Raw genomic sequence first — 144,179 nt, 5'->3', positions numbered from 1 at the left:
AAAAACAAGCAGAGAGAAAAGACTGGGGTGTTGGGAAAGCTCATTGTGCCTTTTTAAGAGGAATTGGGCTGCGGGGAACACCGTGTGAGCCGCAACTTAAAGGGGTGAGATGGGTGTGGAGAGCAGGAGTAAAGGGGAGGTTCAGGAGGTGACTCTTGGAGTTCCTCTGGGGTGGTCCTGTCGTCAGCAGGTGGGGCCTCCTGGTAATATGGCTTCAACCTAGAAATGTGAATCCAGGGGGTGAGACGGTTGTCTGGTAAGGAGAGTTTGGCGGCGGTGGGGGTACAGAGAATGACAGGATAGGGGCCTTCCCATTTGGGGGTAAGAGGCTTTTTCTCCTCTGGGGTATTATAATAGACTAGACTTCCAGGTGTTAAGGGAAGAGTGTTTGGAGAGGAGTCTGGGTCCGGAAGAAGCCAGTCCTGATATTTCCAGAGTTCCGAGCGGAGATGAAACAAGAGAGGCAAAGACAAATCTCGGGTGAGAGGTCCTTGTGAAACCACCAACCCAGGGGGTATGAGAGGTCTTCCATACATTATCTCAAAGGGAGACAGTAAAGATGGTTTCTTAGGGAGAGCTCTGATCTGAAGCAAAGCCAAGGGAAGAATTTTGACCCAATCTAAGTTTAATTCCATTGTCAATTTGGTAAGGACTTCCTTCAGAGTCCGATTTACCCTTTCCACTTTCCCTGAAGCCTGGGGGCGAGATGGACAGTGGAAATGCCACTTGAAGGAGAGGGCTTGAGAGACCTTTTGTGTGATCTTAGAAATAAACTCAGGACCATTGTCAGATTGTAAGGAAGTGGGCATACCAAACCTAGGGATGATGTCTGTCAGTAGGATTGAAGCTACAGTGGAAGCCTTTTTATTGGAAGTAGGAAATGCCTCAACCCAACCAGAGAAAGTGTCCACAAAGACAAGGAGGTATTTAGTGTGCCGTACTGTGGGCATGTTGGTGAAGTCTACCTGCCAGTCAGCAGCAGGAGTGTGTCCCCTAGCTTGGTGGGAGGGGAAGGGTTTAGGCCTTAAAGGAGTATGAGGGTTGGTCCTCTGACAGATCTGATAATTAGAGGCTATATTCTGTAGCATGGCTTTGTCAGAGGGGGTGAGGGAAAAGAAGCTCTGTAATAAGAGGGTCAAAGACTGAGAGTTGGAATGGAATAGAGTATGAAGGAACTCGAAAAGATCCTTGTTCTTACTGGAAGAAGTAGGGGCTTCAGATGAGCTGTCTAAAGTGGCCATTATATGTCCCCTAGGGGGGCCATAATTGGAAGTGGTAGCAGCCATTCGTGCCGCCTGGTCAGCCTTGGCGTTGCCCTCAGTGATAAGAGAGCCGTCCTTCTGATGAGCCCTGCGATGGACAACTCCCAATTGGGTGGGTAAGTGGGAGGCCTCTATCAGATTGGTTATGAGAGCCGAATTAGTGATTGCATTACCTTTGGTGGTAAGTAGGCCTCGCTCCTTCCATATTGCAGCATGGGATAATAGAATATGGAAGACATACTTTGAGTCAGTATAGAGGGTGAGGGATTTGCCTTGAGCTAGAAGGCAGGCACGAGTGGCTGCTATGAGTTCAGCCTGCTGGTTGGTAGTTCCTGAAGGCAGAGCTTTGGCCTCTATAATCTCAGTGGCTGAAACTACAGCGTATCCAGAGTAATGAGTGCCGTTCTGCCTAAAGGAACTGCCGTCAGTGAACCAGATAAGGTCAGGCTTAGTGAGTGGTCCCTCAGAAATGGAAGGATGACAGGGGAGGAAATCATCTAAGGTTTCCAAGCAATTATGAGTTGGTGTGTCAGACGTGGGAGTCGTTGGGAGCAGTGAAGCAGGGTTCAGTGCAGAGCAGGGGAGAAACGTAATATTAGGGTTTTCCAGAAAGGAAGTAAGAAGTGACAGAACTCTGGATGGAGGAAGGGTTTGAAGGCTCTTATAAGCTAAAAGATCCTTCAAGTGATGTGGGGAGTGGATAGTTAAAGGGGCCCCAAAAGTCAGCTTAGAGGCTTCTTTGTGTAAAATTTGTCCAGCAGCCAGAGCTCTTAAGCAAGGGGCCCATCCACGGATGGTAGGGTCTAGTTGCTTGGACAAATATGCCACAGGTGCAAATGTAGGCCCATAGTTTTGACCTAAGACCCCAAGTGCTTGTCCCCTTTTTTCATGGACATATAGATGAAATGGTCTTGAAAGATCAGGAAGGTGAAGGGCGGGTGCCTTTAAGAGGAGTTGCTGAAGCCTGCGGAAGTGGTAGTTGGGGGAGGAGGCAAGGGATTCATTAGGGGGTCCCTTTGCTAGGTCATACAGAGGTTTGGCTAGAAGAGAATAATTTGGGATCCAGGCCCTAAAATAACCTGCTAGTCCTAGGAATGATAGTATTTCAGCTTTCGTATGGGGCACTGGAAGATTAGAGAGGAGTTGCCTCCTATCCAGTGTTATTTCCTTTTTCCCGGGTGTAAGGCGAAAACCAAGATAGGTGACAGAAGACTGGGAAACCTGGGCCTTGTGGGGAGACACCATATATCCCTTGTCTGCTAGGAAATTAAGAAGCTGGGCGGTGTGGGATTGAGAGTGTTCCCAAGAGGGACTACATAGAAGAAGATCATCGACATATTGAAGGAGAGTAGAGTCAGGACAGGTGGAGTGAAAGGATGTGAGGTCCTGGGCAAGAACTTGGCCAAAGAGATGGGGGCTATCCCTAAATCCCTGTGGGAGGACAGTCCAGGTAAGCTGACGAGAATGGCGGGTGTGAGGGTCAGTCCACGTAAAAGCAAAGATATCCTGAGATTCTGAGGACAAGGGAATAGAAAAGAATGCATCTTTCAAATCTAGAACCGAGAAGTGGGTAGTAGTGGCAGGGATCTGAGAGAGGAGCGTGTAAGGGTTGGGCACTAGCGGGTGAATGGGGACCACAGAGGAGTTAATGAGGCGAAGGTCTTGAACCAGCCTGTAGGACCCGTTAGGTTTTTTAACTGCCAGAATGGGGGTGTTGAAAGGAGAGTGTGTAGGCCTAAGATATCCCTTTCGTAATAAATCTTGGATGATGGGTTCTAACCCTAGGAGGGCTGTGGTTGTGAGTGGATATTGTGGTTGACTAATATATCTTGAAGGGTCCCTTAAGACAATGTGAATAGGGCTGCATTTAGCCATAGAGGGTGTAGTTGTGTCCCAAACCTCAGGGTTAACTGGTTTAGATAGTTGTGGAAGAGTGTGTGAAGGAGGTGTATCTGCCCCTAGGAACATCATAAGGAAATGAGAGGCGGGGGAGGTGTGGGGTGATATGTGAATGGTGACTTTCAATAGTGAGAGTATGTCCCTTCCCAGAAGGGGAGTGGGGCAATGGCTTATAACGAGAAAGGAGTGTGTGAAGGACAAAAGGGATCCCTGCATATGACATGATAAGGGGGGGGTTTTTCGAGGGAAAATCTGTTTACCTCCTACCCCGACAATAGGAGTTTTTGAGGGTGTGGTAGGACCCCAATACTCCCTCAGGACCGAAAAAGCGGCACCAGTATCTAAGAGGAAGGTAATAAAGCGTCCATCCACCAGGAAGGTGACCCTAGGCTCTTGCTTCTTGATGGTAATAGTCGGGAGGGAAGGCCCAGGGCTCTGTCAATCCTCCTCTGCCAAGCCCAGGAGAGGCTGGGGTTGCCGGGTGGCTGACCAACCTCCCCTCCGGGTTGATGGGCAGTCCATCCCCCAGTGTCCCCTTTGGTGGCATTTTGGGCAGGGGTTGGAGGGTGTCCTTGGCGAAGGACAATCTTTGGCCCAATGTCCCTCCTTACCACATTTGAAGCAAGCTCCAGGGGGTGTCTTATTAGGACAGCGTGGTGATGACCTTCTCTGAATGACCTGGGCCAGCATTTGGAGCTTGGCATTTTCAGCCCTCTGCCTACGGCGTTCGCTTTCATCCTCTCTACCATGAAAAACCTTGAAAGCGACAGCGAGGATTTCGGTCTGAGGAGTAGCAGGGCCCTGTTCAAGCTTTTTAAGCTTGGCTTTAATATCAGGGTAGCTTTGGGCCAGAAAATATGTCATTAAGACATGACGGCCATCAGGGGTTTCTGGGTCAAGGTTTGTGTACTGTTGAAGGGCCTTGGTTAGTCTATCCAAGAATTCTGAGGGTGTTTCTTCCTTTTTCTGAATGACCTCCTGCACCTTCTGAAAGTTAACAGCCTTGCGGGTGGCCTTTTTCAGGCCCGCCAAGAGGCAGGACGCAAAAAGGTCACGAGACTGTAAGCCTTCAGGGGTGTTATAATCCCATAGGGGATCCTGCTCTGGGACAGCATGAGGGCCCGTGGGGTGGTTGGGATTGGTCCTATGAATTTCATCAGCATGGGCTTGGGCTAGCTCCCAGACCCGTCGCCTTTCCTCAGGGAGAAGTGTATTGGCCAAGAGCATGTAGATGTCATGATGAGTGAGGCTATATGCTTGCAGGACCCATTGAAACTCCCGAATGTAAGTGGTGGGGTCAGTGGTGAATGAGCCTAGCTTCCTCTCTAGCTGAGTAATGTCTGACATGGAGAAGGGCACGTGGACTCTGATGACACCCTCGGGACCAGCTACCTCACGAAGGGGTGCGATTGTCTTGGGGATGGGAAGGAGTCCCTTAGACCTGGTAACAGGAGGACTGAAAGAAGCAGGCGGCGAACAGGAAGGAGAGGGAGGGGAAGGGGGTGTCTCTGTGGAGGAGGAGGTGGAGCAGGCAGAAGAGGGCGGAGGGGAGGGGGATGAAACGGAAGGCTGAGAATCCGTGGAACCATGCGGAGGAAGAGGAGGGTATAGTGGGAGAGGAGGAGCAGATGGGGCTGGGGGATAAGGTGGGGGTTCATCTGCTGGGTCAAATGAGGAAGAATCTGCGAAGTCAGGAGTAGAAGTAGGGGAAGAGAGGGGTTTGGAAGCAAGGAGGACTTCAGAGGGGGAGCAGGAGGAGCAGAGAGCAGGGTGTTGTGCGAGAAGGCTAAAACCTTCAACGCAGGGAATCTCCCTCCACTTTTTCAGACGCTGGCAGTAGTTAAAAAGATCTCGAAGGAGGTTTGGATCTAAGGAGCCTTCTGGAGGCCAATGATTGCCATTATCCAGTGGATATGTAGGCCAATCTTGGGTGCAGAATTTGATTAAAAGTTTGGGCTTAATGTCTGGTGTGAGGGAAAGTGTGGCCAGATTTTTTATTAAGCATTTGAGAGGTGAGGCTTCAGGTATAGACGAAGAGGTGCCCATAGTCACAGGGAGAGATGGAAGAGAGTAGAAGAGAACAGGCTTAAGCGAGAGAGACAAAAGGGAAAACCCGGGCTGGAATGGCTTCCAGGAAGCCCAGAGCGAACGAGGGTCAAGTGGGCGTCCCCAAAATGACCAGCCGTCGCCAGGAACTACAGAGGGCACTACCCGGTCGTCACCAGTGAAGTGCAATCTGTGAGACCCAATGGGGTCGGAGCCTTGGGCAACCTGACGTCAGGAAAGTTTTCGACCATAGCGGAAGAAGTCAGAAATGAAAACAGAACTCCGGTTCCGGTGGAACGCAGTTCCAGGCCGGGAGTTCAGTTTTCCTGCCCGAACAGAAAGGCAGCTTCAGGCAGACACAGTAGCCCAGCAGGAAATAAAAGCAGCAGCAGTAGCAGCAGCAGCGGAGGAGGAAAAACCACAGAACCTCTCGTGTAAACCCAAAAGCCTCATGCCCCAAAGGGAAACGGATCACCAGAGGGTCCACTGCGGCCGGTAAAGGCCTTAGTGGGAGGAATTCCCTCCCCCCAACGAGCGGCACGAGCGTCTGGAGAGTGCCGGACGATCAACGGTCACAGCTCCAGCTTTAGCCTGAAGGGAGTTGGCGAGCCAAGGTCAAGGGGGCTTACCTACGGTCGAATCAGTGGTGAGGGCAGGGGAGCTGGCATCTGAAAACAGCGGACCTGGGCGAGGAATCTTCGGCGGGGCAGGGGACGGGGCTCTCGTTGGAAAAGAGCTCGCCCGTCTCCTCACACGGGGCACCAGATGAAAGGATCCCCACGCAAAGACACTTCGCCGGGAGAATTCCAATTTTATTGCAAAAAGCTGTGTGTTTATATAGAACTAAAGGGGAGATGGTAGGGCTTAGATAAATGGCAGGACACCCGTTTATTGGCAAGTTCTTCCAGATATCAGTTCCCGCGCCCAGGAATTAGTTCTCATTGGGGCTAAGGTTCCCGCCAGCGAGGTTTAAAATTAGCGCCGGCGGGAGAATTCACAAGGGCGGGAACTTTTCGCGCCACTGCAGAGAAGAAGAAGGTAGGAAGAAGAAGTCCTTAGACGCAATGTTGGGGTTTCTCTCTGGGGTACGGCTGCTGTTTACACTTTTCCCAACAAACACCACCCCCCAATCACATTTTTAAGACACGCAGCCCGATGCCCCGTGTCTCCCCAATAAATTAGAAGCACTCCGTGTCCCGTTCTGGTCCCCATCCACAGCCATGGCCTGTCACACACTCTAAGACACAATCCTGCCCCTCTCCTAACAAGGTCTTGACCCCGGCTGAGACTCCTGTCCGGTCCCCTCCCCATAAGGCCGTCTCGCCCTATCACTCCCAGAAAACCACCGGGTCCCGACTCCCGGCCCAGCTTGAGTCCCCCCGCACGCCCCGCACCCCCTCCCTGATGCTGCTGGGGAGCCCCCAGGAACAGTCTAAGCCACTGCTGTCCCGCTCCCGGGCCTCTCTCCCCTCCCCCCAGCACTGACCGTCCCTCCAACTCTAGGGCTGCCCTGGACCCTGCGCTGCCTCTTCCCCTCCTAAGTCACTCCCCAGTTCGCTCCTGGGCCCATGTGTGTACCCTGGGCAGCTCCGCGGAGCCCAACACTGAGGCCCGCCCCTGTCCCGGCCCCAGCACGTCCAGTCCATCCATCCTAGGGCACTCCCCTTGCACCACCCCACCTTAAGACCTAGTCTCCCCCTAGACAGGCCCTGGTGGGCTCCTGGGAGCGTCCCCTCCGGGCCTCAGCTATGCGTCGCCCGCCCACACTGAGGCTTGCCCCTTGCCCCACCCCCAGCACGTCCCCCTCTAGGACACGCCCCTGCACCGCCCCCTGCAGCCCACTGCGCACGTCAGAACACGCCCTTGCACCGCCCTCCACCCTGTGTCCCTCTAGGAAGGAGCAGTCCAGCTCCAGGGCCCGTCCCCCTCGCAGCCCCAGCTCGTGGTGCCCAACACTCAGGCTGGTCCTGTCCTACCCCCAGGATGCCCACCACCCCACTCTAGGACAGCCCCGTCCTGCTCCTGGCTCCTACGTCCCCGATCCCGCCCCAGCGCAGCTGTGCACGGCCTTATGACCCCCCACACACAGCCCACTAAAAACTGCAGGATGCGGACCCTTGACTTTTCTCCATCCCCGCCCCCTGCCACAGCTGGATACCCCTCCCAGCGCTAGGACTCACAGTCCCGCTCCTGGTCCTCCAGTCCGCCCTCTGCGCCCTAGCATGTCCCCGTCTCTCCGGCAGTGAGACTGGCCTCCGGTCCCCCACCCCCATGGCGCACAAGATCTCCGGCAGCCCCCGCCCCTTCCCTCCGGCTACCCTCCCCCCTCCACACACGCACTAACTCCGCCTGCCCGCCCTCCCCGGTCGCCCCACCCCCAGCGTGTCCTGGACAACCGAGTCCCTCTGGGTCCTGGGGCGGGTGGAGCCCAGGACCCGCCAGTGACGCTCCTGGTAGCCGCTGGGGCGGTGGGGCGCCTGGCCCCCTGTTCAGACGCTCAGGGACTCCCTTCTCTGTCGGCTGCCCTGGTCTCTGGGGTTGCTGTGAATCCCCATCTGTGTCCCTGCAGGTCAGGTCCTTCCAGTGCCCTGCCTGCCACTTAGCGCAGCCTTGGCTTCGCGCACTGTGGGCCAAGGCGCCTGCCAAGCATCAGCTGCTTCCTGACCTACCAAGGACCCCAAACCGCAGGCCCCAGGCTCTGAACCCCAACTCTCACCAAGTTCGCCCTCACTTTACTGAGAGTTGAGCTCAAATGACCTTAACACAGAGGACCCATTTAGTGACAAAACAAACTCAGAGACCATGACTTGCACAACAAGAAAGGGTGTTTCCAGGGTCACCCCTGTGTGTGGGTAGCGACAAAAAGTCACCACAAATGCACTCAGTAATTGTTCCTTAATTTAGTGGTCAGAAATCTCCCAGGATTCAGTTCCCGAATGTCCAAAAATAAGTGGGAAAAAACAGAAAGTGAAAAACTTGTAAGTTAGGCATTTGTCACAGCACATTGTTACAACTGTTTTATTTGGTTATGATTTGCCCTGTTAATCCTTTGCTGTGCCTAGATTATAAATCATACGTTATGACAGGCACCTATGTATACTGCACAAGTGTAGTCTATTAGGGTTAGGTACTAGTTGAACCGTCTACCTCCTCTGAGAGTTTTGGAATGTGTCCCGTGGTTAAAGTGGAGGGAACCTTCTTATTTTGAGGGCTCAGGTTCTGATTGCTTGCTGAGAATCTCCAGTTTGGGTGCAGGGAGGAAAGGGGCCTCTCAGCATCATCCTGATCATGTGGCCATTAGCAGTAGGGACTCCACCCTGGTTCGCCATGGGATGTTGGATCCTGTGCACAACCAGAGGCTTCCCACAGCTGGATAATTCTCTCGGGGCTCAGTTGGCATCATAGGAGTGCAGTTCAAGCCCTCCCCAGAACCCTGACATCTACATGTGCATGGTGTATACTTTGCATCCCAAATCCTGTACATTTATTTTCTGCCTTTTGTTTTCCTCTGCAGGGACTCCACGCTGCTTCTCCTCCTTGTATGTTGGCTTCTGCAGACCTGTGAGCCGAAATCACCGAATGCCTCCAAGCCAAACATCCTGCTGATCTTGGCAGATGATCTGAGCATCGGGGATGTTGATTGCTATGGGAACCATACACTGAGGTAGAGTGTGGTTTGGGTGGTGGGGTGGTGCTGTGTGTGTGTGAAGTTTAGTGGAATAATTTACTTAAAATCGACCAGTGCAAATGAAATTTCTTTTTTCTTTTTTTTTAAGATGGAGCAATCCTTTATTTTATACACTTTGAAGTTTTCAGTAAACAATCTTTCAATGGAAAAGAGAACATGAAACATCAGCCATTTGCCATCAGCAGCTGCTCTGCTCAGGGCCTAGGATCCACCTTGCCCAAGTGGTGAGGTGAAGGGGTATATTTCCCTTCCTTTATTAGCTTATCCCGCTGCTTCTTGATGGTATTCACATATTTCATCGTTTTCAGCCGAGGCAAACATTCTACGGAATCTTCATATTCTATCTTGCACTCTTTCTGGTCGCAGATATTACCAATTCCATGTGCACACTATATCCATTCTTTTCCAAAAGCATGGCATCGAGAAGGAATCTGGTAGGGCTGAACAGCCCTTTGGATTGTTAGATGACGGTCTTAGTCCTGCGGAACTCAGCACCAAACATGATTCTTTTCCAAGAGTAAAAATAGGGTCTTAGCCCTCTCAAACAACTTGAGGCCTGGCTGAGTTTGTGAGGGTTTTCCTGGGGCTGCTGTAATAAATAACCCAAAACAAAGAGACTTAAAAGTAATCCAGGAACCACCTCCCCACCCCAGCCCTGGAGGGCAGAGGCTGGACCAGGGTCCCAGCCTGAACTCCCTGCACAGGCTCCATGGAGGCTCCTCCTGCCTCTCCAGCTCCTGGGCTCCAGGTGGCCCTGGGATGGTGGCCCCTCACTGCAGTCTCTGCCTCCATCTCCGTGTGGCTCCTTCTCTGGGTTTGGGTACCCTTCTCTGTCTCTTGTGAGGACACTGCCATTACATGAGGGCCCCCTGACCCAGGAGGAGCCCATCTCAGACCCTTCACTAACGACCTCTGCAGAGACCCTGTTTCCATACAAGGTCCCACTCACAGGTTCTGGGGTCAAGGTGTGGACAGGACCTGCCTCTTACAATGGTGTCCAGCTCCCTCCACGGGCTCCAGGGAGCTCCTCCTGCCTCTCTCAGCTCCTGGGGTTCCAGGTGGCCCTTGGCAGAACAATATGGTGACCCCTCAAAAGCTTAAGACTGAATCACAATATGACCCAAAGGATTTGAAAGCAGTGAGTCCAAAAGATACTCACATATTCTGTGTTCACAGAAACCCTGATCCGCAGTATGACTGAGGACTAGGGCAAAAATCATGTCTTAGTGGGGTGTGGGGGAGCCAGGGCCAAAATGGGGGCCAAAGAGAAGTTCTGAATTGGGGTCTTTGGAGGCCAGAGGATCTTAGAGAGTGTGGGGTATTTTCTTATTTTGGCTGTATAGAGGATTACACACAGGCTTGTAAAATTGTCCTCCATTCTGAGCCCTTTATTCTCAGGGTTAGCAAATCACTAGAATTTTACCCCAAATCCATCAGCATGCATCTTATGTATGCATCCATGAATGAGCTATCCCTCCAACCACCCATCTACCCATGTTTTCATCCAGGCATCATCCATTCCTCTATCTGCCCATCCACCCATGGTAGATGGATAGCTTGATGGGTGAGTGGATGGGTGAGTGGATGGATGGGTGGGTGGATAGATGGGTGGGTAAATGGGTGGGTGGATGGGTGAGTGGATGGATGGATGGGTGGGTGGATGGGTGAGTGGATGGATGGATGGGTGGGTGGATAGATGGTTGCCTGGATGGATGGATGGATAGAGGGGGGATGGATGGGTGGGTGGATGGATAGATGGGAGGATGAGTGGATGGATGGATGGATAGACAGTTGCCTGGATGAATGGATGGATGGGTGAATGGATGAAGGCATGGATGGATGGATGGATGTTGGGTATGTGTCTCGGTGGATGAAAGGATGGATGGATGAATGGGTGGATGGAGAGATGGATGGATATATGGATGCATGGATGGATGCATGGATAGGTGGGTGGTTGGGTGGATGGGCAGGCAGATGGGTGGGTGGATGGGCAAATGGGTGGATGGGTGAATGGATGAATAGATTAATGGATGGATGGATGGTTGAATGGTGGATGAATGGGTGGGTGGGTGCCGCAGTCTAGCTGGGCACAAAATCACGAGCCACTCAAGCAGGAACAAACTTTAGTTTTTGAAACTGCCGCCAATGCCTGGTATGCACCTGGGAAGATCACACGCGGCATTCTCCCCCAAGTTCTCCAGGAACCCCAGAGCAAGTTCCTCCCCCGGAATTCCCTCCTACTGCACTTCCCCAACCAATGGGAACTCTCCAGGAGTCCCTCAGCAGGCTGAGGTGAACAGCAGGAGTCCAATATCCATATGAATGTAAATCTTAACATAATCATATCATCTCAATGGCTAGCTAGCGTCACCTTTCAACCCAAAATGCCATGCATCATATTACTTGGCTGTGGCTCTTAGCAGATGGGTGAGTGGATGGATGGATGGGCAGTTGGATGGTTGGCTGGCTGGCTGGATGAATGGGAGGACTGACAGATTCTCATGCTAAGGCTGGGTTCTTTAGCCTTGGTCCTACTGGTGCACAGGCCCAGATCACTCTCTGTGATGGGCCCATCCTGTTCATTGTAGGATGTTGAACAATATTTCTGGTCTTCACCTGTTGCTCACCAATAGCACCACATCCCAAAGTGGGACATCCCCAGTGTCTCTGTACTTTGCCAGTTGTCCTCAGGGGACTAGAACTGTCCTTATGGGGGGCCATTAGGTGGTCAGCTTTGGGTGCATGAAGAACAAGGTCTGAGCTTCTATAGCTTAGCTCCCACCAGATGCAGCCTCCTCCAAGGTAGAAGGGAAGAGACTAGCACCTGTCATCTGCCAGTCCGTGGGGAAATTCCTTGAGCTCTAGGGGCTGGGTCACTGCCTTTGGGATTCGTATCTATAGTGAGATTCTCAATCAATTTTTGCACATCTGACTGCAAAAGCTCTTAGGTGAAGTGTTTCATTTTCTTGTTGAATTTTGCACCTGAGAAAGCTGGTAGGAAACTCAGGGTGCACCCTTCGGGAATGCTGGTGGGATATTCAGAGCACACAAGCCCCCTGGGTTGCATACGCCCCCCCCCCCCAAAAAAAAATAAGAAAAAGCCAAAAACTTTGCCTTTGTGTGTGACATCAGTCATCTCTTCCTTCAAACGTAATTTTGTTGGGGTCCATCTTCCTAAGAAGCCCTGTGATGTAACCACAGAGTTATTGTGACAAGAGGTCCCCATAACCCACTCTAAGTGGAGAATGTCACCAAGCAGGTGTGCATTTCACCCACAACCCACCCAAGGTCCTGGCTGAGCCCAGGCTGCCTCCGGCGGGCTCAGAACCCACCTCATTCCTTAGCTGGACAAAAGCTTCTCACGCAGCCTGTGTTTATAATCACTGTTCAACATCTGTCAATCATCACCCCCCCCCAAAGTGAAATCAGCAAGGTGTCTGTGTGCCAGCCCCCCAGGCCAAAGTCAAAATTCAAAATCTGGGGGCCCTTTTTTGCTTTGACAACAGCTGAGGTGGGGGAGGGCTGTAGGAGGAACCGCCCAGGGTGAGCCTCATCTGTCCTTTGCAAACTCAGAGAGTTGGGCACACTAAGACAGGTGCCATGCCTCCCCAGGAAGTTCCATGCTGGCCTCTTCTGGAGCCCAGTGTGTTCCCGTCCCTTTCCCAAGTGACATTCATCTGATTTGCTCAGGACCCCCAATATCGACCGGCTGGCAGGGGAGGGCGTGAGACTCACCCAGCACCTGGCAGCCGCCATGCTCTGCACCCCAATAAGAGAAGCCTTTCTCACTGGGAGATATGCCCTGTAATCAGATGGGTGACTTGGGGACGGTGGTCAGAAGCTCCGGCCTGCAGCCTGGACCCCATCACCAATCTAGCTGGGTAGCCATCCCCGAGAGACTGGTAAAGGGAAGGCTAATGTGCCCTCCTGTCATCTTCCTGCAGTGTGTGCTCAGAACAGGGTATCCTATGCCCTCACCCCTCAGGACCCTCAGACCTCATGGGTGTTAAAACCCACGAACAAAGCCGGGCATGGTAGCACACGCCTCTCATTCCAGCAGTCGGGAGGCTGAGGCAGGTGGATCTCGAGTTCAAATCGAGCCTCAGCCAAAAGGAGGCCCTAAGCAACTCAGTGAGACCCCGAAATGCAAAATAGGGCTGCAGATGGGGCTCAGAGGTTAGGTACCCTTGGTTTAATCAAATGTGAGTCACAGATATCCATGACTCACCTATCATGATATGTCATAATTATTCTGATTTAAAATTTTGGAAAAAGAGAGGAAAGAGAGATAATGAATGACACATAAATCGGGTGTGTTTTCTTGTGTGTCAAAAAAGCCATCACAGCATTTGATTTTTACCCGTGTTCCAGTCTGCTAACATTATAACACCTACCTTTAATGTTATATTAATAAAACAGAGTCTGCACCTCACATGGAAGCAGCCTTAACCATCATGAATTTGTTTCAATAATGGGAGGGTCTTTTTTCTTATGTAAAAATACATCAAATTGAGATCAATGGTCCACTTTCATTTTTATCCATTGAAGCAGCTGAAAGCACCTTTCCAGAAGCCCATGTCACAGGGTTTTCACTTGCTTTGCTTTTCTCAAATTCCCTCCAAACCATGCAGTCTCCATCCCAGCAGCACTTACAATATCAAGAAATATGCTCTCCGAGAAAAAGAAATCTTTCTTTCCCAAGTCCCTTTTCTCATTTGGTCAACTCACTTTTGGCTGAATGAAATTTGTGTTTACCTCAGACTACAAATAAAAACAAATTATAAATCACAGCCAGTCACAGATGACACAAACACAGTTCTCCCTGGGGGCATGTTCCAGGGAGCAGAATACATCCAGGGTGCCCTGCAGAGTCTTCCCTAGGGTGGGCCCAGGACAGGTCAATGGAGGTCATTGACCTGTCCTTAAATCACACTATCACAGTGAAACAGTAATAACAGAAAAGTTTACCAATTGTTTTCATGCATGATTTCTCTGCAGTATCTGTTCTTTCACGTGTGTGAAGCAGACAGGATGTGGCAAGAGGTTTTCCACATTGTTGTTATTCATAGCGCTTTTCTCTGGTATGTATTCTTCCATGTCTGTGAAGGTAACTGGATGTAGCAAAGGCTTTGCCACACTGCTTACATTCATAGGGCTTCTCTCCAGTATGTGTTTTTCCATGTCTGTGAAGGTAACTGGATGTAGCAAAGGCTTTGCCACACTGCTTACATTCATAGGGCTTCTCTCCAGTGTGCATTCTTCCATGAATCTGAAGGTAACTGGACGTAGCAAAGGCTTTGCCACATTGCTTACAATCATAGGGCTTCGCTCCAGTATGAGTTTTTTCATGTGAGTAAAGGTGAGAGGACTGAGTGAAGGCTTTCCCACACTGCTTACATTCATACGGCTTCTCTCCAGTATGAGTTCGTTCATGTATCTGAAGGTAAGAGGCAGTAGTGAAGACTTTTCCACATTGTTGACATTCAGAGCATTTCTCTCTATTATGTGTTCTTCCATGAATCTGAAGGTGACTAGATGTAGAAAAGGCTTTTCCACACTGCTCACATTTATACGGCTTCTCCCCAGTATGAGTTTTTTCATGTAACTGAAGGTAACTGAATGTAGCAAAGGCTTTGCCACACTGCTTACATGCATAGGGCTTCTCTCCAATATGTGTTCTTCCATGTCTGTGAAGGTATCTGGACATAGCAAAGGCTTTGCCACACTGCTTACATGCATAGGGCTTCTCTCCAGTATGAGTTCGTTCATGTATCTGAAGGCCAGAGGCAGTAGTAAGGGCTTTTCCACATTGTTGACATTCATAGGGCTTTTCTCTTGTATGCATTCTTCCATGTATATGAAGCTGATGAGATCTAGCAAAGGCTTTGCCACACTGCTTACATTCATAGGGCTTCTCTCCAGTATGTGTTCTTCCATGTCTGTGAAGGTAACTGGATGTAGCAAAGGCTTTGCCACACTGCTTACATGCATAGGGCTTCTCTCCAGTATGAGTTTTTTCATGTAGGTAAAGGTGAGAGGACTGAGTGAAGGCTTTCCCACACCGCTTACATTCATAGGGCTTCTCTCCAGTATGCGTTCTTCCATGAATCTGAAGATAACTGGATCTAGCAAAGGCTTTGCCACACTGCTTACATTCATAGAGGTTCTCTCCAGTATGTGTTCTGTGATGTATTCTAAGTGAACTGGGATAAGCACAGTCTTTCCCACATACCTTACATTTGAAAGGAGCATTCCCCATGTGTGTGATCCTGTGCCTTTGAAGACTTGTGTGTGAAATAAAGGTTTGACCACCTTGTTTACATTGATAGAGTTTCTCTCCAGAATGAATTCTTTCATGTCTTCTGAATAAAGAGGAGAAATGAAAGGCTTTCCCACATACCTCACATTGAAAATGTTTACCTCCTCTGTGTGTTCTCATGTGTCTTTGAACATCTGGGAGAGAAGAAGAGGCTTCACCACATTGTTGATATTCATAGGGTTGCCACCCAGTATGAGTATCTTCATGCCTTTGAATGTCACTGGAACAAATGGAGACTTTCCCACATACTGTATGTTCATAGGGTCCCTCTCCAGTTTGTATTAACATTTGTGTGTGAACACTTTTGAGCAAAACCAGGGATTGCCTGTGCTGTTTAAATTCACATGGCTTGTCTTCACATTCCTCATGCTTGTGGCATTTGTGTCCAGAGTGAGATGTGATGTGCCTATGAAGGAATGAAGGGCATATGAACTCCTTGGCATACATATAACAACCACATGGACTTACTCTGTTAAAATTTTTCTTTGTCCAGTTAAGAACTGTAATCTCATTGAAAGTTTCCCACACTATCTTCTTGGCCTTTTAAGTTTACTATATGGCTTCTTTGAAGAATGACAGCACACTATCAATGCTGGATTCATTCATGATTCATGATTTTATCAAAGGCTTACAATACTACCAACATCAGGTAAAGGCTAGGTTTTCTGATTTGTTCAAATTTCTTGAAAATCAAGAGATTGAAAGGAAACAATCCTTTGCAATGCAGCCTCCCTATTGAGATTATCCAAATAGTGATATTCACATTCAATTACATGTACTTTATGCATGCCTAGTACTTTGAAAAAACTAAATATCTGTCACAACTAAGTATATATTTCAGGTGAAAAAATTCTTTAAGAATAAATACATTTCAAATTGTGTATACTTCTTGGGTTGGTCTGTTTTAAAAATTATATGACCCTCTCAGATTCTTTCAAGAACTTCTTTTGTGAATACAATTACCTTAGAATGCTCTCAGAATTTTTGATCTCATATTCCATTTTCTTTTCATCACATTTGTTTCCTAAAATGAGAAACCAGAACAATCTTTATGAATTTTTAGGAGACAGAATGCTTTGCCAAATCGTAGGTACCTTTTATGCTCCAATAATTCAACAACTGATTCCCTTTTAATGTTCTATATAAATGACCAAAATAAACACGAGTTCTCTAGTAGATTTTGAGAAAAAAAAAATCTTTATTACCTATAAAAGCCAGGTTTCTGAGAACTTCCAGCATCACATCTCTGTAAAGGTCCTTCTGGGAAGGATCCAGCAAAGCCCACTCCTCCTGGGTGAAGTTCACAGCCACATCCTCAAAGGTCACTGAGATCTAAAATGTCCCACAAATATATACTGGAGGTCAGGAGAGATTGACAGCAGAAGAAATGTATAGTCAACATGCTTGATGTCCACATGAATCTCTGAGTCCCTGATTAATTGTATGATGTGGTCCATCAAATGCTTCCTGCACTCAAATCCTCACAGACATTCCAACACTAGAATTGGGCCTCTCAAAAGACAAGCAACTTAATGTTTTACTCCCTTCCTTTGTTGAGTTCACAGAAAGTAAGACAGGCTCCTGGGTCACACCTAACTTCTTTCTTCATTGCACTCCTATTACAATCCTAACAACTTTCTGTGCAGTGCAGAGGTAATATTAGCGACTCTGATAGGACTTACCCTTAAAAAAGAAAGCTGACTGAGAAGAAAATTGCTGGAGTAACAAAACTCACCCTGTAAGAGAGATTCTGCCAACCACAGTGGCTCACTGTGCCTACAAAATTAATATAAACAACATGGCATTGACTGATCTCTTGATTCCTTCTGAAAGTCTATTGTTCCATCTTTAAAGAAATGTCTAGAACACCCCACCCTCAACTTCCAAAAATGGATCACTAAGAAGCTTCCCCTACAGACTACATTTAGACAACTTTTCACTCAGGTTGTCACAATTTGTGAACTGGGGATGGAGTTCATCTTTTGTGATTACCCCAACAGAACAACTAACTATATGTTTACACATGCTATTCTCCAGAAAAAAAAAATAGTCAAATAGTAAACAAGCACCATGATTAATGAACACAAAAATTTGATGATTTCTCATGATTACTGTCAATGCAGAATGTATTAAGATGAAAAGTTGGAACATGACTTAGATATAAGTCAATGACCCAAAAATGTCACCTTATCCAAACAAGAACCTTGCAAAGTTTTATAAGTCTCAACACAATTTTATTAATGAACAACAGAAACTAATTTCTAAATCTCATAGCAACAATGAATGTACATCATCTATAAAACTCTAGTAAAAAGCAGTCACTTCACTACTATAAGTTCATGTGGCCCATAGCCATGTTCTGCTCAAGACACTTTGATCAAGATGGGGCCACATGTGCACTGGATGTCTGTTGTGAAAGAGTTTCCTCCTGCCTGTAATGATGGTGGTGCAAACCTAAGACAGCAGCATTTCCAGGGTGGTAAAGAAGCAAGGTTGCAACCCAGAATCCTCACCTATCAAACACAATTTGGGTGGGAAACAGGTCACTGAATGTACAACCATAATAATACTAGATGTCTGCACTGTGATGGAGCAGCCAAAAATATCACCTACCAGAAGGTGCCCCTGCCACTGACACCCAACCATACTCAAGGACTTAAAACATGTCACATCCTGAGCAGCACAGTATCAGCAGAGGTGAGCAAGAGACCAAGAAAAAGCCTTCAGTGGGCCAGCCTTCACAGGAGGGAAAGATGAGTGACAGCAGATGTCTTGGATACGGATCACATGATGGTCCAGGCAAACTGGAATCCAGGTGGCCAAATGCACTACATCCTTAATTCTGTAGACAAAATCCATTTAGTATATGTTCAAATGTGAAACACTAAAATACTTTTAATGAGCTCACAATAAATTTTATGTTACTTATTTATTTGTGGTAGAAACATTTAGAAAAAATGAGCAGGGATTGAACATAGGGCACTTAATGACTGAGCCACATCCCAACCACATATGCCATTTTGACACAGTACTCAAAAACTTGCTCAGGGCCTTGTGAGGGGCTAAGGCCAGCATTGAAATTTATGTTTCTCCTGCCTCAGCCTCCCCAGCTAAGGAGAATACAGTCATGCACCATTGTACGTGTGGAAAATTAGTTTTGCCAAAGAACAAGTTATACATTTCTATACTGATGAGAATAAGGAAAAAATTCAACAGTCAAGGGCTGGGGATGTGGCTCAAGCGGTAGCGCGCTCGCCTGGCATGCGTGCGGCCCGGGTTCGATCCTCAGCACCACATACAAACAAAGATGTTGTGTCTGCCGAGAACTAAAAAATAAATATTAAAAAAAATTCTCTCTCTCTCAGCCTTCTCAGAATCACAGTAAAACTCCCCAGAACAGGCCACATTCTGAGCCATAAACCTCACCTCAACAAGTGTACAATGTCAGTGAAATCCCAAGTATGCTCAAAGAACATGGGAGTTAAAGCCGAAATCAGATCAGAAGCAGCTGGAAAACCTCTAAGCAATGGGAGATGCAACACAGGGCTCTAAACAGACCCAGGAAGAAGAGGTAATTCAAGGGAAAACTTGACCATGGTGAGAAAAATAAAATGTACAAGTCCAACATGGGAATACCACACAAATGGTGCATTGGGGGTCTCTAGAGCATCCAAATCACATTCCAGAAAAGAAGAGAAAAAAAAAAAAAACAATCACTGAAATTGGCATTTAAGGAAAGCAGAGAAAGACCAAAGTAAGTGCCAATTAAGCACAGGCGGTTAACAGAGGGTGTTGGTGAAACCCCAATCAAGAAATCAGCAGTCTTCAAAACCAAGTTCTTCATGAATATCAGCATCACTGACAAACTAATATTGGTTTAAGAAAACAGAGGACAGGAGTGAGGTTATGGCTCAGTGTACAGAGCTTGCCTAGCACCAGTGAGATATTGGGTTCAATTCTTACTACCACATCAAAGTAAATAAATAGAACAGAGGTATGAAAGATACATTAAACATTAAACAAATAAGAAAACCAAGGACACAGAAACTACCCATTACAATTAAGATAGCCACCGTTACCATCCATGGGCTCTTCAACAATATCATGAACATGCACTTGACACAAATCAGATAACTTAAGAGTAACTGGTCCACTACTTTGAGAGAGACCATCTCCTACAACTTACACAGAAGGCCAAATACACAAAACACATGAGCCTGTGCCTACTGAAGAAACTGACTCAATAACTCATTACCATCAAAAAAGTGAAATGTAGGACTTTTAGACATTCTACAGGCTGCCACTAGACACTGCAGAACTGCTACCAATTTTGTACATTTCTTTTGAGAATGCAGAAGCAGAGGAAACACCTTCTAATTTCATTGGAGGCATAAGTTACAATATTATCAAAATTAAATTGATAAAATGAGGAAGCTATGAATTACTCTCATGATCGTAAATGTAAAATGCCTCCACAAACATTACTTAACTGAATCCAAAAATAATTAAAAAGAATTGCATATCAAGTCCAAGACTTTGAAAAGAGTAGAGAGTGTAAACTAGAGAGAAAGGGTGTATGATAGTATGTGTGATGGCTCATTTGAATTGTCACCTTGATGGGATTAAGAGACACACTTATCGTGTGTCCATGAGGTTGTGTCTAAGAGTTATTGGCATGTAGCATAGCAAACTGGAACACCTCCCTAAGTCTGAGTAACGTCATCCAAATAGGATGGTGGCTTGCGTGGAATAAAAGTCGCAACAACATGGTAGCAGCTGCAGATGCAAGCTAGATTCTACATAGATGGGTTTTCCACTGCTGCTGTGATTCCCTGAGTATATTAGACTTTTCCTTTTTCACTCTTTCAAAGCCGATTCTCCCAATGATTCTCCAGGGAGTTTCCAGAAGCACTGGATCTCACACTAGGGTAGCACCATTGATCCCTCTTGTTCAGAGGCTTCAGCATCTTGGGCGGCACAGCTACTACTTCTCCAGCTCCCCAGCCAGCAGACTGCCACAGAGGACTCCCCAGCTTCTGGTCATCTCAGACAATCTAATAAATCCTCTTTTTGTAATTATTCTTCCTGTTGATTCTGTTCCAATGGAGAACCCTGACTAATGTAATATATCAGACTACAATCACTCTGAAAAATAAATGTAATAACAATGTGAATGAACTATCACACCATGGAAGATTCACAAACGTATACATCAGAAACAATGTTACATACTCAATACCTTTTCCATAATAATGCAAGAGTAAAGGAAAAAGGAAGAGTTATATATGCAAATTTCAAAACTATGAAGAAAAGCAATGAAACTGATTTTCAATACTGTTTACATTTTGAGAGAAATGGGGTGACTTGTCTCATTATAACTCCTGGTTTGGTGGAGTCCCCTTAAAATTTTTGTAACTAGGAAAGTCAGGGCAGGAAGATGACAAGACTGAAGCCAGCCTCAGCAATGGAGCAAAACCATCAGAAACACAGTCAGACTTGGTCTTAATCAAAAATTACAATCAGGGAAAGAGGCTGTCACTCAGTGACAGAGCACATTCCTAGCATGTTTGAGGCACTTGGTTTGAAACTTAGATCCACAAAAAAAAAATCAATACAATTAAGGTATTCTGTTCATTTACACTATAACAAAGTTAAAAATAATTAAAAATAATAAAAATAAAAAATGCTGGAGATGTGCTCAGTCATCAAATGCCTCTGGGTTAAATCCCTAGGGATACACAAACCCACTATCAAAAAACGCTGTCACATCGGGCTGGGGATGTGGCTCAAGTGGTAGCTCGCTCGCCTAGCATGCGTGCGGCCCGGGTTGGATCCTCAGCAGCACCACATACCAACAAAGATATTGTGTCCGCCGAGAACTAAGAAAAAATAAATAAATGTTAAAATTCTCTCTCTCTGTCCCCCTCTTTCTCACTCTCTCTTAAAAAAAAAAAAAAAAAAAAAAAACGCTGTCACAAACTTGAAAGTATTTTTTGAATGACAATAGCATGGGCAAGTCCCTGGCTTAAATCCCACCACTTAATACATAAGCAAATAAATCAATAAAAGTTCACTTTCTTGGGCTGGGAAATAGCTCAATAGTAGAGCCAAGCATGCATAAGACCCTGGGTTCAATCTGAATCAGGGCACAAACACACACACACACACACACACACACACACTATATATATATATATATATCTACTAAATTTCATGTCGTGAATGACAAAAAAAAGATTACAATAGGAAACGTACAAAATGAGAGGCATAAAATACAATAAAATTAATAGAAAGACAATATAATTTTTTTACCAAGGAGATTAAGGAGACTAAACTTCCCCATGATCTTCACTGTCTGAAAACCCCTGAGCATTTTAGAAAATTCTGTGAAATCCAGGGCCAGGTGTGCTGTGCTTCTTGGTGAGCTTAAAAAGAGAAAACCCTACTTCTAATAATGGAAAAAGGAGACCATGTTTAAGATGATTGAAAATCTTGTAGTGATCATAGTGAGTGTAGACAGAGAGAATTCATTTACCTCCCAAATTTCATAAGCTAACAGTCCAGCTCCCAACGTGGTGGTCCAAGGATAAGGGACATTTTTTTTTCTTTTAGATTCCTTGGATTGAACCCAGAGGCAGTTGACCACTGAACCACATCCCCAGTATTTGAAGTCTCACCAAGTTGCAAAGGGTCTCGCTAAGTTGTTAAAGCTGTCCTCAAACTTTCAATCCTTCTGCCTCAGCCTCTGGAGAAGCAAGGAATACTGCTGTGCACCACTGCACCTTGCCATAAATTAGGATGTTTACTAAATGGAAATGTAAGTAGGCTTTTTTTTCCACTTCTTTTTTCACTCTTTCATCATATTTCATCATATTTAGTGCTGAATAAATAAACTTGGGCGTCAGATAAGTGAGCAGATCATTTCACAGTGATAACCACAGATGGCTGGTGCTGAGGGAGCAAACATATCAGGCTCAAGAGGCAGGGAAGGTCCCCCTGCCAATTGGGACATCCTCACACCTGGGCATGGCACTGAAATACTGCATGATTACTCTCCCCTGAGACCTAGACCATGACTCCAGGCTATGAGGCTTTTCAGATTTGCAGAGCACTGCACGGGAGTGGCTGGTCCTTATGCTTGGGGAGAGTTTTTGCTCCTCCACACTGTGAGAGAATGCAAGGGTTAGGAATCACTGGTGACATGGCCTCTTACCACCAGCATCCACAGGCTGACTGTCCAACTGCATCCAAGGAATGGGAACAAGGCTTGGGGAAAACAAGGTCCCAAGAAGTTAGCTGTCTAGATGAGACTTGTTCCAGGACATTCCTTTGCCCCAAAACCTCAGTTTATCCCCCAAGAGGCTGTACCTCACAACTTAGGCTGTCCTCTAAGAGGAGCTGACCCAGGGCCTAAAGTTCCTTGAACCATGCAGGGCACAGGACAGCTGTGGGCACATGGTGGCAACCCAGGAATGGATAGTGGCTGAGAACATAGGACTCTCTGAGGTATCAAAAGAAAACCAGCCTGAGAAATCTGATATGCTGTCTATACCTAAGAAAGATAAAGAGAGAAGCACAGGATTTTCCCAGGTGTGAACTGAAGTTCTCTATGAACTTGCTCTATATCAATGAACCTTCAGACCACGTGACTTTGGGAAATTACACCAACATGAAGATAGTAAAATGGGGTCCTGGATGGATGGCAAAAATTCTCATTTGATAGCTTAAGCCCTTTCATAGCCAATTACCTTAATTTCTATATTAGTCCCAAATTCTCAAAACAAATGCACTTCTCAGAATATATTACCAACCTTAGCATATCACCACCATCTTCCAAAGCTAACAATGTATTTAACAGACCTACAGAAGAAACCCCCCCCCTTTTTTTCTGTAGCCACTCATCTGATGATCCTACCAATGCAATTGGTTAATGTATTCATACATAACTTTGACAAATGACCTTGTCAGCCAAGCACAGTGGGGCACAACTATAACCCCAGCAGCTTGACTAGGTCAGGAGAACAGCTAAATTCAAAGCCAGCCTCAGCAACTTAGTGAGGCCCTAAGAAACTTAGTGACATCATGTCTGAAAATAAACTATAAAAAGAGCTGCAGATCTGGCTCAGTGCTTAAGTACCCCTGGGGTCAATCCCTGGTATTTTAAAGAATGTAATCTCTTCCTGGTTAAAACACTACATCATTCAGGATAAGTTGAATCCACATTCCTGAGTATGGTCATTAGTATTTGGGTCAAAATAAACTATTTTCCTCAGGTATGGTGGCCAGTGCCTTTAATTCCATTACCTAGAGAAGCTGAGGCAGGAGGATGACAAGTTCCTGGGAGGCTGGACAACATGGCCAGATCCACTTTGAAAACAAAATTTAAAAGGGCTGGAGATGAAGAGCCTGAGAATAAATCAGACATTGTATCCTATTTGCATATGTGACTACATGACCAGTGTGAATGGACATTAGGTACAACCAGAAAAACGAGAAGATACACTCTATTTACGTATAATGTGTCAAAATGCATTTTACTGTCATGTATAAGTAATAGAAACAATGTAAAATAAATAAATAACTTCTGCCAAAAACAAACAAACAAACAACAAACAAAAAAGGGCTGTGGATGTAAACCAAGATTCAATATCCCTAGTACCAATAACCCACTGCCTTATTTCATTTAAAGTAGCTATGTTATGGGAACACAGCATGTGTCAAGTGACTATTCTTTTCCCTCAAGGATGATATTCAGAAACAGAAAACAAAAGTGTTATGCATATGGCCTGGTTGGATCCTCAGCACCACATACAAATAAAGATGTGTCTCCCCAAAACTAAAAAAAAAAAAAAATAAATATTAAAATTTCTCTTTCTCTCTCTAAAAAAAAAAAAAAAAAAAAAAAGAAGTTGGAGGGCAGTGTCCCAAGCAACTGGGATACAATCTCATTTTTTTCTTTAAATTGGGGGGGGGGTATGCCTGAGGATTTCACTGATAAAGCTTCTCTAGTTTTGAACTTCAATACAAAAACAAAATATTGTTTGAAATATATCAGTAGAGAAAAAGTGAAAATTAATAGACTGTGTCCATTTGAAACACAGGAGGAAGCCCAGATATTTATGACGGGAAGTGGAAAAGATGGTGGCATTTTAGAATGCAGCAGGCAACTGCAATTTGAAAGACCTGCAGCAGGGCTGGAGATGTGGCTCAGCAGTAGTGTGCTCGCCTGGCATGCGTGCAGCCCAGGTTTGATCCTCAGCACCACGTACAAACAAAGATGTTGTGTTCGCCGAAAACTAAAAAATAAATATTAAAAAAAATTCTCTCTCTCTCTTAAAAAAAAAATGACCTACAGCAGCATTCGTAGGAACTAAACTGGGGGAAGGAAAGTGAATTTGGGATCCTGCTTCCTACACGTTTGGAAGAGTGGGGGCAGGCCACCAGCTGGAGGGGAGGGGAAGCTGATAACCTGAGCCTCCCATTCAACAATGGAAGCCAAGGGACAGGGCCCAGGGCCACCTGCCAGGGGAAACTGGGCCTCATGCTCCGCAGCTGACCTCAGGGACTGGATACCCAGCCCAATCCTAGGGGCCAGAGAGCAGAAGCCCAGGGCCATCCGCCATGGAGGACTAGACTGCACCCTCTGCAACAACCATGGGCACCCAACACCCAGCTCACTCCGCGGGACCAGTGGAAGAGGCTTAGGGTCAGCCGCCAGCGAGGTGACTTCAAGATTCTACCATCCAGCCCAACCCCCAGGACCAGGGGACAGTAACCCAGGGCAACCTCCAGAGGTGACTCCACCAGGCTCTGCAGCTCACCCCTTTGCGGAGGCCCCAAGGCAGGTGCTGACCATGGCCCTTCAGCCCTCGTCACATACTCACCATTTTTGTCTTTCTAGAGGACACGGTGTTCTCTTGAGGACCTCAAGGCACCAGAGATAGAGGGAGGCACAGGCTGCTCAGAATCACCTAGGCCTTTTGGCAGACCTCGTGGGGCCCGGAAAGGGAGAAGCAGAGTTGGTGAGGAAGAAAAGCCCGCGAGATTTCCAAAGCCCGCCCTTCCCCTCGGGTCCAGATCTGATTGGACAATTCCACCCCAGCATCCCTAATGGGCCGCCTCTAGTCAGGCCTCTGCATTGTGACTGACAGCTAAGGTTATCCAATCAGTAACCAAAATTGCCTAGAGTGGCAGATCCTTGGCCCCAGCCCTTTTCAGGTGGAGCTTCTTTCCTGGGCTGGGAACTAATCCAGGTGGGAAGCCTTTGCTTGGAACTTGGTACAAAGGGTAACATCTGGGATTGAGCTCTGGCTGAGGGAGACTGCTTTCCCAGCATGGGTGATGCCCTGGGTTTTAACCTCACCACAGAAACAAACAACAATTAAAAAATATATAAAAAATATTAGAAGGGCAGGGAAGAAGTCACTAAAGAGAATGAGAGAAGGCGGGTAGAATTCAAGGAAGGGGGAATAAGAAAATTGAAAAGAAATGAAAAGATAAAAGAAACAAAAACAAACAAACAAACAAAATTAGAAAATAAAGAAACAAAAGAAAAAAAATTTTTTTTACAAAAATCATAATGATGGGCTGGGGATGTGGCTCAAGTGGTAGCGCACTCGCCTGGCATGCGTGCGACCCGGGTTCCATCCTCAGCACCACATACCAACAAAGATGTTGTGTCCGCCGAGAACTAAAAAATAAATATTAAAAATTCTCTCTCTCTCTCTCTCTCTTAAAAAATAATAATAAAATGAAAATTAAAATTAAAAAAATAAGAATAAAATTTTAAAAAATGACAAAAAGAAGACCTTAAAAGAGCATACTACAGGGATACTGCCACATCAATGTTCATAGCAGCACAATTCACAATTGCTAGACTGTGGAACCAACCCAGATGCCCTTCAATAGATGAATGGATAAAAAAAATGTGGCATTTATACACCATGGAGTATTACGCAGCACTAAAAAACGACAAAATCATGGAATTTGCAGGGAAATGGATGGCACTAGAGCAGATTATGCTTAGTGAAGCTAGCCAATCCCTACAAAACAAATACCAAATGTCTTTTTTGATATAATGAGAACAACTAAGAACAGAGCAGGGAGGAAGAGCAGGAAGAAAAGATCAACATTAAACAGATACATTAGGTGGGAGGGAAAGGGAGAGAAAAGGGAAATTGCATGGTAATGGAGGGAGACCCTCATTGTTATACAAAATTGTTATACCAAATTACACATAAGAGGTTGTGAGGGGAATGGGAAAATAAACAAGGAGAGAAATGAATTACAGTAGATGGGGTACAGAGAGAAGATGTGAGGGGAGGGGAGGGGGGATAGTAGAGGATAGGAAAGATAGCACAATACAACAGACACTAGTATGGCAATATGTAAAAACGTGGATGTGTAACCAATGTGATGCTGCAATCTGTATTTGGGGTAAAATTGGGAGTTCATAACCAACTTGAATCTAATGTGTGAAATATGATATGTCAAGAGCTTTGTAATGTTTTTTTTTAATATTTATTTTTTAGTTTTTCAGCAGGCACAACATCTTTGTTTCTATGTGGTGCTGAGGATCGAACCTGGGCCGCACGCACGCCAGGCCAGCGCACTACCGCTTGAGCCACATCCCCAGCTCACTTTGGATGTTTTGAACAACCAATAAAAAATATATATACATATAAAATAGTGACTTAAGGACTCTAAGGCCTGAGGAGCCCAAAATCAGGTGAAAATCAACAAATGATAATGCTATTTACCATGAGGAGTCCTTCTTCCCGAATCCTGCAGTATAACACCAGAGAAGCAGGTGGAGAGTGGAAAGTGGAAGGCTTTAATAAGAGAAAGCACAAAAGACTCCGCCCACCCCAGGAAGAAGGGGACCCAAAAGGCAGAATCCCTGGGAGGGGGAGGTCTTCTCCCTCTTAAACCTAAGGACTTCTTTTGTCCTCCCACATTCCTGTCCTTTATTTTCCTTTATTGTGCAGGTGATTGGGCATGAGAGTGGAAAGCCAAAGGGAGGGAATTGGGTGGACTTATGGGGTGGGAGGCAGAAACCTGGGCAGGAACAGCCTAGGGTGGTTTGATGAGCATCTTCCTATTGTACTGGGAGCTACTTCATTAACCCTTATTTAGGACTTGCCCAAGGCCATGACGACATGAACACTTCACTTCTCAGGTGTTTTTTTGGTTTCCCAGGATCAGATCAGATTGCATTTTTTTATTGGGCCTGATATTAGACCCCACTTACCTAGCTACACACACTACAATATTTCAATCTGGCTGAACAAACAGGGAGAGCCTACCTTCAAATAAATTAAAAGGGTTGATGATCTAGCTCAGAGGTCGAGCCCCACAGGGAGTTTTCAACAGAACCTCAAAGAAAAAGATACCTATATACATATATAGTATCAGCTGGTGTGACCTCAGGCAACTTAGCAAGATATAGTCTCAAAATTTTTGAAACAATATTTAAAAATATCATATGTATCATACATATTTGATATGTGAAAATAAATAGAGTTTGACAATTATTTTAGTAATTCTCATCAGCTCCGGAATACTTATCTTTTGAGGAATTAGATAGAGCTAAGAAAAAAAAAAACAATTGGTATTGGTGATTTGGCTCAGTGTTCTCTCCCCAGCAGGATGGAGGGGAAGAAGGTGTGGGAGGCAATTCCCCATGGCAGCAATGCGGGGTTGAAATAAAATGAGCACCTTGTGCTTAATGTCCATGTTCTACATTCCACTATTAGGGAGTTGTTGGAAGTAATCTGACTCTGGTGATCCCACACATAAGGTCATCTCTTTACCCCAAATCTGAACACAAAAGCAACTCAAGCATAGGGCAATACATATTTTGAGAAAGTGCCTCTCCAAATAATATACACAAATGACATTAGGTTATAATGCTCTTTAATGTGCCTACATACAGCAAAATAAATGAGACTTAGAACAAGAACAAGTGACAAGAGTGGGGTCTCAGAGTCATCAACAGCTCAATAAGCAATCAAGGAAAAGAAATAGGCCAGCTTCAGGTTACACAGACACATCCCTATGGTCCCAGCTGCCAGCCTCACTCCACCTCAAAAAACAACAATTAAAAGGACTGTGGGGAAACTCAGTGGTGGAGCACTCCTGGGTGAAATGTGAACAAAGACAGAGAGGAAAGAAGTTCAGAAGAGACATTTCACCAATCTGTATTTTGGAGTGGAGAGGCCTAAACTAACTTACAGAATATGTAATGAAACATTAGACACAAAAGATTTAAAATACAGGAAAATCTAATCTAAAAATAAGAGAGATTTAACCAAGAAAAAAATGTTGTTTTAAAATCTTCATGCTGATGCAATGCTCCTCTCCAACCCAGGGTGCATTTTTGTTACCTCTGAATAGATAAACAAAGAAATGAAGGCACAAACCTTTTCACACACCTACAGTTTTTTTCTCAAAATAAATAAATAAAATGAAATAAAATAAAAATATCCTCAAGTCTGAACAAGTTCAAATGGATCTGAAACAAGCAAAGGTCCTACCACATGTCTACATACAGGGCTTTTCTCCAGTGTGGATTCTTAAATGCTGTTCTAAGGGACCTGGAAAGTTGAAAGTCTTACTACAATTTTGAAAGACAGAAAAAGGATCTTCCCAGATGTGAATTCTTTATGTCTTTGAAAAAAACTCTGAAAGCTGAATACTGCCTCACATGGCTTATCCACAGCAATTTCTACAGGATGAGTCCTTTCATACAACTGAACAAAACTAGAACAGCTCAACAACTTATATTTCCTTTTTGCATAGGATTTATTCTTTTTATTCCAAAAGAATCTTCTGAGGCCTTAGTAAAAGACTGAGAAAACTAGATTTCCCACATTTCTCACACTCACAGGGCTTCTCTGTGTGTTTTCATATATGAGAAGAAAAACAGGGCTGTAGTGGAAGCTGACAGGATGTTGCTTTTCTCTGGTATGTATTCTGGTATGTATTCCAGGGCTTTTCTCTGGTATGCAGTCTTCCATGTTTATGAAGCTGACGGGATGTAGCAAAGGTGTTGCCACACTGCTTACATTCAGAGGGTTTGTTTTTCAATGTGAATGAAACGGCTTTGAAGGCAATAGGGAAAATGGAATGATTTATGATATTTTTTATATTTAAAGAGTTATTCAGTTGGAAGTGGTGGTGTATGCCTTTAATTCCTGAGACTTGAGAGGCTGATTCTGAAGGATCAGTGTTGGAGGCTAGCCTCAGCACCTTAGGAAGACCCTAAGAAATGCAGCAAGTCCCTATCTCAAAATAAAAAGTAACTGGAATGTAGCTAAGTGGTAGAGCACAACCAGACTAAATCCCCAGTCTCTCTTTCTCCGTCTCCCTCTCTCTCAAACTCAAACACACACACACACACACACACACACACACACACACACACACAAACACATTTTCAGCAATGTGAGCCCTTTCTTATCTTTCAGGATGACATGAAATATTGATTTACCAGATTTCACATTCAAAGGATTTTTCTCCAGTAACTTCCTACATGTATATGAGTGAAACAGTAATAACAGAAAAGTTTACCAATTGTTTTCATGCATACGATTTCTCTGCAGTATGTTCTTTCACGTGTGTGAAGCAGATAGGATGTGGCAAAAGGTTTTCCACATTGTTGTTATTCATAGCGCTTTTCTCTGTTATGTATTCTTCTATGTCTGTGAAGCTGAGGGGATGTAGCAAAGGCTTTGCCACACTGCTTACATTCATAGGGCTTCGCTCCAGTATGTGTTCTTCCATGTCTGTGAAGGTAACTGGATGTAGCAAAGGCTTTGGCACACTGCTTACATGCATAGGGCTTCTCTCCAGTATGAGTTTTTTCATGTGAGTAAAGGTTACTGAATGTAGCAAAGGCTTTCCCACACTGCTTACATTCATAGGGCTTCTCTCCAGTATGAGTTCGTTCATGTATCTGAAGGCCAAAGGCAGTAGTAAGGGCTTTTCCACATTGTTGACATTCATAGGTCTTTTCTCTGGTATGTATTCTTCCATGTTTATGAAGCTGATGACATGTAGCAAAGGCTTTGCCACACTGCTTACATTTATAGGGCTTCTCTCCAGTATGCATTCTTCCATGAATCTGAAGATAACTGGATCTAGCAAAGGCTTTGCCACACTGCTTACATTCATAGGGCTTTTCTCCAGTATGAGTTATTTCATGTGAGGAAAGGTTACTGAATGTAGCAAAGGCTTTTCCACACTGCTTACATTCATAGGGCTTCTCTCCAGTATGCATTCTTCCATGAATCTGAAGATAACTGGATCTAGCAAAGGCTTTGCCACACTGCTTACATTCATAGGGCTTTTCTCCAGTATGAGTTATTTCATGTGAGTAAAGGTTACTGAATGTAGCAAAGGCTTTGCCACACTGCTTACATTCATAGGGCTTCGCTCCAGTATGTGTTCTTCCATGTCTGTGAAGGTAACTGGATCTAGCAAAGGCTTTGGCACACTGCTTACATGCATAGGGCTTCTCTCCAGTATGAGTTTTTTCATGTGAGTAAAGGTTACTGAATGTAGCAAAGGCTTTCCCACACTGCTTACATTCATAGGGCTTCTCTCCAGTATGAGTTCGTTCATGTATCTGAAGGCCAAAGGCAGTAGTAAGGGCTTTTCCACATTGTTGACATTCATAGGTCTTTTCTCTGGTATGTATTCTTCCATGTTTATGAAGCTGATGACATGTAGCAAAGGCTTTGCCACACTGCTTACATTTATAGGGCTTCTCTCCAGTATGCATTCTTCCATGAATCTGAAGATAACTGGATCTAGCAAAGGCTTTGCCACACTGCTTACATTCATAGGGCTTTTCTCCAGTATGAGTTATTTCATGTGAGGAAAGGTTACTGAATGTAGCAAAGGCTTTTCCACACTGCTTACATTCATAGGGCTTCTCTCCAGTATGCATTCTTCCATGAATCTGAAGATAACTGGATCTAGCAAAGGCTTTGCCACACTGCTTACATTCATAGGGCTTTTCTCCAGTATGAGTTATTTCATGTGAGTAAAGGTTACTGAATGTAGCAAAGGCTTTTCCACACTGCTTACATTCATAGGGCTTCTCTCCAGTATGCATTCTTCCATGAATCTGAAGATAACTGGATCTAGCAAAGGCTTTGCCACACTGCTTACATTCATAGAGGTTCTCTCCAGTATGTGTTCTGTGATGTATTCTAAGTGAACTGGGATAAGCAAAATCTTTCCCACATACCTTACATTTGAAAGGTGCATTCCCCGTGTGTGTGATCCTGTGCCTTTGAAGACTTGTGTGTGAAATAAAGGTTTGACCACCTTGTTTACATTGATAGAGTTTCTCTCCAGAATGAATTCTCTCATGTCTTCTAAATAAAGAGGAGAAATGAAAGGCTTTCCCACATACCTCACATTGAAAAGGTTTACCTCCACTGTGTGTTCTCATGTGTCTTTGAACACCTGTGGGAGAAGATGAGGCTTCAGCACATTGTTGATATTCATAGGGTTGCCACCCAGTATGAGTATCTTCATGCCTTTGAATGTCACTGGAACAACTGGAGACTTTCCCACATACTGTACTTTCATAAGGTCCATCTCCTGTTTGTTTTAGCATTTGTGTGTGAACACTTTTGAGCAAAACCAGGGACTGCCTGTACTGTTTAAATTCACATGGCTTGTCTTCACATTCCTCATGCTTGTGGCATTTGTGTCCAGAGTGAGATGTGATGTGCCTATGAAGAAATGAAGGGCATATGAAGTCCTTGGCACATGTATAACAACCACATAGACTTACTCTACTAAAATTTTTCTTTGTCCAGTTAAGAACTGGAATCTCATTGAAAGTTTCTCCACACTATCTTCTTGGCCTTTTAAGTTTACTATATGGCTTCTTTGAAGAATGACAGCACATTATCAATGCTGGATTCATTCATGATTTTATACTTATTTATAGGTCCTAGGCTTATAATACTACCAACATCAGGTAAAGGCTAGGTTTTCTGATTTGTTCAAATTTCTTGAAAATCAAGAGATTGAAAGGAAACAATCCTTTGCAATGCAGCCTCTCTATTGAGATTATCCAAATAGTGATATTCACATTCAATTACATATACTTTATGCATGCCTAGTACTTTGAAAAAACTAAATATCTGTCACAACTAAGTGTATATTTCTGGTGAAAAAATCCTTTAAGAATAAAAACATGTCAAATTGTGTATACTTCTTGGGTTGGTCTGTTTTAAAAATTATATGACCTTCTCAGATTCTCTCAAGAACTTCTTTGTGAGTACAATTACCTTAGAATGCTCTCAGAATTTTTGATCTCATATTCCATTTTCTTTTCATCACATTTGTTTCCTAAAATGAGAAACCAGAACAATCTTTATGAATTTTTAGGAGACAGAATGCTTTGCCAAATCGTAGGTACCTTTTATGCTCCAATAATTCAACAACTGATTCCCTTTTCATGTTCTATATAAATGACCAAAATAAACACGAGTTCTCTAGTAGATTTTGAGAAAAAAAAAAACATCTTTATTACCTATAAAAGCCAGGTTTCTGAGGACTTCCAGCATCACATCTCTGTAAAGGTTCTTCTGGGAAGGATCCAGCAAAGCCCACTCCTCCTGGGTGAAGTTCACAGCCACATCCTCAAAGGTCACCGAGATCTAAAATATCCCACAAATATATACTGGAGATCAGGAGAGATTGACAGCAGAAGAAATGTATAGTCAACATGCTTGATGTCCACATGAATCTCTGAGTCCCTGATTAATTGTATGATGTGGTCCATCAAATGCTTCCTGCACTCAAATCCTCACAGACATTCCAACACTAGAATTGGGCCTCTCAAAAGACAAGCAACTTAATGTTTTACTCCCTTCCTTTGTTGAGTTCACAGAAAGTAAGACAGGCTCCTGGGTCACACCTAACTTCTTTCTTCATTGCACTCCTATTACAATCCTAACAACTTTCTGTGCAGTGCAGAGGTAATATTAGCGACTCTGATAGGACTTACCCTTAAAAAAGAAAGCTGACTGAGAAGAAAATTGCTGGAGTAACAAAACTCACCCTGTAAGAGAGATTCTGCCAACCACAGTGGCTCACTGTGCCTACAAAATTAATATAAACAACATGGCATTGACTGATCTCTTGATTCCTTCTGAAAGTCTATTGTTCCATCTTTAAAGAAATGTCTAGAACACCCCACCCTCAACTTCCAAAAATGGATCACTAAGAAGCTTCCCCTACAGACTACATTTAGACAACTTTTCACTCAGGTTGTCACAATTTGTGAACTGGGGATGGAGTTCATCTTTTGTGATTACCCCAACAGAACAACTAACTATATGTTTAGACATGCTATTCTCCAGAAAAAAAAATAGTCAAATAGTAAACAAGCACCATGATTAATGAACACAAAAATTTGATGATTTCTCATGATTACTGTCAATGCAGAATGTATAAAGATGAACAGTTGGAACATGACTTAGATATAAGTCAATGACCCAAAAATGTCACCTTATCCAAACAAGAACCTTGCAAAGTTTTATAATTCTCAACACAATTTTATTGAACAACAGACAATAATTTCTAAATCTCATAGCAACAATGAATGTACAACAACTATAAAACTCTAGTGAAAAGCAGTCACTTCACTACTATAAGTTCATGTGGCCCATAGCCATGTTCTGCTCAAGACACTTTGATCAAGATGGGGCCACATGTGCACTGGATGTCTGTTGTGAAAGAGTTTCCTCCTGCCTGTAATGATGGTGGTGCAAACCTAAGACAGAAGCATTTCCAGGGTGGAAAAGAAGCAAGGTTGCAACCCAGAATCCTCACCTATCTAACACAAATTGGGTGGGAAACAGGTCACTGCATGTACAACCATAATAATACTAGATGCCTGCACTGTGATGGAGCAGCCAAAAATATCACCTACCAGAAGGTGCCCCTGCCACTGACACCCAACCATATTCAAGGACTTAAAACATGTCACATCCTGAGCGGCACAGTATCAGCAGAGGTGAGCAAGAGACCAAGAAAAAGCTTTCAGTGGGCCAGCCTTCACAGGAGGGAAAGATGAGTGACAGCAGATGTCTTGGATATGGATCACATGATGTTCCAGGCAAACTGGAATCCAGGTGGCCAAATGCACCACATCCTCAATTCTGTAGACAAAATCCATTTAGTATATGTTCAAATGTGAAACACTAAAATACTTTTAATGAGCTCACAATAAATTTTATGTTATTTATTTATTTGTGGTAGAAACACTTAGAAAAAATAAACAGGGATTGAACATAGGGCACTTAATGACTGAGCCACATCCCCACCTCATATGCCATTTTGACACAGTGCTCAAAAACTTGCTCAGGGCCTTGTGAGGGGCTGAGGCCAGCATTGCAATTTATGTTTCTCCTGCCTCAGCCTCCCCAGCTAAGGAGAATACAGTCATGCACCATTGCACGTGTGGAAAATTAGTTTTGCCAAAGAACAAGTTATACATTTCTATACTGATGAGAATAAGGAAAAAATTCAACAGTCAGGGGCTGGGGATGTGGCTCAAGCGGTAGCGCGCTCGCCTGGCATGCGTGCGGCCGGGGTTCGATCCTCAGCACCACATACCAACAAAGATGTTGTGTCCGCCGAGAACTAAAAATTAAATATTAACTCTCTCTCCCCCTCTCCCTCTCTCCTCTCTCACTCTCTCTAAACAAAAAAAAAAATTCAACACTCATAGCAAAATGACACAACAGGGAGCCTGGAACCATCTCTGTACTGCCATGAAATAGAACAGAAGTGGAAACACAAGCCAAACCAACAGAAAAACAATGTCATCGTGCCCCAAAGTCCTGAAAGGTTCACAACAGCTCCATGAAGCAGTCATAAGAAAGAGTGCAGAGCACCAAGCATGGTGTGACCTTCACTAACCTGTTAGTCTGACCTTCTCTGGGGCAGGACACTGGCCTGGTTGCTCACTGTGATAGCCTGGTCATTGGCTCCAGACTACACACAGCACATCTTATCCAAGTTTAGGCAATTCCTACTAAAATCACCATGGAAATATTTTAATGTCTAACACAAACTCCCACTCTTCTACGTCAGAAATGATTATGTGAAAAATCAGCAGGAATTCCTTAGAAGTATTCAAGCATCTGGCAAGAGCAGCAAATTATTGTCGACCCACTCAACCATCACCTAAAATTTGACCAAGAAAGCTTCAGAGTTTCTTTTAGAAATCAGGTTTCAAATACACCCACCTTCAGGAGGCTGAGGCAGGAGGCTCGCATGTTCAATGCCAGCCTTAGCACCCTAGTTAGGCCCTTAGAAAGTTAGCAAAAGCCTGAATCAAAGTTAATAAATATAAAAGTTTAGGGGGAAGATGCTGGGGATTTGGTTCAGTGGTTAAGCACCTGAGGGTTCACTGCACAGTATGCTCCCCCAAATGAAACCACGGAGATTTCTGAGGAAAGAAGGAAGCTCACACAGTCCAGGAGGAAACCGTTCAGAGAGGCCTATGACACTCATGCTCAGCAGTGGTTGCTCCCAGGCTGGGTTCTGCAGAGCAAAGGCACAGCAGAGCTTTAAATAGCACCACTGTGTGTTAAAGCAGAGGCCCCAGCACAACTACCCACAAAAACCAGACAAGTGAGTTTTTGCTGTTTCTATTCTTCTTCTCTAGTTTCTGGTCCATGGAGAAATGAGGCCAGGGGACACTGAGATCTGGTGGCAACAGTTTATTGGTGGCACCAAAGACCAGAAAAATAATTCCCAAAGCCTGAGCCCTCAACACAGTGCACAGCAGGGCTTTTACTTTTATACTTAAACAACTTTTGACTACATCCAGGCAAGGGAATTGGGGCAAGCTTATTTTAATATATTTCTTATATGAAAATAAGATTGCCAATGGCCTAAAGACTCAGCTCAGACACATTAGCTGCTGGGTGTCAGTCTGCAAATCCAGAGCCTGTCACCTCTAAAACTGTTAAAATTTCCATTCTGTCCAATGACCCTAGCATTCAGGGAAATCTTTCAAAGGAGCTGAACACAAAATAATTTGTTAAACATAGCTCATACACATAGTCTCTAGCCAAAGGCATGAAGCCTTCAAAAAACAGGAGCCACATTATAGGAGAAAAGAAAGAAACACATTTTTTAGTTGTTAAAGGAACTTTATTTATTTGTATATGGTGTTGAGAATCGAACCCAGTGCCTCTTGCATGCTAGGCAAATGCTCTACAACTGAGCCACCACCCCAGCCCCAAGAAACACATTTTCATTTCACTTAAAAAAATCATACAGGGCTGGGGATGTGGCTCAAGCGGTAGCGCGCTCGCCTGGCATGCGTGCGGCCCGGGTTCGATCCTCAGCACCACATACCAATAAAGATGTTGTGTCCGCCGAGAATTAAAAAATAAATAAATATAAAAATTAAAAAAAAAAACACCTCACTGACACATAAAAAGAAAAAAGTATAAAATATACAATAACATTAAAGAAAAAAGCAAAGAGGACTGAAAACCTAGTAACACATTTAAAAGTATCATCATCAACAATGCATTGGGACTTCAAGATTATCATAAACATGCTTGGTACAAATTCGACAACTTGCAAAAACTGGACCATTTATTTGAGAGAGACAATTTCCTATAACTTACACACAAGGGGAAATACACAAAACAGATGAGCCCATGGCTACTGAAAAAAACAGACTCAATAACTAATTACTACCCAAAAGCAAGACAAGGCTCTGACATCTCAAACAGGCTTCCATGAGACACTGAAGAACTGCCACCAATTTTCTACTTTTTGTCCAGAACATAGAAGCTGAGTTAACACCTCCTAATTCTTTCTGAGGCATAAGTTACCATATTATCCAAATTAAATAGATAAAGAAAAGTATTTTTTTTAGAGAGAGAGAGAGAGAATGTACAATCATAAATGTAAAAAACTGTACACTCCAGGTGTCTATGCAAATGATGGGGAAATTATGGACACAGGAACCCTCACTGCAGTGACTACAGCAGCCATATCCAGAAGTGCCCAAAGCTAGATGCAAGGAAGATACACCTTGCAATACTGAATGGACAAGCTGCAGTTTACCCACACCAAAGAACATCACCCAGAAAATGAGCTCTGCAGCCTGGAATGATACAGCACCCTTAAAGGCAGACTGGTAAGAGAGAGAAGCCAGTTTGAAATGGCAAAGTGCAGTAAGATTCCAAGTTAAAAACATTCTGGAAAAGACAACATTATAGATGCACTAGCAGAACTGATAGGTACCAGGGACTCAGGGAGCAGAGAGGGAGGGAGCAATGAGGAGGAGTGATGAACAGAGCAGTGAAACTCTTCTGTATGACATTATCTTGTAAACTATGTAACACACACAATCACATCACACAGAGGAGGAACACTAAGGTAAAGAATGAACTTTGGCTTATCATAACATGTTGCTTCATCCATTCTCCTTATCAAATGTTCAACAATGGTTTAGTAACCAACAAACACCCTACACCAATGCAATACGTTGAAAACAGTGGAGGCTATCAGCTGGAGAGAAGGGGTATTCGATTCTATGAGTAATGCCACATTTAATTGTCACCTTGATTGGATTAAAAGATGCCAATGATTAATAACCTTATGGGTGTGTCTATAAATGATTGGCATGTGGAACAGTGAACCAAACTGGAGATCCTCCTTAAGCTAGGCAGCACCATCTAATAGGACGGTGACTTGGGTGAACAAAAGTTGGAAGAAGAAGGAAGCAGCAGCAGAGCAAGCTCCTTTCTTCTCCAATTTGTTCTTGATGGCTGCTGCAGTGGCCTGAGGATATCAGACTCTGCCTCCTTCAGTCTCCCAAAGTGGACTCTGCCAGTGATTCTCCAGGGAGTTTCCAGAACCTGTGGTCTGGACCAGAGCAGCACCATTGATCCCTCTTGTTCTGCGGCTTCAGCCTCTTGGACTCTGCAGCCAGCACTCCTAAAACTCTCCAGCTGCAGATGGCCACTGTGGACATCCAGCTTTGGGTCAAGTAGGCCAATCTAAAAGTCCCCTTTCATAATCATACTTCCTCTTGATGCTGTTCCTCTAGAGAACACTGACTAATATACTATGTAAGTCAAAAATTGCTCTGAAAAAAAATAAATGCAAAAATAAAGCAAAGAGGAAGAGTCAGAGTAACAAATTTCAAAACTATGGACAAAAGCAAGGAAACTGATTTTCAATACTATTACCATCTTGGAAGAAATTGGATGATAAGTCTTCAAAAGTCATTGTGTGGTCACATACACAAAGTGTTAAGTTTTGCTGTGCTTAGCAAAACAAAGGGGTACTGTGAGAAACTATGAACTCTTTGAACTGTGTCCTTGTTGCCATCTTAAGAAGATAAAAGAATGTTCTGCCAAGTTTAAAATATATATATTTTTGTGTTTGCCAGGAAATAACTAACTACAAGTAGTATAATAAGAAGTATAGAGCACTGTGACCAGTAACAAAGTTATTCTGAGAATGTTTATCCATGCTAGAAAAGATTAAGCTGCCAAGAGGATGTGTTTCTTTTTTGCTATATAAAAGATGAAGGGAAAAAAATAAAGAGGTGCTCATTCCTACTGTGTGTGTGTGTGTGTGTGTGTGTGTGTGTGTGTGTGTGTGTGTCTTTCAGCATCTCTGCTGTTACCACCTGATCAGGAACTACAGATTGTCAGCAGGGTCTGACAAGTCACTCCAACTGCTGGTGTGGTGGTGTGCACCTGTAACTTCAGCCAATAGGGAGGTCAAGGCAGGGAAATGGAAAGTTGGAGGCCAGTCTAAGCAACTTAGCAAGACACTCAGAAATTTAGTGAGACTGGTCTTCATTAAAAATTAAAAGAGGGTACTGGGATTGGAGCTGAGTGGCAGAGCACTTGCTAGCATGGGTGAGGAAAGGGGTATGATCCTCAGCACCACAGAAAAATTAAAAAAAAAAAAAAAGGTATTCTGTCCATCTATATCTATACAAAATATAAAAAAATAATAAATACAAGGCTGAGGATGTGCTCAGTGGAAGTGACTGTAGGTTTATTACCCAGTAAAACACCTGCCCACCACCAGAACGCTGCTCACAAATTGAAATTCATTTCTGGAGGATAACTAAGCATGAGCAAGTCCATGGCATCAATCCCCAGCACTCAATAAGTAAGCAAATAAATAAAAAACAGGGCTGGGGATGTGGCTCAAGTGGTAGCGTGCTCGCCTGGCATGCGTGGGGCCCGGGTTCGATCCTCAGCACCACATACCAACAAAGATGTTGTGTCCGCCGAGAACTAAAAAATAAATATTAAAAATAAATAAATAAAATAAAATTTTTGAAATAAATAAATAAATAAAAAACAGTCTACAATACTAATTCTCTTGGGCTGGAGAGTAGCTCGGTAGTAGAAAACTTGCCAAGCATGTGTGTGGCCCTCAGATCAATCTCCAGCAGGCCACACACACATACACACACACACACACACACCTAAAATACATGTAATGAGAGATAAAAATGATTATAATACAAAAGGTACACAATTAGAGGCATAAAATACAACAAAATCAATGGAAAGACAACACACTTTCTCACAAGGGAGATTGAATGTTTCCATAACCTACACTCTCTAAAAAATCACTGAGTGGTAGGAGACCTTCAATGATACACAAAAGTATAAGAGGTTATGATGGGCAAGGGGGAGGGGGAAAAAAGGGAGAGAATTGAACAACAGCAGAGGAGACAGAGAGGGAAGGTGGGAGGGGAGGGGAGGGGGGATAGTAGGGGTTAGGAAATGTAGCAGATTAAAAAAGTCACTAATATGCCATTAGGTAAAAATGTGAGTATGTAACAGATGTGATTCTGCTATCTGTATTTGGGGTAGAAAAGGGAGTTCAAAACCCAATGCAGTCAAATGTATGAAAGATGATTTATCAAGAGCTCTGTAATGTTTGGAACAATCAATAAAAAACAAAAACAAAACACTGAGCATTTCAATAAATTCTGTGAAATGTAGGGCATGGTTTACTGTATTTTGGAGGTAAACATAAGTAAAACTACATCTAAAAATAAAAATAGTATTGTTGGGGGTTGGGGATGTGGCTCAAGTGGTAGTCCGCTTGCCTGGCATGTGTGCGGCCTGGGTTCAATCCTCAGAACCACGTACAAAGATGTTGTGTCCACTGAAAACTGAAATATTAAAAAATATTCTCTCTCTCTTTAAAAAAAAACAATAGTAGGGTTGGGATTTTGGATCCGCAGTAGAGTGCTTACCTAGCACATGAGAGGCCCTAGGTTTGATCTGTTAAGGTCGGGTGAGCGTCAGAGGAAGAGACCACTAAGAGACTGTCTCATGCAACAGCAGAGGGTTTATTGGGGGTCCAGCATGCTGGGGCTCAGAGCTCACTTGAGAGGAGCTGAGAGCCCCAAGAACAACTTAAGCAGAGGTTATATACATTGTTTGAACTGGGGAGTTCATGTGGAGGTCAGGGAATGCGGGAGGGGTTGTTTGTACAGAGCAACCAGATGGTCAGGAGACATTTCTCAACATACATTTAATGGTTTTTCCGGGAATTGTTTTGACACCCACATAAATTTCAGGTTTTAGGAAAACAGAACTTCAACCAACAAAACAAAACCTTTACATTCTTAACCTTTCAGATCCTCAGCACCACATAAAAATAAATAAATAGGCATTTTGTCAGACTACAGCAACAACAAAAAATAGTTTTCAAAAAATTGAAAATAATAGACTGTATCTAAGACCAGCCAAAATGTTGTACAGGACAGAGAGAATAGAGAGGGCATTTATGCTGATCCCAAATTTCATAAGATAAAAGGCCATCTCCCAAAGGGGTGGCGCTAGGAGGAGGCACTTAGGAGGGAACAGGAATCAGGTGACATACTGGGAGTGCTCTTGAGGGGATCAGCACCCTTATTTAGACAGAGACGTATGGCTCCTTTCCAGAAAACGAGTGTCATTTACTATTTCACTAATATTCAGCGATTAAATGATCATAATTGGGTATTTCAGGTATTGCCAAAATTGTCCTTAAATTTTACAATGACGAGGGAGTGATGGTGCACACCTGTAACCCAGCGGTTCACGAGTCTGAGGCACTAGGCGATGTAGCAAGACTCTGTACCAAAACAAAGAATCTAAAAGGGGCTGGTGGATAAGCAACTCTGGGTTCCATTCTTGATACCAAAAAACCACACAGTTAACATGAACCTGCCAAGTCCAGATAACAACAGTGAAAAAATGTCATCCTTTGTCAAATTCATCACCTTGTGAAGGACAGTTACTAGTTTTCATGAAATCACATTCATAAATTTATCCACCACTATTTTTATAGTATTGGACTCAAATTCTGCAGCAATAATGCAAAACAGAGTTTCTCTGTATCTTACGTGGCATTTTGGAATCTAGGGTTGGATTTCAATTTGAAATCACTGAAAAGACAAGACTGAATCTTACAAACTTTCTATACATACTCAGGGGTAGCAAAAGGTAAATTAGGTAATTAGGGGTTTTCTTTTTCTTTTCTTTCTTTCTTTTTTGATAGCCCCAAGATGAAAACCAGGGACATTTTACTACAGATCCACATCCCCAGTCATTTTTATACTTTATTTTGAGACACAGTCTCACCAGATTGCATAAGGCCTGGATAAGTTCCTAAAGCTGTCCTCAAATTTGCAACACTCCTGTCTGAACCTCTGGAGAAGAAACGATCAAAGGTGTGCACCACTGTACCTGGCTGTATGTTGGGATTATTAACAATGGAAACGCAACCAAACTTTTAAAAATCCACTTCTTTCTTGCCTCTTTAATATTAGTCCATCCCATGTGGCTCTGAATAAATAAACCGGGGCCTCAGATAAGTGAGCACATCATTTCAAAGTGATACACAGAAAGCTTTGGTGCTGAGGGAGCACACATGTGTCAGGCTCAAGGGGCAGGGAAGGTTCCTGATAGCTGGGACTTGCTCCCTCCTGGTCTTGCTCCCTGAAAGCCTCTAGGATCACCCTCCAAGAGACCTGGACCATGACTCCACTCTAAGAGGCTTTTCAGGTTTGCACAGCTCTGCACTGGGGTGGGTGGTCCTTATGCTCTGGGAGAGGTTTCGCTCCTTCACACTGTGAGACTGAAAGGGCAGGAATCACTGGTGACCTGGCCCCTCAGCACCAGCATCCACAGGCTAACTGTCCACCTGTCTCAAAGGAATGGGGAAAGAGCTTGGGGAAAACAAGTTCCCAAGGAAGTTGCTGTCTAGATGAGGCCTGTTCCAGGAGATTCCTCAGCCCAGAGCCCCCAGCAGCTTCCCTGAGAGGCTGCACCCCACACCTCAGGCTGTCCTCTAGGAGGAGCTGATCTAGGGCCTGAAGTTCTGTTCACCCTGCAGGGACCAGGGCAGCTGTGGGCACCTTGTGGCAGCTCCAGGAGAGGACAGTGGCTGAGGACATGGGACCCTGTGAGGCGTCCAAAGGGAACCTCTGCCCAAGAAATCTGACATGGTGTCTACACCTAAGGAAGATAAAAGGAGAAGCTGTGAACTCAAGTTCTTTATACAGTTGCATCTACATCAAAGAACCTTCAGAGTACTTGACTTTGGCCAACCATACCACCATGATGGTGCAAAGGCAGGGTTCTGTATGGAGAACAAAAATTATCTTGGGCTATCTTAAGTCCTTTCATAGCCAATTATCTTAATTTCTGTATCAGAACACAATTCTCAAAACTTCTCAGAATATACCACTAACCTTACCAGATGCCTAGTCTCCAAATTCTACCAAAGCTCGGAATGCAATAACAGACATACAGAAAAAATTTTCTTTACTTTTTTTTCTGTACCATATTAATCTGATGTTCCTACCAATTCAATTCGTTAATGTAGTGATACACAAGTTTCTTTTATAAAAGTTCATGTAGGCCAGACACAGTGGCACACAACTGTAATCCCAGCAGCTTGAGAGGCTAAGGTAGGAGGATTGCTAAATTCAAAGGCAGCCTCAGCAACTTAGTGAGACCATAAGGAACTTGGTGAGATCACATCTGAAAATACAATGTAAAAAGGGCTGGGGATATGGGCTGGGGATGTGGCTCAAGCGGTAGCCCACCCACCTGGCATGAGTGCGGCCCAGGTTCGATCCTCAGCACCACATACAAACAAAGATGTTTTGTCTGCCGAGAACTAAAAAAAAAAAAAAAAAAAGCGCTGGGGATGTGGGTCAATGTTTAAGTGTTCCTGCGTTCAATCTCTGGTATACTACAAAAGGAAAGAAAGAGAGAGGAGAGAGAGGAGAGAGAGGGAGAGAGAGGGAGGGAGAGAGAGAGAGAGAGAGAGAGAGAGAGAGAGAGAGAGAGAGAGAGAGAAAGAAAAGAAAAGCAAAGAGAAGAGAAGAGAAAAGAAAAGAGGGACACATACATCATTCAGGGTAACTTGAATCCATGTTCCTTAGTATGGTCATTAATATTTGGGTTAAAATGAAGTATGTTTTGTAGTTGGGGTTGTCAATGCCTTTAATCCCAACAGCTTGGGAAGCTGAGGCAGAAGGATCACAACTTTCAGGCCAGGCTGGGCAACGTAGCCAGATCCTTTCTGAAAATCATATTGAAAAGAGCTGGGGATGAAGGACAGTAAATGAATCAGACATTATTGTAGTGGCATCCCCTTCCTTCACAGAAAATTTTAACTGGGTTTCTCCAGAAATCTTCACCATGGCTAATTTTAGGACTGTCAACAAGAGAGTGTCCATAAAAAAGTTCAGTGTAGATAAACTTCCTATTTTTGTGTTGCCCTATTTTACTGGGTGGCTAGTATGGGAGAAAGTAGCACTCCAAGTGCTGGACTCGAAATCCCCTTAGTAGTTTTTTACACACTTGTATCCAGTATAGTAGTTTGTAGAAATGTGCAAACAAGGCATCTGGCCTTGAGCTGGGATTCACAGAGAAGTCACCAACTGGGCACCATGGAAACAGCTGGTGGGGGAGGAAAGAAAGGGGAGAAGAAGCTCTCCCCTTCTCAGGTGCAGTCCTTGAAGGGTTAACGTGGCTAGAACAGTGAAAGAAAAAGCTGCTTTTATGTATGTGATGTGACAACTTGACTATGGTGACTCCATTTTGTGAACTCAGCCATGACACTCAAAAAGGTCATGACTGGGGCAGTTTGCATTCTTTTGTTCATGAAAATCCCCTAAGAACACAGAATGATCTATGTGCCAACCAGAGACTAACTGACCACAACTTTCCAGCTTGCTGGCATTGCCTGAACCTCCAAACGTCCCTTTTGTGGTTTTTGTGCTTAAATATGGAGCCAAGTTAAGGTAGGGGCCCCACTCTGACAACCTCATTCTTTCGAGAGCAGAGTGTCTGCCACTGGCCAGCAATAAAGGCTTAACTGGAATGAGACTGTGTGGTCTGAGAGTTATTTGTGGGTCTCAGTATTACAATGTGAACTTCTGAGTCCCTCCCCTTACATGCTGGGTATAAGATTCTGAAACCACCTGAACTCGGGGTTCAGGGGATGAATTGATTGATTACAGCAAAAGCAGTGCCCTCTGAGACTGGCTGCAGCCAGATAAAACTGTTTCCAGCTATCTTCAGTGCCTTGCCTCCTTTGTCCCTACATCATTATTTCCCTGTGTGCTTACGGGACTACACGACTGGGGTGACTCTACATCATGGACTATCAGAAAAGGGAGCAGTTATCCTCTATTGGTGCAGCCCAGGATTCCATATCCCTGGGATCTATAAACAACTTCTTAATTCCCTTTAAAGCAGTTATTTTGACCAAACACAAGGAAATGTTAAGTGATTATTCTTTCCCCTCAAGTATAACATTCACAAAGAGAAAACAAATGCTTTCAAAAGTGTTGTTCTTGCCAAGGACAGTGGCACAGGCCTGTCATTCCAGATACGTGGGAGGCTGAAGCAGGAGGATCACAAGTTATGGCTGAGGGAGGGAGGGAGCAAAGGAGGGAAGGGGAGAGGGAGGAAAAAAGGGAGGGAGGGAGGGAGGAAGACTTTTTCCAATATTTCACTAGATGAAAAGTGACAATTAGCGGAGGGTGTCCATTTGGACCAAGTGGGAAGAACCAACGTCTGGCCGAGCTGTGAGGTGGAGGGAAGGTGGGTTTAGAAGGCAGGAGGCGCCTGCAATTTGGGGGACCTACAGCAGCCTCCGGAGGAGCTCCCCTGGGAGAGGGAAGGTGCATTTGTGGCCCTGCTTCCTCCACGTTGGGAAGAGTGGGTGTGGGCCACCAGTAGGGAGCAAAGGGGACACCAGGGCCCTGAACCGCGCTTCCAAACCCCCAGGGAACCAGGGGACAGGGGCCAGGGCCACCTGCCAGCGTGGAATCCGCCGCCCTCCGCAGCTCACCCCCGCGCCGGGCCCCAACGCCGCACCTTCAGCCCTGGTCGCAAACTCACCATTTTTGGCTTCCGTGGTGACCCGGCGTCCTCTGGAGGAACTTCCCGGCCCCCAAAATCCCCGGGGACACAGGCAGTGGCAGAGTCAATGGGTCACTGGAACAGAAACTCGGCCAGAGAAGGAGTAGCCCGGTGGGTGAGGAAGAAGGCCCGCAATGTTGCGGAAGCCCGCCCTTCCCCTTCCTCTGCGCACTGATTGGACAGTTGCTCCAGCTTCCCGGATGGATGGCCTCCAGGCCCGCCTCTGCATCGTGACTGACAGCTAACATCATCCAATCACTGCCTGAAATTGGGTAGAGTGACGGATTCTTGGCCCCAGCCCTTTTCAGGAGCAGCTTCCGGGCTGTGCTGGGACCTAATCCAGGTGGGAAGCCTTGGCTTTGCCTGTGGTACAGAGGTGACACCTGGTGTTGCTTTTGGAGCTTGGCAAGGCCCTGGGTTTAACCTCAACACAAAAACAAAGTGCAGCTTCTCGGGGAGGCTGAGGCTGGAGGAGCCCAAGGTCAGAGAGATCCTCTCTTAAAATAAAAGGAAAAGGGTGGGATGTAGCTCAGAGGTCCAGGTCAAGCCCCACTGGGTTTATTACCCAGTACCTTTAAAAAGAAAGAACGATATTGCATCTATACATATATTTTTCCACTCAGCTGATGCGACCTCAAGCGACTTAGAAAGACCCAGTCTCCAAATTTTTGAAACACTATTTAAAGATATCATATATATGACTCATATATAATATCTAAAAATCAAAACAATTTGAAAACTATTTTAGTAATTCTCATCACCTTCTGGCCTCTGTGGCTTTGAGGAGGCAGCCTGAGCTATGAAAGGAAGCAATTGGGGTTGGCTCTGATGCTCAGGGTTCCATCCCCAGCACAGAGGGTGGGGGAGGAAGGAAGGCAATCCTCTAGGGCAGCAATGTGCGGTGGAAATAAAATGGGTGGCTTGTGCTTAGTGAGCATGTTCTACTTTGACTGTTAGGAAGTCTTGTGCAGAGACCTGACTCTGGGGATCCCACAGGTCTGGTCAGGTGTTTGCCTCAACAAACAGAAAAGGTCATGATGCAAAGCAGAAAAGGAACTTTGACCAGTGCAGCTACAGCAGGAAGACAAGGAAACCCTGTCCTTACCCTGTCTTCAGATGCTGACAAGGACTTTGAGGTTTTAGAGAAAGAGTAATCATAGGCATGTATGTATAGGGCAAATTTTATCTAGGATTTAGTATTATCTGTAGGATTTAAGCTTCAGGTATCTGTGTTCTTATAACATGTCTGTGAACTCACTCTCACTTCCCCCCTTGACACATGTCACTCTATTGCACAGACTGACCTCACTTTGTCAGGAACAAGTCCCCCTCCGTGTATTCTTTCCATGTCAAGGTTTTCAAGAAAAGCCATAAGCCCTAGGAAGCAACATACCCTGAGAAGCTGACCCAGCGCTCTCAGCTTCCTGGGTTTCAGCTGATAGTCAAACCAGAAAGAAACAAAAACCCTGCTCAGCTTGGCCCATTAACCCTGCATATAAAACAAAAAATTGCCAAGTGGGGCCAATACTGCCTGTCATGTCTACCCCCCTCCTGGAAATTAAGTACAATTTTATTCTCTGCTCTTAAGTTGGGCTTTGTGAAGTCTTTCACATCCTGCTCACTTGCCCAAGTTCATTCTACCTAATAATATTGCCCATGGCCAAGGGGGGCTATTGTGTAAGAAGTCATATTCCCATGGGTGTGGAAAAGTGGGCACATAGCTGCCCAGGGCTGAGAATTGAATTCCAGGTGCTTTTATTGTCCCCATGGTAGAGACTGAATTGAGGGCAGGAGCACTTTGCCTCTGAGCATCCCTTTTATTGTGGTTCAAAGAAGGTGGGTATGAGCATAACTGTAATGGGCCTGAGAGAAAGCATGAGACCATGTGGCAATGTGTTCTTCACTTATCAGTTTCATTTGAGCGCCCCAATGACATCATCTATAAATCAGAGACCTCCATATGGAATTCCTCCACCAACTCTCTGAAAACACAGGCACTTTTAGCACCTTCAGAAACTCCCGCACAACAGAAGCTTCCACAAACTCTTTATGATAAGGACATTATGGCCACTTGTGATGACTACCAATTACTGAGGGTTCCTAGAGCAGGAAGCTGCCCCTTATGGACCTTGCTATATTATTATTTTTTAAAACCAAAGACTTGCTTTTTATTGAATTGGTAAATTTTACAGAGTTCCTAAATTAGTAAACCATGCCTGAGAATCCAAAGAAGAAAACAGTATAATGGACAAGCCCATCCATCCATAAAACAGTTTATTAAATCTTGGTTCCTAATGTATTTTTCTTGGAGGTACTGGGAATTGAACTCGGGGGACACAACCACTGAGACACCTCCCAGCCTTCTTTTTAATTTATTATTTGAGTTAGTGTTTTAGAGACAGCGTTGCACTGAGTTCTTTACTCTTTGTAATCCAGGTAAGTCACCTTACAAATCACAACACTTGGGCTAAGGTTGTGGTTCAGTAGTTGACAACATGCCTAGCATATGTGAGGCACTGGGTTTGATTCTTAGGACAACATATAATTAAATAAGTAAATGTCCACTGACAAGTAAGAAATAATTTTCTTAAAAAGTGAATAAATGGGCTAGGGCCATGGCCTCAAATTGTAGTGTGCTCACCTGGCATGCGTGGGGCACTGGATTTGATCCTCAGCACAACATAAAAATAAATTAAAGATGTTGTGTCCACCGAAAACTAAAAAATAAGTAATAAAAATCCTCTCTCTAAAAAAAATGAAAAGAAAGCAAAATCCTCCTGCCTAAGAATCTTGAGCAACTGGAATTTCAGGTGTATACCACAGAGCCAGGGGATTCACAAGAATTTTGAGGATTTCACAGTCTTTCATAAAATTTCAACAAGAGTGGAATTTAAGTCTGCTGCAAATCTTTAAAACTTCTAGTACACTGTACCATTAAATAAACCTCTCCATATTCATCTCAGTTTGTTTCACATAAGCATCACACTACAAAAGTTTGTGACAAAGTGCATATATGAAAGGAAAATATGTGATTCAAGGTCCAAGAGGTGACTTGTTATTGTGTTTGGCCTCCAAATCATGTATTCAGTATGACACAGAATATTTTAATTGTCATTTAATCATTATATATTCTCACTACTTACTCTCCTAAAAACCCAAACCCATCATAAGGTGGCCATCCACATGTCAGTCCACATGCCAACACTATTAACCAAAAGTGGTAGGCAGATCCTGTCAGAAGATTCTGTAGCCCTCTTAGGAGTCTGAGTCCTGCACTCATGTACTCACCAAGACTGAATTCCTACAAAGAATGCTGGCACCATAAGACAGTTGCATTGACTCCAGTTCCTCACACTGCCCAGGAGCAAGCCTGCAACTTCTGCTTTGGCAAATGAATTCCTTACAAAGATGTCCAGATTGCATCAAGTACTCATACACCAGAATGCAATATTTCTACTAAATCAAAGATGTAAAACTAGGAAATTGCCACACTCAGTAGGTGGAAAGACAGTTTACAGTAATCCTGAATGGCTTAAGCTGTATTTATTAAAAACAGAAGTGCCACAGCACACTCTTTTGGCTTTCCTTTCCAAATGAACACTGACACTCAGCAAAAGGCCAGCAACAGAGATAGCAGTGACAATCATCCCATCATTAGCATGTTGGTTACCTTAAAAATTTGAACACAAGTATGTAAGGAACTCTTAGCAATGATCACACAAGATCCATGATTCCTGAATAGGTTGTGGGTGAGGTTTTGCACAGGATGCTTTGAGTCCATAGGACAAGTCATTGAATTCTTAAGCCTGAGCAGAAACAGCCCTCTCCACATCATGTATTGCACAGCATCACCTGGTTGGAAGCTGTAGCTCCATCAGTGATGTAGGGCACATGAGGCTAGACACCCAAGGAATGTTCCAGGAGCAGACTATTAGATGCAGAGTTCTAAGGGGTATCACCTAAAAATTTAGATCACTGCTTGGAATTTTCTTGATCTGCATTTACACCCAGTGTGACAGGGATGGAGGTTCATACTTTTTGTAGGGGTATACATAAAGGTGTCTTTTGTTTTGTTTTGTTCACAGAAAGTGTTTGTGTATAAATTGTAAGATTGTTCAGAGGTCTTCTAAGCTTTAACACAAAAACAGAAGTCTGTGTTATAACCCACATTGAGATTTTTGCAAATTTTTTTCCTGATATTCTGTTGAAAGATTATGGTGAAGGTCTCTCGAGAAGCTTATTTAAGATTCCTTGGTGGAGAAGGGAGGGCAACTATATTAGGACATCAGACTGTGGTGCTTCTTACCAAGCCTTTGGTCATGTGGTGTGTATTAAGAAAATCAGCACACAATTTTCCCAGGGCTAGTGAGCTACTCTAAACACAGAGAGAAATCAAGCCTGGGTTTTCTGGAATATTCCACCTAAGTATTATTGATGGGGAGAAAAGTTAAGTTGGATGAAGTTTTTTTAAAAAAATTCACTGGTATAAAAATTCACCTTTAAGAAGGAAGAGACCATCTAAAATTGTAAAGGAGACACCTGCAGAGCTGCATCTGCTGATGTGGTCATCAGTGGGGCCCACAGGCACAGCAACAGCAAACTCACCACCAGAGCTACAGGAGTGCTCAGTGCTAGAATGCCTGCCAGCATGCACAAGGCAGGATTGGGACCCCAGACCTGGGAAAAAAAGAGAAAGCAACTCAAGCATAGGACAAAACATATTTTGAGAAAGTGCCTCTCCAAGTAATATACACAAATGACATTATGTTATAATGCTCTTTAATGTGCCTACATACAGCACAATGCATGACACTTAGAAAAAGTACAAGTGACAAGAGTGTGGTCCCAGAGTCATCAACAGCTCAATAAGGGATCAGGGAAAAGAAAGAGGCCAGCTGCAGGGTAAACAGACACATCCCTATGGTCCCAGCTCCCAGCCTCACCCAATTAAAAAGACTGCGGAGAAATTTAGTAGTAGAGCATTCCTGGGTGGAATCTGAGCAAAGAAAGAGAGGAAAGAAGTTCAGAAGAAACATTTCACCAATCTGTACCAAAGGCTGGAGTGGAGAGGCCTAAACTAAAATACACAATATGTAATGAAATATGAGACACAAAAGACTTAAAATACAGGAAAATGGAATCTAACAGTAAGAGAGATTTAACCCATAGAATATGTTGCTTTCAAATCCTCATGTTGATGCAATGTTCCTCTCCAATGCTGGGTGCACTTTTGTTACCTCTGAAGAGATAAAAAAAGAAATGAAGGCACACACATTTTCACACACCTACAGTGGTTTTCTCAAAAGAAATAAATAAAATGAAATAAAATAAAAATATCCTCAAGTCTGAACAAGTTCAAATGGATCTGAAACAAGCAAAGGTCCTACCACATGTCTACATACAGGGCTTTTCTCCAGTGTGGTTTCTTAAATGCTGTTCTAAGGGACCTGGAATGTTGAAAGTCTTACTACAATTTTTAAAGAGAGAAAAACGATCTTCTCAGATGTGAATTCTTTATGTCTTTGAAGAAAACTCTAAAAGCTGAATACTGCCTCACATGGCTTATCCTCAGCATTTTCTACAGTATGAGTCCTTTCATACAACTGAACAAAACTAGAACAGCTCAACAACGCACATTTCTTTTTTGCATAGGATTTATTCTTTTTATTCCAAAAGAATCTTCTGAGGCCTTAGTAAAAGACTGAGAAAACTAGATTTCCCACATTTCTCACACTCACAGGGCTTCTCTGTGTGTTTTCATATATGAGAAGAAAAACAGGGCTGGAGGGGAAGCTGACAGGATGTAGCTTTTCTCTGGTATGTATTCTTGTATGTATTCCAGGGCTTTTCTCTGGTATGTATTCTTCCATGTTTATGAAGCTGATGGGATGTAGCAAAGGTGTAGCCACACTGCTTACATTCAGAGGGTTTGTTTTTCAATGTGAATGAAATGCCTTTGAAGGCAATAGGGAAAATGGGATGATTTGTGATAATTTTATACATTTAAAGAGTTACTCAGTTGGAAGTGGTGGTGTATGTCTTTAATTCCTGAGACTTGAGAGGCTAATTCTGAAGGATCAGTGTTGGAGGCTACCCTCAGCACCTTAGGAAGACCCTAAAAAATGCAGCAAGTCCCTGTCTCAAAATAAAAAGTAACTGGAATGTAGCTAACTGGTAAAGCACAACCCGACTAAATCCCCAGCCTCCCTCCCTCTCTCTCTCTCTCTCTCTCTCTCTCTCTCTCTCTCTCTCTCTCACACACACACACACACACACACACACACACACACACATTTTCAGCAGTGTGAGTACTTTCTTGTCTTTGAGAATGACATGAAATATTGATTTACCAGGTTTTACATTCAAAGGATTTTTCTCCAGTAACTTCCTACATGTATATGAGTGAAACAGTAATAACAGAAAAGTTGAGCAATTGTTTTCATGAATATGATTTCTCTGCAGTATCTGTTCTTTCACGAGTGTGAAGCAGACAGGATGTGGCAAAAGCTTTTCCACATTTTTATTCATATCGCTTTTCTCTGGTATGGATTCTTTCATGTCTGTGAAGCGTAGGGGATGCAGCAAAGGCTTTGCCACACTGCTTACATTCATAGGGCTTCTCTCCAGTGTGCATTCTTCCATGAATCTGAAGGTAACTGGATCTAGAAAAGGCTTTGCCACACTGCTTACATGCATAGGGCTTCTCTCCAGTATGAGTTTTTTCATGTGTGTGAAGGTTAGTGGATCGAGTGAAGGCTTTGCCACACTGCTTACATGCATAGGGCTTCTCTCCAGTATGAGTTTTTTCATGTGAGTGAAGGTTAGAGGACTGAGTGAAGGCTTTCCCACACTGCTTACATTCATATGGCTTCTCTCCAGTATGAGTTCGTTCATGTTTCTGAAGGTCAGAGGCATTAGTAAAGGCTTTTCCACATTGTTGACATTCATAGGGCTTTTCTCTGGTATGTATTCTTCCATGTATATGAAGCTGGTGAGATGTAGCAAAGGCTTTGCCACACTGCTTACATGCATAGGGCTTCTCTCCAGTATGAGTTTTTTCATGTGAGTGAAGGTTAGAGGACTGAGTGAAGGCTTTCCCACACTGCTTACATTCATAGGGCTTCTCTCCTGTATGAGTTTGTTCATGTATCTGAAGGCCAAAGGCAGTAGTGAAGACTTTTCCACATTGTCGATATTCAGAGCATTTCTCTCTAGTATGTCTTCTTCCATGAATGTGAAGGTTACTAGATGTAGAAAAGGCTTTATCACACTGCTCACATTTATACGGCTTCTCCCCAGTATGAGTTTTTTCATGTGACTGAAGGTAACTGAATGTAGCAAAGGCTTTCCCACACTGTGTACATTCATAGGGCTTCTCTCCATTATGCATTCTCTGATGGATTCTAAGTAAACTGGGAAAAGCAAAGTCTTTCCCACATACCTGACATTTGAAACCTTCATTCCCCAAGTGTGTGATCCTGTGCCTTTGAAGACTTGTGTATGAAATATAGGACTGACCACCTCGTTTACATTTATACACTTTCTCTCCAGCATGTGTTCTTTCGTGTTTTCTTAATAAAGAGGAGAAACAAAAGGCTTTCCCACATACCTCATATTGAAAACCTTTATGTTCACTGTGTGTTCTCATGTATCTTGGAACACCCATGGGAGAAGATGAGGCTTCACCACATTGCTGATATTCATAGGGTTGCCACCCAGTATGAGTATCTTTATGCCTTTGAATGTCATTGGAATGATGGATGCCTTTCCCACGTACTGTACATTTAAAGGGTCCATCTCCAGTTTGTATTAACAATTGTGTGTGAACATTTTTGGGAGAAACCAGAGATTTCTTATATTGTTTAAATTCACATGGCTTCTCTTCACATTCCTCATGCTTGTAGTATTTGTGTCCAGAGTATGATGTGATCTGCCTATGAAGGAATGAAGGTCATATGAAGTCTTTTGCACACATAATGAAGTGACATGGATTTACTCTATTAAAATTTTTCTTTGTTCAGTTAAGAATTGGAATCGATATGAAGGTTTTCCCACACTATTTTGTGCCTTTGAGTTTACCATATGACTTCTTCAAGGAAGAAGAAGTGACCAGCACATAATCAATGCTTCATTCATTCACAATTTTCTATGTATTTATACATCTTTACTACCAACATCAGGTAAAGGCTAGGTTTTCTGACTTGTACAACTTGCTTAAAAATAAGGAGATTGAAAGCAAACAATCCTTTTCAACACAGCTTCTCTATGGCTGTTATCCAAATAGAGGTATTCACATATGCAATTGCATATACTTTTTGCATGTCAAATACTTTGAAAAGACGGAATATCTGTTACAGCTAAGTACATACTTCAGGTAAAAAGCAGTATAAGAATAAATACTTCTCAAATTATGCATACTTCTTTCATTGGTTTGCTTTAAATATTACATGACAGTTCTCAGACCCCCTCATGGACTCCTCTTGTGAGGATAGTTACCTAACATTGCTCCCAGAGTTTTCAATCTGAACTTCAGTGGTCCTATCTTCCCACTTGTTTCCTAAAATGAGAGAACAGAACAAGCTTTATGAATATTTAGGAGCTAACAATGCTTTGCCAAATGATACATGCTATTTATGCTGCAATAATTCACCAACTGATTCCCTTTTCACCTTCTACATAAATGATCAAAATAAACATAATTTGTCTATTTGATTAATTTTGAAAACATCTTTATTACCTATAGAAGCCAGGTTTCTGAGGACTTCCAACATCACAATTCTGTAAAGGTTCTTCTGGGAAGGATCCAGCAAAGCCCACTCCTCCTGGGTGAAGTTCACAGCCACATCCTCAAAGGTCACTGAGATCTAAAATATCCCACCAAATGTATAGTGGAGGCCAGGAGAGATTGACAGCATGAGAAATCTATACTCAACATGCACGGTGTTCACATGATTCCAGGAGGAACCCTAAGGTAAAGGATGAACTTTGGCTTATCATAACATGTTGCTTCATCCATTCTCTTCATCAAATGTTCAACACTGGTTTAGTAGCTAACAAACACCCTACACCAATGCAATATTTTGAAAACAGTGGAGACGATCAGCTGGAGAGAAGGGGTATTCCATACTATGAGTCATGACACTTTTAATTGTCACCCTGATTGGATTAAAAGATACAGATGATTAATGAGATTCTGTGTGTCTCCATGAGGGTGTGTCAACAAATGATTGGCATGTGGGATAGTGAGCCAAACTGGCAAACCTTTTTAAGGTAGGCAGCACCATCCAATAGGACTGTATCTTAGGTGGAACAAAAGTTGAAAGAAGAAGGAAGCAGCAGCAGAGCAAGCTCCGTTCTTCTCCAATATGTTCTTGTTTGCTACTGCAATGGCCTGAGGGTATCAGACTCTGCCTTGTTCACTCTCCCAAAGTGGACTCTGCCAGTGATTCTCCAGGGAGTTTCCAGAACCTTTGGTCTGGACTAGGGCAGCACCATTGATCCCTCTTGTTCTGAGGCTTCAGCCTCTTGGACTCTGTAGCAACTACTCCAAAAACTTTCCAGCTGCAGATGGCCACTGTGGACATCCAGCTTTGGGTCAAGTAGGCCAATCTAATAAGTCCCCTTTTATAATCAAACTTCCTCTTGATGCTGTTTCTCTAGAGAACACTGACTAATAAACTATGTAAGTCAAAAATTGCTCTGAAAAACAAAGCCTAACTAATAAAGAAGTAAATAAACTACCAAGCCATGAAGATTTACAAATATATACATAAGAAATAATAGTATATGCCAAATACCATTTTTATAATAATGCAAGAATAAAGCAACGAGTCATACGTACAAATTTCAAAACTAAGGACAAAAGCAAGGAAACTGATTTTCAATACTATTTCCATCTGGAAATAAATTGGATGATAAATCTTCAAAAGTCATTCCAGGGACTGGGGTTGTGGCTCAGTGGTAGAGCACTCTACTTGCAAGTGCAAGACCCTGGGGTCAATCCTCCGCACCACATAAAAATGAATAACTTCAAATAAAAAATAAATATTTTTTTAAAAAGACATTCCAACTGCTGGTGTGGTAGTGTGCACCTGTAAGTTCAGCCACTAGGGAGGTTAAGGCAGAGAAATGGCAAGTTGGAGGCCAGTCTCAGCAACTTAGCAAGATACTCAGAAATTTAGTGAGACTGATCTTCATTAAGAATAAAAAGGGGGGACTGGGACTGTAACTGAGTGGCAGAGCACGTGGTAGCATGTGTGAGGCACTGGGCATAATCCTCAGCACCACAGAAAAATAAACAAAATAAAGGTATTCTGTCCATCTATAACTATACATATATAAATTAATATATATCTATATTTATATTCATATATAAATAAATAAATAAATACATACATAAGAAGAAGGGCTGAGTATGTGCTCAGTGGTGAATGGGGCTGGGGATGTGGCTCAAGTAGTAGCGCACTCGCCTCGCATGCACAGGGCCCTGGGTTCGAGCCTCAGTACCACATAAAAGTAAAATAAAGATGTTTTATAAACCGAAAACTAAAAAAATAAATTTAAAAAAAATTACATTGAAGATGGTTGTGATGGTGCACACATGTATCTCAGAGGTTCAGGAGTCTGAGGCACTAGGCGATGCAGCAAGACTCTGTACCAAAACAAGGAATCTAAAAGGGGTTGGTTAAGCACTTCTGGGCTCCATTCCTGATACCAAAAAAGCCATGAACCTGCCAAGGCCAGACAAGGACAGTGAAAAACTGTCTTCCTTTGTCCAATTCATCACCTTGTGAAGCACAGATACTAGTTTTCATGAAACCATATTCATAAATTTATCCACCACTATTTTTGTAGAATTTTACTCAAAATCTGCAGGAATAATGCAAGACAGAGTTTCTCTTATCTTCTGTGGGATTTTGGAATCTAGGACTGCATTTCAATTTGAAATCACTGAAAAGACAAGATTGAATCTTAGAAACATTCTATATAAACTCAGGGGTAGCAAATGATAAATTAGGTAATTAGGTGTGTTCTTTTTTTTTTTTTTGTACCCCGAAATAAAACCCAAAGACATTTTACTACTGATTCACATCCCCAGTCATTTTTGTATTTTATTTTGAGATGCAGTCTCACCAGGTTGCAGAAGGCCCAGCTAAGTTGCTAAGGCTGTCCTCAAATTTGCAACACTCCTGTCTCAGTCCCTGGAGCAGGAAGGATCACAGTTGTGCCCCAGTGTACCTGGCTGTAAGCTGGGAATTTTGACAATGAAAATATAACTAGAAAGCTGGGGATGTGGCTCAAGCGGTAGCATGCTCGCCTGGCATGCGTGCGGCCCGGGTTCAATCCTCAGCACCACATACAAACAAAGATGTTGTGTCCACCAATAACTAAAAAATAAAATATTAAAATTCTCTCTATGTCTCTCCCACTATCTCTCTCGCTCTCTCTTTAAAAAAAAAAAAGAAAATATAACTAGACTTTAAAATCCAATTCTTTCTTGCCTCTTAATAATAGTCCACCCCATATGGCTCTGAATAAATAAACCTGGGCCCAAGATAAGTGAGCACATCATTTCAAAGTGATACACAGAAAGCTTTGGTGCTGAGGGAGCACACATGTGTCAGGCTCAAGGGGCAGGGAAGGTCCCTGACAGCTGGGACATGCTCCCTCCAGGTCTTGCTCACTGAAAGCTTCCAGGATCACTCTCCCATGAACCTGGACCATGATTCCAGTTTATGAGGCTTTTCAGGTTTGCACAGCTCTGCACTGGGGTGGGTGGTCCTTATGCTCTGGGAGATGTTTTGCTCCTTCACACTGTGAGAGACTGAAAGGGCAGGAGTCACAGCTGACCTGGCCCCTCAGCACCAGCATCCACAGGCTGACTGTCCAACTTTCTCCAAAGAATGGGAACAGGGCTTGGGGAAAACAAGGTTCCAAGAAGTTAGTTGTCTAGATGAGGCTTGTTCCGGGACATTCCTTAGCCCCAAGACCTCAGCTGATCCCCCAAGAGGCTGTACCTCACAACTTAGGCTGTCCTCTAAGAGGAGCTGACCCAGGGCCTGAAATTCCTTTTACCATGCAGGGCACAGGACAGCTGTGGGCACATGGTGGCAGCCCCAGGAATGGATAGTGGCTGAGAACATAGGACTCTCTGAGGTGTCCAAAGAAAACCTGGCTGAGAAAATCAGATTTGGTGTCTACATCTTAGGAAGATAAAAAAAAAAAAACAACAGAATTTAGGTAGGTGTGAACTGAAGTTCTCTATGAACTTGCTCTATATTAAAGAACCTTCAGACCACCTGACTTTGGGGAACTAGACCACCATGCGGTATAAGACAGGGTTCTGCATCATTGGCAACAATTATCTTGGCCTCTCTAAAGCTCTTTCAAAGCCAATTTCCTTAATTTCTGTATTAGTCAAAAATTCTCCAAACAAATGTACTTCTCAGAATATATTACCAATCTTACCCAACATATAACTACCATCTTCCAATGCTAACAATATAATAACGGACCTACAGAAGAAATTTCTCCTTTTTTACTGTAGCCACCCATCTGATGATCCTACCAATGCACTTGGTTAATCGATTCATGCATAACTTACTTTTCAAATGTTCTTGTCAGGCATGCACAGTGGGGCGCAACTATGATCCCAGCAGCTTGAGAGACTGGGTCAGGAGGACTGCTAAATTCAAAGCCAGCCTCAGCAACTTAGTGAAGCCCTAAGGAATGTAGTGAGATCATGTCTCAAAATAAAATGTACAAAGGGTTGCTGATACGGTTCAGTGATTAAGTTCCTCTGGGTTCAATCCCTGTTATTAGAAAAGATGTAATTTCTTCCAGAATGGGACACATACATCAATCAGGATAAGGTGAATCCATGTTCCTGAGGATGGTCATTAATATTTGGGTCAAAATAAACTATTTTCCTCAGGTATGGTGGCCAGTGCCTTCAATTCCAACAGCTTGAGAAGCTGAGACAGGAGGATCAGAAGTTCCAGGCGAGCCTAGACAACATAGCAAGATCCTGTCTGAAAATAAAATTTGAAAGGGCTGGAGATGAAGGACAAGAGAATAAATCAGGCATTATTTGACTACATGACCCATGTGAATAGACATTAGGTACAATCAGAAAAAGGGGAAGTTACACTCTATTTATGTATGATGTGTCAAAATGCATTTTGCTCTCATGTAGAAGTAATAAAAGGCAAGTAAAAGAAATAACTTCTGCCAAAAACAAACAAACAAACAAAAAAGGGCTAGTACCAATAATCCACTGCATTATTTCACTTAGAGCAGCTATCTTACCAGAACACAAGATGTGCCAAGTAACTATTCTTTCCCCTTAAGTATGATATTCAGAATCAGTAAAAAAGTGTTATGCTTGCCAGAAATTGGCCCCAATTTCTGTAATCCTGTAATCCTAGACTCAGGAGGCTGAAGCAGGGTGATCATAAATTGGAGGACAGTGTCCAAAACAGGTGGTATACATCTCTTTTTTTTAAAAAAGAGGGTTGGAGGGGTTTCCTGAGGATTTTACTGATAAAGCTTCTCTAGTTTTGATCCCCAATATAAAAAGAAAATATTCCTTGCAATACTTCACTAAAAGAAAAGTGAAAATGAATAGACTGTGTTCATTTGAAACACAGGAAGAAAGTATATTTGAGAGTGATGAGAAGTGGAGAGGAAGATGGCATTTTAGAACGCAGCAGGCAACTGCAAATGAAGGACCTACAGCAGCCTTCAGAGACTCTGAACAGGGAAAAGGAAAGTGGATTTGGGATCCTGCTTCCTACACATTTGGAAGAGTGGGGGCGGGCCACCAGCAGGGAGGGGAGGGGAGGCGAAGCTGGAGACCTGAGCAGCCCATTCAACAATGGAAACCACAGGACAGAGCCCAGGGCCACCTGCCAGGGAGAATTGGGCCTCATGCTCTGAGCTGACCTCAGGGACCAGCCCACCCCTCAGGCCCAGGGAACAGAAGCCCAGGGCCAAACACCATGAAGGACTAGGCCGCACCCTCTGCACCAATTTCAGGCACCCAACACCCAGCTCACCTACAGAATGAGTGGACAGAGGCTTAGTGTCAGCCGCCAGGAGGTGACTTCAAGGTTCTACCATCCAGCCCAACCCCCCGGGCCAGGGGACAAGGACCCAGGGCAACCTCCAGAGGGGACTCCCCCACGCTCTGCAGCTCACCCGTCTGCGGGGGCCCTAAGGCAGGTGCTGAGGACCCTGAAACTTCAGTCCTTGTCACAAACTCACCATATTTGTCTTCCTTGGGAACCTGGTGTTCTCTAGGAACCTCCAGGCACCAGAAATCTTGGGGACACAGGTGGCTCAGAATAACCTAAGCCTTCTGAGTAGAGCACGTGGGTCCCGGAAGGGAAGGAGCGGAATTGGTGAGAAAGAAAAAGCCCAATAGATTGCAAAAGCCTGCCTTTCCCCTCTGTTCAGAAATCTGATTGGACAGTTCCACCCCAGAAACCCTAATGGGCCGCCTCCAGGAACTCCTCTGCCTTATGACTGACAGCTAATATTATCCAATCACTTCCTAAAACTCACTAGAGTGACAGATCCTTGGTCCCAGCCCATTTCAGGTGGGGTGCCTTTACTGGGCTGGAAAAAATCCCAGTTAGAAGCCTTTGCTTGGAACTTGGTAAGGATGGGATTGAACTATGACTCTGGGAGACTGCTTTCCCAGCATGGGTGATGCCCTGGGTGTGAACTCCACCACAGAAACAAAGAACAATTTTTAAAAAGTTACTTGAGGAGGCTGAGGCAGGAGGAGCCCAAGGTTCAGGTCAGGATCTACACTGTTAACTGTGTTTACTGTGACGGGTCCTTGCTTCCCCAAATGCTGAAGTATAACACAGAGAAGCACTTGGAGAGTGGAAAGTGGAAGGCTTAATTAAGGGAGAGCAGAAAAGATTCACACCCACCCCCAGGAAGAAGGGGACTGGAAAGGAGAAATCCTTGGAAAACAGAAGTCTTCTCTCTTTTATATCTAAGGTCGTCTTTTGTCCTCCCACATTCCTGTCCTTTATTTCTCTTTATTGTGCATGTGATGGGGGCTGCTGGTGGAAGGACCAAGGGTGGGGAACTGGTGGACTGGTGGGGCAGAGAGCATAAACCTGGGCAGAACAGCCTAGGGTGGTTTGATTAGCATCTCCCTGTTTTACTGGGAGCTACTTCATTCACCCTTATTTAGCACCTGCCCAGGGTCATGGGGAAGTGGCACCCCCTTTCTCCACAGAAAAGCCCTCTTCCCCATGGTTGATTTTAGGACTGTCACCAAAAGAGTCCATTGTAGATAATCTTCCTATTTCATGTCACCCTGTTTACTTGGCCACTGGCAGAGAAGACACCCCCTTACTAGTTATCACAAATGCATCTAGCATAGTACTTTGAAGAAATGTGGAAACAAGGCCTCTGGCCTTGAGCTGGGCTTCACAGAGATGTCTACATTTTTAAGATAAGTTACAATTGGGCTCCATGGTAACATCTGGCAGGGGGAGGAAAGAAAGGGGAGAAGAAGCTCTCCCCTTCTCAGGTGTTGTCTTTGAAGAGTTAACTTGCCCAGAACAGTGAAAGAAAAAGCTGCTTTTATGTGAACTTCTGTAAACTCCTGAGTCCCTCCTGTTACATGCTGGGTATAAAACTCTGAAACTCCCTGAAGTCAGGTTCAGGGGATTGATTGATTACAGCAAAGGCTATAACCTCTGAACCTGGCTGCAGCCAAATAAAACTGTTTCCTGCTATCTTCGGTTCCTTGCCTCATTTGTCCCTACAACAATGGAACATTAATATTTCAATTTCTCAGGTGTTTTTCTGGTTTTCCCAGGCTCAGATTAGACTCCATTTTCTTTATGGTTCCTATTGGACCACATTAACCTAGCTACATAGACTCTTCTCTTTAAACCTGGCTTCACAAACAGGGAAATCCTATCTGAAAATAAAATAAAAGGGTTGGAGATCTAGCTCAGGGATTGAGCCCCACAGGGAATATACCACAGAACCTCAAAGAAAAAGATACCTATATACATATATAGTATCAGCTGGTGTGACCTCAGACAACTTAGCAAGACAGTCACAAAATTTTTGAAACAATATTTAAAGATGTCACATATATCACACATGTGTGATATTTAAAAATAAAACAAGTTTGACAATTATTTCATTAATTCTCATCACATTCTGGCCACTGATCTTTTGAGGAGATAGCCTGAGCTAAGAAAGTAAGCAATTGATGTTGGTGATTTGGCTCAATGTTCTCTCCCCAGTAGAACAGGGGAAAATGGGGAAGGGGAGACAATCCTTTAAGGCAGCAATGTGCACTGGAAATAAAATGGCTGCTTTGTACTTAATGTCCATGTTCTACATTCCACTATTTGGGGAGTTCTAGGAAGTGACCTAACTCTGGTGATTCCACACATCAGGTCATCTGTTTACCCCAAACCCAAACAGAAAAGGTTATGATTAAAAGAAGGAAAGGAACTTTGATCAGTGAAGCTACACCAGGAAGACCAGGGCACCATGTCCTTAGCCCTCTCTTCAGGGCTGTCTAGGACTCTCAGGTTTTATAGAAAGTGTAATCAGTCATAGGCATGTGTGTAGAGGGCCAACTGTATGTACTTTTGTTGTCATCTGTGACTTTAGGCATCTGTGGGTCTCATAAAATGTCTGTGACCTCATGGTCACGTGCCCCCGTGACACACTTCACCCCATTGCATGTTATGCTCAAATTCAGGACCCCCAAAAGACCACAAGAGGCCAAGATCCCTGTAAGCAACAAAGAGGTATTTATTGCAGGGTAGCTCAGTACTCCTTGTGCACTCAGCAACTGGTGAATTTGAGAGGACCAGAACCCAGGTTTTGCAGCACTTTTATACACTCTTTGGGGAAGGCAGGGACTTCATATGCATCATAGCATCTTTTAGCAAATCATCACACACCACAGGAAAATTATAAAACAACTCTAAAACATGATTAGTGCATTCACTGGTGGGAACAATTGGGTAGGGGTGATTGGCTAGTTCAAGAGGGGGACTCCTTTGAACTGATTGGTTTAAGCCAAGAAGGGTGTTTCTGCTGAACTCTGGGGTTTCCCAAAAGGTTATCAACCTCCATAAACTACTGGGAAACTCATCTGGCATCCCAGGTATTTTCCCTGTCTCATGCTGATAGGTGGCTGCTAGGAGGTTGCTATGGGTAGCCACCTAGCCTGACTAACTCAGGGACACCTAGCAAAGTAGATCTCTCCTGTTATTTATAGAAAACAACTCAATAGGCTGGGTAAGTGCCTAGGAGTGCTCTGTAGGTATTTCTAAGGACAAGGGTCACACCCCCTTCCTTGGACAGACTTTGTTCTGAGGTAGAGGCTGGTTTTTCATACACAGGCTGACCTCAATTGATCTCTCAGGAAGGGTCGCCTCCTTTGTGTTCTTTCCTTATCAGTGGTTCAGAGGCACCAACATTTTCAAAAAAAGTCACAAGCCCACCTGCTCCTGCCTGGTAAGCACCATATCCCTAGATGCTGACCAGTACTCTCAGCTTCCTGGGTTTCAATTGATAGTTAAACCAGAAAGAAATAATAACCCTGCTCAGCTTGGCCCATAAAGCCTACATATAAAACCCCACTTGGTGCACATATAACCTGTGTTGTTGAGGTTACTGGTTATTGTCGGGAACTAGAAGGAAATTCTCCTTCAAAGATTAGCCTGACAGCCCCCTGGGAAACATGCTGCCCTGAAGGCATCATGCAGCTACCCATCTCCCTGGAACACCCTGCGGTTATCAGGATCATCAGACGTCTAGCAGCTGGCAGTTTTACCACCCACACCCAGCAATTGCAGACCTTCCCCATCCCTAGCATATGAATACCCACCCAGCAATTGCTGATTAGAGAGCTTCCCCATCCCCAGCATATAAATACCCCTGTGTGAACAATAAAAGTTTGCAGCTTGATCAGAACTTTTGTGTTGCTGTCACCCTTCGTGTCTCTTGTCCCTTCATTCCTCCCCATCTAGGTTCCCTGCCCACGTTGATGTGTCCTGCCAGACTGGACATTTGGCGCCCAACGTGGGGCTCAAGCCTTTGACTGAGAAGGAACACTGTCCTCCGGGAAGACTTGGCCAAGCGGGAGGGTGAGATCGCCTCGGCAGACACGAAGGAGAGACAGATCCGGGAGGAGAGCGAGGAAGATGCAAGGTGAGTGACACACCATGGGACAAGCAGTTTCCTCACATGAGTTGTTTTTGTCAGGCCTCAAGGAGGCCCTCAAGACACGGGGGGCACGTGTTAAGAAAAAGGACTTAAAATTATTCGTTTCATACATAGGAGAATTGTGTCCATGGTTTCCCCTTGAAGGGACCATTGATGGTAAAAGATGGCTTAGAGTAGGAGAATGTTTAAAAGATTATTATGAATCCTTTGGCCCAGAAAAGGTGACTGTTCCCACCTTTTCTTACTGGAACTTAATTAATGAACTTCTTAAAAGTTCACCCTTTGATAATGGTACCTTAAAACTTGTCAGGATTGGGGAAGAGGCTATGTAAAAGACCTCTCATCCCCCTCGGTATGCCCTTCAGTTAGTATAGACATAGACCCTTCTCAGTCTCCCCAGGCCTGTACCAGGGACAAAATACATACGAAGCATTTGATGAGTCACCATGGAATTGGGACTGGCAAGAATAACTTCCATTTGACTCAAAATATCTCGGCCCCATAGGTTAACAGGGAGGTCAGGAACAACGAAAGGAGTGACAGTTCCAACTTTTAAAAGAATTAAGATCCCTTGACTCTGAGCTCCGCTCATTAGCCTTAGGCATGGAGTCAACCCAAGCTGGCCCAAGGCGATCTAATACAAAGGCTAAGCCGAGCCATCGGCCTGTTCTCGCCTTCCCAGTCACCAGCAGTCAGACAGATAAGCCCACCCAGGCTGAAGACTCAGAGGAGGATCTAGAGGAGGAAGTGGCAGAAACGGATCAAGGGGACGAAGCAGGGGAAGGGCAAGAGGAAGATCAGGGCTCAGAGGATGAGGAGTTCACCCCTAGGCAGGAAGGAACCCAGAGTGTCTACAAAAAATTAAGCCTGCGTTTTCTTGAAAAACTTAAAAAGGCTTGTGCTCACTATGGTCCCACTGCGCCTTACACATTGGCTTTACTAGAGAGTCACAGCACACAATGGCTTACTCCTAATGATTGGAAATTTTTAGCCCGAGCTACCCTCAGTGCCGGAGACTTCCTGTTATGGAATGCAGATTTCAAAGAGCACTGTCGGGAAACTGCTCAAAAAAATTTAACTAAGGCCTCCTCTAAATCCTGGACTTATGTTAAGCTAGTGGGCAATGTGCCTTTTGACACCCTAAACAGGCACGTTTCCCTGCTGGACTTTTGGCGCAGTCGGATGGCTGGCCTACATGCTTGGAGATGCCTCCCTCAAAAGGGCTCTGCTACCACTTCCCTGGCAAAAATCCGACAAGGGCCTGATGAGCCTTATAGCGACTTTGTTGCCCAGCTTAACCTAGCCGCAGAACGCCTGCTTGGACCAAGCAAAAGCAAAAGCACCTTTGTAAAACATCTTGCCTTTGAAAATGCCAACCCCGCATGTCAGGATGTCTAGGCTGGACAACATGGCCAGATCCACTTTGAAAACAAAATTTAAAAGGGCTGGAGATGAAGAGCCTGAGAATAAATCAGACATTGTATCCTATTTGCATATGTGACTACATGACCAGTGTGAATGGACATTAGGTACAACCAGAAAAAGGAGAAGTTACACTCTATTTACATATAATGTGTCAAAATGCATTTTACTGTCATGTAATAAGTAGTGGAAACAAAGTAAAATAAATAAATAACTTCTGCCAAAAACAAACAAACAAACAACAAACAAAAAAGGGCTGTGGATGTAAACCAAGATTCAATATCCCTAGTACCAATAACCCACTGCCTTATTTCATTTAAAGTAGCTATCTTATCCAAACACAGGATGTGTCAAGTGACTATTCTTTTCCCTCAAGTATGATATTGAGAAACAGAAAACAAAAGTGTTATTCTTGCCAGGGACAGTGACACAGGCCTGTAATTCCAGGGACTCAGGAGGCTGAGGCAAGAGGATCACAACTTGGAGGGCTGGGCTGGGGATGTGGCTCAAGTGGTAGTGCACTCTCCTGGCATGCATGCTGCCTGGTTGGATCCTCAGCACCACATCCAAATAAAGATGTGTCTCCCCAAAACTAAAAAAAAATAAATAAATATTAAAATTTCTCTCTCTCTCTCTCTCAAGAAGAAGAAGAAGAAGAAGAAGAAGAAGAAGAAGAAGAAGAAGAAGAAGAAGAAGAAGAAGGAGAAGGAGAAGAAGAAGAAGAAGTAGTAGTAGTAGTAGTAGTAGTAGTAGTTGTTGGAGGGCAGTGTCCCAAGCAACTGGGATACAATCTCATTTTTTCTTTAAATTGGGGGGGAGGGGGTGTGTGCCTGAGGATTACACTGATAAAGCATCTCTAGTTTTGAACTTCAATACAAAAACAAAATATTCTTTGCAGTATATCAGTAGAGAAAAACTGAAAATTAATAGGCTGTGTCCATTTGAAACACAGGAGGAAGACCAGATATTTATGACGGGAAGTGGAAAAGATGGTGGCAGTTAAGAACACAGGAGGCAACTGCAATCTGAAAGACCTACAGCAGCCTTCAGAGGAACTAAATTGGGGAAAGTAAAGTGGATTTGGGATCCTGCTTCCTACAGGTTTGGAAGAGTGGTGGCGGGCCACCAGCAGGGAGAGGAGGGACAAGAGCAGCCCATTCAACAATGGAAGCCAAGGGACAGGACCCAGGGCCACCTGCCAGCAGGAACTGGGCCTCATCCTCTACAGCTGACCTCAGGGACTGGATACCCAGCCCAATCCTAGGGGCCAGAGAGCAGAAGCGCAGGGCCATCCACCATGGAGGACTAGACTGCACCCTCTGCACCAACCTTGCGCACCCAAAACCCAGTTCACTCCGCTGGATCAGTGGCAGAGGCATAGAGTCAGCCGCCAGCGAGGTGACTTCAAGATTCTACCATCCAGCCCAACCCCCGGGACCAGGGGACAGACACCCAGGGAAAAGTGGAAAAGTTGGTGGCATTTTAGGATGCAGCAGGCAACTGCAATTTGAAAGACCTGCAGCAGGGCTGGAGATGTGGCTCAGTGGTAGCGTGCTCGCCTGGCATGCGTGCGGCCCCGGGTTTGATCCTCAGCACCACATACAAACAAAGATGTTGTGTCCGCCGAAAACTAAAAAATAAATATTAAAAAAAATTCTCTCTTAAAAAAAAAAAAAAAAGACCTACAGCAGCTTTCGGAGTCACTAAACTGGGGATCCTGCTTCCTACACATTTGGAAGAGTGGGTGCGGGCCACCAGCAGGGAGGGGAGGGGAAGCTGGAGTCCTGAGCTGCCCATTCAATAATGGAAGCCAGGAGTCTGGGCCCAGGGCCACCTGCCAGCGGGAACTGGGCCTCATGCTCCGCAGCTGACCTCAGGGACTGGATACCCAGCCCAATCCTAGGGGCCAGAGAGCAGAAGCCCAGGGCCATCCGCCATGGAGGACTAAGCTGCACCCTCTGCACCAACGTTGGGCATCCAACACCCAGCTCACTCCGCTGGACCAGTGGAAGAGGCTTAGGGTCAGCAGCCAGCGAGGTGACTTCAAGATTCTACCATCCAGCCCAAACCCCAGGACCAGGGGACAGAGACCCAGGGCAACATCCAGAGGTGACTCCCCCAGGCTCTTCAGCTCACCCCTTTGGGGGGCCCCAAAGCAGGTGATGACCATGTCCCTTCAGCCCTCCTCATATACTCACCATTTTTCCTTCTAGAGGACCTGGTGTTTTCTCAAGGACCTCAAGGCACCAGAGATAGAGGGAGGCACAGGCTGCTCAGAATCACGCAGGCCTTTTGGCAGAGCTCCTGGGGCCCAAAAAGGGAGGAGCAGAGTTGGTGAGGAAGAAAAGCCAAAGGAGATTTCCAAAGCCCGCCCTTCCCCTCTGGTCCGGATCTGACTGGACAGTTCCACCCCAGCATCCCTAATGGGGAGGCTCCAATCACTAACCAAAATTGCCTAGAGTGGCAGATCCTTGGTCCCAGCCCTTTTCAGGTAGAGCTTCTTTCCTGGGCTGGGAACTAATCCAGGTGGGAAGCCTTTGCTTGAACTTGGTACAAATGGTAACATCTGGGATTGAGCTCTGGCTGAGAGAGACTGCTTTCCCAGCACGGGTGATGCCTTTGGTTTTAACGTCACCACAGAAGCAAACAACATTTTTTAAAAAAATACAAAAATTAGTTACTTAAGGAGTCTAAGGCAGGAGGAGCCAAAGGTCAGGTGAAAATCAACTAATGTTAATGCTGTTTACCATGAGGAGTCCTTGCTTTCCCAAATCCTGCAGAATAACACCAGAGAAGCAGGTGGAGAGTGGAAAGTGGAAGGCTTTCATAAGAGAAAGCACAAAAGACTCCCCCCACCCCAGGAAGAAGGGGACCCAAAAGGCAGAATCCCTGGAAGGGGGAGGTCTTCTCCCTCTTAAACCTAAGGTCATCTTTTGTCCTCCCACATTCCTGTCCTTTATTTTCCTTTATTGTGCAGGTGCTTGGGCCTGAGGGTGGAAGGCCAAAGGGAGGGAATTGGGTGGACTTATGGGGTGGGAGGCAGAAACCAGGGCAGGAACAGCCTAGGGTGGTTTGATTAGCATCTCCCTGTTTTACTGGGAGCTACTTCATTATCCCTTATTTAAGACTTGCCCAAGGCCATGACAACATGAACACTTCACTTCTCAGGTGTTTTTTTGGTTTCCCAGGATCAGATCAGATTGCATTTTTTTATTGGGCCTGATATTAGACCCCACTTACCTAGCTACACACACTACAATATTTCAATCTGGCTGAACAAACAGGGAGAGCATACCTTAAAATAAATTAAAAGGGTTGATGATCTAGCTCAGAGGTGGAGCCCCACAGGGAGTATTCAACAGAACCTCAAAGAAAAAGATACCTATATACATACATAGTATCAGCTGGTGTGACCTCAGGCAACTTAGCAAGAGATAGTCTCAAAATTTTTGAAACAATATTTAAAAATATCATATGTATCATACATATTTAATATGTTAAAATAAATACAGTTTGACAATTATTTCAGTAATTCTCATCACCTCTGGACTACTTATCTTTTGAGGAATTAGATAGAGCTAAGAAAGGAAGCAATTGGTGTTGGTGATTTGGCTCAGTGTTCTCTCCCCAGCAGGATGGAGGGGAAGGAGGTGTGGGAGGCAATTCCCTAAGGCAGCAATGTGGGGTTGAAATAAAATGAGCACCTTGTGCTTAATGTCCATGTTCTACATTTCACTATTAGGGAGTTGTTGGAAGCAATCTGACTCTGGTGACCCCACACATCAGGTTATCTGTCTACCCCAAATCCAAACAGAAAAAGTCATGATGTAAAGAAGGAAAGGAAAGTTTACCAGTGAAGCTACACTAGGAAGACAAGGGCACCATGTCCTTAGGCCTCTCTTCAGGGGCTGTCTAGGACTCTCAAATTTTATAGAAAGGGTAATCAGTCATAGGCATGTGCGTAGAGGGCACACTGTATGTAGGCGTGGTGTCATCTGTAGCTTCAGGCATTTGTGTGTGTTCCATGTAAGTGGTTCAGAGGCACCAACATTTTCAAGAAAAGCCACAAGCCCACCTGCTCCTGCCTGGTAAGCACCATATTCTTAGATGCTGACCCAGGGCTTTCAGCTTCCTTGGTTTCAACTGATAGTTAAACCAGAAAGAAACAATAACCCTGCTCAGCTCGGCCCATAAAGCCTGCATATGAAACCCCACTTGGGGCACATATGGCCTGTGGCGTTGATACCGCTGGTTACGGGGGAGGATTTCTGCCCCCTCACATGTTGAAGTTTGAACATTAGAGAAGCGAGCCCAGGCAAGCACACAAAGCAGGGTTTATTTTTAAAGGAGTAACATAGACTTCTCCCCAGGAGGGAGAAGTGGGCCATAGCTGGTATCCTGGTATTCCCAGAAGCAAGGTGTTCAGCTTTCTATGAGTCCTAGGCTTCCTGTGTTCTCCATGCCTTTCCCCTTATCTTTCTCCTTCCTTCCTGGGTGACTAGACCCAGGAATGCTTGGTGAGATGGTAGAAGGGTGACAAACAAGGGGGATGAAGAGGGAAGGGCAGGATGTAGCAGCTAAGGACACATTAACACCCTAAAAGCTGCCTGTAGGGAGGGGCAATCCTGGGAGAGGCTACCTTAGCAACAGGAAGGAGCTAGGGCAGGTCCTTGATGAGGGTGGAGCAAGGGCTCTGAAGGAATTAACATTTCTATCCCTCAGGGGACAGTCTGCAACTTGCCAGACTCTCTCAACATTGGCCTCCTTGAGCCGACCTCACTCCATTTACCTGTCTGTAGTGACTGCCTGTCTATTTCTGGCTTCAGTATCTGCCCCTGCCCAGAAAGTGAATACAACTTTATTTTTACTCTTCACTTGAATTGGTGAAGTCTTTCACATCTTGTGCACTGGCCCAAATTCAGTCTATCTACCAACATTCCCAATGACCATGGGGAGGGGGGCTTATATATAAACAGTCATAATCCCTTAAGTGTGGAATAGTAGCCACATACCGGTCTAGGGCTGAGAACTCAACTCTAGGTGCTCTCCCCCCACCTCTGCTGGACATTGAATCCATGGCAGGGGTACAGAATCCCTGAGCTCCATCCCCAGCCCTTTTTCTATTGTGGTAAAAAGAAGTGGGTGGGAGCATAAATATAGTGGGTTTGAGAATATAACTCTGAAAACCAGCCTAATTCCTTCTTAAGATTGGGAGCCATCGCATCCAAAACTCATGAAAACTAATTTTTGTTTTAGTATAAATTACTGGGATCTTTAACCTTGCTTGGAATGCCTGCCCATGCCTTGAAGTCACCCATACTTGGCCCTCCCTGACCAGATAACAACCCTCTCTGAAACCTCAGTGGTACCTCATACATTCTAATGTTGGGATCTGAATTTATTCCCTACCTTGAAATGTTAAGCCATGTAGTTCATTAACCTACTACCTGCCTTTGTATTATGCTTGTCCAAATCCTGGTGTCTGTAAGTTCTCAAGACACCCCTCTTTGCAAACTTTTGTGTTATGAAAATGTGTTCCGAGGGCTGGGGATGTGGTTCACACAGTAGCTTCCTCGCCTGGCATGCCTGAGGCACGGGTAAGATGCTCAGCACCACATACAAAAAAAAATGTTGTGTCTGCCGAAAATGAAAAATAAATATTAAAAATTCTCTCTCTCTCTCTCCCTCTAAAAAAAGAGTTGTTGTTTGATTTAAAACAAATGTCTTCTGAGAGAGCTGGAGTATCTTTAGCCTGGGGTTTGAGGACAGACAGACATGGCCAGCTCCTGGGTACATAAATAAAATTTTGATTAAGTTTGATTCAAAATTGGAGTCTGTGTTCTTTTTCTTGTGTTGTGGTTTAACAGTGCCAGTGAAAGGGTAAAGTTTCTAAGCTGCAAAGCCTGAGTTAAAATGTAAAGGACCAGGCATTGTAAACCTGCTTCTAAACTGCAAAGCCTGGGTTAATTTCCTGTAGCTGTTAGGACAATACCTGAACTGCCCAGTAAATATTCCTCCGGATCCTCTGGTTGTTTAATAACTTAGGACCCTGTGTAGCCCGGCACATAGACATTCAAGGCCCAAGCCAATCAGTTTGAACGTGTACCCCGCTTAGGAGTGACCAATCACCCCCGCCCAGCCTGTTCCATCCAATGAATGTACTAATCAAGTCTAAGAATTATTATTTGATTTTCCCGCGGTGTAAGGTGATTGGTTAAAGGAGACTATGATGTGTATAAAGTCCCCGCCCTCCCCAAAAAGTGTACTTAAGCACTGCTCAACCCTTGCCCTAGGCTCTGGGTCTTTCCCTCTTCCTGAGTGGGCACTGAGCCCCAGCATGCTGAATCAATAAATCCCCTTCTGCCAATTGCATGAGTGGTCTCTTTCTCTGATGCTTCACCAGACCCTTACACCAGGTCTCTAACAAGGCCAACTTTGGTTTTGGCCAAGGGAGCATATTTTTTACACATGATGAGACATCTTTAAGCCAATACATTAAAAAACTGAAAAAAAAATCATTCAATAAATTCTTTCTTAGAAAACAACAATAACAACAACAAAACTTGAGCAGTATCCTGGGATAGTGGTGCAAACCATGCCATGAGGGTCAAAAATTCTAGCCCAACCTCTGAAATGTAACCTCACTCTCTCTCAAAATACAACTTAAAAGTGGCAGGGCATGTAGCTCAGTGTTACAGCAACCCTAGGTTTAATGGTCAGTTTAAAAACAATAACATCCCCTAGAGGAATAGAGGGGAAAAAGACATAAGAAAAGAGAAGAGTGTAAAAGAGCAGACGTCAATCGAACTACATCAACAGTGACATTATATGGCAATTGACTGAACAATCCTCTCCTAAGGTAGAGATCAGCAGACAGAATGAAAACAAGGTCCAATTCTGGGCTATGTGCAGGGGTCACTGCTGGGACACAAATGGATAAAGAGTTTGAAAATAAGAGGATGTGAGTCCTACACCATGAATCAGCTCTCCTGTACTACCTTTCCAAAATCAGGCAAAATGTTTCAAAGCCACAATTAATTGAGCCAGAACAGCTGTGAGACATGGACACATGATGTTTATTTATTTTTTTTTAAGAGAGAGAGAGAGAAAATTTTAATATTTATTTTTCAGTTTTTGGCGGACACAGCATCTTTGTTTGTATGTGGTGCTGAGGATCGAACCTGGGCCCCACACATGCCAGGCAAGCTCGCTACCCCTTGAGCCACATCCCCTGCCTGACACATGATGTTAAGGTGTTCCTGAATGCTCCATCATCTTTCCCAATGCCAATCTAATAATAAGGACACAGCTGTGAGTTTACAGGGAAACAAAATGGTTTGCTAGCAAAGGAGCAGCACAGTGACTACTGACTAAAGACCAGGATTCTGCCAATCAGAAGAAACAGTTGGCATTTTTTGGGGGGAGGGAGATAGGGGTGCCAGGGATTGAACCAGGTGCACTCAATCAATGAGCCACATCCCCAGCCTCATTTTGTATTTTATTTAGAGCCAGGGTCTCTCTGAGTTGCTTAGAATCTCAACTTTGCTGGGGCTGGCTGTATACTCTTGATCCTCCTGACTCAGCCTCCCTAGAGGCTGGGATTGAGGCATCACCACCACACCTGGCACAAAAGAAAAATATTTCATTAAAGAGATGGAAAGTCCTTAGTTTGATGTCAATTAGACAGTACAATTTGGTTATTCTGTGTTTGTTTGAGTTTGCTATTGCAGAAACCCAAAGCACATTCCAGGAGACACAAAAGCCTGTAGAGTCCACACAATGTTAGGTGATGCAACCTTGTAGCCTCCCTGGGACATAAAGGCAACCTGTCTGCTCCTTTTATGTTCTTACCAATATGAACTATTCCAGGGTCAGCTGAAAATGCAAGCTGACAATTTTAAAAAAATTACATTAAAGATGGGAGTGATGGTGCATACCTGTATCTCAGAGGTTCAGGAGTCTGAGGCACTAGGCGATGTAGCAAGACTCTGTACCAAAATAAAGAATCTAAAAGGGGTTGGATAAGCACCTCTGGGCTCCATTTTTTTTTTTCTTCTGAAGGTTTATTCTGGATAAAATAGTTGAAGACAGATTACAATGATATATTGTACAAAAAGACTAGAAAATAATTTAAGAGAGAATTTTAAACATAGGGTTCTAACACACTCATAAGTGGATATGCCTCCTATCCTTCAGGGGAGGGCTGGTAGCCTCTGTCTTCTGGGCTCCATTCTTGATAGAAAAAAAACCATGAACCCGCCAAGGCCAGACAACGACAGTGAAAAACTGTCTTCCTTTGTCCAATTCATCACCTTGTGAAGCACAGATACTAGTTTTCATGAAACCACATTCATAAATTTATCCACCACTATTTTTAGAATTGGACTCAAAATCTGCAGCAATGATGCAAGACAGAGTTTCTCTGTATCTTATGTGGGATTTTGGAATCTAGGACTGCATGTCAAATTGAAATCACTGAAAAGCCAAGATTGAATCTTACAAACATTCCATATAAACTCAGGGGTAGCAAATGGTAAATTAGGTAATTAGGTGTGTTCTTTTTTTTTCTACCCCCGAAATAAAACCCAGAGACATTTTACTACTGAGCCACATCCCCAGTCATTTTTATATTTTATTTTGAGATGCAGTCTCAGCAGGTTGCAGAAGGCCCAGCTAAGTTGCTAAGGCTGTCCTCAAATTTGCAACACTCCTGTCTCAGTCCCTGGAGCAGGAAGGATCACAGTTGTGCCCCAGTGTACCTGGCTGTAAGCTGGGAATTTTGACAATGAAAATATAACTAGACTTTAAATCCAATTCTTTCCTGCCTCTTAATAATAGTCCACCCCATATAGCTCTGAATAAATAAACCTGGGCCTCAGGTGAGTGAGCACATCATTTCAAAGTGATACACAGAAAACTTTGGTGCTGAGGGAACACACGTGTCAGGCTCAAGGGGCAGGGAAGGTCCCTGAAAGCAGGGACATGCTCCCTCCAGGTCTTGCTCACTGAAAGCCTCCAAGACCACTCTCCCATGAACCTGGACCATGATTCCAGTCTATGAGGCTTTTCAGGTTTGCACAGCTCTGCACTGGGGTGGGTGGTCTTATGCTCTGGGAGAGGTTTTGCTCCTCCACACTGTGAGAGACTGAAAGGGCAGGAGTCACTGCTGACCTGGCCCCTCAGCACCAGCATCCACAGGCTGACTGTTCAACTTTCTCCAAAGAATGGGAACAGGGCTTGGGGAAAACAAGGTTCCAAGAAGTTAGTTGTCTAGATGAGGCTTGTTCCAGGACATTCCTTAGCCCCAAGACCTCAGCTGATCCTCCAAGAGGCTGTACCTCACAACTTAGGCTGTCCTCTAAGAGGAGCTGACCCAGGGCCTGAAATTCCTTTAACCATGCAGGGCACAGGACAGCTGTGGGCACATGGTGGCAGCCCCAGGAATGGATAGTGGCTGAGAACATAGGACTCTCTGAGGTGTCCAAAGAAAACCTGGCTGAGAAAATCAGATTTGGTGTCTACACCTTAGGAAGATATAAAACAACAACAACTTCAAAAACAACAACAAAAAACAGAATTTAGGCAGGTGTGAACTGAAGTTCTCTATGAACTTGCTCTATATTAAAGAACCTTCAGACCACCTGACTTTGGGGAACTAGACCACCATGAGGTATAAGACAGGGTTCTGCATCATTGGCAACAATTATATTGGCCTCTCTAAAGCTCTTTCAAAGCCAATTACCTTAATTTCTGTATTAGTCAAAAAATTCTCCAAACAAATGTACTTCACAGAATATATTACTAACCTTACCCAACATATAACAACCATCTTCCAAAGCTAACAATGTAATAACAGACCTACAGAAGAAATTTCCACTTTTTTACTGTAGGCACCCATCTGATTATCCTACTAATGCACTTGGTTAATGTATTCATGCATAACTTCCTTTTCAAATGTTCTTGTCAGGCATGCACAGGGGGGCACAACTATAATCCCAGCAGTTTGAGAGATTGGATTTGAGAGATTGATGCCTTATTTCATTTAAAGCAGCTATTTTACCAGAACACAAGATGTGTCAAGTTACTATTCTTTCCCCTAAAGGATGATATTCATAAATAGAACAAAAAAGGTTATGGGCTAGGGATGTGGCTCAAGCGGTAGCATGCTCGCATGGCATGCGTGTGGCCAGGGTTCAATCCTCAGCAACACATACAAACAAAGATGTTGTGTCTACCAGAATAAATAAATAAATATTAAAATTCTCTCTCTCTCTCTCTCTTTAAAAAAAAAAAAAAAGTTTATGCTTGCCAAGGATAGTGGCACATGCCTGTAATCCCAGGGACTCAGGAGGCTGAGGCAGGATGATCATAAACTGGAGGACTGTGTCCAAAACAAGTGGTATATGATCGCTTTTTAAAAAGGGGGGGGGGTTCCTGAGGATTTAACTGATAAACCTTCTCTAGTTTTGATCCCCAATATAAAAGGAAAATATTCCTTGCAATACTTCACTAAAGGAAAAGTGAAAGTGAATAGACTGTGTTCATTTGAAACACAGGAAGAACATATATTTGAGAGTGATGAGAAGTGGAGAGGAAGATGGCATTTTAGAACGCAGCAGGCAACTGCAAATGAAGGACCTACAGCAGCCTTCAGAGACTCTGAACAGGGAAAAGGAAAGTGGATTTGGGATCCTGCTTCCTACACATTTGGAAGAGTGGGGGCGGGCCACCAGCAGGGAGGGGAGGGGAAGCCAGGGACCTGAGCAGCCCATTCAACAATGGAGGTTACAGGATGGAGCCCAGGGCCACCTTCCAGGGAGAATTGGGCCTCATGCTCTGAGCTGACCACAGGGACCAGCCCACCCCTCAGGTCCAGAGGGCAGAAGCCCAGAGACAAATACCTTGGAGGACTAGGCCGCACCCTCTGCACCAATTTCAGGCACCCAACACCCAGCTCACCCAGCGGGACCAGGGGATAGAAGTTTAGCGTCAGTCGCCAGGAGGTGACTTCAAGTTTCTACCATCCAGCCCAACCCCCAGGACCAGGGTAGAGACCCAGGGCAACCTCCAGAGGTGACTCTGCCAGGCTCTGCAGCTCACTGGTTTGCGGGGCCCCAAGGCAGGTGCTGACCATGTACCTTCAGCCCTCGTCACATACTCACCATTTTTATCTTCCTTGGGGACCAGTGTTCTCTTGAAGAACCCCTGAGCACCAGGGATCTCCGGGACACGGGATGCTCAGAATCACGTAAGCATTTAGGGCAGAGCACATGGGGCCAGGAAGGAAGAGCGGAGTTGATGAAGAAGAAAAGCCCGCGAGATTTCCAAAGCCCGCCCTTCCCCTCTGTTCATGAATCTGATTGGACAGTTCCACCCCAGAAACACTAATGGGCCTCCTCCAAGAACACCTCTGCCTTATAACTGACAGCTAATGTTATCCAATCACTTCCTAAGATTCCATAGAGTGACAGATATTTGTTCCCAGGCCTTTTCAGGTGGAGTGTCTTTGCTGGGTTGGAAAAATATCCCAAGTTAGAAGCCTTTGCTTGGAACTTGGTAAGGATGGGATTGAGCTATGGCTCTGGGAGACTGCTTTCCCAGCATAGGTGATGCACTGGGTGTTACCCTCACCACAGAAACAAACAACAATTTAAAAAATTACTTGAGGAGTCTGAGGCAGGAGGAGCCCAAGGTTCAGGTCAGGATCTACAGTGTTAACCGTGTTTACTGTGATGGGTCCTTGCTTCCCCAAATGCTGAAGTATAACACAGAGAAGCACGTGGAGAGTGGAAAGTGGAAGGCTCAATTAAGGGAGAGCAGAAAAGATTCACCTCCACCCCCAGAAAGAAGGGGACTGGAAAGGAGAAATCCTTGAAAAACAGAAGTCTTCTCTCTTTTACATCTAATGTCATCTTTTGTCCTCCCACATTCCTGTCCTTTATTTCTCTGTATTGTGCATGTGATGGGGGCTGCAGGTGGAAGCACAAGGGTGGGAAACTGGTGGACTGGTGGGGCAGGGAGCAGAAACCAGGGCAGGAACAGCCTAGGGTGGTTTGATTAGCATCACCCTGTTTTACTGGGAAGCACGTGGAAAGTGGAAGGCTTAATTAAGGGAGAGCAGAAAAGATTCACCCCCAACCCCCAATTTGTTAAATATTGAAAAATCAGAATTATTTCTAGGCATTCTGAAATCTTTAAACACAGTCACTGGTAATCTCATATAATCAATGAAATGCCAACTACAGAAACACAGATATTCTCTATCTCAACTTTTGCCTGGGGTACATTGCTGCTAATTTGATGTGCCTCCATGTCTAAGTATTCATGCTCAATACCAAATAGAATGAAAATTACTAATCCTATCTAATTAACAACTGGTATATATTTTGGCCTCAGATTTGGCTAATATTTTCTGTTTTCTCTATTTCAATAGCATTCTAATGCAAATTGCCCTTATCACTAACAGCACCAAATAAATTTTCAGACTACTCATCAGCTTTTCACAAGTGACCTGAGCAGAGACTCACAGCATCACGTTTTTGCAAGAGCACATCCTAAATTGCTGACTTCCACCTCCAAGGGTCCTTGACACACTTCTTAAAGACAAGAATATCTGACACCTCTTAGACTGCATGGGACCATGTGGCAATGTGTTCTTCATTTATCAGTTTCACTTGAGTTCCCCAATGACATCATGTATAAATCAGAGACCTCCATATGGAATTCCTCCACCAACTCTCTGAAAACACAGGCACTTTTAGCACCTTCAGAAACTCCTGCACAACAAAAGCTTCCACAAACTCTTTATGATAAGGACATTATGGCCACTTGTGATGAGTACCAATTACTGAGGGTTCCTAGTGCAGGATGCTACCCCTTATGGACCTTGCCTTATTATTTTTTTTAAATCATAGACTTGCTTTTTATTGAATTGGTAAATTTTACAGAGTTCCTAAATTAGTAAACCATGCCTGAGAATCCAAAGAAGAAAACAGTATAATGGACAAGCCCATCCATCCATAATACAGTTTATTAAATCTTGGTTCCTAATGTATTTTTCTTGGAGGTACTGGGAATTGAACTCGGGGACACAACCACTGAAACACCTCCCAGCCTTCTTTTTAATTTATTATTTGAGTTAGTTTTTTAGAGACAGCGTCGCACTGAGTTCTTTACTCTTTGTAATCCAGGTAAGTCACCTTACAAATCACAACACTTGGGCTAAGGTTGTGGTTCAGTAGTTGAGAACATGCCTAGCATGTGTGAGGCACTGGGTTTGATTCTTAGGACACCATATAATTAAATAAATAAATGTCCACCAACAAGTAAGAAATAATTTTTAAAAAATGAATAATTGGGCTAGGGACATGGCCTCAAATTGCAGTGTGCTCACCTGGCATGCGTGGGGCACTGGATTCGATCCTCAGCAGAACATAAAAAAAATTAAAATGTTGTGTCCCCTGAAAACTAAAAAATAAGTAATAAAAATTCTCTCTTTAAAAAAAAATGAAAAGAAAGCAAAATCCTCCTGCCTAAGAATCTTGAGCAACTGGAATTTCAGGTGTATAAAACAGAACCGGGGGTGGGGGGTTCACAAGAATTTTGAGGATTTCATACTCTTTCATAAAATTTTAACAAGAGTGGAATTTAAGACTGCTGCAAATCTTTAAAACTTCTAGTACACTGTACCATTAAATAAACCTCTCCATATTCATCTCACTTTGTAGCACATAAGCATCACACTACAAAAGTTTGTGACAAAGTGCATATATGAAAGGAAAATATGTGATTAAAGGTCCAAGAGGTGACTTGTTATCGTGTTTGGCCCCCAAATCATGTATTCAGTACGACACAGAATATTTTAATTGTCATTTAATCATTATATATTCCCACTACTTACTCTCCTAAAAACCCAAACCCATCAGAAGGTGGCCATCCACATGTCAGTCCACATGCCAACACTATTAACCAAAAGGGGTAGGCAGATCCTGTCAGAAGATTCTGTAGCCCTATTAGGAGTCTGATTCCTGCACTCATGTACTCACCAAGACTGAATTCCTACAAAGAATGCTGGCACCCTAGGACAGTTGCATTCACTCCAGTTCCTCACACTGCCCAGGAGCAAGCCTGCAACTTCTGCTTTGGCAAATGAATTCCTTACAAAGATGTCCAGATTGCATCAAGTACTCATACACCAGTATGCAATATTTCTACTAAATCAAAGATGTAAAACTAGGAAATTGCCACACTGTCTCAGTAGGTGGAAAGTAATCTTGGATGGCATAAGGTGTATTTATTAAAAGCAGAAGTGCCACAGCACACTCTTTTGGCTTTCCTTTCCAAATGAACACTGACACTCAGCAAAAGGCCAGCAGGGGAGATAGCAGTGACAATCATCCCATCATTGGCATGTTGGTTACCTTAAAAATTTGATCACAAGTATGTAAGGAACTCTTAGCAATGATCACACAAGATCCATGATTCTTGAATAGGTTGTGGGTGAGGTTTTGCACAGGATGCTTTGAATCCTTAGGACAGGTCATTGAATTCTTTAGCCTGAGCAGAAACAGCCCTCTCCACATCATATACTGCACAACATCACCTGGTTGGAGGCTGTAGCTCCATCAGTGATGTAGGGCACATGAGGCTAGACACCCAAGGAATGTTCCAGGAGCAGACTATTAGATGCAGAGTTCTAAGGGGTATCACCTAAAAATTTAGATCACTGCTTGGAATTTCATTGATCTGCATTTACACCCAGTGTGACAGGGATGCAGTTATATATTTTTTGTAGGAGTATACATAAAGGTGTTTTTTGTTTTGTTTAGTTCACAAAAAGTGTTTGTGTACAAATTGTAACATTGTTCAGAGGTCTTCTAAGCTTTAACACAAAAACAGAAGTCTGTGTTATAACCCACATTGAGATCTTTGCAAAATTTTTTCCTGATATTCTTTTGAAAGATTATGGTGAAGGTCTCTCAAGAAGTTTATTTAAGATTCTTTGGTGGAGAAGAGAGGGAAACTATATTAGGATATCAGACTGTGATGCTTCTTAGGAAGCCTTTGGTCACGTGGTGTGTATTAAGAAAATCAGCACACAATTTTCCCAGGGCTAGTGAGCTACTCTAAACACAGAGAAAAATGAAGCCTAGGTTTTCTAGAATATTCCACCTAAGTATTATTCATGGGGAGAAAAGCTAAGTTGGATGAAGTTTTTTTTAAAAAAATACACTGGTATAAAAGACCTTTAAGAAGGAAGAGACCATCTAAAATTGTGGAGGAAACACCTGCAGAGCTGCATCTGCTGATATGGTAATCAGTGGGGTCCACACACACAGCACCAGCAAACTCACCAACTTAGCTACAGGAGTACTCAGTGCTAGAATGCCTGCGTAGCATGCACAAGGCAGGATTGTGTCCCCATAACTGGGTAAAGAAAAGAGAAAGCAACTCAAGCATAGGGCAAAATGTTTTGAGAAAGTGCCTCTCCAAGTAATATACACAAATGACATGATATCCTAATGCTTTTTAATGTGCCTACATACAGCACAATTCATGAGACTTAGAACAAGCACAAGTGACAAGAGTGGGGTCCCAGGGTCATCAACAGATCAATAAGCAATCAGGGAATAGAAATAGGCCAGCTACAGGGTAAATAGACACATCCCTATGGTCCCAGCTCCCAGCCTCTCCCCATCTCAAAAAATAACAATTAAAAAGACTGTGGAGAAACTCAATGGTGGAACACTCCTGGGTGAAATGTGAACAAAGAAAGAGAGGAAAGAAGTTCAGAAGAAACATTTCACCAATCTACCAAAGGCTGGACTGGAGAGGCCTAAACTAACATATACAATAAGTAATAAAACATTAGACACAAAATACTTAAAATACAGGAAAATGGAATCTAACAATAAGAGAGATTAGACCCATAAAACATGTTGCTTTCAAATCTTCATGCTGATGCAATGTTCCTCTCCATCCCAGGGTGCATTTTTGTTACCTCTGAATAGATAAAAAAAGAAATGAAGGCACACACCTACAGTTGTTTTCTCAAAAGTAATAAATAAAATGAAATAAAATGAAAATTTCCTCAAGTCTGAACAAGTTCAAATGGATCTGAAACAAACAAAGATCCTACCACATTTCTATATACAGGGCTTTTCTCTAGTGTGATTTCTTAAATGCTGTTCAAAGGGACCTGGAAAGTTGAAAGTCTTACTACAATTTTTAAAGAGAGTAAAATGATCTTCCCATTTGTGAATTCTCTACAACTTTGAGGAAAATTCTGAAAGCTGAATACTGCCCCACATGGCTTATCCTCAGTATTTTCTACAGTATGCGTCCTTTCATACAACTGAACAAAACTAGGACATCTGAACCCTTTATATTTCTTACTTGCATAAGATTTATACCTTTTATTCCAAAAGAATCTTCCCATTCCTTAGTAAAATACTGAGAAAACTAGAAGATTTCCCACATTCTCACACTCACAGGGCTTCTTTCCGTGAGGGTTTTCATATATGAAAATGAAAAAGGGCTGGATGGGAAGCTGACAGGATGTAGAAACTCCCCCACAGACTGTTTTTTTCTCCAATGTGATTAAAATGGCTTTGAAGACAACAGGGAAAATGGAATGATTTGTGATATTTTTTACATTTAAAGAGATATTCAGTTGGATGTGGTGGTGTTTGCCTTTAATTCCTGAAACTTGAAAGGTGAATTCTGAAGGATACATGTTGGAGGCTAGCCTCAGCAACTTAGGAAGACCCTAAGAAATTTAGCAAGTCCCTGTCTCAAAATTAAAAGTAACTGGAATGAGCACAACCAGACATAATCCCCAGTCTCTCTCTCTCTCTCACACACACACACAGACACACACACACATTTTCAGCAGTGTGAGCTTTTTCTTGTCTTTGAGGATGACATGAAACATTGATTTACCAGATTTTACATTAAAAGGATTTTTCTCCAATAACGTTCTACATGTATAGGAGTGAAACTGTAAAAACAGAAAAGTCTACCAATTGTTTTCATGCATACAATTTCTCTGAAGTATCTGTTCTTTTTTTTTTTTTTTGAGAGAGAGAGAGAGAGAGAGAGAGAGAATTTTAATATTTATTCTCTAGTTTTCGGCAGACACAACATCTTTGTATGTGGTGCTGAGGATCGAACCCCGCCCACACGCAAGCCAGGCGAGCACGCTACTGCTTGAGCCACATCCCCAGCCACATATCTGTTCTTTCATGTGTGTGAAGCAGACAGGATGAGGCAAAAGCTTTTCCTCATTGTTGACATTCATAGGTATTTTTTCTGGTATGTATTCTTAAATGTCTGTGAAGCTGAGGGAATGTAGCAAAGGCTTTGCCACACTGCTTACATTCATAGGGCTTCTCTCCAGTGTGCATTCTTCCATGAATCTTAAGGTAACTGGATCTAGAAAAGGCTTTGCCACACTGCTTACATGCATAGGGCTTCTCTCCAGTATGTATTATTCCATGTTTGTGAAGGTCACTGGAAATAGCAAATGCTTTGCCACACTGCTTACAATCATAGGGCTTCTCTCCAGTATGAGTTTTTTCATGTGAGTGAAGGTTAGAGGACCAAGTGAAGGCTTTTCCACACTGCTTACATTCATAGGGCTTCTCTCCAGTATGAGTTCGTTCATGTATCTTAACGAAAGAGGCAGTAGTGAAGGCTTTTCCACACTGCTTACATTTATATGGCTTCTCCTCAGTATGAGTTTTTTTATGTGACTGAAGGGAACTGGATGTAGCAAAGGCTTTGCAACACTGCTTACATTCATAGGGCTTAGATCCAGTATGTGTTCTTCCATGTCTGCGAAGGTAACTGGATGTAGCAAAGACTTTGCCACACTGCTTACAATCATAGGGATTCTCTCCAGTATGAGTTTTTTCATGTGAGTAAAGATTAGAGGACCGAGTGAAGGCTTTTCCACACTGCTTACATTCATAAGGCTTAGCTCCAGTATGTGTTTTTCCATGTCTGCGAAGGTAACTGGATGTAGCAAAGGCTTTGCTACACTGCTTACATGCATAGGGCTTCTCTCCAGTATGAGTTTTTTCATGTGAGTAAAGGTTAGAGGACCGAGTGAAGGCTTTTCCACACTGCTTACATTCATATGGCTTCTCTCCAGTATGAGTTCGTTCATGTATCTGAAGGTAAGAGGCAGTAGTGAAGGCTTTTCCACATTGTTGACATTCATAGGGCTTTTCTCTGGTATGTATTCTTCCATGTTTATTAAGCTGATGGGATGTAGCAAAGGCATTGCCACACTGCTTACATTCATAGGACTTCTCTCCAGTATGAGATTTTTCATGTGAGTGAAGGTTCCTGGATGTAGAAAAGGATTTGCCACACTGCTTACATGCATAGGGCTTTTCCCCAGTATGCATTCTCTGATGTATTCTAAGTAAACTGGGATACTCAAAGTCTTTCCCACATATCTTACATTTGAAATGTGCATTCCCTGTGTGTGTGATCCTGTGCCTTTGAAGACTTGTGTGTGAAATACAGGTATGAACACCTTGTTTACATTCATGGAGTTTCTCTCCAGAATGAGTTCCTTCATGTCTTCTAAATAAAGAGGAGAAATGAAAGGCTTTCCCACATACCTCACATTGAAAATGTTTACCTCCACTGTGTGTTCTCATGTGTCTTTGAACACCAGTGGGATAAGAAGAGGCTTCAACACTTTGTTGACATTCATCGGGTTGCCCCCAAGTATGAGTTTCTTCATGTCTTTCAATGCCATTGGAACAATTGATGACTTTCTCACATACTGTACTTTCATAAGATCCATCTACCGTTTGTATTAACATTTGTGTGTGAACACATTTGAGAGAAACCAGAGATTTCCTATATTGTTTCAATTCACATGGCTTCTCTTCACATTCCTCATGGTTGTAGTGTTGGTGTCCAGAGTGAGATGTGATCTGCCTAAAGGAATGAAGGTCATATGAAGTCTTTTGCACACATAATGAAGTCATATGGATTTACTCTATTAAAATTTTTCTTGCTCAGTTAAGAATTGGAATCGATTTGAAGGTTTCCCCACACTAATTTGTGCCTGTGAAGTTTACCATATGACTTCTTTGAAGAAGAAGTAACCAGCTCAATATGAATGCTTGATTCATTCTCAATTTTCTACTTATTTATACTACTTTACATTACTACCAACATCAGGTAAAGGCTAGGTTTTCTGACTTGTTCAACTTGCCTAAACATAAGGAGATTGAAAGGAAAAAATCCTTTACATCACAGCTTCTCTATTTCTATTATCCAAATAGTGATATTCACATATGCAATTTCATAGTATTTTTTGGATGTCAAATACTTTGAAAAGACTGAATATCTGTTACAGCTAAGTTTATATTTCTGGTAAAAAAACAGTATAAGAATAAATACTTCTCAAATTATGCATACTTCTTTTGTGGGTTTGCTTTAAAAATTAAATGACAGTTCTCAGAACCCCACATGGACTCCTCTTGTGAGTACAGTTACCTTACATTGCTCCCAGAGTTTTCAATCTGAACTTCAGTGATCTTGTCTTCCCACTTGTTTCCTAAAATGAGAGAACAGAACAAGCTTTATGAATATTTAGGAGCTATAAAAGCTTTGCCAAATGATACATGCCATTTATGCTGCAATAATTCACCAACTGATTCCCTTTTCACCTTCTACATAAATGACCAAAATAAATATGAATTGTCTATTTGATTAATTTTGAAAACATCATTATTACCTAAACAAGCCAGGTTTCTGAGGACTTCCAGCATGACATCTCTGTAAAGGTTCTTCTGGGAAGGATCCAGCAAAGCCCACTCCTCCTGGGTGAAGTTCACAGCCACATCCTCAAAGGTCACTGAGATCTAAAATATCCCACCAAATGTGTAGTGGAGGCCAGGAGAGATTGACAGCATGAGAAATCTATACTCAACATGCATGATGTTCACATGATTCCCTGGCCTCTCGATTAATTCCAGGGTTTGGTCCATCAAATCTTTACTGTGCTCAACGTCTTACAGCCATTCCAACACTAGATATTGGCTACTCAAAAGGCAAACATCATAGTGATTTATACCCTTTCTTTGGTGAGTTCACAGGAAGTAAGAAAGGCTCACAGATTACTTCTAACTTCTTTATTGGTTGCACCTCTATTACATGTCCTAGAAACGTCCTGTGGGGTACAGAGCTAATATAAGCACTTTTGATAGTACTTATGTTTAGAAAACAAAGGTGATGAGTAGGAAATTGCAGGAATCATGAAACTAAGAGATTTTGCCAATTACAGTGGCTCTCTGTACCTACAAAGTTAATATAGACAACATGGTATTCACTGATGTCTTGTTTCCTCTGCAAGTCTATTGTTCCATACTTAAAGAAATGCCTAGAACCAGCCCCTATGCACACCCTGTGGGCATGGGGTCACTAAAAAGATCCCTTCACAGACAACATTTAGACAAACATTCACACAGGGTGTCACAATGCATTAGCTGAAGATTGAGCTCATCCTGTGTGATTACACTGAGAACAACTAGAAGTTGTTCTAGAACAAATTCAGTTAACTAGCTTACTATTAAATGGCCAAAACATGAGTTCTCTATTTGATTAATTTAATTTATTTATTAATAAACACAACAATTTTATAATTTCCTGTGGTTACTGTGAAACCCGAATGAGGGAAGTGAAAGATGACACATGTCTTAGAAATAACTCAATGACCCAAAAATGTCACCTTGTCCAAACAACAGCCTTACAAAATTTTATAACTCTCAAAACAATCTTCTTAATAAACAGAAGGCACTACATTTCTAAGTCTCATAGCAACAAGGCATGTTCAATGATTGTCAAACTCTTTTTTTTTAAAAGAGAGTGAGAGAGGAGAGAGAGAGAGAGAATTTTTAATATTTATTTTTTAGTTATAGGAGGACACAACATCTTTGTTGGTATGTGGTGCTGAGGATCGAACCCGGGCCGCACGCATGCCAGGCAAGCGTGCTACCACTTGAGCCACATCCCCAGCCCTGTCAAACTCTTTTTAAAAGCAGCTGGTTCACTACCATAATGTACAGTTATGACACACACACAAATGTTCTGCTCAAGGACATTTTGATCAATGTTGGGCTTCATGTGCAATGGTTCTCTGTTTACAGACACAGGACAAAGTGGTGACTCAAGAGAAAATGTGACCATTTTGAAGGAAAAAAATGTAAAATTCCATCACAGGAAATTCATTGAGAATACCAGAGGTGGTGCTGTATTGGTATCTAAGTCATCCAACACACATTTCAGAAAAGGAGCTAAAATAATTATTGAAACTGTCACTTCAAAAAACCAGAAAAAGAAGAGCAAGGTAAACCTAAATTAACCACAGAAAGGTAACAGAGAAGGTGTTGATGAAACCACAATCAGGAAATCCACAGTACGCAAAATCAAGTTCTTCATGAACATAAGCATCACTGATAAACTGACATAAGGCTAAGAATACATAGGACAGGGAATGTTGATGTGGCTCAGTGGAAGAGTGCTTGCCTAGTGCTTGGGAAAAACTGGGTTAAATCCTCATTGACACATAAAAAGAAAGAAATAAAAGTGTAAATTACACAATAAAATTAAAGAAAACAGCAAAGAGGACTGAAAACCTACTAACAGATTTAAAATTGTCATCGTCAATAATGCATTGGGACTTCAAGATTATCTTAAACGTGCTTGACACAAATTAGACAACTTGCAAACACTGGACCATTTTGTTGAGAGAGACAGTTAAACTATTTTCCTCAGGTATGGTGGCCAGTGCCTTTAATTCCAACAGCTTGAGAAGCTGAGACAGGAGGATCAGAAGTTCCAGGCGAGCCTAGACAACATAGCCAGATCCTGTCTGAAAATAAATTTTAAAAGGGCTGGAGATGAACGACAAGAGAATAAATCAGACATTATTATCCTATTTGACTACATGACCCATGTGAATGGACATTAGGTACAACCAGAAAAAGGGGAAGTTACACTCTATTTGCATATGATGCGTCAAAATGCATTTTACTGTCATGTATAATAAGAGCCAAGTAAAATAAATAACTTCTGCCAAAAATAAACAAACAAACAAAAAAGAGCTGAGGATGTAGGTAAAGATTCAATATCCCTCGTATCAATAACCCACTGCCTTATTTCATTTAAAGCAGCTATTTTACCAGAACACAAGATGTGTCAAGTGACTATACTTTCCCCACAAGAATGATATTCAGAAACAGAAAAAATAAGTGTTATGCTTGTCAGAGATAGTGGCACAGGCCTGTAATCCCAGGGACTCAGGAAGCTGAGGCAGGATGATCATAAACTGGAGGACTGTGTCCAAAACAAGTGGTATATGATCTCTTTAAAACAGGGGTGGTGGGGGTTTCCTGAGGATGTCACTGATAAAGCTTCTCTAGTTTTGATCCCCAAGAGAAAAACAAAACATTCCTTGCAATACTTCACTAAAGGAAAAGTGAAAATGAGTAGACTGTGTTCATTTGAAACACAGGAAGAACATATATTTGAGAGTGATGAGAAGTGGAGAGGAAGATGGCGTTTTAGAACGCAGCAGGCAACTGCAAATGAAGGACCTACAGCAGCCTTCAGAGACTCTGAACAGGGAAAAGGAAAGTGGATTTGCGATCCTGCTTCCTACACATTTGGAAGAGTGGGGGCGGGCCACCAGCAGGGAGGGGAGGGGAGGCGAAGCTGGAGACCTGAGCAGCCCATTCAACAATGGAAGCCACAGCATGGAGCCCAGGGCCACCTTCCAGGGAGAATTGGGCCTCCTGCTCTGAGCTGACCTCAGGGACCAGCCCACCCCTCAGGCCCAGGGAGCAGAAGCCCAGAGACAAACACCATGGAGGACTAGGCCGCACCCTCTGCACCAATTTCAGGCACCAAACAAACAGCTCACCGGGCGGGACCAGGGGATAGAGGCTTTGGGTCAGTCGCCAGGGAGGTGACTTCAAGTTTCTACCATCCAGCCCAACCCCCAGGACCAGGGTAGAGACCCAGGGCAACCTCCAGAGGTGACTCTGCCAGGCTCTGCAGCTCACTGGTTTGCGGGGCCCCAAGGCAGGTGCTGACCATGTACCTTCAGCCCTCGTCACATACTCACCATTTTTATCTTCCTTGGGGACCGGTGTTCTCTTGAGGAACCCCTGAGCACCAGAGATCTCCGGGACATGGATGCTCAGAATCACCTAGGCCTTTAGGGCAGAGCACATGGGGCCAGGAAGGAAGAGCGGAGTTGGTGAGGAAGAAAAGCCCGCGAGATTTCCAAAGCCCGCCCTTCCCCTCTGTTCACGAATCTGATTGGACAGTTCCACCCCAGAAACACTAATGGGCCTCCTCCAGGAACACCTCTGCCTTATAACTGACAGCTAATATTATCCAATCACTTCCTAAGATTCCCTAGAGTGACAGATCCTTGGTCCCAGTCCTTTTCAGGTGGAGTGTCTTTGCTGGGTTGGAAAAATATCCCAAGTTAGAAGCCTTTGCTTGGAACTTGGTAAGGATGGGATTGAGCTATGGCTCTGGGAGACTGCTTTCCCAGCATGGGTGATGCACTGGGTGTTACCCTCACTACAGAAACAAACAATTAAAAAAATTACTTGGGGAGTCTGAGGCAGGAGGAGCCCAAGGTTCAGGTCAGGATCTACAGTGTTAACCGTGTTTACTGTGACGGGTCCTTGCTTCCCCAAATGCTGAAGTATAACACAGAGAAGCACTTGGAGAGTGGAAAGTGGAAGGCTTAAATAAGGGGGAGCAGAAAAGATTCACCCCCACCCCCCAGGAAGAAGGGGACTCCAAAGGAGAAATCCTTGGAAAAGAGAAGTCTTCTCTCTTTTATATCTAAGGTCGTCTTTTGTCCTCCCACTTTCCTGTCCTTTGTTTCTCTTTATTGTGCATGTGATGGGGGCTGCAAGTGAAAGAACAAAGGGTGGGAAACTGGTGGACTGGTGGGGCAGGGAGCAGAAACCAGGGCAGGAACAGCCTAGGGGGGTTTGATTAGCCTCTCCCTGTTTTACTGGGAGCTACTTCATTAACCCTTATTTAGCACCTGCCCAGGGTCATGGTGAAGTGCCACCCCCTTTCTCCACAGAAAAGCCCTCTTCCCCATGGTTGATTTTAGGACTGTCACCAAAAGAGTCCATTGTAGATAAACTTCCTATTTTCATGTCACCCTGTTTACTTGGCCACTGGCAGAGAAGATACCAGCACTCCAGGTGCTGGACACCCCCTTACTAGTCATCACAAAGCCATCCAGTACAGTACTCTGAAGAAATGTGCAAAGGAGGTCTCTGGCCTTGAGCTGGGCTTCACAGAGATGTCTACATTTCTAAGATAAGTTACAATTGGGCTCCATGGTAACAGCTGGCAGGGGAGGAAAGAAAGGGGAGAAGAAGCTCTCCCCTTCTCAGGTGTTGTCCTTGAAGAGTTAACTTGCCCAGAACAGTGAAAGAAAAAGCTGCTTTTATGTGAACTTCTGTAAACTCCTGAGCCCCTCCCCTTACATGCTGGGTGTAAAACTCTGAAACTCCCTGAAGTCAGGTTCAGGGGATTGATTGATTACAGCAAAGGCTGTAACCTCTGAACCTGGCTGCAGCCAAATAAAACTGTTTCCTGCTATCTTTGGTGCCTTGCCTCATTTGTCCCTACAACAATGGAACATTAATATTTCAATTTCTCAGGTGTTTTTCTGCTTTTCCCAGGCTCAGATTAGACTCCATTTTCTTTATGGTTCCTATTGGACCACATTAACCTATCTACATAGATTCTTCTCTTTAAATCTGGCTTCACAAACAGGGAAATCCTATCTGAAAATAAAATAAATAGTTTGGAGATCTAGCTCAGAGATCGAGCCCCACAGGGAATATACAACAGAACCTCAAAGAAAAAGATACCTATATACATATATAGTATCAGCTGGTGTGACCTCAGACAACTTAGCAAGACAGTCACAAAATTTTTGAAACAATATTTAAAGATGGCACATATATCACACATGTGTGATATCTAAAAATAATAACAGTTTGACAATCATTTCTGTAATTTTCCTCACCTTCTGCCCCCTGATCATTTGAGCAGATAGCCTGAGCTAAGAAAGAAGCAATTGGTGTTGTTGATTTGGCCCAGTGCTCTCTCCCTAGAATAACAGGGGAAAATAAGGAAGGGGAGTCAATCCTCTAAGGCAGCAATGTGCACTGGAAATAAAATGGCTGCTTTGTGCTTAATGTCCATGTTCTACATTCCACTATTAGGGGAGTTCTAGAAAGTGCTCTGACTCTGGTGACCCCATGCTGTTTACCCCCAAAACCAAACAGAAAAGGTCATGATGAAAAGAAGGAAAGAAACTTTGATCAGTGGAGCTGATAGACCCAACCTGATCTTTTCTTAAAATTGGGAGCCATCTCGCCACAAAGCCATAAAAAGATAATTTTTCAGTTAGTATAAATTACTGCAAATTCTGAACCTGCTTGGGATGCCTGCCCGTGCCTTGAACTCACCCATGCCTGGCTCTCTGGGCAGATAGCAGCCCTCTCTGAAACTGTAGTGATGCCTCACAAATCTTTGCCTTCCCTGGCCAGACAACGACCCTCTGTGAGGCTCTAATGGTCTTCATAAATTCTGATGTTGGGGCCAGCAACAAAATGTAAACTACCATTAGTGTGATGCTTGTCAGAGTTGTGTTATCTGTAAGCCCCCTTTGTGTTGGGAAAACATATAACGGCACAGCACCCCAGGGGAAAAAAACCAACATGGCGTCTAACAACCCTCTTCATTTTCTTTGTTTCTTTCACTGGTGCAAAACATTCCCGCCTGTGCCAATGTTCAAACCCTGCTGGTGGGAACCTTTAGCCCCAATTAGAATTAACTTCTTGGGCTCCGGAACTGACATATGGAAAAGCCAATAAATGGGAGACCTATTATCTACCTCAGCCCTGCGACCTCTTCTTAGACCTACATAAACAAAGAGCCTTTTGTAATAAATTGGAAACTTCTCTGGTAATCTGTGTCATGTGGTGCAGTGTTTTCCAGTCTTAGAGTGTGCCAAAAACCTGGGAGATGGTGTGCTTGACAAACCGAGCCCCGTCTCCGCCACCGCCATCACCAACAACACATTTTGCCCTCGTCTGTCTTTTTGGGCGCGGGCTGCCTGCCCTCACCACTGATCCGGCCTAGGTACGTTCCCCCCTCCCCGGCTCGCCAACTCCCTTAGGACTCCCAGCAGGAGGCTTGACCGTGATTGTCCACCATGCTCCTGACGCCCGGTAGGGAGGAGGGTATACACCCCACTAAGACCTTCCCTGGTCGAAGTGGACCCTCTGGCAGCCCGCTTCCCTTTGAGGTGTGAGGATTCTGGGTTTACAGAGCGGGCTCCATGGTCTCTTCCTCCTCCATAGAGCTGCGCACTGCGGTAGCTGTGCGCCCTGCCTGGCCCAGGGCTGTGCGCGCCCCCACCCAGCAGAGCCCTGCACGCCGCTGGAGCTGTGTTCAGCCCAGAGCTGAACTTCCGGCCAGGGGCTGCGTTCCCTGGGGCTCTGCTCTTTCCTTCCTTCTTTAAACTTCTCTTTCCAGTGGGAAATTTTCCTGGTGCCAGGTGACCCTTGGCCTTGTCCCTTACAGGGTCACACAGACTGCACTTCATCCGTGATGACCGAGCTGTGCCCTCTGTGCCTACTCGCAGTGGACTGGTCACTTCGGGGACACCCACGTGATCGTCCATTTGCTCTACACTTCGAGGAAGCTCCTACGCCCGGATTAATTCTTTTTCTCCCTCTGCTGGACCTTCCTCCACTCTCTAACTATGGGTGCCTCCTCGACTATACCGGAAGCCTCACCACTCAAGTGTCTCCTTAAGAATTTGGATAATTTCTCTCTCCCCGGATCTCAAGCCCAAAATCCTTATCAGATTCTGTACCCAAGATTGGCCCACATATCCGCTAGATAATGACAATCATTGGCCTCCAGAAGGCTCGTTAGATCCAAATTTCCTCTGGGACCTTTTAACTATTGCCGGCGCCTCAAAGGGTAGAAAGAGTTCCCAGCCCCCCACCGTCCTGCCTGCTGCTCATGGGTGGGATCTCTCTGAGCCTCTCCCCCTCCCCCAACTCTGCTCACCTCTTCTACTGATAAGCCCTTCCCTTCGCCCTACTCATGCCTCTCTTCTCCTGTCAGTGTCCCACTGATCCCTTTTATCAGATAACTCACAGTGCCTTTGTTCTGTCAGGGAAGTAGCTGGTGCTGAAGGGATAGTCCGAGTGCATGTCCCATAACTGAACCTAACTGGGACTGCATGCAAGCAGTTTCTAATAAAGTAGTTAACTTTGATAAACTGAAGGACATTACCCAAAACCCTGATGAAAATCCATCCTTATTTCTCAACCACCTTACAGAGGCCCTAACCAAATATACTAAGCTAGATCTTGAGTCTTCCATCAGGGCTACAGTGTTAGCAACCCATTTCATTACTCAATCGGCTCATGATATTAGAAAAAGCTCAGATGAGCTGCGGAGGACTCTCAGACCCCTACCTGAGATCTGGTGAAAATGGCTTTTAAAGCAGGCTCCATTGCAGAAAAGCAGGTAACACCCCAAACTCAGGCCTTAATAGCAGCCCTGAGGCCTACATCTCCAGCAAGTTTCAGAGGGGAACCAGCATTCCTCTCCACCAGAGGCTTGCCTCAAATATGGATGTGAAGGTCACTGGGCTCCCCAATGCCCAAACCCATGGCCTCCTTCCAGGCCATGACCCACCTGTAAGCAGACAAGACATTGGAAGATTGACTGTTTTTGGCTGATCCTTCCTTGGCACCTCTACGCAGGAGGTATGACCAGTCAGGCAGTCCACTCTCCTGAACTTTTGGTGTTTGCAGAAGACTGAAGAAGCCCAGATTCAAAGACCCCCTCAGCCCTCTCTGAGCCCAGGGTAATGCTCCAGGCAGCGGGTAAGTCCATAGCCTTCCTTGTGGACATGGGGGCTACCTATTCTCTCTTGCCTGCCCATTCTAGGCCTCTGTTTCCTTCCCATGTATCAGTTATGGGGATTGATAACAAACCATTATCCCCAAACAGAACTGTAAAGCTGGCCTGTGCCCTGGAGGGATACCCATTCACTCATTATTCTGGTCATTCCATCCTGTCAGTTCCTCTCCTAGGCAGAGATGTTCTCCAATTATTAGGAGCCACCCTCCCATTACACCCCAAGAATACTACCACCCATCTCCTTTGGCCTTTAACTCTTACCCTCTCTAATGACCTGACAGTACCTACTGTGCCATTGCCCCCTGATCCCTAGGTCTGAGACATCTCCATGCTGGTTATTGCCTCCCAACACAAGCCAGCCCATACCCAGCTGAAACACCAAACTAAACATCCTTGTGTTCCCAATTTCCTATCTCCAAAACCCATAGGGAGGGACTTAAACCCATTATACACTGGTTGCTGGCCCAGGGACTCCTTATTCCTACTGACTCCCCATGCAACACCCCCATACTGCTGGTGCACAAACCCTCCGGAGCCTTAGTCCAGGAACTCCGCCTAATTAATGAGGCAGTTATTTCCATCCACTCGGTTTCCAACCCTCATGCTTTTCTTTCTCATATCCCCCTTTGACAATTCACTTTACTGTCCTGGACCTTAAAGCTGACTTTTTTACAGTGCCTTTGCATCCTGACTCATATTACCTCTTTGCCTTCACATGGGAAGACCTTACATTCTTTAGGTTTCAACAGCTGACATGGACAGACCTACCCCAAGGCTTCAGGGACAGTCCCTACCACTTTGGTCAGGCCTTGACACAGGATTTAACTGTTTGTAAGTTGGGGATAGCACTCTCTTACAGTTGGACAGAAGCCTTCCCTACCTCCGGAAACTGCTGACACTGTCGCCTCCATCCTCATTAAGCAGATCATTCCTAGGTTTGAACTTCCTGCCTCCATCCAGTCAGACAACGGTCCAGCCTTCACTTCTTGGATTGTTTAATAGTTTCCAAAGGCCTTAACAGCACTTGTGTTAAGGTCTATAAACAAGTCAGTATGGTGCCTGGCAAATGTTAGAGTCTGTAAACAAGTCTGGATGGCACCTGGCATTTTGCCAGAGTGGTTTTTGAAGTAACGCCAGCGAGCCATTTAGTGCGGAGATTCCTTATGGGTTGACTGCTGTATAGAGTTTATGTTAATTAAGATAAGCTGTGTGGAATGTATAAATAATCCTCCGGTCCTACAATAAACGGCTCCTACTCCTGCTGTATCAATGTACACAAGTTGTTCGTTACACCCCCCCCCCCCCCCCCGTTATTTTGCTGTAGCTGGACTGCGGCACACTTGGAGGCCCCACATCGCCCACTGACCCCAATCCTCGGGTAATGTTGAGAGGCCTAATGGCATTCTCAAAGATCATCTCACTAAGCTTGCTATTGAACACAGACTGTCCTGGCCCAATCTTTTGCCATTGGCCCTCACCCAAATTTGGGCAACTCCTAGATCCCCCTCAGGCCTTAGCCCCTTTGAGCTGTTCTATGGATGCCTTTCTCAATCAACTAAAACTTTCCCGTCACTCCTCCCCCCATCTTGTGTCCCACCTGCCCTACTCCACCATGATACTTGGAGATTCAAAGTCAGAGGGACATATGTCCAAGGCATATGTAACGAGACATATGTCCTTGTTACACTCACCTAGTATCTTCAGTCGATTGCGCCCCTACCGGATGTAATGCATCTATCTTCCTTCCCCTCTCCTACCAGAATTCTGAACTTTAAAAAATAGCCACTAGGCCTTACCTTTGCTTCTTATATGATCAGACAGAGGATTACTGCAAATGGTAGCCTCTTCCTGGGATCCCAGGAAGGTTATGAAAAGGGCACATGTCCCCATCCCTCATCCCTGACAGCCCTTTTCCAGATCCTCTCATTCTCATGAGCCAGGGAAACCTTTAATTTTCATAACTAGTTGATGCTGTAGTTGGACATGATACTAAAATGTGTCCTCTAGAGCTTTGGAGTTGTTCTATAACCTCACTTGCAGTGGAAGCATAAATGAGAGTCAGACTCCATCATTCCTCCTGCATTAAGAAATCCTGCAGGAGGAGTGGGAAGTGTGTGGGAAGGGCGCCCCCTGCCTGGCTCCTGAGGGATCACATGACTGCCCTGCTCTAAGCATTCATGTTAGCCTCAGACTGTGTCACCTGAGCAAGGAGCAGATATGGGAACCCTGATTCCCCAGGATTCAGAGGTGCTGCTTGTTTGCACAGAGCATGTGGATAACATCAGAAAAACAGGGGAGATAAAATAACACAGCCAGACTTGGTGAGACCTCGTCTGTGGGAGGCCAAACTACCATGTGATTGTGTCTGTCTCTCCTACTGATTGGTGTGGCATCATCATTGGTCACCCTGTGATCTGGTTGCATATGTAACCCAAAGGATGACCAATCTTTAGGGTCGTGTGACAGTGTCCTCGTGCATGAGTGTGCCTTCCTATATCCCCATGGGTGAAGCTATGCTCATGTGTTCCTTTGTAGTATTACCTCTTGCCCTATTTGGGATAGAATGTTCCATGGAGATGCCTTTTGTGTGTCCCCTTCTCTTCCTCTTCCCTTAGATGTGTCCTTCCTGGATGTCAGTCAACCTGCTGACACAGACATCAGGAAGCTAGACTCAGGCCCCTGAAACCTGACTCCTTGCCTCATTTGAATGACTTCTCCTCAATAAAATGGTTCAGCTCATTCTTGTGCGATCTCTCTCTCTCTCTCTCTCTCTCTCTCTCTCTCTCTCTCTCTCGTTCAGAGGGCCTCTCACAGCATCCCAAAGAAAAAGGTATTTCTGTCTCTTGTGTGGTTATTTTGCACAGCCCAGTTAGCTCAGTTCCCCTGGAGCCAGACTCAGTGAGACCCAGTGTGTGTGAGGCCAAACTAGCATTTGACTCTGTCGCCCCTTCTGATTGGTGTGGCATCATTTTTGTTCACTCTGTGATCTGGTTGCCTATGTAACCCAGATGATATTCCCAATCTTTGGAGTCATGTGATTGTGTCCTCTTGCATAGGCGAGCCTTCCTACATCCCTGTGGGCCGAGCTATGCTCACCTGTTCCTTTGTGATATTATCCCTTGCCCTGTTTGGGATATGACTTTTTGTGTTTCCTTCTCTTGCTCTGCCCTTGGGTGTGGCCTTCCTAGATGTCAGTCAATTTGCAAAAATTAACAATTAGCATTTTGAAAATTATTCTCAGGAAACACCATAAAAAGTAGCAGAAATATTTGAGGGGTTCACAATTCAGAATTCATTTTTTAATTTGTCAATCATTTTATTATGGAGTCACTAGAGTTCCTTTTATAGTCTGGATACTAGGAAATAATTAAATATGTAACGTGAAATGTTTTCTCCTGCTCAGCAACTTGTGTTTTTAAAAAATATTTTCACTTGTATGACCTTCTTAGTAGCCACAACAATGTTTATAGCAGGTCAATTTGCAACGGCTAGACTATGGAACAAGCTAAGTGCCCCTCCAAAGATGAACGGATAAAGAAAATGTGGTATATATAATCAAGAGAATATCAGTCAGGTTTAAAGTAGACTAAAATTATGGCATTTTCTAGTAAATGATTGGAGTTGGAGAATATCGTGCTAAGTGAAATAAGCCAACCCCACAAAACCAAAGAGGAATGTTTTCTGTAATATGCAGATGCTAATTCAGGAGGGATGGGGCACTAGGGCAGAATAGCTTTACCTTAGATTAGGTTGAGGGAAGTGATGGGAGGAATGGGAGAGGGATGTGGGGATAGGAAAGATAGTAGTAGAATGAAACAGACATCATTACTGTATTTACATATTTGACTAGATGACTAATATGATTCTGCAACATGTACACTCAGAAAAATGAGAAATGATATCCCATTCAACTATGATATATCAAAGTGCATATATGCACTCTAATGTCATATACAACTAATTAAAGAAATTTAAAAAATTAAATTTTTTTCACACAAAAATTGTATGTATAATTATAATAACTATAATTATGTATTAATTATATTTTGATGTACACATACATTTTGGGATGGTTAAATATAAAAAGTATTCTCATGTTCTTTTAAAAATTGGAGGAGGTATTCTTTATGTCAAATTTTCTGTTCTGGTGCTGAGGATGTGGCTCAAGTGGTAGAGTGCTCGCCTGGCATGCGTGTGGCCCAGGTTCGATCCTCAGCACCACATACAAACAAACATGTTGTGTCCACCGATATCTAAAAAATAAATATTTAAAAAATTCTCTCTTTGTCTCTCTCTTTCAAAAAAATTTCTGTTCTTACTGGTGAGGTGGTACATGCCCATATTTCCAGTGGCTCAGGAGGCTGGACCAGGAAGACTGTGAGTTCAAAGGCAGCCTCAGCAACTTATTGAGGCCTGAGCAACACTGTGACACCCTGTCTTTGAATAAAATATAAAGAATAGCAGGAGATGTGGCTTAGTGCTTAAATGCCCCTTTGTTTAATCTGAAAGAAAGAAAGAAAGAAAGAAAGAAAGAAAGAAAGAAAGAAAGAAAGAAAGAAAGAAAAGAAAAGAAAGAAAGAAAGAAAGAAAGAAAGAAAGAAAGAAAGAAAGAAAGAAAGACAGACTATTCATATTTTTTTTCTTGATTTGGTTTGATGCAATTTCTAAGGCATGTTTTTCTCTTTCAAGAGCATCAAAATTTCCTCTCATTTTTGCCCTGAGAATTCTAGTGTATTCAGTACTTTCATTTCTGAATGCTCCACGAGTGTGTCTTTTTTCACTTTTTAAATTTGTTCTCTTTTGATACACATGACACTAGAGTGTATTTTGACCCTTTATGCATAAATAGACTATAACTTATTCTAAGTAGGATCCCAGTCTTGTGGATGAACATGATGTGGAGTTACCTTGGTCGTGTATTCATAAAGAAACATAGGAAACTGATGACCCATTAAGTCTGCTTTATTCACTATTCCCCTTCTACTTTCCCTTCTTTTCCTTTAGTGTAAAGCAATAGACTTCTATTTTTTGTGACCCCACCTTTCCTGGTTGTGTGTCAGCATCCACATGTAAGTAGAAACATTCAGCCTTTGGTTTTTGAGGATTGGCTTATTTCACTTTGCATGATAGACTCCACCCTCATTCATTCACCAGTCAAGGCCATATTTTATTCTTATTTACAGCTGATTAATATTCTAATGTGTGTGTGTGTGTGTGTGTGTTCATTCTCCATTATTCTGTTCAAGGGCATCTAGGCTGATTCCATTGTCAATGGTATTGTCAATTCAGCTGTTATAAACATTGATGTGCCTGCATCACTGAACTATGCTGATTTTAATTTTGGGATGTATAAGCTGAGGAGTGGGATAACTGGGAAAAATGGTAGTTCCATTCCAAGTTTTCTAAGGAATCTCCCTACTGCTTTGCAGAGTCCTTGCACCAATTTTCAGTCTGACCAACAATTTATGAGTTTGGCTTTTCCTCCACATTCTTATTTATATTTACTTGTGTTCCTGATAATTGTCATCCTGACTGGAGTGAGATAGAATCTCAGTGTAGTTTTAACTTCTATTTCTCTAATTCCTAGAGATGGCAAACTTTTATTCACAAAGATGACTGTGTGTTTAATGTGCGACTGGTGCTGGGGCTCCAGGTTCACCCTATTGCAGATGAACATTTAACTTTCCTAGAAACATTTTAGAAAATACTTCTTTCCTCATTGATGGTTTCAATCTGATTGCTAAAATGAATTACTCACAAATGTGTTCATCATCAAATCTTCAAATCTTTCCATTAGTTTGTAGGAATCTGTTTTCATGCTACAGCTCCATGGCTTGATCAGTGTAGTTTTTTAGTGAACATTGATGTCACTGTGTTAATGTTGAACCACGATGCAATGAAAAGATCACCAACTCCATTTTAAATCAAACTAAAGCAAGCTTGTATTGTGTACACAAAAGCTGTCCACCAGAGGCTGTCTGTCACAAAGCTAGGCTACAGATCAGCACCCCAGCTCTTCAGGTGAAAGGTTTTATTGCTCCAAAAGTTACAATGGTGGAGGAGTGCCTTGGGAATTTACAGCTAATAGAATTCTTGCAAGCATAATAGGGCAGCAGATAGTAGGTTAATAATCTACTGGCTTAATATTTCAAGGTAGGGAGTAAATTAAGATTCCAACATCAGAATTTATGAGGTTCTCCTGGGGTTTTAGGGAGGGTTGTTACCTTGTCAAAAACAGCCAGGCATAGGTGAGTTCAATGCCCAGGCAGGAATTTCAAACAAGTTTAAACAGGTTGTCAGACCAAATAGAAATCATAGTATTTTTTAGCAAAACAGAAATGAACTTTTCTTAACTTTTTCACAAGATGACTCCCAATCTTAAAAAAGGATGGAATTTCATTTGGTTCATCATTAAACCACAGAGTTTTCTCATGCATTTTAAAGAGTGGTTCACAGTTTTTTTTTTTTTTTCCACAAATGTATGTGGAACACTGGGAGCGTCTCAATTTCTATCCAAGTGAGGCGACTATACAGAACTTTTAGATCAACTTGTGGTATACAGTTTTCTTTTTTTCAAATTTAAAAATCTATGTATAAATCTTTATTTTGCTTTTACACAACAATTATTAAAGTCATGAAGATTTAACAAAATGTGAGACAATTATTGAGTATTATTAAAATTATCTATTATTGAATCAATGGCATTTAAAAAAAGGAATAAATCTAGGTTCCATTAACAGATGAATAAAGAAAGAAAATGGATACACACGCACACACACACAATGGAATATTCCTCAGTTAATAAAAAATAAAGTGACAGTCTTTGCTAGATGGAAATGGAGAACATCATTGTGCACAAAATAAGCCAGTTCCAAAAATCAAAGGCCAAATATTTTCACTGATGTGCAGATGCTAACTCAGAGTAAGGCACAGAGGGTGGGCTGGGGAAGAATAGAGGTACTGTTTGTTAGACAGAGGGGAGTGGGGGGAGGGGAGGGTGCACAGGGGTAGGACTGAGAGTAGCACAAAGCAGACACTATTACCCTCTGTACATATATGATGGCAGGATTGGTGTAACTCTACACCATGTGCAACCAGAAGAATGAGAAGTTATACTACATCTATATATGATGTGTCAAAATTCAAGTTCAAAGCAAGGCTCAGCAACTTGTAGAGACCCTAAGCAACTCAGCAAGACCTTGTCTCTAAATAAAATATAAAAAAAATGCTCATTGGCTAAGTGCCCACACATTCGTACCCTGGGTAACAAGGTATGTTTCTCTTCTAAGAAAACAAGAGGAGGAACACCTTATGACAACTGTGAATTGACATCAAAATGATCACACTGAGTGTTTTATTGAGCCTGCACTGAGCAAGGAGGCCTTCCTATGCTTGGGCCCCACTAATAATGATTGTCCCCTCAAGTCTTTTCGGGGTACATTTAACACTAAAACAACTGATTCTGGTTAGCTGAATCACTCTGTACTTACCTCCTCACGCTCTCTGCCTGGGATACATGTATCCATATTTCATCATATTATATTGATTCATTGCTGAGGGTAATTCAAGTTTAGGACACAGAAAAGGGAAAACTGTTGCCACATCTCATGTGGATTCTTCTAAAATGATAGTGTGCCCAATTATTGTTTAGGACATGTATCATTACATAAACATATGTATTGTATAATATGTATAGTATACATGAACACATACAAAGTTTTATATATATACAATATATGAATAAAGTTTTCTGGTACAAAATGTAAACAGCTTTTTAAAATTGAAATATTTTTAAGTATCTTAAAACTCAAAACACTAAAAGACTAAAGCATACTGAATTAGCTGAGATTATGCATGTCACCCCACCCCAGGCTGGTGTCACACCCAGTCTGTCACACATGCTGGGAAAGCACTCTACCATTTAATCTCTTGCACTGATTTTGAGGTAGAGCCTTGTTCGCTTGCCCAGTCTGACCTTGGACTCATGAACCTCCTGCCTCAGCCTCCTGAGCAGCTAGAATTAGAGCTGTGTGCCCCAGTTCCACTAATATTTGGTGTGCCTTATCAGAAGTGTCACTTTAATTGAGAAAATGTTTGAAATTAGACAATCTAAAACAATTTTAATTTAAATGCAGCAGGAAGTTTTTAAAAAGTCTTTTATAAACAAGTTTATAGCTTTTACAATTCATTGAATTGAGTGATTTCTTATCACCAAACATTTATAGTATACAATAAGTTTTAAAATAAAAGTCTGAGCAGTGATGCTCTTACCATTTTGCTGGAATCATATTGTTTCATCCTTACTCTCCCATGTTTGCCACAGTCTGGCTGGGCACAATTCATGAGCCACTTATCAAGCAGAAATGAACTTTATTTTTACAATACACACGCTGCACCACACGAGCTCTTCAGTTATTCCCTCAGAGCCCAACTGCCACCACCGGCTTCCCAAGAGCCTCTCAACCCCCCACTCCTCCTGCTCTTGAGGCTGATTGGCTGGGTCGCATGGGTGGAGCCCAAAGAGTCCCCCAATAAGCAATTCCGTGGTCTGAAAGGGTGGGGAAACAGCCCAATGATCATCACCACAGAGGATCCAATCAGCTGGCAGCTGGAAGTTTGCTAGGGCCATGGTGAGCCAATCAGCTGGAAGCTTGCTGGGGCTGCTATGAGCCAATCAGCTGGAAGTTTGCTGGGGCCACTTTGGCTGTGGCTCTCAACATCTCCCCCTCTCTGTTTAAACAACAAGCATGTGGCTTAGGGACCATGCCTGCCTTAGGTTGTCTAATACTACATATGGCCCTTACCTGTCACCGGATGAGCTGACCTCAAGGCATCAGCCTCCTGTCTTAGGTTCGTACCATTGCAATTGGATATTACTCATCATTGACTGCTCGTCCAGCATACAGCCACACCTGTGGATAGGCCTTTGTACCTGTGAAGGGGTGATGTTCTTTGCCTCACCTCTGTTGGCCCCCAAATTTTAGCTGAACGACCATCACCAACAGAAGGGAGGAGGATACAACAAGACAATTGATGGCTCCTTTTGGAAAAATTGTACCATCCATGACACTATCAGTAAAAATACCCTGGCACTACCACAAGTTGCTGCACCAACAGACAGTTCACAATGCATACAAGTGATACATAGTCGAGGCAAGTTCTGCAAGAAGTTCAGTGATAGCTATCATCTTTGTCTTCACTGGCACTGGGATGAAGATAGGAATTCTGGCAATAATGGCTAAAGAAAAAATTATGTAACATTCCAGCAGGCACTAAAAGAAAACAATTTTCTGAACAATTTACATTATCCTGTACAGAATTATCAAATATAATGAAAAGGAAAGATGAAAGTAAACAAACAGATCTGTTAACCTCCTTTCTTGTTCACATATTAAAACAATCCTCAACAGCTGTTTACCCAATTTAAATTAAACCATTTAAATCACGTGAATAAGAAAAAAAAATATTTGGATCAATTTTTTTATGAGCGCTCGTCATATATGATATATGGTCATACACACATACAAACATACAACACAAAACACAAGTGTGCACACATAATATAATACATACAACACATAATAGTAAAGGCCTTGTAACTTTTTACAGGTGAAATCTCCATTGCAATGTTTAAAAACTCCATAGTCAAAAAATAGAACTGGTCAGCATAACATTAACCTAGGTCTGTATGAGCTCAAAAAACAAAATAGAACTTCATGATTTGGGAAAGGGCATTAATAAAATAGATATTGAAAAAAGCATCCTGGTTTCATTAGCCTCCAGATGTGGGAGAACCACTGTCACAGATGTAAGGTTAGCCAAACTGGAGTTCTCGATATCAGCTGTTATGGATTTGAGCCAAATCATCTTCTTTTGGTCTGTAGAAATCGCTTTAGTTAATCTCTCTGGAATTCAAATCGGCTGCTACTCTCCCAGTGGAAACACAAACAGACCCCTGACTCCAGATAATCAGTGGGTCAGGACCTTTTCATTGTCCTGTTAGAATATTCTTCCAAAGTACCTTGGGCTTATGTACATTTTTTGGACACATATGCCTTTCCGCAGCACTAAGCCCTGATGAATCCAAATTTAAAAAGTTTAGAGTAAAAAGGGTTATTTTAAGTTTATCTTTGGGGGATATATACCCCTTCCCAATTCCCTCTTTTTGCTTTAATAAGTACATTTTAATAGTTTGATGAGCTCTTTCAACTATGCCTTGTCCTTGTGGATTGTATGGGATTCCTGTTATATGAGTAATGCCAAATGATGAACAAAATTGTTTAAAAGAGGTAGAAGTATAGAGGGCATTATCTGTTTTAACTGTTTTGGAATGCCCACAGTGGCAAAATTTTGTAAGCAATGAGCTATAATATCTTTAGTTTTTCCCAGCATGAAGGGAGCCCATCAAAAATCTGGAAGAAATATCAAGTGTAACATGCAAATATTATAATTTTCCAAATTCTGGCAAGTGTGTGGCGTCCATCTGCCAAATATGGTTAGGTATCAGTCCTCTAGGATTGACTCCAAGATTAACTTGTGGTAAAAAGGTCACACAATTTTGACATTGTTTTATTATTTGTCTAGCTTGTTCCTTAGATATTTTAAAACACTTTTGTAAAGTATTAGCATTGACATGGAACTTTTTATGAAATTTTGTAGCTTCTTCTAGTGTAGAGAAAATATATGTCACGTGTAGTTTTATCTGCTAAATTATTGCCTAAACTAAGGGCTCCAGGCAATCCTGTATGTGCCCTGATATGTCCTATAAAGAATGGATCTTTTCTGTCCCAGATTAGACTTTTTATAGTGGAAAACAAAGAGAAAACAGTAGAGGAAGGGGAAATTCTACCATCATCTTCAAGGGATACTATAGCATTAACTATATACTGACTATCAGAAAATAAATTAAATACAGAATCTTTAAACATCACAAGAGCTTGTAATACTGCATTAAGCTTTACCTTTTGAGCTGATTGTTTGAGTACTAAAAATGTAAAAGTTTGGTCAGGTGTAACTATTGCTGCTGTACCGTTATTTGACCCATCAGTGAATATATTTGGAGCATTCATGATAGGTTTTTTCCTTGTCATTTTTGGAAAAATTACAGGATGTGATGACCAAAAGGACAATAAAGGATTAGATGGTAAGTGGTTATCAAATGAAACATTAGATTTGCACATGATTATTGCCCAAGTATTTAACTCATTAGCTAACTCATCAATTTGATCCATGGTATATGGAGTAATAATTTTATCGGGAGAAATTCCAAACACTCCCTTTGCTGCTTTTATTCCTTTGAGTATTAATTGTCTTACAGCCTCAGGATACCTAGTAACAATAGTGTTAGGAGAATAAGATAACTGTGTCCATAACAATGGACCTTCTTGCAAAAAAATACTCCTGTAGGAATATTTTTTGGTTGATAGTATAATAAATAATAAAGGCAAACTTATATCAATTCTATCCAAATGTATATTTTCCATATATGTTTCAATGATTTTTAATGCCTTTCTTGCTTCAGGCATTAACATTTGGGGTGAATTGGGATCTGATGGACCTTTTAGGATATCAAATAAAGGTCTCAACTCTCCTGTTGGTATGCCTAGGTAAGGCCTTATCCAATATATGTCTCCTTTTTTTAATTATTATTATCAATTTTTTATTGGTTCAAAACATTACAAAGATTGCAGAATCACATCAGTTACACATCCACATTTTTACATAATGCCATATTAGTAACTGTTGTATTCTGCTACCTTTCTTATTCTCTACTATCCCCCTCCCCTCCCCTCCCATCTTCTCTCTCTACCCCATCTACTGTAATTCATTTCGCTCCTTGTTTTTTTTTTCTCATTCCCTTCACAACCTCTTATATGTAATTTTGTATAACAATGAGGGTCTCCTTCCATTTACATGCAATTTCCCTTTTCTCTCCCTTTCCCTCTCACCTCATGTCTCTGTTTAATGTTAATCTTTTCCTCCTGCTCTTCCTCCCTGCTCTGTTCTTAGTTGCTCTCATTATATCAAAGAAGACATTTGGCTTTTGTTTTCTAGGGATTGGCTAGCTTCACTTAGCATAATCTGCTCTAATGCCATCCATTTCCCTGCAAATTCCATGATTTTGTCATTTTTTAGTGCTGCATAGTACTCCATTGTGTATAAATGCCACATTTTTTTATCCATTCATCTATTGAAGGGCATCTGGGTTGGTTCCACAGTCTAGCTATTGTGAATTGTGCTGCTATGAACATCTATGCGGCAGTATCCCTGTAGTATGCTCTTTTGAGGTCTTCAGGGAATAGTCGGAGAAGGGCAATAGCTGGGTCAAATGGTGGTTCCATTCCCAGCTTTCCCAGGAATCTCCATACTGCTTTCCAAATTGGCTGGACCAATTTGCAGTCCCATCAGTAATGTACAAGAGTACCCTTTGCCCCACATACTCTCCAGCACTTGTTGTTGTTTGACTTCCTAATGGCTACCAATCTAACTGGAGTGAGATGGTATCTTAGGGTGGTTTTGATTTGCATTTCTCTGACTGTTAGAGATGGTGAGCATTTCTTCATGTACTTGTTGATTGATTGTATGTTCTCCTCTGAGGAGTGTCTGTTCAGGTCTTTGGCCCATTTGTTGATTGGGTTATTTGTTTTCTTATTGTTTAATTTTTTGAGTTCTTTGTATACTCTGGATATTAGGGCTCTATCTGAAGTGTGAGGAGTAAAAATTTATTCCCATGATGTAGGCTCCCTGTTTACCTCTCTTATTGTTTCTCTTGCTGAGAAAAAACTTTTTAGTTTAAGTAAGTCCCATTTGTTGATTCTTGCTATTAACTCTTGTGCTATGGGTGTCCTATTAAGGAATTTGGAGCCCGACCCCACAATATGTAGATAGGAGCCAACATTTTCTTCTATCAGATACATAGTCTCTGATTTGTTATCAAGGTCCTTGATCCATTTTGAGTTAACTTTTGTGCATGGCGAGAGAAGGGGATTCAGTTACATTTTGTTGCATATGGATTTCCAGTTTTCCCAGCACCATTTGTTGAAGATGCTATCCTTCCTCCATTTCATGCTTTTAGCCCCTTTATCGAATATAAGATAGTTGTAATTTTATGGATTGGTTTCTGTGTCCTCTATTCTGTACCATTGGTCCACCCGCCTGTTTTGGTACGAGTACCATGCTGTTTTTGTTACTATTGCTCTGTAGTACAGTTTGAAATCTGGTATCACTACACCTCCTGATTCACACTTCCTGCTTAGAATTGCTTTTGGTATTCTGGGTCTTTTATTTTTCCATATGAATTTCATGATTGCTTTATTTGTTTCTACAAGAAGTGCTGTTGGGATTTTGATTTGCGTTGCATTGAACCTATGGAGAACTTTTGGTAATATCGCCATTTTGATGATGTTAGTTCTGCCTATCCATGAACAGGGTATATTTTTCCATCTTCTAAGATCTTCTTCTATTTCTCTCTTTAGGGTTCTGTAGTTTTCATTGTATAAATCTTTCACCTCTTTTCTTAGGTTGATTCCCAAGTATTTTATTTTTTTTTGGAGGATATTGTGAATGGGGTGGTTTTCCTCATTTCCAGTTCAGAAGATTTGTCGCTGATATTCAGGAATGCCTTTGATTTATGTATGTTGATTTTATATCCTGCCACTTTGCTGAATTCATTTATTAGTTCTAGTAGTTTCTTTGTATACCCTTTTGTGTCTTCTAGGTATAGGATCATATCATCAGCAAATAGTGATAATTTAAGTTCTTTTTTTTCCTATCTTAATGCCTTTAATTTCTTTTGTCTGTCTAATTGCTCTGGCCAGTATTTCAAGAACTATATGAATAGAAGTGGTGAGAGAGGGCATCCCTGTCTTGTTCCAGATTTTAGAGGGAATGCCTTCAGTTTTTCTCCATTTAGAATGATGCTAGCCTGAGGCTTAGCATATATAGCTTTTATAATGTTGAGGTAAGTTCCTGTTATCCCTAGTTTTTCTAATGTTTTGAACATAAAGGGATGCTGTACTTTGTTGAATGCTTTTTCTGCGTCTATCGAGATGATCATATGGTTCTTATCTTTAAGTCTATTGATGTGGTGAATAACGTTTATTGATTTCCGTATATTGAACCAGCCTTGCATCCCAGGGATGAATCCTACTTGATCATGGTGCACGATATTTTGATATGTTTTTGTATACGATTTGCCAGAATTTTATTGAGGATTTTTGCATCTAAATTCATTAGGGATATTGGTCTGTAGTTTTCTTTCTTTGAGGTGTCTTTATCTGGTTTGGGAATCAGGGTGATATTGGTCTCATAGAATGAATTTGGAAGTTCTCCCTCTTTTTCTATCTCCTGAAATAGATTGTGGAGTATTGGTATTAGTTCTTCTTTAAAGTTCCTGTAAAACTCTGCTGTATATTCATCCGGTCCTGGGCTTTTCTTGGTTGGTAATCTTTTGATGGCTTCTTCTATTTTCTCACTTGATATTGTTCTGTTTAGGTTGTTTATATCTTCCTGACTCAATCTGGGTAGTTCATATGTCTTAAGGAATTTATCGATGCCTTCACTATCTTCTATTTTATTAGAGTATAGGGTTTCAAAATAATTTCTAATTATCTTCTGTATTTCTGAATTGTCTGTTGTGATGTTGCCTTTTTCATCCCGTAAGCTAGTAATTTGGGTTCTCTCTCTTCTTCTCTTTGTTAGTGTGGCTAGTGGTCTTTCAATCTTTTTTATTTTTTCAAAGAACCAACTTTTAGTTTTGTCAATTTTTTCGATTGTTTCTTTTGTTTTGATTTCATTTATTTCAGCTCTAATTTTAATTATTTCTTGCCTTCTACTGTATTTGCTGATTTGTTCTTCTTTTTCTAAGGCTTCGAGGTGTAGTGTGAGGTCATTTATTTGTTGGCTTTTCCTTCTTTTAAGGAATGAACTCTATGAAATGAATTTTCCTCTTAGTACTGCTTTCATAGTGTCCCAGAGATTTCGATATGTTGTGTCTGAGTTTTCATTTACCTCTAAGAATTTTTTAATTTCCTCTTTGATGTCTTCTGTAGCCCTTTGTTCATTCAGTAGCATATTGTTTAATCTCCAAGTGATGTAGGATTTTTCCTTTCTCATTTTATTATTGATTTCCAATTTCATTCCATTATGATCAAATAAAATGCATGGTAGTAACTCAACTCCTTTGTAATTGCTAAGATTTGCCCTGTGACATAATATATGGTCTATTTTTGAGAAGAATCCATGTGCTGCTGAGAGGAAAGTGTATCTGCTTGATGTTGAGTGGTATATTCTGTATATATCAATTAAGTCTAAATTATTAATTGTATTATTGAGCTCTATGGTTTCTTTATTCAACTTTTGTTTGGAAAATCTGTCCAGTGGTGAGAGAGGTGTGTTAAAATCTCCCATGATTATTGTGTTGTGGTCTATTTGACTCTTGAAATTGAGAAGAGTTTGTTTGATGAACGTAGCTGCACCATTGTTTGGGGCATATATATTAATGATCGTCAAGTCTTGTTGGTGTATGGTTCCCTTGAGCAGTATGTAGTGTTCTTGTTTATCCCTTTTGATTAACTTTGGCTTGAAATCTATTTTATTTGATACATGTATGGACACCCCTGCTTGCTTCCAGGGTCCGTATGAGTGATATGATTTTTCCCAAACTTTCACCTTCAGTCTGTGTATGTCTTTTCCTATCAGATGAGTCTCCTGTAGGCAGCATATGTTGGATCTTTTTTTTAATCCATTCTACTAGCCTATGTCTTTTGATTGGTGCATTTAAGCCATTAATATTTAGGGTTACTATTGAGATATGGTTTGCATTTCCAGCCATATTTGGTTATGTTTGTTACTTAACATGATTTGTTTTTCCTCTATGCTTAATTTTTCCTTTACTGTACTACCTCCTGCTGTTGGTTTTCATTGTTATTTTTCATTTCCTCTTCCTGTAATGTTTTGCCAAAGATGTTTTGAAGAGCTGGTTTTCTAGCTACAAATTCTTTAACTTTTGTTTATTGTGGAAAATTTTTATTTCATCTTCAATCCTGAAGCTAAATTTCCTGGATACATGATTCTTGGTTGGAACCCTTTTTCTTTCAGCGTTTGAAATATGTTGTTCCAGGATCTTCTAGCTTTCAGAGTCTGTGTTGAAAGATCAGCTGTTATCCTGATTGGTTTACCCCTAAATGTAATCTGCTTCCTCTCTCTCTTGTGGCTTTTAAGATTCCCTCCTTATTCTGTATGTTGGGCATCTTCATTATTATGTGTCTTGGTGTGGATCTCTTATGATTTTGTATATTCGGTGTCCTGTAGGCTTCTAGTATTTGGATTTCTTTTTCATTCTTTAAGTCTGGGAAGTTTTCTAGTATTATTTCATTGAATAAATTGCTCATTCCCTTGGTTTGGACCTCTATACCCTCTTGTATCCCAATAACTCTTAGGTTTGGTTTCTTGATGTTATCCCATAATTCTTGGGTGTTCTGCTCATTATTTCTTAACATTCTCGCTGAGCTGTCTATGTTCTTTTCAAGTTGAAAAACTTTGTCTTTGTTGTCTGAAGTTCTATCTTCTAAGTGTTCTACTCTGCTGGCAATATCTCATTTGAGTTTTTAATTTGGTTTATTGTTTCCTGCTTTTCCAGGATTTCTGTTTGTTTTTTATATCCTCTATCTCCCTATAGAGTTGATTTTTTGCTTCTTGGATTTGTTTATGTAATTCATTGTCAAAGTGATTTTTCATTGTCTGAATTTGCTGTATAATGTCTTCCTTGAGACTCCAGATCATCTGAAGCATGTATATCCTGAACTCTTTGTCTGACATTCCATCAGCTGCAGATATTACCTCATCTAATGTTGAATTGACTTGTATTGTTTGTGGTCCTTTCTTTCCTTGTCTTTTCATACTGCTCATGATTCTTTCTAGCTTTGTGAAACTGTTGTGCTAATGTTTTTCCCCTTATATATTTGTATTGTTCTTGTATAGCTCTAAAATCCCTCTTTTGTGGATAAAGACAATGTTAACAATTCCCAATATCAACAGTGCATTATCTAAGCACAAGTTTTTATTATTAATACATTTATAGTTAGAATCTAAGACTATAGATATTGGTTTTAATTATTACTTAAGAATATATTCATTAGTTTCATAAAAGGCGTACCATATCTGATGGCATATAGAAAACTTAATTTCAGATGAAGGATGTTATACTTAGAGGGAAAGGAGTGAGGGTATGAGGTTAAACCAGCTTAGCACCTTTGGAGAACTCTAACCAATAGACTGGTAATTTATGGAAGAATGTATAGACTCAACCTCCTATCTGTATTTAGATAGTTACCTTATGTATAGATAGCAAAGGTTAGGAGATTGAAAGTGGGATAGAGAGAATACGAATAAAAAAAAAGAAAAAAAATAACAAGGAAGAAAAGAGAATTAAGAGAAGGAAAAGGAAAGTAAGATAGAAATAAAGAAAAAAATGGGGGGAAGTTGGGGTATATGCAATTCCTCTATATTATATTACTTTGGTAATTCAGTTGTTCATGCACAGTTCTTGGTTTCACTTATGCTGAAGCTATGGAAGATAGAGAAGAGAGAAAGAAAGAGAAAAAAAAGTCTCTCAGAACACTGTTTTCCTTGCTTCCAGTAGGTGGCGTTGTCTATTCCTAGCTTGAGCCTCTGTGTTCAGGGTGGTGGATGTAGCCAGTGTGAAAGGAAATGAGCTTCCACTTGTATCTTCCCTGCTCTAGTCTCTGAGGTAGAAACCAGGTGCCTGTACAGTTGTTGTTTTGCGTTGATATCTACAACCCCACACAACTTGTGGGAAATATTTTGAGTTATCACAGCTAAGGGTGAGGGAGTTGGAAACCGGGTACCTGGATCAGCCGCAGAACCGTGCTGTTAGCCACACCCCCTTTGATGGGTTTTAAGGGTTGATGGGCTTCCTCTCGACTAGCACTTGGGGCGGGGCCAGACTTCCTCCTCCGGTCTGCCTTGGCGCCGGGCATCTTCCTCCTACGGTCTGAATTTAGGTCTCCTAATAACTTTTGAAAGTCGGTAAGTGATTTGAGTTGATATACTCATATTTTAATTTTTGGTGGACGGACCATGGTTGAGGATAATAGAACTCCTAAATAATTAATTGGAAAATTTAATTGTACTTTATCTATTGCTATTTCTAGATTATAATTTTTTAATAAGTTTGTAAGTGTGGCATAACATTTTAGCAATGTGTTTTTATCTTTGTGTGCTAATAATACATCATCCATATAGTGAAATGTTTGTAGTTCAGGATTTTGATTTCTAAGTGGCTGGATTACTCTGTTAACATAAATTTGACACATAGTTGAGCTATTAGCCATCCCTTGAGGGAGTACTTTCCATGCATATCTCTGATAAGGACCTTCATGATTCAATGCAGGAATAGTAAATGCAAAATGTGGACTCTCCTCAGGATGAATAGGAATTGAAAAAAAAAAACAATCTTTAATATTTATAACTAAAACATACCAGGTTTTTGGCAAAGCAGACAATTGTAGAATCCCTGATTGACCAGGTCCCATAATAACTATCTCATTATTAATGGCTCTTAAATCTTGCAATAATCTCCATTTACCAGATTTCTTTTTGATGACAAAAATAGGAGTATTATGGGGAGATACAGAAGGTTGTATATGTCCCTCCACTAATTGTTGTTTGACCAAGTCATGGCTGCTTGTTACTTTTCTTTAGTCAGGGGCCACTGAGGGACCCATACTGGGCTTTCTGATTTCCAAGTAATTTTTATTGTCTCAGTGACCCCTCCTGAAAACCCAATCCTTGTCTATCTATTTCTTCATCTATTTGTATTGGTGCCACTATACTTTGTCCTTTTTCTTCCAATACTTTTCCTTTCCTAAAACCTTGTCTAGCCATAATAGTGGACGCATTTGAATTAATGTTGTTAATGTTAGTCCTAATTGATGAAGGACATCTCATCCCCATAAATTTATAGGAAGATGATCCAATACATATGGCTGTATAGTTCCCTTACATCCTTCAGGATCCTTCCAATCTAATACAATCACACTTCTATGGGGATTAGTTGCCACTCCTAGTCCTCGAAGCATTTGAGTGGCTTGTTGTAATGGCCAATGTTTTGGCCATTCTTGATGAGAGATCATGCTAAGATCTGCACCTGTATCCAGTAGCCCATTAAATTCATGTCCTTGAATATTTAGTTTTATCATGGGGCGAGAATCTAAATTTAAAAAAAGTATAGCCCAATCTACACCTGTGGAGCCTAATCTCCTGGAACCTCTTTCTATAGTACAACTGGAAAATTTATCATGTGGGCTGCGTATTATTAATAATTATGCTATTCTATCTCCTGGTGAAATTACTGATATACCCTTTGGAGAAGTGGCTATAATTTTTATTTCACCTTCATAATTGGGATCAATTACCCCAGGACTTATCATAAGTCCTTTTGGAGTAGAAGAACTGCATCTCAATAATAAGCCTACTGTTCCTTTGGGACGAGGTCCTTTTACCCCTGTGGGAATGATTTGAACTGCCATCTCTGGAGTTAGTACTGTTCTGGCGGAGGTGCAGATGTCCAATCCTTCACTTCCTGTGGTTTGTCTAGTGAGGGATCTAATGGATAATGTGTCCTGGGCACTACCCTGATAGTGTTGCTGGGTTCCTCCAGTGCCCCGTATATTTGTGGTCTTGGGCCCCGGAGCATTGGGCATGAATCTTTCCAGAAGAGTCTTCCCAAACCTTATAAAAAACTGGGAAAATTAGAAGACTTCCCACATTAATCACATTCTCAGGGCTTCTCTCTGTATTGTCATATATGAGAAGGAAAGCAGGGCTGGGATGGGAAGCTGACAGAATGTACCCAATCTTCCTCATTCTGAGGTTTGTTTTCCAGTGTGAGTGAAATGACTTTGAAGGCAACAGGAAAAATGGAATGATTTTCCAATCTTCACATTTAAAGCTTTATTCAGTTGGATCTAGTAGTGTTTGCCATTAATCCCAGAGACTCTGGGTCTGAGGCAGAAGGATCACAAATGTGAAGCCAAACTCAGCACCTAAGCAAGGCCCTAAAGAACTCTGCAAGTCCCTCTCTCAAAATAAAAAGGAAAAAAGTTGTGGCTCAGTGATAGATGACCACCAGACAAAATCCCCAGTACTATAGATAGATAGATAGATAGATAGATACATAGATAGATAGATAGATTGATTGATTTGGACATGTGAGCACTTTTTTCACTTTGACAAGAAATATTGATTTCCCACATTTCACATTCAAACAATTTTTCTACAGAAAAATTACTACATGTTAAAGAGTGAAACATTATTTTTTTTTAAAGAGAAAGTGAGAGAGAGAGGGGGACAGAGAGAGAGAGAGAGAATTTTAATATTTATTTATTTTTTCTTAGTTCTCGGTGGACACAACATCTTTGTTTGCATGTGGTGCTGAGGATCGAACCCAGGCCACAAGCATTCAGGTGAGCGCGCCACCGCTTGAGCCACATCCCCAGCCCCGAGTGAAACATTATTAAAGGAAGACTTTGCCAATTGTTTTCATGAGTACGATTTCTCTGCACTATGGGTTCCTTCATGTAAGTGAAGCTGAGCAGATGTAACAAAGGCTTTTACACATTGTTAACAACCATAGAGCTTCTCTCCAATATGTGTTCTCCCATGTCTTTGAAGGTCACTGGAACTAGCAAAGGCTTTGAAACACCTCTTACACTCATAGGGCTTCTCCCCAGTATGCATTCTTCTATGAATCTGAAGGTAACTGGATGTACAAAAGGCTTTGCCACACTGCTCACACTCATTGGGCTTTTCTCCAGTATGAGTTTTTTCATGTTTGGCAAGGTCACTGGAACTAGCAAAGGCTTTTCCACACTGCTTACATTCATAGGGCTTCTCCCCAGTATGTTTTCTTCTGTGTCTGTAAAGGCTACTGTATGCAGCAAAGGCTTTGCCACACTGCTTACATGCATAAGGCTTCTCTCCAGTATGAATTCTCTTATGTAAGTGAAGCTCAGAGGAACGAGCGAAGGCTTTGCCACACTGCTTACATGCGTAAGGCTTCTCTGCAGTATGAATTGTTTTATGTGAGTAAAGGCCAGAGAATTGAATGAAGGCTTTTCCACACTGCTTACATTCATAGAGCTTCTCCCCAGTATGTGTTCTTCTATGTCTCTGAAGGCTAATGGATCTAGAAAAGGCTTTGTCTCACTGCTTACATTGATAAGGCTTCTCTCCACTATGAAATGTTTTATGTGAGTGAAGGCCAGAGGAATTAGTGAAGGCTTTTCCACACTGCTTACACTCATAGGGCTTCTCTCCAGTATGCGTTCTTCCATGAATCTGAAGGGAAGTTGATGTAGCAAAGGCTTTGCCACACTGCCTACATTCATAGGGCTTCTCTCCAGTATGCATTCTTCCATGAATATGAAGGTTACTGGATCTAACAAAGGCTTTCCCACACTGCTTACATTCATAGGGCTTTTCTCCATTGTGAGTTTTTTCATGTGAGTAAAGGTTACTGGATGTAGCAAAGGCTTTGCCACACTGCTTACACTCATAGGGTTTCTCTCCAGTATGTGTTCTTTCATGTCTCTGAAGTTCACTGGAACTTGAAAAAACTTTTCCACACTGTTTACATTTAAATGACTTCTCTCTAGGATGTGTTCTTCTATGTCTTTGAAGGTCAGTAGAACTAGCAAAGGCTTTTCTACACTGCTTACATTCATAGGTCTTCTCTCTAGTATGTGTTCTTCCATGTATTTGAAGGTCACTGGATCTAGCAAAGGCTTTTCCACACTGCTTACATTCATAGGGCTTCTCTCCAGTATGTGTTATCTGATGTCTTCTAAATAAACTGGGGTAAGCAAAGCCTTTCCCACATACCTTACATTTGAAACGTGCATTCCCCATGTGTGTGATCCTCTGCCTTTGAAGACTTGTGTGTGAAACAAAGGTTTCACGATCTTGTTTAAATTCATAGAATTTCTCTCCATAATGAGTTCTTTCATGTCTTCTAAATAAAGAAGGAAAATGAAAGGCTTTCCCACATATGTCACATTGAAAAGATTTACCTACATTGTGTGTTCTCATGTGTCTTTGAACACGTGTGGAAGAAGATGAGTCTTCACCACATTGTTGATATTCATAGGGTTGCAACCCAGTATGAGTATCTTCATGTCTTTTAATGCCACTAGAACGACTGAAGACTTTCCCACATACTGTACTTTCGTAAGGTCCCTCTCCAGTTTGTATTAACATTTGTGTGTGAACATTTTTTAGAAGAGCCAGGGATTGCCTATATTGTTTAAATTCACGTAGCTTCTCTTCACATTCCTCGTGGTTGTAGCATTTGTGTCCAGAGTGAGATGTGATGTGCCTATGAAGTAATGAAGGGCATATGAAGTCCTTGGCACAAATATAATAACCACATGGATTTACTCTATTAAAATTTTTCTTTGTCCTGGTAAGTACTGGAATCTCATTGAAACTTTCCCCACACTATCTTCTTGGCTGTTGAAGTTTACCACATGATTCTTTGAAGAATGACCAGCACATTATCAGTGCTTGATTCATTCATGATTTTATACTTATTTATAGGACCTAGGCTTACATTACTATCAACATCAGGTAAAGGCGAGGTTTCCTGATGTGTTAAAATTGCCTCAATATCAAGAGATTGAAAGGAAACAATCCTTTGCAATGCAGCTTCCCTATGGTGATTATCCAAATAGTGATATTCACATGCAATTTCATATACTTTTGGCATGCCAAGTACTTTGAAAAGACTGAATATCTGTTACAGCTAAGTATATATTTCTGGGAAAAAATATTATAAGAATAAATATATTTCAAATTGTGCATACTTCTTGGGTTGGTCTGTTTTAAAAATTATATGACATTCTCAGATTCCCTCAAGTATTTCCCTTGTGAGCACAATTACCTTAGAATGCTCTCAAAATTTTTGATCTCATCTTCAATGTTCTTTTCATTCCATTTGTTTCCTAAAATGAGAAACCAGAACAATCTTTATGAATTTTTAGGAGACAGAATGATTTGTCAAATTGTAGGTGCCTTTTATGCTGCAATAATTCAATAACTGATTCCCTTTCTATATTGTAAATAAATGATCAAAATAAACACGACGTCTCTATGTGATTAAATAACTACACAACATTATTACCTATAGAAGCCAGGTTTCTAAGGACTTCCAGCATCACATCTCTGTAAAGGTTCTTCTGGGAAGCATCCAGCAAAGCCCACTCCTCCTGGGTGAAGTTCACAGCCACATCCTCAAAGGTCACTGAGATCTAAAATATCCCACAAATGTATAGTGGAGGCCAGGAGAGATTGACAGCATGAGAAATGTATAGTCAACATGCTTGATGTCCACATGAATCTCTGAATGCCTGATTAATTGTATGATTTGGTCCATCAAATCCTTCCTGTACTCAATTCCTCACAGACATTCCAACACTAGAATTGGGCCACTCAGAAGGCAAGCAACTTAGTGTTTTACTCCCTTCCTTTGGTGAGTTCACAGGAAGTGAGACAGGCTCCTGGGTCACTCCTAACTTCTTTCTTGGTTGCACCTCTATTGCAAGTCCTAAAACCTTCTGTCCAGTGCAGAGCTGATATTAGCAACCCTGATAGTACTTACCCTTAAAAAAGAAACTGAATGAGAAGGAAATTGCTGGAATTATAAAACTCAGAGTTTAAGAGAAATTCTGCCAACCACAGTGACTCACTGAGCCTACACAGTTAATATAAACAATATGGCATTGACTGATCTCTTGATTCCTTGTGACAGTCTATTGTTCCATCTTTAAAGAAATGTCTAGAACACCCCACCCTTTAACTTCCGAACATGGATCACTAAGAAGCTTCCCCTACAGACAACATTTAGACAACTTTACACTCAGGTTGTCACAATTTGTGAACTGCGGATTGATTTCATCTTTTGTGATTACACCAAGAGAACAACTAGATGTTTGCAGATACATTTATCCAGAAAAAAAATAGTCAAATAGTAAACAAGCACAATGATTAATAAACACAAAAATTTGATGGTTTCTCATGTTAAAGCAGAATGTGGTAAGATGAAACGATGGAACATGACTCAGATATAAACCAAGGACCCAAAGATGTCACCTTGTCCAAACAACAACCTTGCAAAATTTTATAAGTCTCAGCACAATTTTATTAATGAACAGCTGACACTAATTTCTAAATCTCATAGCAACATTGAATGCACATCAAGTATCAAAAACTCTAGTGAAAAGCAGTCACTTCACTGCTATAAGTTCATGTAGCCCATAGCCTTGTACTGCTCAAGACACTTTGGTCAAGAGTGGGCCACATGTGCACTGGATGTCTGTTGTGAAAGAGTTTCCTCCTGCCTGTAATGATGGTGGTGCAAACCTCAGACAGAAGCGTTTCCAGCATGGTAAAGAAGCAGGGTTGCAACCCAGAATCCTCACCTATCTAACACAAGTTGGGTGGGAAACAAGCAACTCTATGTACAATCATAATAATACTATGATGTCTGCACTGTGATGGAGCAGCCAAAAAGATCACCAACAAGAAGGTGCTCCTGCCAATGATACACAACCATACTCAAGGACTTAAAACATGTCACATCCTGAGCAGCACAGTACCCGCAGAGGTGAGCAAGAGACCATGAGGAAGCCTTCAGTGGGCCAGCCTTCACAGGAGGGAAAGATGAGTGAGAGCAGGTGCTTTGGATACGGATCACATGACGGTCCAGGCAAACTGGAATACTGGTGACCAAAGGCACTACATCCTCAATTTTGTAGACAAAACTCCATTTAGTGTACATTTAAATGTGAAACACTAAAATACTTTTAATAAGCTTACAAAAAATTCCATGATATTTATTTATTTGTGGTTAGAAATATTTAGAAAAAAATAAGTAGGGATTGAACATAGGGCACTTAATGACTGAGCCACATCCCCACCACATTTGCCATTTTGACACAGTACTCAATAACTTGCTCAGGACCTTGTGAGAGGCTGAGGCCAGCATTGAAATTTATGATTCTCCTGCCACAGCTTCCCCAGCTAAGGAGAATACAGTCATGCACCATTGCACCTGTGAAAATTTAGTTTTACAAAAGAGCAAGTTATACAATTCTATACTGATGAGAATAAGGGAAAAATTAAAAACGCATAGCAAAATGACACAACAGGGAGCCTGGGACCATCTCAGTACTGCCATGAAGTAGAACAGAAATGGAAACACAAGCAGAACCATCGGAACAATGTCATCATGCCCCAAAGTCCTGAAAGGTTCCCAACAGGTACATGAAGCAGACATATAGAAGAATGCAGAGCAGCAAGCATGGTGTGACCTTCACTAGCCCTTCAGACTGACCCTCTCCGATGCAGGACACTGGCCTGAAATCTCAGTGTGAGAGCCTGGTCACTGGCTCCAGACTACATGCAGCACATCTTATCCAAGTTTAGGCAATTCCTACTAATATCACCATGGAAATATCTTAATGTCTTAACACCATCTCTCACTCATCTATGTCAGAAGTGATCACTGTGAAAAGTCAGCAGGAATTCCTTAGAAGGATTCAAGTAAACAAACAACCTGCATCTGGCAAGAGCAGTAAATTATTGTCTACCCACAACCACCACCTAAAATTTGATCAAGAAAGCTTCAGAGAGTTTCTTTTAGAAATCAGGTTTCGGGGCTGGGGATGTGGCTCAAGCGGTAGGGCGCTCGCCTGGCATGCGTGCGGCCCGGGTTCGATCCTCAGCACCACATACCAACAAAGATGTTGTGTCCGCCGAGAACTTAAAAATAAATATCAAAAAATTCTCTCTCTCTCTCTCTCTCCTCTCTCACTCTCTCTTTAAAAAAAAAAAAGAAATCAGGTTTCAAAAACACCCAGTTTCAGGAGACTGAGGCAGGAGGCTGGCAAGTTCAATTCCAGCCTTAGCATTTAGTTAGGCCCTTAGGAAGTTGGCAAAAGCCTGAATCAAACTTAAGAAAAAAAGCTAAGGGGAAAGGTGCTGGGGATTTTGTTCAGTGGTTAAGCACCTGAGGGTTCACTGCACAGTATGCTCCCCCAAATAAAACATTGGAGATTTCTGAGGAAAGAAGGAACCTCACAGACTAGGAGGAAACAATTCAAAGAGGCCTATGACACTCATGCTCAGCAGTGGTTGCTCACAGGCTGGGTTCTGCAGAGCAAAGGCACAGCAGAGCTTTAAATAGCACCACTGTGTGTTAAAGCAGAGGCCCCAGCACAACTACTCACAAAAACCAGACAAATGAGATTTTGCTGTTTCTACTCTTCTTCTCTAGTTTCTGGTGTATGGAGAAATGAGGCCAGGGGACACTGAGATCTAGTAGCAATACTTTATTGGTGGCACCACAACCCAGAAAAATAATTTCCAAAGCCTGAGCCCTGAGTACATCAGGGCTTTTACTTTTAAACATAAAAACTTTTGAGGACATCCAGGCAAGGGAGCTGGGGCAATATATTGGAGGGAAAATTTTATGTTTCTTATATGAAAATAAGCTTGTTAATGGCCTAAAGACTCAGCTCAGACATATTAGGGACTTTTACTATGCTCAACCTGAAGAGGGATTGTTCTTTCCCTGCTACTTTGTTTGCTGCTAGCCTGCATGGTGAAATGTTAGAGAGCACAGCTCCTGGGTGTCAGCCTGCAAATCCAGAGCCTGGCATCTCTGAAACTGTTAAAGTTTCCATTCTGTTCAATGACCCTAGCATTCAGGGAAATCTTTCAAAAGAGCTGAACACAAAATATTTACTAAACAGAGCTCATAGTCACAGTCTCTACACAAAGGCATGAAGCCTTCAACAAACAGGACCCATATTATAGGAGAAAAGAAAGAAACACATTTTTTAAAATTTGTTAATGAATGGCTAGAGATGTGGCTCAAGCGGTAGCGTGCTCGCCTGGCATGCGTGCGGCCCGGGTTCGATCCTCAGCACCACATACCAACAAAGATGTTGTGTCCACCGAAAAACTAAAAAAAAAAATAAATAAATATCAAATCTCTCTCTCTCTCTTTAAAAAAAAAATTGTTAATGGAACTTTATTTATTTGTATATGGAGCTGAGACTCCAACTCAGTGCCTCATGCATGCTAGGCAAATGCTCTACCACTGAGCCACAACCCCAGCCCCAAGAAATACATTTTCATTCCCTTTATCAAAAAAAAAAAAAAGTACAAAGAATACTGACACACAGGAAAACATGACTCATGAATGGGAAATAAAGCATTTTAAATTGACCATCCTTGAGTAAGATAAGACTCCAGAATCCCTGGGCTAAATTTTCTTTCTATTCATTTATTTCTTTATATTTTGTACCAAAGATTGAACCAAGGGTTGCTTAACAAATAAGCCACATCGACTGCACTTTTTTATTTTTTATTTTTTTTAAGATAGAGTGAGGGGGGGGGAGAGAGAGAGAGAGAGAGAGAGAGAGAGAGAGAGAGAATTTTTAATATTTAATTTTTAGTTTTTGGTGGACACAACATCTTTGTTTGCATGTGGTGCTGAGGATTGAACCCGGGCCGCACGCATGGCAGGCGAGCACGCTACCCCTTGAGCCACATCCCCAGCCCACTTTTTTATTTTTAATTATTTCTATTTTGACAGAGGAATTCTCTAAGTAGTTCAGCACCTAAGTTGTTGAGGCTACCTTTGAACTTGGGATCCTCCAGCCTAAGAGTCCTGAGCTGCTGGGATCAAAGGGATGTGCCACTGTGGTGGCCCTAGGCTAAACTTTCATTAACTGTCTTGAATTACTAGTATGCATGCACCTAAAACAAAACCAAAATACATCAGGAAGAGACATACAAAACTTCTCAGGACATTTGGAGACATCACCACAACTCTGTTGGTCTGTGAACATGTAGCAGAGCAACAGACAGGAGGGCTTTGCTGGACATTAGTCAACAGTGAAAAACACAGCCTTCTCAGAATCACAGTAAAACTCCCCAGAACAGGCCCCATTCTGAGCCATAAAACTCACCTCAACAAGTGTGCAATGCAAGTGAAATCCCAAGTAGGCTCAAAGAACATGAAAGTTCAGAAATCACATCAGAAGCAGCTGGAAAACCGCTAAGAAGTGGGAGATGCAACACAGGACTCTAAACAGACACAGGAGGAAGAGGTGACTAAGGGGCAAACTTGACCATGTTGAGAAAAATGAAATGTACGAGTCCAACATGGGAAAATGGCATGGATGGTGCATTGGGGTCTCTGCAGCATCCAAAGCACATTCCAGAAAAGAAGAGATAAAAGCAACCATTGAACCTGGCATTTAAGGAAAGCAGAGAACGAAGAGCAAGGTAAGTGTGAATTAAGTACAGGCAGGAAACAGAGGGTGTTGGTGAAACCACAATCAAGAAATCAGCAGTCTGCAAAACCAAGTTCTTCCTGAACATCAGCATCACTGACAAAGCAATATGTGGCTAAGGAAACAGAGGACAGGAGTGAGGTTATGGCTCAGTGTAGAGAGCTTGCCTAGCACCAGTGAGTCAGTGGTTTCAATACTTTCCACCACATCAAAGTAAATAAATATAACAAAGGTATGAGAACTACAATAACAACAAACAAATAAGAAAACCAAGGACAAAAAAAGTACACATTAGGATTAAACTAGCCAGTGTTACCATCCATGGGCTCTTCAACAGTATCATGAACATGTGCTTGACAAAAATCTGATAACTTAGAGGAACTGGTCCAATAATTTGAGAGAGACCACCTTCTACAACTTACACAGAGAGACGAATACGCAAAACAGATGAGCCCTTGCCTACTGAAGAAAATGACTCAATAACTAATTCCCATCAAAAAAGTGAAAGGTATGGCTCTTAGACATCATACAGGCTGCCACACAAACTCCAGAACAGCCACCAATTTTATACATTTTTTTTTGTGTAATGCAAAAACAGAGCAATCACTTTCTAACTTCTTTTGAGGCATATGCTACAATATTATCAAAATTATGAGGAAGCTATGAATTACTCCCATAATCATAAATGCAAAATACCTTCACAACATTATTCAACTGAATCAAAAAATAACTAAAAAGAACTATATACCAAGTCCAAGATGTTGAAAATAATGGAGGCTAAGAGCTGCAGAGAGGAGGTGTATGATACTATGTTTAATTGTTAACTTAAATTGTCACCTTGATCAGATTAGGAGATATAGATGTTTAATAGGCTTCTGGGTATGTCCATGAAAGTGTGTCTAGGAGGGATTGGCATGTGAGATAGCAAAGTGGAGAAAGAGGATCCTGGCTTGGATGGAATAAAAGTTGGAAGAACAAGACAGCAGCATCAGAGCAAGCTGGATTCTTCTCAAATGGCTCTTCCACTGCTGCTGTGATCACCTGAAAATATCAAAGTTCCCTTCTTCACTCTTTCAAAGCAGATTCTGCCAGGAATTCTCCAGGGAATTTCAAAAAGCACTGGATCACAGGCTAGGGCAGCACCATCAATCCCTCTTGTACTGAGCCTTCAGTATCTTGGACGGGACATCTTCTACTTCTATAGCTCTCAAGTCTGCAGATGACCCAGCTTCTTGTCATGTAACACAATCTAATAAATATCCCTTTTGTAATTGTACTTCCTCTCAATTCCTTTCATCTAGAGAACACTAATATACTATATAAGCCTACATTTGCTCTAAGAAATGAACTTTAATAAAGAAGTGCATAAACTATCACACTGTGGAATATTCATAAATATATGCAGGAGAAACAATATTATATACTGAATACTTTGTCCATATAATGCAAGAGTAAAGGAAACAGGAAGAGTCATGTATGCAAATATCAAAACAATAAAGAAAAGCAGGGAAACATTTTCAATACTGTTTCCTTTTAGAGAGTAATGGGTGATTTATCTTTAAAAGTCACTATAACTCCTGGTGTAGTGGTATGCACTTCAAATTTTAGTAATTAGGGAGGTCAGGGCCAGAAGATGACAACACTGAAGCCAGTCTCAGCAATGTAGCAAAGTCATCAGAAATATAGTGAGACTTGCTCTTAATCAAGAATTAAAATGGGGGAAAGAGGCTGTCACTCAGTGAGAGAGCACATGACTAGCATGTGTGAGGTACTTGGTTTGAAACATAGAACTACAAAAAAAAAATCAGCAAAATTAGGTAATCTGTACATTCTACTACTAAAACAAAATTTAAAATATATAAATAAACAGAAATAAAAAACACTGGGGATGTGCTCAATGGTCAAGTGCCTCTGGGTTTAATCCCTAGAGAAACACCCACCCACCAAGAAAATGCTTTTACAAACTTGAAACTGTTTTTTGAAGGATAACAAGCATGAGCAAGTCCCTGGATTAAATCCCAGCACTCAATACATAAGTAAATAAATCAATGATAGTCCATTGTCTTGGGCTGGGGAGTAAGCAAGTGTAGAGCATTTGATAACCATGCATGAGGTCCTGGGTTCAATGTGAAGAAGGCCACACACACTCACACACACACAAAGAAACTATACTAAAACACATTTCATAAATGACAAAAATGATTATTATAGAAAAGGTACAAATGAGAAGCATAAAATACAATAAAATCAATAGAAACACAATGTGATTTCTTACCAAGCTGATTAAAGAGACTGAACTTCCCCATGATCTACACTCTCTGAAAAAACCCTGAGCAGGCTGTGAAATTCAGGGCCAGATGTGCTGTGCTTTTTGGTGAAGTTAAGAGAAACTACTTCTGAAAATGGAAATACCACACCATATCTAAGATTAGTCAAAATCCTGTACAGATCACAATGACTGTAGACAGAGTATTTATGTAACTCCCAAATTTCAATATAGTCCAGCTCCCAAAGGGGTGGCCCAAGGACAAGGCACTTTTTTCAATACCTGTGACTGAACCCACAGGCAGTTTACCACTGAACTACATCCCAGTCTTTGAAGTCTCACCAAGTTGTATAAAGTCTCCATAAGTTGGTAAAGCTGTCCTCAAACTTGAAATCCTCCTCCTGCCTCAGCCTCTGAAGCAGAAAGAAGCTCAGGTGTGTACTACTGCAACTTGCCATAAATCAGGATTCTTAATAAATAGAAATGTGTGTAGACTTTTCATAAATCTACTTCTTTCTTCCCTCTTTCATAATATTTCATCATTTGGTTTTGAATAAATAATCTTGGGAATGAGATAAGTGAGCAGATCATTTCAAACTGACAAACGCAGAAATGGCTGATGCTGAGGGAGCAAACCTATTAGGATCAAGGGGCAGGAAAGATACCTGCCAGCTGGGACATTCTCACATCTGGTCGTGCCCACTGAAACATTCCAGGGTCACTCTCCCAGGAGACCTGGACCATGACTCCAGACTATGAGGCTTTTCAGGTTTGCACAGCTCTGCATTGGGGTGTCTGGATTTTATCCTCTGTGAGTTTTTGCTCTTTCACACTGTGAGAGAATGCAAGGGTCAGGAATCACTGGTGACCTGGCCCCTTAGCACCAGCATCCACAGGCTGACTGTCCACCTGTCTCCAAGGAATGGGAACAGAGCTTGGGGAAAACAAGGTCCTAAGAAGTTAGTTGTCGAGCAGGGCCCGGAGATCCAGGCCAACTGATTCGCGTGGCCTGCCCTGCGGCTACAGAAGGCGTGGCGCCTCAGTGAAGCCATTAATTGGCAAGCAGGGAGGTTAGGGAAGGCCATTAGGTGGAATCCCACCAGCCAAGCCCACACGGACCCTTGGGCCGAGCACGGGTTCTCAGAAGGGGAAGGAAGCGGTACAGTCCCATCCCCCACAGCGGACACTCCACCGAGGCAGTCAGCGGCCACCATCCGGGAAAGCTGAAGGATACACCGCCACTCTCCTTCAGAGTGCAACATCAAAACAGCGGACACTCCATCCAGGCAGTCAGTGGCCACCATCCGGGAAAGCTGAAGAATACACCACCACTCTCCAACAGCTTGCAACATCAAAACAGCCAGCAGCAGGACCCCGGAGATCCAGGCCAACTGATTCGCGCGGCCTGCCCCACAGCTACAGAAGGCGTGGCGCCTCAGAGAAGCCATTAATTAGCAAGCAGGGAGGTTAAGGACTGCCATTAGGTGGAATCCCGCCAGCCAAGCCCACCGCCCACGCCCGGAAGAGGCCCAGCGATCTGCCAGCATTGTAGTCACGATCTGCCAGCATTGTAGTCACGACACCCCAATTGGAATAGGGACAGAGCAGAGCCGCCTTCCACTCCCGGAACAGGCCCAGAGAGCCGCCAGCATGGTAGACACGTCACCCCAATTGGAGTAGGGGCACAGCCGCCGCCCGCACCTGCAAGGGAGACTTTTAAAGTATACAAGAGCAACATAAATAAATAGGGGGTAAATTTCAAAACACAACAGTTGCACCAAGCAGAAAGAAACGCGAGCAGTATGAAAAGACAAGGAAAGAAAGGACCACAAGCAATGCAGGTCAACTCAACTTTAGAAGAGGTAATAGCTGCAACAGATGGAATATCAGATAAAGAGTTCAGGATATATATGCTTCAGATGATCTGGAGTCTCAAGGAAGACATGAGACAGCAAAATCAGACAATGAAAGATCACATTGACAAACAAATCCAGGAAGTAAAAGATCAATTTCACAGGGAGATAGAGGTAATAAAAAACAAACAAATTGAAATTCTAGAAATGCAGGAAACAATAAACCAACTTAAAAACTCAATTGAGAATACTACCAGCAGAGTAGATCACTTAGAAGAGAGAACATCAGACAATGAAGACAAAGTATTTCAAATGGAAAAGAACATAGACAGCTCAGCAAGTCTGCTAAGAAACCATGAGCAGAACATCCAAGAATTATGGGACAATATCAAAAGACCAAATTTAAGAGTCATTGGGATACAGGAAGGCACAGAGCTCCATTCCAAAGGAATAAACAGTCTATTCAGTGAAATAATACGAGAAAACTTCCCAGAATTGAAGATTGAGACAGAATGCCAAATCCTAGAAGCCTACAGGACGCCGAATGTGCAAAATCATAAGAGATCCACACCTAGACACATTATAATGAAGATGTCCAACATACAGAATAAGGAGAGAATTTTAAAAGCTGCAAGAGAAAGAAAGCAGATTACATTTAGGGGTAAACCAATCAGGATAACAGCTGATCTCTCAACACAGACTCTGAAAGCTAGAAGATCCTGGAATAACATATTTCAAACACTGAAAGACAATGGGCTCCAACCAAGAATCGTGTATCCGACGAAATTAAGCTTCAGGTTAGAAGATGAAATTAAAACCTTCCACAATAAACAAAAGTTAAAAGAATTCGCAGCTAGAAAACCATCTCTTCAAAAAATCCTTGGCAAAACATTACAGGAAGAGGAAATGGAAAACAACATTGAAAACCAACAATGGGAGGTAGGACAGTAAAGGGGGGAAAGTAGTCAAAGAGGATAACAAATCAGGTTTAGTAACATCAATAAACAAATATGGATAGAAGAACAAATCATATCTCAATAATAACCCTAAATGTTAATGGCTTAAACTCACCAATTAAGAGACACAGGCTAGTAGAATGGATCAAAAAACAAGACCCAACAATATGCTGTCTACAGGAGACGCATTTGATAGGAAAAGATATACATAGACTGAAGGTGAAAGGTTGGGAAAAATCATATCACTCATATGGACCGCGGAAACAAGCAGGAGTGTCCATACTCATATCTAATAAAATAGATTTCAAGCCAAAGCTAATCAAAAGGGATATAGAAGGACACTTCATACTGCTCAAGGGAACCATACACCAACAAGACATAACAATCATAAATATATATGCCCCAAATAATGGTGCAGCTGTATTCATCAAGCAAACTCTTCTCAAGTTCAAGAGTCTAATAGACCAACATACAATAATCATGGGAGACTTCAACACACCTCTCTCACCACTGGACAGATCTTCCAAACAAAAGTTAAATAAGGAAACTATAGAACTCAATAACACAATTAACAACCTAGACTTAATTGACATATATAGACTATACCACCCAACATCAAGTAGCTACACTTTTTTCTCAGCAGCACATGGAACCTTCTCAAAAATCGACCATATACTATGTCACAGGGCAACTCTTAGACAATACAAAGGGGTAGAGATAATACCATGCATCTTATCTGATCATAATGGAATGAAACTGAAAATCAATGATAAAAGAAGAAAGGAAAAAGCAAGCATCACCTGGAGAATGAACAATAGGTTACTGAGTGATCAATGGGTTTTAGAAGACATCAAGGAGGAAATTAAAAAATTCCTAGAGTTAAATGAAAACACAGACACAACATATCGGAATCTATGGGACACATTGAAAGCAGTTCTAAGAGGAAAATTCATTGCTTGGAGTTCATTCCTCAAAAAAAGAAAAAACCAACAAATAAATGATCTCATACTTCATCTCAAAATCCTAGAAAAAGAAGAGCAAAACAACAGCAAAAGAAGTAGAAGGCAAGAAATAATTAAAATCAGAGCTGAAATTAATGAAATTGAAACAAAAGAAACAATTGAAAAAATTGACAAAACTAAAAGCTGGTTCTTTGAAAAAATAAATAAAATTGACAGACCCTTAGCCATGCTAACGAAGAGAAGAAGAGAGAGAACCCAAATTACTAGCATACGGGATGAAAAAGACAATATCACAACAGACACTTCAGAAATACAGAAGATAATCAGAAATTACTTTGAATCCTTATACTCCAATAAAATAGAAGATAGTGAAGGCATAGATAAATTCCTTGAGTCCTATGATCTGCCCAGATTGAGCCAGGAGGATATAGACAACCTAAACAGACCAATAACAATAGAGGAAATAGAAGAAACCATCAAAAGACTACCAACTAAGAAAAGCCCAGGACCGGATGGGTATACAGCAGAGTTTTACAAAACCTTTAAAGAGGAACTAACACCAGTACTTTTCAAGCTATTTCAGGAAATAGAAAAAGAGGGAGAACTTCCAAATTCATTCTACGAGGCCAACATCACCCTGATTCCGAAACCAGACAAAGACACATCAAAGAAGGAAAACTACAGACCAATATCTCTAATGAACCTTGACACAAAAATCCTCAATAAAATTCTGGTGAATCGGATTCAAATACATATCAAAAAAATTATACATCATGATCAAGTAGGATTCATCCCTGGGATGCAAGGCTGGTTTAATATACGGAAATCAATAAATGTTATTCACCACATCAATAGACTTAAAAATAAGAACCATATGATCATCTCAATAGATGCAGAAAAAGCATTCAACAAAGTACAGCATCCTTTTATGTTGAAAACGCTAGAAAAATTAGGGATAACAGGATCATACCTCAACATTGTAAAAGCAATCTATGATAAGCCACAGGCCAGCATCATTCTGAATGGAGAAAAATTGAAGGCATTCCCTCTAAGATCTGGTACAAGACAGGGATGCCCTCTCTCACCACTTCTGTTCAACATAGTCCTCGAAACACTGGCCAGAGCAATTAGACAGTCAAAAGAAATTAAAGGCATAAAAATAGGAAAAGAAGAACTTAAATTATCACTATTTGCAGATGATATGATTCGATACCTAGCAGACTCAAAAGGGTCTACAAAGAAGCTATTAGAGCTAATAAATGAATTCAGCAAAGTGGCAGGATATAAGATCAACACGCATAAATCAAAGGCATTCCTGTATATGAGCGACAAATCCTCTGAAACGGAAATGAGGACAACTACTCCATTCACAATATCCCCCCAAAAAATAAAATACTTGGGAATCAACCTAACAAAAGAGGTGAAAGATTTATACAATGAAAATTACAGAACCCTAAAGAAAGACATAGAAGAAGACCTTAGAAGATGGAAAAACATACCCTGCTCATGGATAGGCAGAACTAACATCATCAAAATGGCGATATTACCAAAAGTTCTCTATAAGTTCAATGCAATGCCAATCAAAATCCCAACAGCATATCTTGTAGAAATAGATAAAAGAATCATGAAATTCATATGGAATAATAAAAGACCCAGAATAGCAAAAACAATACTAAGCAGGAAGTGTGAATCAGGCGGTATAGCGATACCAGACTTCAAACTATACTACAGAGCAATAGTAACAAAAACAGCATGGTACTGGTACCAAAACAGGCGGGTGGACCAATGGTACAGAATAGAGGACACAGTAACCAATCCACAAAACTACAACTATCTTATTTTTGATAAAGGGGCTAAAAGCATGCAATGGAGGAAGGATAGCATCTTCAACAAATGGTGCTGGGAAAACTGGAAATCCATTTGCACCAAAATGAATCTGAATCCCTATCTCTCGCCGTGCACAAAAGTTAACTCAAAATGGATCAAGGAGCTTGATATTAAATCAGAGACACGGCATCTGATAGAAGAAAAAGTTGGTTATGATCTACACGCTGTGGGATCGGGCTCCAAATTCCTCAATAGGACACCCATAGCGCTAGAGTTAACAAATAGAATCAACAAATGGGACTTACTCAAACTAAAAAGTTTTTTCTCAGCAAAAGAAACAATAAGAGAGATAAATAGGGAGCCTACATCCTGGGAACAAATCTTTACTCCACACACTTCAGATAGAGCCCTAATAACCAGAATATACAAAGAACTCAAAAAATTAGACAATAAGATAACAAATAACCCAATCAATAAATGGGCCAAGGACCTGAACAGACACTTCTCAGAGGAGGACATACAATCAATCAACAAGTACATGAAAAAATGCTCACCATCGCTAGCAGTCAGAGAAATGCAAATCAAAACTACCCTAAGATACCATCTCACTCCAGTAAGACTGGCAGCCATTAGGAAGTCAAACAACAATAAGTGCTGGAGAGGATGCGGGGAAAAGGGCACTCTTGTTCATTGCTGGTGGGACTGCAAATTGGTGCAGCCAATTTGGAAAGCAGTATGGAGATTTCTCAGAAAGCTGGGAATGGAACCACCATTTGACCCAGCTATTCCCCTTCTCGGTCTATTCCCTAAAGCCCTAACAAGAGCATGCTACAGGGACACTGCTACATCGATGTTCATAGCAGCTCAATTCACGATAGCAAGACTGTGGAACCAGCCTAGATGCCCTTCAATAGATGAATGGATAAAAAAAATGTGGCATTTATACACTATGGAGTATTACTCTGCATTAAAAAATGACAAAATTATAGAATTTGGAGGGAAATGGATGGCATTAGAGCAGATTATGCTAAGTGAAGCTAGTCAATCTTTAAAAAACAAATACCAAATGACTCCTTTGATATAAGGGGTGTAAACAAGGACAGGGTAGGGACGAAGAGCTTGAGAAGAATATTTACAGTAAACAGGGATGAGAGGTGGGAGGGAAAAGGAGTGAGAAGGGAAATTGCATGGAAATGGAAGGCGATCCTCAGGGTTATACAAAATGTCATATAAGAGGTAAGGAGGGGTAAGTCAAGAGAATACAAATGGAAGACATGATTTACAGTAGAAGGGGTAGAGAGAGAAAAGGGGAGGGGAGGGGAGGGGAGGGGAGGGGGGATAGTAGACAATAGGACAGACAGCAGAATACATCAGACACTAGAAAGGCAATATGTCAATCAATGGAAGGGTAACTGATGTGATACAGCAATTTGTATACGGGGTAAAAGCGGGAGTTCATAATCCACTTGAATCAAACCGTGTAATATGATGTATTAAGAACTATGTAATGTTATGAACGACCAATAAAAAAAAAAAAAAAAAAAGAAGTTAGTTGTCTAGATGAAGCTTGTTCCGGGACACCCCTTAGCCCCAAGCCCACATCTGATCCCCCACGAGGCTGTACCTCACACCTTAGGCTGTCCTCTAAGAAGAGCTGACTCAGAGCCTAAAATTCCCTGTACCATGCAGGGCACAGGACAGCTGCGGGCACATGGTGGCAGCCCGAGAAAAGGATAGTGGCTGTGAATATAGGACTCTCTGAGATGTTCAAAGAAAACCTGGCTGAGGAAATCAGATTTGGTGTCTATACCTAAGAAAGATAAAGAGAGAAGCACAGGATTTTCGCAGGTGTGAACTGAAGTTCTCTATGAACTTGCTCTATATCAATGAACCTTCAGACCACTTGACTTTGGGGAACTAGACCACTATGAGGGTATAAGACAGGGTTCTGTACGGTTGGCACAAATTATCTTGGGCTCTCTTAAGTTCTTTCAAAACCAATTACCTTAAATTCTGTATTAGTCCAAAATTCTCCAAACAAATGAACCTCTCAGAATATATTACCAACCTTACCCAACATATAACCACCATCTCCCAAAGCTAACAATGTAATAACGGACCTACAGAAGAAATTTCCCCTTTTTCACTGTAGCCACACATCTGATGATCCTACCAATGCACTTGGTTAATGTATTCATAAATTACTTTCTTTTACAAATGTTCTCGTCAGTCATGCACAGTGGGGCACAACTGTAATCCCAGAAGTTTGAGAGACTAGGTCAGGAGAACTGCTAAATTCAAACCCAGCCTCAGCAACTTAGGCCCAAAGGAACTTACGTGAGATCATGTCTCAAAATAAGATATAAAAATGGCTGTGGATATGGGTCAGTGTTTCATTACCCCTTGGTTCAATCCCTGGTATAAAAGAAATGTAATCTCTTCCAGAGTAGGACACATACATCATTCAGGATAAGTTAAATCCATGTTCATGAGGATGGTCATTAATATTTGTGTCAAAATAAACTATTTTTTCAGGTACAATGGCCAGTGCCTTTAATTCCAACAGCTTGAAAAGCTGAAGCAGGAGGAGCAGATATTCCAGGTGAGGCTGGACAACATAGCCAGATCCTGTCTGAAAATAAAATTTAAAAGGGTTGGGGATAAAGGGCAAGAGAATAAATCAGACATTATTATCCTATTTTCATAATGACAACATGACTGGTGTGAATGGACATTAGGTACAACCAGAAAAAAAGAGAAGTTACAGTCTATTCATATATGATGTGTCAAAATGCATTTTACTGTATTGTATAAGTAGTAAAAACCAAGTAAAATAAATAAATAACTTCTGCCAAAATCAACAAAACAAACAATCAAACAAAAAAAAAGGGCTGGGGATGTACACCAAGATTCAATATCCCTAGTACCAATAACCCACTGCCTTATTTCATTTAAAGCAGCTATTTTACCTGAACACAAGATGTGTCAAGTGACTATTCTTTCCCCTCAAGTATAATATTCAGAAACAAAATAAGAGTGTTATTCTTGCCAGAAATAGTGGCACAGGCCTGTAATCCCAGGGACTCAGGAGGCTGAGGCAGGGTGATCACAAGTGGGAGGACAGTATCTAAAACAAGTGGTGAAGGATCTATTTAATAAGGCTGGGAGGTTCCTGAGGATTTCACTGATAAACCTTCTCTAGTTTTGATCCCCAATATAAAAAGAAAATATTCCTTGCAATACTTCACTAGAGGAAAAGTGAAATTTAATAGACTGTGTTCATTTGAAACACAGGAACAAGAACAGACATTTGAGAGTGATGGGAAGTGGAGAGGAAGATGGCATTTTAGAACACAGCAGGCAACTGCAAATGAAGGACCTACAGCAGCCTTCAGAGAAGCTGAACAGGGAAAAGGAAAGTGGATTTGGGATCCTGCTTCCTACACAATTGGAAGAGTGGGGGCGGGCCAGCAGCAGGGAGGGGAGGGGAAGCTGGAGACCTGAGCAGCCCATTCAGCAAGGGAAACCACAGGATGGAGCCCAGGGCCACCTGCCTCAGGGACCAGCCCATCCCTCAGGCCCAGGGAACAGAAGCCCAGGGCCATACCCCACAGAGGACTAGGCCGCACCCTCTGCACCAATTTTGAGCACCCAAAACCCAGCTCACCCCGCGGGACCAGTGGACAGAGGCTTAGGGTCAGCCGCCAGGAGGTGACTTCAAGTTTCTACCATCCAGCCCAACACCCAAGGACCATGGGACAGAGACCCAGGGCAACCTCCAGAGGAGACTCCGCCAGGCTCTGCGGCTCACCCGTTTGTGGGTCCCCAAGACAGGTGCTGACCCCGTACCTTCAGCCCTCGTCACATACTCACCATTTTTGTCTTCCTTGGGGACCCGGAGTTCTCTTGAGGAACCTCTGAGCACGAGAGATCTTGGGGACATGGGCTACTGAGAATCACCTAGGCCTTTTGGGCAGAGCACATGAGGCCCAGGAAGGAAGAGCCAAGTTGGTGAGGAAGAAAAGCCCGCCCTTCCCCTGTGTTCCGAAACCTGATTGGACAGTTCCACCCCAGCATCCCTAATGGGCTGCCTCCAGGAACACCTCTCCATTGTGACTGACAGCTAATATTATCCAATCACTTCCTAAGATTCCATAGAGTGACAGATCCTTGGTCCCAGTCCTTTTCAGGTGGAGTGTCGCTGCTGGGTTGGAAAAATATCCCAAATTAGAAGCCTTTGCTTGGAACTTGGTGAGGATGGGATTGAGCTATGGCTCTGGGAGACTGCTTTCCCAGCATGGGTGATGCCCTGGGTGTGAACTCCACCACAGAAACAAAGAACAATTTTATTAAAGTTACTTGGGGAGTGTGAGGCAGGAGGAGCCCAAGGTTCAGGTCAGGATCTACAGTGTTACCCATGTTTCTTGTGACGGGTCCTTGCTTCCCCAAATGCTGAAGTATAACACAGAGAAGCACGTGGAGAGTGGAAAGTGGAAGGCTCAATTAAGGGAGAGCAGAAAAGATTCACCTCCACCCCCAGAAAGAAGGGGACTGGAAAGGAGAAATCCCTAGAAAAGGGAGGTCTTCTCCCTTTTACATCTAAGGTCCTCTTTTGTCCTCCCACATTCCTGTCCTTTATTTCTCTTTATTGTGCATGTGATGGGGGCTGCAGGTAGAAGGCCAAAGGGTGGGGAACTGGTGGACTAATGGGGCAGGGAGCAGAAACCAGGGCAGGAACAGCCTAGGGGGGTTTGATTAGCATCTCCCTGTTTTACTGGGAGCTACTTCATTAACCCTTATTTAGGACCTGCCCAGGGTCATGGGACATAAATATTTCAATTTCTCAGCTGTTTTTCTGGTTTTCCCAGGCTCAGATTACACTCCATTTTTTTTATGGTTCCAGTTGGACCACATTAACCTAGCTACATAAACTCTTCTCTTTAAATCTGGCTTCACAAGCAGGGAGATCCTAGCTAAAAATTAATTAAAGAGGGTTGGGGATTTACCTGAGAGGTTAAGCCCACAGGGATTATTCCACAGAACCTCAAAGAAAAAGATACCTATATACATAGTATATAGTATCACCTGATGCGACCTCAGGCCATAATCTCAAAATTTTTGAAACAATATTTAAAGATATCATATATATCACACATAAATGATATCTAAAAATATAAACAGTTTGACAATTATTTCAGTAATTCTCAACGCCTTCTGCCCCCTGATCTTTTGAGGAGATAGCCTGAGCTAAGAAAGGAAGCAATTGGTGTTGGTGATTTGGCTCAGTGTTCTCTCCCCAGCAGGATGGAGGGGAAGGAGGTGTGGGAGGCAATTCCCTAAGGCAGCAATGCAGGGTTGAAATAAAATGAGCACATTGTGCTTAATGTCCATGTTATACATTCCACTATCAGGGAGTTCTAGGAAGCGACCTGACTCTAGTGACCCCACACATCAGGTCATCTGTTTACCCCAAATCCAAACAGAAAAGTTCATGATGAAAAGCAGGAGAGGAACTTTGATCAGTGAAGCTACACCAGGAAGACCAGGGCACCGTGTCCTTAGCCCTCTCTTCAGGGGCTGTCTAGGACTCTCAGGTTTTATAGAAAGCATAATCAGTCATAGGCATGTGTGTAGAGGGCACACTGTATGTAGGTTTGGTGTCATCTATGGCTTCAGACATCTGTGGGTCTCATAAAATGTCTGTGAGCTCCTGGTCACGTGCCCCCTTGGCACACTTCACCCCATTGCACAGGCTGACCTGAATTGATCTCAGGATGGGTCCCCTCCCTTGCGTTCCTTCCATGTCAGTGATTCTCAGCCACCAACATTTTCAAGAAAAGCCACAAGCCCAACTGCTCCTGCCTGGTAAGCACCATATCCCTAGATGCTGACCCAGTGCTCTCAGCTTCCTGGGTTTCAACTGATAGTTAAACCAGAAAGAAAAAATACACACATATACCCATTAAAAAAGAAAAGAAAAAAACTGAAAATATATGTAATGAGTGATAAAAGATTATAATACAAAAGATACACAATAAGAGGCAAAAAAATCAATGGAAATTCTCCTTTCTTACAAAGGAGACTGAACTTTCCCATAATCTACACTCTTGGAAAAACAAAGAGCATTTCAGTAAATTATGTGAAATTCAGGGCATGGATTATTGTGGGGGTTTCTTGGGTGAACTTAAGGAAAACTACATCTAAAATGAAAATAGTAAACTGTATCTAAGACCAGAGAAAATATTGTACAGAACATGAAAGGGTAAAGTTTCTAAGCTGCCAGTCATCCTAAAGTTCCTCTGCTACACCCAGAACCTGAAATTCCTGAGATAGTTAAGACAACGCCCTACTGGCCATTTAGCCTAGGGCCCTGTGCAGCTTGAAACGTAGGCATACAGGGCCCGAACCAATCAGTTTGAATGTGTACCCCGCTTAGGAGTGACCAATCACCCCCACCCAACCTGTTCCCGCCAATGAATGTGCTAATCATGTATGAGTTGTTGTTCAATTTTCCCGTGCCTCATGCTGATTTGTTCTGATGTATTCAAAGCCCCCGCCCTCCCCAAAAAGTGTACTTAAGCACTGCTTAGCCTCTGCTCTGGGCTCTGGGCTGCTCTTGCTTCTTGAGTGAGCCTAGAGCCTCAGCGCCGCTGAATTGGATCCTCATTAAATCCCCTTCTGCATTTGCATAAGTCAGTCTCTTGGTGGTCTCTTTCTCCAACTTTTCCCTGGACCCTTACAAACAGAGAGAGTAGAGAGAGCATTTATGTTACTCCCAAGTTTCATAAGCTAAAAGGCCAGCTCCCAAAGGGGTGGCCCTAAGAGAAGGCACTTAGGAGGGAACAGGAATCAGGTGACAAGGTGGGAGTGCTCATGAAGGGGATCATCAACCTTACTTACACATGTATATCGGTCCTTTTCAGAAAACAGGTGTCATTTATTATTTCACTGATAAAGTATTCTGTGATTTTTAAATAATTACAGTTGGGTATTTTAGGTATTTCCAAAATTGTCCTTAAAACTTCCAATGAAGATGGGTGTGATGATGCACACCCATAACCCCAGTGGTTCAGGGGGGTGTCAGAAGCCCAAAGCTATGTAGCAAGACTCTGACTCAAAAAGAAGAATCTAAAAGGGGCCAGGGATACAGCTCAGTGGCTAAGCACCTCTGGGTTCCATTCCTGATACCAAAAAACCACACAACTAACATGAACCTGCCAAGTCCAGACAACAGCAACAACAAACAGTCATCCCCTGTCAATTTCATCATCTTGTCAAAGACTGTAATTAGTTTACATAAAATCACATTCATAAGTTTATCCACCGCAATTTTTGTAGAAATGAATTCATTTTCTGCAGCAATAATGGAAGAAAGAGTTTCTCTGTATCTTAAGTGGCATTCTGGAATCTAGGACATGGATTTCAATTCAAAATCATTGAAAAGACAAGATCAAATCTCACCAATTTTCTATGCATACTCAGGAGTAGCAAAAGGTAAATTAGATATTTTGTTTGTTTGTTTGTTTTTCTGTTCTGTTCTTTTTCTTTGTTTTGGGTCCAGAGATTAAAACCCAGCAGAACTTTACTAATGAGTCACATCCCAAGACATAAGGCCTGGCTAAATTGCTAAGACTGTCCTCAAGTTTACAATCCTCGTGTCTCTGCCTCTGGAACAGCAAGGATCACAGGTGTGTACCACTATTCCTGGCTGTAAATTAGAATTTTTAACAAGGAAAACATAACTATACTATTTTTTTAAGAGAGAGAGGGGTGAGAGAAAGAAAGAGAGAGAGAGAGAGAGAGAGAGAGAGAGAGAGAGAGAGAGAGAATTTTTTTTAATATTTATTTTTCAGTTTTCGGTGGACACAACATCTTTATTTTTATGTGGTACTAAGGATCGAACCCAGCACCCTGCGCATGCCAGACGAGTGTGTTACCCTTGAGCCAAATCCCTAGCCCAAAAATGTAACAATACTTTTAAAAATCCACTTCTTTCTTGCCTCTTTAATAATAGTTCATCCCATTTGGCTCTGAATAAATAAACCTGGGCCTCAAAAAATTGAGCAGATCATTTCAAAGTGATACACAGAAAGCTTTAGTGCTGAGGGAGCACACATGTGTCAGGCTCAAGGGGCAGGGAAGGTCCCTGACAGCTGGGACATGACCTCTCCTGGTCTTGCTTCCTGAAAGCCTCCAGGATCACCCTCCCAGGGACCTAGACCATGACTCCAGTCTACGAGGCTTTTCAGGTTTGCACAGCTCTGCACTGGGGTGGGTGTTGCTTATGCTCTGGGAGAGATTTCGCTCCTTCACACTGTGAGAGACTAAAAGGGGAGGAGTCACTGGTGACCTGGCCCCTCAGCACCAGCATCCACAGGCTGACTGGCCACCTGTCTCCAAGAAATGGGAACAGGGCTTTGGGTAAACAAGGTCCCAAGGAAGTAGCTGACTAGATGAGGCCTGTTCCAGGAGATTCCTCAGCCCAGAGCCCCCAGCAGCTTCCCTGAGAGGCTGCACCCCACACCTCAGGCTGTCCTCCAGGAGGATCTCCAGAGCCTGAAGTTCTGTTCACCCTGCAGGGACCAGGGCAGCTGTGGGCACCTTGGGGCAGCTCCAGGAGAGGACAGTGGCTGAGGACATAGGACCCTGTGAGGCGTCCAAAGGGAACCTCTGCCCAAGAAATCTGACATGGTGTCTACACCTAAGGAAGGTAAAAGGAGAAGCACAAGATTTTTACAGCTGTGAACTCACGTTCTCTATACAGTTGCATCTCCATCAAAGAACCTTCAGAGTACTTGACTAACTAGACCACCATGAGGGTGCAAAGGCAGGGTTCTGTATGGAGAGCAGAAAGTATCTTGGGCTATCTTAAGTCCTTTCATAGCCAATTATCCTAATTTCTGTATCAGACCACAATTCTCAAAACTATTAAATTTTAAACAAATGTATGATATATGCTATGTCAAGATCAATGTAATGTTTTGAGGAACTAATAAATTTCTGATGTTTAAAAAAAAAAACTAATAAATTTCCCAGAATATATCATTAACCTTACCAAACATCTAGTCCCCACCACCTACCAAAGTAAGAATGTAATAACAGGAGACAGAGGAAATCTTATTTTATTTTTCTGTAGCCCACCAGTCTAATGATCCTACCAATGCATTTGGTTAATACAGTGATACACAACTTCCTTTAAGTTCACATAGGCCAGGCACAGTGGCACACAACTGTAATGCCAGCAGCTTGAGAGGCTAAGGTAGAAGGATTGCTGAATTGAAAGTCAGCCTCAGCAACTTAGTGAGGACATAAGGAACTTGATGAGATCAAGTCTCAATATACAATCTAAAAAGGATTGATTGTGGCTCAGTGATTAAGTACCCCTGGGTTCAATCCTTGTCTTTCAGTGTGGGACACACACATCATTTAGGGTCACTTAAATCCATGTTCCTCAGTATGGTCATTAACATTTGAATCAAAATCATCTATTTTCCATAGCTGGGATTGCCAGTGTCTTTAATGTCAACAGCTTGAGAAACTGAAGCAGGAGGGTCAGGACTTATAGACCACGCTGGGCAACATAGCAAGACTCCATCTGAAAATCAAATTAAAAGAGTTGGGGATGAAGAACAGAAGAATGAATCACACACTATTATCCTATGTGCATATATGACTACAGGACTGCTGTGAATCCACATGGAGTACAACCAGAAAAAAGAGCAGTGACACTCTATTTATGTGTGCTGTGTCAAAATGCATTATAATGTCATATATAACTAATAAAAACAAATTTAAGTAAATAAACAAATTATGTAAAAGGAGGGGGGGCTGGGTATATAGCCCAGAATTCAACATTTCTAGCCTTTTTCCTTTTAAAGTAATTATTTTGACCAAACACAGGGAACTGTTAAGTGATTATTCTTTCCTCTCAAGTATAATATTCACAAATAGAAAACAAATGCTTTCAAAGTGTTCTTCTTGCCAGGGACAGTGGCACAGGCCTTGTTAGAATGGCCTTAGGCCTGAGCCTAAGCAACTCCACTTTAAAAACTTCAGTTTAACCTGCAGTTTCACCAGGCACAGCCACAGATCCCTCCAGTAAGGCCTCAAACAAGTTCCTTCCCCTCACCCTGATAAAGAGAGTGAAGCCTCTGCCAGGCTGTCCTTGCCTGATAAGAGGGAAAGGGAGAAGATCAGGGTGGAGGCCACCAGACTAGATGAAGAATGAACGTCTGGCCGAGCTGTGACGTGGAGGGAAGGTGGGTTTAGAAGGCAGGAGGCGCCTGCAATTTGGGGGACCTACAGCAGCCTCCGGAGGAGCTCCCCTGGGAGGAGGAAGGTGCATTTGTGGCCCTGCTTCCTCCACGTTGGGAAGAGTGGGTCGGGCCACCAGTAGGGAGCAAAGGGGACACCAGGGAACTGAGCCACCCTTCCAAACCCAGGGAACTAGGGGACAGGGCCCAGGGCCACGCTCCAGCGGGGACTCTGCCACGCTCAGCAGCTCACCTCAAAAACCCAAAACCCAGCTCACCCCACGAGACCAAGGGACAGGGCCACGACTCCGCTGCGCTCCCCAGGTCACCCGGGCACCAGGCCCCAAGGCAGGTGGTGACTTGTACCTTCAGCCCTGGTCGCAAACTCACCATTTTTGTCTTCTGTGGTGACACGGGTCCTCCAGGCACCCGAGATGGGAGGGGGGGGACACAGGCAGCGCAGAGTCACCTGAGTCCCTGGAGCAGAGAACTCTGGGCTTGAAGGATGAGAAGCCCAATCGCTTAGGAAGAAAAGCCCGCGAGATTGCTGAAGCCCGCCCTTCCCCTCCCTCTGCGCACTGATTGGGCAGTTCCCCCAGCATCCGGGATGCACGGCCTCTAGGCCCGCCTCTGCATCGTGACTGACAGCCAGCGTCATCCAATCACTGGCTGAAATTGGGTAGAGTGACAGATTCTTGGTCCCAGCCCTTTTCAGGCGGACCTTCCCGGCTGTGCTGGGAACTAATCCAGGTGGGAAGCCTTGGCTTAGCCTTTGGTACAGAGGTGACACCTGGCGCTGAGCTAGGCTTCAGCCATAGAGTGCTTTCTGAGCATGGCGAGGCCCTGGGTTTAACCTCAACACAAAAAAACAAAGCACAGCTTCTCAGGGAGGCTGGGGCTGGAGGAGCCAAAGATCAGGTCAGCGTCTGCAAACAGTGGGACCCTCTCTTTTTATTGTTTTAAGTTGTAGATAATACAATCTTTATTTCTTTCTTTTTATGTGGTGCTAAGGATCGAACCCAGTGCCTCATGTGTGTGAGGCAGGCATTCTACCCCTGAGGTACAACCGCAGCCCGAGAGACCCTCTCTTAAAATAAAATGAAAAGGGTTGGATGTAGCTCAGTGGTCAGGGTCAAGCCCCACTGGGTTTATTTTATATGTATATGAAAAAACTATATATATATATAAAATGGGACCTGAGGCAAATTCGAAAGACACTGTCTCCAAATTTTTCAAACACTCTTTAAAGCTATCATATATATCACACATATATATAATATCTACTAATGAAAACAATTTTAAAATTATTTTAGTAATTCTCATTACCTCCTGGCCTCTGATCTTTGAGGAGGCAGCCTGAGCTATAACAGGAAACTTTTGCTGTTGGGGCTGTGGCTCAGTGTTCCATCCCCAGCAGAGAAAGGGGTGGGGTGTGGGGAGGCAGGCAACCCTCTAAAACAGCAATGTGCAGCGGAAATAAAATAAGTGCCTTGTGCTCAATGTAGATAGTCCACATTCTAGTGTTATCAATTCTTATGTACAGACCTGACTCTGCTGATCCCACAAGTCTGCTCAGCTGTTTGCCCTAAAATCAAAAAGAAAAGGTGTTGATTGAAAGCAGGAAAGGAACTTTGACCAGTGCAGCTACACCAGGGAGACAAGGAAACCCTGTCCTTACCCTGTGTTTAGGTGCTGACAAGGGCTGTGAGATTTTCTAGAAAGGGAAATCATTGTCATGAATGTATAGGGGAAATTGTATGTAGGAGTCAGTATTTATTGTAAAAGAATAATATCGTATTATTATTGCAATAGGTGATATGCAAATAATATCATAATATGTAGAATTGTATTAGGTTAGGCTTCAGGCATCTGTAGTCTCATAACATGTCTGTGCGCTCAAGCTCATTTGCCTCCTTGAAGCATGTCATTCTATTGCACAGACTGACCTCAATATTTTCTCTCAGTATAAAGTCCCCCTCTTGTCTACTCTTTCCATGTCAGGGTTCAGATGCACCAACATTTTCCAGAAAAGCCACAAGCCCATCTGCATCGTGCCTAAGAAGCAATGTACCCCCAGAAGCTGACCCAGGGCTCTCAGCTTCCTGGGTTTCAACTGATAGTCAAACCACAAAGAAACAATAACCCTGCTCAGCTCTGCAAGAAAGCTCGCTTATAAAACATAAAAATTTGCCACTTGGGGCCAATACAGCCTGTCATATTAACCTCAATAATGGAAAAAAAAAAGATTAGGGATGTAGCTCAGTGGTTAAGCACCCCAGGTTGGATCCCCAGTACCAATAGTAATAATAGTAATTAAAGGAATTATTTTGTTGATACAACTGCAGAATTGAAAGCTTGACACCTAAGAACATGGAGCCTCTGTGAGGACCTGGGCGACAAAGTCAATAGAGTCAAGGGTGTGGCTGGGTCTGAAGAAGGTGACCCAGCCCAGAGGATGCTGAAGAACTCACAGGTTACAAGGGGGGCTGGTGACAAGGGACACAGCTGGCCCAGTGTGCTGGCTTTGTGTTCCACACGGCATGGGTGGTGGGGAGGAAGCAGGGCTCCTAGCGATGGCCAGCTGCCATCTCTTTCCTTATCCCAAGATCCCCTGGGCTGGAGATGGCTTTGGCCATCAGGAAGAGGTGGAGTTAGCTTGGGTGGTGGCCTGAGGTCATCAATGAGCAGTCAGGGTCTGTGGTCTGAAGGCCCCAGTCTGGGTGTTTGGTTACAGCAGCCCAGGAAGACTAATACAGTGATGTACCAGCCGTCTGACCAGTGCAGTGATCTGAGTGTGTCTGGAGCTGCACATTGGAACTGAGGGTCCCTTAGCTCTGATTGGTGAGCATGTGGAGATGTGGCAAGCCAGCCATGGGCTGGGTGTGAACTATGAGCCTGCTGGTCTCTGCCCACCACCTCGTGGAAACAGGGCTCTGAGTCAGGCATGAGGACACGGGTCTCCCAAGGGTCTCTGCAGAGGTCAAGGATCAAAGGCAGGTCACGCTGGACCACTTGTCCCCAAAGTATGGCAGACCCCTCTCCCTTGGCAGGCTCAGGAGCCCTCTGGCTGGAAGAACAGGGTCAGGAAGTGCCTGTTCCACAGAGTTGCTCCTGTGGAGGGACAAGGATCACAGAGAGATGACTGAGGACAACAGCAGAACTCAGCCAGGTGTCCTCAGGGGGTGAACAGCACCAGGGGCAGTGGCCCATGTGGGTAGGAATAAGCTGATCTGTCCTCTCTAGAGCAGAGAGAAGGCGGCCTCCAATTGGATCCTCCCAGACACATTCACTACAATGTGACTTCCAGAGAGCAACTACTGCCTGAGGATCTACACCTCAGACAGGAAAAGCCACCCATCAGGATGGACCCCAGCCATGACTGATGTCTGTCTGCTCAGCCTGCTCTGCCCTGGCACCCTCCAGCCACAGGCGCAGCCCACCAGCTCCGAGCCCTGCCCGGCTGCTGGTCGACCTGAGTCCCCTCAGCTCTCACCTTCCTCCTTCACTATTCTCTTTTTGGAGAAACACAGCTTATTTTAAAAAGAATCTTAGAGATTAAAATTCCTCTTTCATCTCACTCCAGGGACAATGGCAGCTTCTAGGAACACAAACAACAGTGAGTGTGGCGCAGGGGAGGGTGTTAGACCAGGAGGCAAGGAAAGACCACTGGCTCCAATTAAAATCAAATTAAAGCAAGCTTATTATTTTGACCAGCCAGGCTGCCTCTCCCACCCAACACTGACCCCGAGACCTGTCTGCACAGCAAGGCCCCTCCTCCCCCACCCATCTCCCTTCCCTCCTGTCATCCTCTCCACCATCCTGACACCCGCTGGTTCCATTCTGTACTCCAGAGGCTCCGCAGTCCTCAAAACCTGGCCCTCTTCTGGGTCTGTACTTGAGAAAGATGCCCCTGCACATGCAAGGGACTGAGTAGCTTCTCTCCCTGAATCTCTCTTACTGCCAATTTAATCCCCAGCCAGCCTACAGGCCCTTAATGGGGACAGTTTGCTTGCCAACATGTCCTGAGACCTCCCTTTCATGTCTCTGCAGTCACTCTCTGCTCTCTGGGCTGTGCTCCTCTGGAGAGGCTTCATCCAGTTTCCTGAGTTTACAATCCTCTCCTTGATGCAGGGTCCTGTTTTCAACACTTCTCCTTGAGCAGAGTGCCCCCTGCTGGCCGTCCTGCGTTATGACCGCTGTTTTACAAGCCTCCTCCATGGTGTTCAATCTTCAGTCCCCACGTGCTTGTATGTCTGGTGCACTGCTCCATGTCTGGGTCCGTGCATTTGCTTCTGTATATTGCTTCCAAGGAAACCGGGC

At 42.8% G+C, this 144,179-nt stretch overlaps 6 protein-coding genes across 8 annotated transcripts in view; all 6 read right to left on the bottom strand.

Annotated features, from left to right (window-relative positions):
* LOC144250732 (uncharacterized) overlaps positions 1 to 5,458 on the bottom strand; it is a 21,929-nt gene extending 16,471 nt beyond the window's left edge. Inside the window, 2 exon segments of the mRNA XM_077793681.1 lie at positions 3,773 to 4,602; positions 5,373 to 5,458. Coding sequence (XP_077649807.1) covers positions 3,773 to 4,602; positions 5,373 to 5,458 — 916 coding nt within the window.
* A 3,136-nt stretch (positions 5,459 to 8,594) lies between these two features.
* On the bottom strand, positions 8,595 to 25,672 carry LOC144250765 (uncharacterized). Of its 3 annotated transcripts, XM_077793802.1 has the most exons (6): positions 25,099 to 25,672; positions 16,420 to 16,546; positions 16,178 to 16,238; positions 13,864 to 15,620; positions 12,010 to 12,079; positions 8,595 to 9,484 (listed from the first exon to the last, which is right to left on the bottom strand). In XM_077793802.1, exons 1-4 carry the CDS (start codon positions 25,099 to 25,101, stop codon positions 13,955 to 13,957), a joined length of 1,857 nt encoding a protein of 618 aa, XP_077649928.1. In that variant the 5' UTR covers positions 25,102 to 25,672; the 3' UTR covers positions 8,595 to 9,484; positions 12,010 to 12,079; positions 13,864 to 13,954. The 3 variants fall into 3 exon arrangements, with proteins under 3 accessions (XP_077649928.1, XP_077649927.1, XP_077649929.1); XM_077793801.1 differs by lacking the exon at positions 12,010 to 12,079 and having other exon boundaries at positions 13,290 to 15,620; XM_077793803.1 differs by lacking the exon at positions 12,010 to 12,079.
* A 3,727-nt stretch (positions 25,673 to 29,399) lies between these two features.
* Positions 29,400 to 34,221, bottom strand: LOC113178115 (uncharacterized). Its single transcript, XM_077793800.1, has 4 exons — positions 34,176 to 34,221; positions 32,772 to 32,898; positions 32,527 to 32,587; positions 29,400 to 31,962 (listed from the first exon to the last, which is right to left on the bottom strand). Exons 1-4 carry the CDS (start codon positions 34,206 to 34,208, stop codon positions 29,877 to 29,879), a joined length of 2,307 nt encoding a protein of 768 aa, XP_077649926.1. The 5' UTR covers positions 34,209 to 34,221; the 3' UTR covers positions 29,400 to 29,876.
* A 17,989-nt stretch (positions 34,222 to 52,210) lies between these two features.
* LOC144250731 (uncharacterized) lies at positions 52,211 to 53,487 on the bottom strand. Its single transcript, XM_077793680.1, has 3 exons — positions 53,468 to 53,487; positions 52,921 to 53,261; positions 52,211 to 52,836 (listed from the first exon to the last, which is right to left on the bottom strand). The coding sequence occupies exons 1-3, from the start codon at positions 53,485 to 53,487 to the stop codon at positions 52,211 to 52,213; spliced, it is 987 nt and encodes a 328-aa protein (XP_077649806.1).
* Positions 53,488 to 82,619: 29,132 nt separating this feature from the next.
* On the bottom strand, positions 82,620 to 83,750 carry LOC144250730 (uncharacterized). Its single transcript, XM_077793679.1, has 2 exons — positions 83,087 to 83,750; positions 82,620 to 83,002 (listed from the first exon to the last, which is right to left on the bottom strand). Exons 1-2 carry the CDS (start codon positions 83,748 to 83,750, stop codon positions 82,620 to 82,622), a joined length of 1,047 nt encoding a protein of 348 aa, XP_077649805.1.
* A 30,253-nt stretch (positions 83,751 to 114,003) lies between these two features.
* On the bottom strand, positions 114,004 to 124,048 carry LOC113177893 (uncharacterized). Its single transcript, XM_077793678.1, has 5 exons — positions 124,018 to 124,048; positions 116,321 to 116,381; positions 115,152 to 115,393; positions 114,633 to 114,830; positions 114,004 to 114,548 (listed from the first exon to the last, which is right to left on the bottom strand). Exons 1-5 carry the CDS (start codon positions 124,046 to 124,048, stop codon positions 114,004 to 114,006), a joined length of 1,077 nt encoding a protein of 358 aa, XP_077649804.1.
* Positions 124,049 to 144,179: the final 20,131 nt, after the last annotated feature.

Source organism: Urocitellus parryii, chromosome X (genome assembly GCF_045843805.1).
Source record: "Urocitellus parryii isolate mUroPar1 chromosome X, mUroPar1.hap1, whole genome shotgun sequence".
NCBI lineage: Eukaryota > Metazoa > Chordata > Mammalia > Rodentia > Sciuridae > Urocitellus > Urocitellus parryii.
This window is presented reverse-complemented; position numbering and strand designations above follow the sequence as displayed.

Bases quoted from the DNA above. Each gene is read 5' to 3' on its own strand.
- LOC144250730 (XM_077793679.1), bottom strand. From the start codon at position 83,750: ATGCATACTGGGGAAAAGCCCTATGCATGTAAGCAGTGTGGCAAATCC. The intron at 83,003-83,086 runs ATAAAAAAACTC...TCGTTAAGATAC, and splicing joins ATCCAGTTCCCTTCAGTCAC to ATGAACGAACTCATACTGGA.
- LOC113178115 (XM_077793800.1), bottom strand. From the start codon at position 34,208: ATGGTTGGGTGTCAGTGGCAGGGGCACCTTCTG. The intron at 32,899-34,175 runs GTAGGTGATATT...GGGATATTTTAG, and splicing joins AGTGGCAGGGGCACCTTCTG to ATCTCGGTGACCTTTGAGGA. The intron at 32,588-32,771 runs GTAATAAAGATG...TTCTCATTTTAG, and splicing joins CAGAAACCTGGCTTTTATAG to GAAACAAATGTGATGAAAAG.
- LOC144250765 (XM_077793801.1), bottom strand. The intron at 16,239-16,419 runs GTAATAAAGATT...TTCTCATTTTAG, and splicing joins CAGAAACCTGGCTTTTATAG to GAAACAAATGTGATGAAAAG. The intron at 15,621-16,177 runs GTAATTGTATTC...ATTCCTTCATAG, and splicing joins AATTCTGAGAGCATTCTAAG to GCACATCACATCTCACTCTG.
- LOC113177893 (XM_077793678.1), bottom strand. From the start codon at position 124,048: ATGGGGAAGTTCAGTCTCTTTAATCAGCTTG. The intron at 115,394-116,320 runs GTAATTGTGCTC...TTCTTTATTTAG, and splicing joins AATTTTGAGAGCATTCTAAG to AAGACATGAAAGAACTCATT. The intron at 114,831-115,151 runs GTGACCTTCAAA...AGTGTGGGAAAG, and splicing joins AAAAGCCTTTGCTAGATCCA to CCTTTGTTAGATCCAGTAAC.
- LOC144250731 (XM_077793680.1), bottom strand. From the start codon at position 53,487: ATGGACCCTTTAAATGTACA. The intron at 53,262-53,467 runs GTACGTGGGAAA...CTCTTTATTAAG, and splicing joins ATGGACCCTTTAAATGTACA to AAAACACGAAAGAACACATG. The intron at 52,837-52,920 runs ATGGAAGAAGAC...GCCTTCAGATAC, and splicing joins ATCTAGTAACCTTCACATTC to ATGAACAAACTCATACAGGA.